This window comes from Nyctereutes procyonoides, unplaced genomic scaffold, assembly GCF_905146905.1.
Source record: "Nyctereutes procyonoides isolate TBG_1078 unplaced genomic scaffold, NYPRO_anot_genome, whole genome shotgun sequence".
Lineage (NCBI taxonomy): Eukaryota > Metazoa > Chordata > Mammalia > Carnivora > Canidae > Nyctereutes > Nyctereutes procyonoides.
In genome coordinates, this window is record NW_026575047.1 from 38,691,023 (window position 1) to 38,812,663 (window position 121,641).

Genomic DNA, 121,641 nt, shown 5'->3' on the forward strand with positions numbered 1-121,641 from the left:
ACCCCACCCTGCCAAGTGCACCCCCTTGGGCACTAGCGCTGGTGCCTTTAATGTGTCAATGGCTCCTATACTGGCTCTCTGCTCCTGGGTGGGGGAGTACCGCGCCCCTCTGAGCAATAGCGCCTGCTCTCCTCCAGGTATTAACCGACTTTCTCCTCAGCAATGTTTGTTTTAGCGATTAAAGTTAGTGGAGGAGTCCATAAGGTCCAGAATCATCTGTTCCCTTCCTGGCAGCCAGCAGTTTGTTTGTCATTTCATTTCCCCAAGCCCCTGATCATATGGTTCCAGACACATTGGTTTGATAGCATCACCTGAGGCCAACACTCCAGCACTTCCTCTGAGCTGGGGGCTGGGCTCTCACTGGCTTCACACAGGCTTTCTCTCCTTTCTCAGGCCAGCCTTGAGGCCCATGATGTCTTTTCTTCTGTTTTCTTAAGTACTACACTGATCTTAAGTGCCCCCAATTTATCTGGCACAGTCAGGAAACAGGCATGTTAGTAAACTTTCAAAATAATGCCTTCTAACCACGAAAACTTCAACAATTAAAGATACTTTAAAAACAGATTAATCAAGATATGACTGACACACTATAAACTGCACATATTTAAAACATACAAACTGGGGATCCCCGGGTGGCTCAGCGGTTTGGTGCCTGTCTTCGGCCTAGGGCGTGATCCTAGAGACCCGGGATCGAGTCCCACATCAGGCTCCTTGCATGGAGCCTGCTTCTCCCTCCGCCTATGTCTCTGCCTCTCTCTCTGTGTCTCTCATGAATAGATAAATAAAATCTTAAAAAAAAAAACATACAAACTGATCCATTTTGACATCTGGATACACCCATAGAACCCTCAACACAATCAAGATAATGAAGAGGTCTGTCCATCGGTACCAAATTCGCTTTCTTTTTTTTTCCCCCAAAGATTTTATTTATTTATTCATGAGAGTCACAGAGACACTTAGGCAGAGGGAGAAGCAAATTCCCTGTGGGGAGCCTGATGTGGGACTCAATCCCAGGACCAGGGATCATGACCCTGAGCCAAAGGCAGACGCTCACCCACTGAGCCACCCAGGTGCCTGGTCCAATCTGCTTTCTAAATACATATTTAATGCAAAGCTGTCTCCCCTACCTTAGTCAACAGTGTGTTCAATATGATTGTTCTTTCCTTGATGCAGTATTATCTGCTGTTACTAAAGAGGTGCTGTAGAGAGATACATAGGACTGTTTGCCCTGGATACTAAATGGCCCCATTGTTGTGCTGCTGTGCCAGGGAGTTTGGAGTCTGGCAGTTTTCTCCCTTACTGCCAGCTGTCAATTCCTGTTGCTTTGAACCCTGGCATACCATCCACCTCCTGCGCCATTCCCATTCCTCACTCTGGTCTAGTGGCTCTCTGCTGGGGGCGGCTCTGCCCCCCTCTTCCCCGGGGACATTAGACGGTGTCTGGGGATGGTGTTTTGGCTGTCACGATGGGGTGATGGTGCTACAGGCACCTGGTGTGTAGAGACCAGGGATATTGCTAAACATCGTACGGTACACAGGACAATCCCCACAAAAAAGAATGATCTGATGGCCCAAAGTACCAAGAGCACTGAAGTTGAAAAACCCCATTCCGGGTGACAAACTGATTGGAAAACTGAACAAGAAGTCATGAAAATGGACAGTTTTACTTTTCTGGATTGGGAAGGAGAAGGAAGAGCAGGGGTTTGTCGCAGTTGCAAGGACACAGGAGGGTGCAGATTTTCGAAAACACTGATGTGCTCGCAGGCACCTGCTTCCAACCTTAGCAGACATGGTCACTGGCTTCCCAAGGACAAGCACTAAGGAACTCAGGTCTCTCAGGCACCAGGGCCCTGCATTCAACAGGTGCTCAGTGAATGTCTGCCAGGTAGGACTGCACCCAAAGCATCTATTAGGTGCCCAGTAGTGGGTAACACTGGCTGAGTACCAGAAGTCAAGGAAGAAGACACACAGAGGGCAGAGGGAAGCCATTAAGCCGGTAAATGACTTTGGGATGTGGCTACACAGGCAAAGGTAAGCACACACACACACACACCCCCCAATAACTGGGAAAATGAGGAGGGCTGGCCATGCTGGGATCCTGTCCCAGAGAGACCAGATGTCACCACCCAATCATTTCTGGCTCCTCCCCCCACCCACAGACACCCTGTTTCCCTGTCATATAAAGGAGGATTTCCCAAAGTGGTTTAGCCAGAACTTGGATAGGCCCTGCCCTATGACCAGATAGGAGGAGCCTGGCTGTTGCTCCAGCTGCGGTGGCGCTCAGGACGGATCCCAGGTGTTCTGGTGCTAGCTGGTGAAGTATGGGCATGCTTTATTCAATTTTGCATGACTTAAAGATTTAATTATTTGATTATAAAAGTTACCGTAAACATTCCTGAAAAATGCACGTAAGCAAAAAGGAAGAAAACAGAAAGCTCTCAAAATCCCATCCTTTCAGAAAAGGTACCAGTTACATTTTGTCATGTGCCCTTCCATGCATGTACGAAAGGGGTGTGGACATCTTGATTAAAACCAGGTGTGGGTGCTGCTGCGGAGGGCTCTGAGGTGCCCGAGAGTGGGGAGGAGATCTGGGGGGAAGAGGAACCCCAGAGCACTCCAGGGGACATGGGAGTGCCTAGGTGGATGGAGCTACAAGACCGAAGACCTTGGTTGTTTTCAGGAGCCTTGCTGATTGGCCCCAATTCGAAGATAAAGGGAGGCCTGGCTGGCTGGATCCTCCCTCTGAGAGCCTTGCTGGGAAGGTGGCAACCCCCTTCAGAGCCCCTTTGCCCCTCAGGACTTACCCATCAGGCCTTGTTTCCCCACTCCCACCCCCACCCCCAGGCCTTCCTGCTGCAGGTTTCTGTCACATGGCACCACCATCCAATCAACTGCTGTGTAAAACTGTAAAACTGTGAACCGAACCCTGAGACCCTAGGGCTCTTAAGGCCCTAAATTGGGGGCAATTTAGCTCTCTCAGGCCTTACAGCCGGCCTCGGCCTCGGCCTCTTGTAAACCCGTTGGGTGTGATCAAAAGAATAATACATGCCCCCAGGACTTGTTTGGGGGAGATAAAGGAAGAAGTTGGCTAACAGTCACCAGCTGTGGCAAGGTGGGATTCTCTCTGGAGGAGTCTCATCTCAAGGAGGGTTGCTTCCGAGCTCTTGGCAGAGGAGTGTCTTAAAATACATTTTTATGTGAAACTCCCAAATAGAGACAGGGGCAAAGATGCTCTGGGCAAAGTAAGGACAGATGCTCACTCGCTCAATCCTCTCCCCGCTCCTTCCCTCAAGTGATGCACCTCTGAGCAACGCAGCCTAAAGAATTGCACCTCCTGCCAAAGGCGGGATGGGAGAGGCAGCTGCAGGGGTGGCAGCCATCTGAGACAGGGCTAGCCCCTCCTCCTCCTCCTGAGACCCGCTGCAGTCCCCTGGGGCCAGCCTCCGGGATGGGTGGGACCCCTGGAGGCAGCCAGAATAGCTTTCTTTCTGTGTTGACCTTTCTTCTAGGCCAGAGGACAAGAGGGAAGGGCACCAGGGGACTCCGAGCCTAGGTGGGGCTAGCCCTGTCCCAATTTCCCCTCAATGGGGTTCTCTTGCTCACGGACTGAGGAAGAACCATGACTCACTTCCTGCCTCCCTCTGCACAAGCATTGTTCTCCCAAATGTGGCTGCTGCTGGTGGGGCTACCCCAGGGTGGCCCATACGGAGTCTCAGCTTCTTGGGAGGGAAGTTCCCACCCCGAGCCCGAGAGCAGCGAACCAGACTCAGCTCCCAAGTCCAGACTTTCAGGACCTCATGTTGTAACCTGAGGCTCCAGTTTTTGCCGCATTTGAAAGGGTGTTCAAGTCGTACCTCATCGCATTAGCTGAATATCATCTCCACTTTACTGAGGAGTAAATGGAGGCTCTCAGAATGAAGTTAACCTAAGGTGGCAGAGAATGAAAAAGCGCCACAGGCATCAGAACCCAGGCTTGCCAGTTGATTTGCCACACAGTTACCTTGGGGATATTACTTGACGTCTCTGGGCCTCAGTTTCCTCTTCGGTAAATGCAGACAGTGCTACATAAACGGTGCCAAATTGTACCCACCTCGTGGGGGTTGCAGGGAGGCAGAAATAAGTTAACACATGGAAAGAGCTGAGAATAGCACCTGGCTCATAGTAAGTACTGGGTGGTGTTGGGTTTTGCCATTACCCCCGGTGTTAAGGAGGCCACAGGATAATTCTGTGCGGCCAGGTAATCACAGGGAGCAGGACGGGATGGACAGAGACTCCTCTGCGACCTTGGAATAACCCAGCCCAGGGAGCTTTTGGCCACATTTCCCCTTTTTTTTCTCAGCTCAAGCAGTGGCGGCCTCAGCCAAGTAGCACAGACGTTTTCTAGGGCAGGGACCCAGGGAGGGAGAGGAGCCGGTTGGTATATTGCAAGTAGCTTGGATCCGAGCTCCGCCAAAGCCCCAGATCTCATCCAGGCTCTGAGGCCTGCTAGTTGGGGGACCTCGGGTAAATGGTTTAACTTTGGCTCCTCAGTTTCCTTATCTGTAAAATGGGATTAATAATGTCAGCCTGGAAGGATTATGCGGATTAAATAATGTATGTAAGAAGGAGGTAATGTAAAGTGCCCTGCAGTTGTTTTTTTTTTTTTTTAAGATTTATTTATTTATGATAGACATAGAGAGAGAGAGAGAGAGAGGCAGAGACACAGGCAGAGGGAGAAGCAGGCTCCATGCCAGGAGCCTGACGCAGGACTCGATCCCGGGACTCCAAGATCGCGCCCTGGGCCAAAGGCAGGAGCCAAACCGCTGAGCCACCCAGGGATCCCCCAGTTGGGGTTTAAAAAAAAAAAAAGGTAAAAAAAAAAAAAAAGTAAAAGGCGTGGGCTATTAGCTCAGCTTATCCACCTGTCTATATAGATGCAAACAGTCGTGACTCCTCCAACAGTAGGCCCTGGGAAGGTGTGCCCCGCCTCGCTCGAGTCTGACCTCAGAGGGGGCTACACCAGGTCGGTCACCCCAGGACACTCAACCTGGTCATGCCCAAATTCACGGCTCAGGAATGGGGCGGTCGTGGGGGTGGGTGGGGAGAGGGCCAGGTCGCCCACAAGCCAGCCGACACTGAGCGCGTCCTCAAGCCTCCGACAGCCCCAGCCCAGGGTCCGGGTTCGGGTCTCCGCGGCCGCGCGGCCGCCCGCCCGCCCGGGAAGCAACGGGGGCGCAGCGCCGGGGGCGGGGGCGGGGGCGCGGGCGCGGGCCGCTGGGCCGGGGAGGTGGGGGTGGGGGACGCGCCAGGCGGCCGCCGGGGCTTTGGGATCTCCGGCCCCACTTCCTACCTGCCCCTACCGGGCGCCGGAGGCAGCGGGCGCCCCACAAGGCCGCAGGGCCTGGGCTCGGGGCCCGGAGCTACGAACGCGGGCCGGGGCGCGGGCGGCATGGGCGGCGGGCGGCGCGGCGGGCGGCGGCGGGCGGCGGGCCGGGAGCGCGGAGGTGGCGCCGCGAGGGGGAGGGGCGCGGCGGCGGAGGAGGAGGAGCCCGGGCCGCCGCAGCCGCTGACAGCGGCCGGAGTAAACAAGCAGCGTCGCCGCGGCCCGGCGCTGCCCCCGCCCGCGCTGGAGCCCGAGCCCAGGCCGAGCCCTGCCCTGGTCGCGGGCCGGGCCGAGGCCGCCCGCCGCGCCTCCCCGCCTCCGCGCGGTGACGCTGCTGCTGGGCGCGGGGACGGCGCCGAGCCCAGGCCCCCGCCGCCGGGCTCTCCGCTCGGCCGAGGGGCGCCCGAGCCGCCGCGGCGCTCGCCTGGAAAAGTTACCCGCCTGGGCTCCCTCGGGTAAGCAGGAGGGCGCGGGGCCGGGGAGGCGGCGCGCCGGGGCGCGCGGGCGCCGGGCCCGGGGAGAGCCGGCCGGACTGGGCCGCTGCGCGCCGGGAGTGGGCTCCGCGGCCCGGCGCCCGGCGCCGCGGCGGGGAGGGTCGGGGCGGTGCTGACCCGGGCCCCGCGGCCCCCGCTGCCCGCCAGGCGTTGGGACCTGGCGCGGGGGCCGGCCCGAGGGTGGAGCCGCGGGGAGCAGGAAGGGCGCCCCGCAGCCCACCTGAGCGCGCCGGGCCCGCCTCGGTCCCCGGGCCCTGCCGGTGCCGGTACTTTTCCGCTCGGGGCCGGGGCGAGCCCTCTGACCTCAGGAAGCGTCCGCGGGGCCCCCGCTGGGGGCGGGATGGGGAGAGAATCCCAGAGGCGCCGGGCGCTCCCGCCTCTCCGCGGGCCGCCGGGGGCCGCCGCGGGCTCGCCAGCCCCGCCAGCCCCGCCAGCCCCGCCAGCCCCGCCAGCCCCGCGGTCGCGGAGCGGATGATTCCCGGCCCGGCCTCGCCCCCGCCCCCGCCCGCACACCTGGGCGACCGAGGCTCAGGTGCGGGCTCCGCGGGCTGCGCCGGGCTGGCTCAGGGCGCGGGTCGCTGCTGGGGCTACCTCCCGCCGCGGCCTGGCTCAGGCCCCTGCTTCCCTCGTGGGGTGGCCCGACTGCGGGGCTGCCTGCCTGCCTGCCAGCCAGGTCTGACAGCAGTCACTTTGCCTGGTCGGTACCTGCTCTCCGCGTGCCCCGAGGGGGCGGGGGGCGCAGACCCTCTGCCCCGGGGAAGGTGTGGGAATTCTATTTTTGACTTGGGAAGTGTGAGGGCGAGCCCAGGTGTTGGGGCCTGGTGAGGGCTGGGCAGCTGCTGGCCAGGTGTGGACACAGTGCAGAACGAGTAGCCAAGCTTGACGTGTCTCAACCAGAGCAGCCCAAATTTTACTGTTTCCTATATGGGGTTTCCACCTAAGATTTGATTTTTTTAAATAAAAGGATTATGTGGCTTTAAAAAAAAAAGTTTGACAATCTCGGGTCTAGCAGTTTTTACCACCAGGGAAATTGAGGCCCAGAGAGAGGAAGTTACTTGTTTGAGATCACACAGCAAATGAGTAGTTTGAGCAAGGACTGGAAATCAGAATTTCAGGGGAGCCCCAGGGTGCCTGTAACAGGACCTGGCTTGCAATCTGCTGGAAAGAGAGACTGGATCCTATCCACACCAGACCCTCAGTGCCTGGGAAACAGCAGCCGGACCTGGGGGTAGGTTCAGTTTGATGCTTCAGAGTGGCCATCTGTGTTGGAGGTTCCGGCCAGAAAGAGCACTCCCAGCTTTCTCTGTGCCCACAGCACAGAGCCGAGTCCCATGTGAGGGGACATTGAGTCCCATGTGAGGGGGCATCGAAGGAGGCTAGAAATACAGCAAGCCTGGGGGGTTTAAGCAGAACTGGGACTCAGAGGGTGAGTCAGAGTCTGGGATGGGGGTGGGGAGAAGCCCATTCATTCATTGTTCTCAGTGCCTGCACTTTTGGGAGGGGAGTGGGTAGGGATCTTCCCTCCCTCCGGCATGCTGAGGGAGGGCTGTCCAGGGGCTTCAGGGCTCTATGGAAGCCATATCCACAGCTCACCATGGCCAGGGATGCTGGGCCGAGGGAGGCAGGCCCTTTCTTGGGGGATTGTTGGGTTGTCCTGAGGCCTGCTTTCTCTTTGGGTGCTGCAGGGTAATTAAATAATTGGTTAATCACCTTTAATGCTGAGCAGCTGCAGCTCCATTCACAATGTGCTAGAACCTGGGCTGGACCCAGATGAGCCCGTCTTGGTTTTGGGGGCTTCGGCGGAGCTCACAGCGCTGTGGTCTGGGGCGGCTTAATTGCCATCTACACCCATGTGGTGGCTATTGCAGTGGGCAGAAGAAGCTTTGTTCCTATCTGGCTCTGCCCTCAGAGCCCCACATCCTCTATTAAATGAGGCACTTGGGGTCTCTTCACACCCTAGGACCTATGTTTGGCCACGCTGCTATTGCTAAGACTGACTTTCCGGAACTTGGTGGCCCAAGGCATCATGGGCCTGTCCTGGAGCCCCATGGACTCTGCCCCATCCAGGGTGAGGAGGAGTGGTACTGTGGATGCCTCCTGCCATCAGCTGTCAGGTTATTTTGGTGTAAACTGAAAATACTCTGGGAATTGTGTGTTGAGTCCCTCCCAGCCTGCAGGGTGGGACTGCAGTAGGAGCAGCCAGGGAGGCTGGTCGTGGCTGAGGGGAGCCCCTGGAGAAGCAAGGTTTCCCAGTGAGGAGGCCACCTGCCCAGCTTCCCTCTGCCTGGGTGAGCTGAGGAGCTTCATTTTTGCTGTGTGGTAGTGTGGCCTCCTTTGGGGTTGGGAGTGGTGGGGGCATCCGGGGCCCTGTGGGCAGGCTGTCTCCTCAATGAGCTTGGCACTGAGACAGGATACCTCCAGCAGCCCCGCTGGGGCCTCCCCCAGCCTCTCCCCACTCCAGGGGCTTGGCTTCTAGCTAGTCAGGGGCCCTATGTGGGGACAGTTATGTGGCCCCGGGCAGAGAGGTCCTGCTGTCTGTTTGCTGAAGGAGGAAAAACAACGCGCAGACTATTGATTCAGCCTCACCTTGGCGCTCCTGGCTCAGCAGCCAGTGTTTGCCCTGGCTGCCTGGGCTCAGATTACGCAAGGCTGGTGGGCGTGGAGTGCTAGGGGGCCTCTGCGCCTAGACCCACTTCAGGCAGGGCTGGCGGCCCCAGTGTTCCCCAGGAAACAGCCTAAAAGAGGCTGGGCCCTTGACTTTGCTGATGGTCACCAGTCTGGGGGCTACCTGTGGAGGGAGGTGAAGCCATGGGGAATCCCTGTGTTTGGCCCCTAAAACCCCATCCCTCTGAGGGTCACCCAGTGTTTCTTCCCAGGGGCTGTGGGTCTTTGCAGGTAACTCCCTGTGGCTGGGTCTGCTTTGCTGGGCCAGGAAACCCTAGTGAGCTGTGTAGACACCACCCATTAAAAAACTTTGAGAAGCCAACATTTTATAAAATGTACCTCGGATTTTGGAAAATATATAATGATACAAAGAAGAAAATAACAGTTATTTGTAATCATCACCATCTTGAGAGAATCGTTACCATTTCAGCATGTGTCCTTCCAGATTTTGTTTTGTGGCTATATATAAGTTTACATGTATAAATAGTTCTTTAAAAACAAAATGGGGTCATGTGTAGACATACTGCGTTATAACCCATGTCTTTTTTACTTTGTGGTGAACATTTATTCTGTTGTTGTTTCTGATTTTGGATGACTCAAGCCTGATACTCTTCATCCCACTTCCGTATTCTTGTGTGGAAGGAGGCTTAGGAGCCGTGTGTGTGTGTGTGTGTGTGTGTGTGTGTGTGTGTGTGTGTGTGTGGAGGGGGTCCGTCCATCTGGCTGGCTGGCTGACCTGGCGGGGAGCTGGATTCCCCCTGTCTCCCCCGGGGCCCTTTGCAGGCCTGGGTTGAGCCATGGGGTGGGAAGGCAGCTTTAGCACGTGGCTGGGGTGACCAACTGTCTCCCCCTCTTCCTCCCTTGTTCCCTCAGAGCCGGCAGCCCTCCTCCCCTCACAGCCCTGCCCTGCTCGGCCCCATGCCCCCACCAGTCAGCCCCGGGCCACAGGCAGTGAGCAGGCACGCGGGAGCCGAGGCCCTGTGACCAGGCCAAGGAGACGGGGGCTCCGGGGTCCCGGCCACCTGTCCCCCCCATGGAGCTGAGGCCCTGGTTGCTATGGGTGGTAGCAGCAGCAGGAGCCTTGGTCCTGCTGGCAGCCGACGCCCGTGACCAGAAGGTCTACACCAACACCTGGGCTGTGCACATTCCCGGAGGCCCAGCCGTGGCTGACAGCCTGGCACGGAAGCACGGCTTCCTCAACTTGGGTCAGGTAGGTGTTCTGACTGCCTGCTGGCCTAGGCATAGGGTGTTCATCACTGCGGTGGGGTTGGTGAGGGCAGGGGTTCAGGCACCAGCACCAGGAGCTGTGGCTGATCTTCTCCGGCCATCTGGGGAGTAGGCACGTTCTGGGTGGCAAGGGGGATGGGAGCAGTGGCTCCTCCGGCTCTTGGGCTTCTGACATAGGTTGTTCGGAGGAGCAGACTGTCCCAGGGAGGGTGAGTCCCTCTCCGTGCCCTGCACCTCCTTGCGGGGTCCTGGGCAGGGAACAGATGCCCTACCACCCCCTGCCGTTGCGAGCCTCCCCTTGCAGCCCGGTTGTCCACCCCCGTCCGCTGCCTCCCCAGGGACTGACAGATGGAAAGCCTAGCTCAGTCTCCCTGCTCCGTTGCAGATCTTCGGCGACTATTACCACTTCTGGCATCGAGCGGTGACAAAGCGGTCCCTGTCGCCTCACCGCCCGCGGCACAGCCGGCTGCAGAGGGAGCCTCAAGTGAGTGCGGCCCCAGCCCCTCTTGCTGCCACCCTTCCCTTCCCCCTCTCTGGAGCCTCTCCTGGCCTTCCCTCCTCTGCCCACACGCCCCCCGCCCCCCCCCCACTCTGTCACAGGTGCAGTGGCTGGAGCAGCAGGTGGCAAAGCGAAGGATCAAACGGGATGTGTACCAGGAGCCCACAGACCCCAAATTTCCCCAGCAGTGGTACCTGGTACGTTGCTTTCTCAGGTCATGGGTCCTCCTCCCTGGCAGTATACATCCGGCCACTGAGGGCTTTCATGGGAGAATGAGGCTGACTTGGAGGCCTCCCCTCATTCTTCCTCTTTCTGTCTGCCAAGCCCTGTCTCCCCAGCCCTTCCTGCTAAGCCTGGGGGTTGCCCATTCAGAGTTCTTTACACTCCCATGGAACCCAGCTGACCAAGGCTAGCATTGCAGGAGCAGGGGCAGATGGAGAAAGAGGTTTTGGGGGCGGTGAAGGGATTCCTCGGGGGTCCCCCTAATCTCACACAACCAGTCACATCCTGTAAGTCCTGGAGTGCTGGGGTTGGTGTCTCTGCAGTCTGGCGTCACCCAGCGGGACCTGAACGTGAAGGAGGCCTGGGCTCAGGGCTACACGGGGCATGGCATTGTGGTCTCCATTCTGGACGACGGCATCGAGAAGAACCATCCAGACTTGGCAGGCAATTATGTGAGGAGGTGGGGGAGGGAGGCACAATCCCTCTTGAGGGGTGTCTTGGTAGTCCTGCCCTGCCAGCTACGTCAGACTGCTCCTGATGATGGCCATGTCCTCTCCAGGATCCTGGGGCCAGCTTTGATGTTAATGACCAGGACCCTGACCCCCAGCCTCGGTACACACAGATGAATGACAATAGGTAAGTGATGGCAGGCCCCTGGCCCCTGCCTTACCTCTCTTCTCGTACTGAGGAAGCAGAGTTGATCCTGAGTTAAGACCTGCTCCCCCAGTAGGCTGAAGTTCCATAGTCCTGCTCCAGTTTTGCTCAGAGCAGAGGTGGCCACAGAGTGGACATTGTGGGAGGGGACTGTACACACAGGTGGGGCAGTGATCGTGGCTGGTGGGGGAGGGGGATGCTGATCCGTCCTATTCCTCAGGCTGCACCTGCCATGTTCTTTCCGCTGCTAATGTCATGCTGTTGGTCCCGGCAGGCATGGCACACGGTGTGCAGGCGAGGTGGCCGCAGTGGCCAACAACGGTGTCTGTGGTGTTGGCGTGGCCTACAATGCCCGCATTGGAGGTGGGTGTGGGACTTGACAGCCCTGTCCTTTGGGAGGGCCCTTCGAGTGGGATCTTCTCTACCTGCTTCCTGTCTGGCCAGTGCCTGACACTTTGCCACTGGGGATCCTTTTGACCACACGGCTGTTCCTTAGAGAATCTTTGACAACTCAGCCAGGCCACCAGTGCTGGTGGCCCTGTGCTGTGGAGCAGGGCGAGGGTTTCTTAGCAGGAGCCTCCCTGAATCCTCTGACATCTTACATGGCAGGGTTTGATCATCACAGTCCCCTAGGAATGCAGAGGCTCATTCTAAGCCAGGATATGTGGTTGAAGGCAGGATGTGTTCTCTCTTTCTCCATTTGGGGTCTTGCCCTGGAGAGCCAGAGGCAGGCCAGGGAGTTAGGGCTCAGGGTTTCCCAGCACTGGCCTCTGCCTTCCCCTGCGTGTCCTCTAGGTGCAGGGCTGGGTGTGCTTTGGGGGGAGGGTGCCCCTAGAAGCTAGACCCACGCAGTATCCCTCTCCTCACCCCCCTCCATGGCCAGGGGTGCGCATGCTGGACGGCGAGGTGACAGACGCGGTGGAGGCTCGCTCTCTGGGCCTGAATCCCAACCACATCCACATCTACAGTGCCAGCTGGGGTCCTGAGGATGACGGCAAGACCGTGGATGGACCTGCACGCCTTGCCGAAGAGGCCTTCTTCCGGGGGGTTAGCCAGGTGCGGAGGCACGGGATTCCTCAGGAGGTGTCCCGGCTTGGCCTCTCCAGCAGTCTGGGCACTGTCTCTCCTAGCTTTCTCCCTGTGTTTCCCTGTTTTTGTTTGTTTATTCTTGTGTTACACTTTAATTTTTTTTAAGATTTTATTTATTCATAAGAGAGAGAGAGAGGCAGAGACACAGGCAGAGGGAGAAGCAGGCTCCATTCAGGAAACCAGATGTGGGACTCGATCTCGGAATTCCGGGATCACCCCCGAGCCAAAGGCAAACACTCAACTGCTGAGCCACCTAGGCATCCCTTGTGTTACACTTTAATTTTACACAAGGCATATTTATTAAAATGTTAATGGACTAGATGTACAGAAAAAGAGAAAAATAAGTGGAAAATCGCCCATCATTCCAGCCCCTGGAAATCACCAGTCTGGACATTTTGGTAGCAACCCGGGTCTGTTGTCCAGCACAAGCACCTGACCTAGCAGGGGTCTCATGGGGTGTGGAGGAAGGGCCCTTGGGAATGGAGCCCCAGCCTTCCCAGTCCCCAGCAGCAGCGCCCTCCCACCAGGCCTCCCCCAGGCCCCACCTGCCAGTGACCCTGGCAAACACTGTCCACAGGGCCGCGGGGGACTGGGCTCCATCTTTGTGTGGGCCTCGGGGAACGGGGGCCGCGAGCACGACAGCTGCAACTGTGACGGCTACACCAACAGCATCTACACGCTGTCCATCAGCAGCGCCACGCAGCTTGGCAATGTGCCCTGGTACAGTGAGGCCTGCTCGTCCACGCTGGCCAGCACCTACAGCAGTGGCAACCAGAACGAGAAGCAGATCGTGAGTCCCACCCTGGTTCAGGGGGGTGCTGGCGGGGGTGGGGTGGGTGGGAGGATCTGAAGATAGGGCTACCTGCTGGCTCGGGGGGCAAGGGGTGGGGGCTTTCCAGACCACTAGTGGCAGGGGATGGTGGCTCAGGCCTCACGGAACGGGAGCTGGGGGGCTCACTGGGACTGAGAATGGGGTCATGGGGCTGTCTGAAACCCTTGAGAAGTGTAGACTCTGTCTAAAGATGTGCATGGCCCTGAATAGTCTCCAGCCTGGAGCTCAACCCCTCGCACCTTGGGACACTGAGGCCCAGAAAGGGCCAGGCATTGGTCTGTTCACAGCCAGTGAGCGAGGCAGCAGCTGGGACTGAGGTGTCCTGGCCCTGGCTCCCCTGCTGTCTGTTGGTGCTCTGGGCCTGCGGGCAGGCAGCCTCCTAGTCCCTGCACCCATCACAGGCCCAACACTGTTCTCATGGTAGGTGACCACAGACTTGCGTCAGAAGTGTACCGAGTCTCACACGGGTACCTCAGCCTCGGCCCCCTTGGCGGCTGGCATCATCGCTCTCACCCTGGAAGCCAAGTAAGTCATTGGGGACTGAGGAGCAACCCTGTCCCCACCAGCGCCCCCTGCAGGGCAGCCCTTTTTGTCTCCACCTTCTTTCTAAGGAGACTGACTGAGCCCTGGCCTGTCCTTCCCACCTCTGCAGTAAGAACCTCACCTGGCGAGACATGCAGCACCTGGTGGTACAGACCTCAAAGCCAGCTCACCTCAATGCTAATGACTGGGCCACCAATGGTGTGGGCCGGAAAGGTGAGGACAGGGTGGCCTGGTGCACTGGACCGGGGGAAGGTGGGGGTCCTCTGCCTCCCAGCTGACCCCGCCTTCCCTGCCCCACAGTGAGCCATTCATATGGCTACGGGCTGTTGGACGCAGGTGCCATGGTGACCCTGGCCCAGAACTGGACGACGGTGCCCCCCCAGAGGAAATGCATCATTGACATCCTCACTGAACCCAAGTGAGGGCTGGACCCCAGCTGGGAGGGGCGGGTGGGGCCTGAGGGTTACAGGGGGTGCCCTCTGGGGCAGGCTGGCAGACTGTCCCTGCTGCTGTCTGTACAGGGACATCGGGAAGCGGCTGGAGGTGCGGAAGACTGTGACCGCCTGCCTGGGGGAGCCCAGCCACATCACACGGCTGGAGCACGCACAGGCCCGCCTCACCCTGTCCTACAATCGCCGTGGCGACTTGGCCATCCACCTGGTCAGCCCCATGGGCACGCGTTCCACCCTGCTGGCCGCCAGGTGCTTGTCTTCTCCCCTGCCCAGCTTGTCCTGTCTTTCCCACTCACACAACATTCTTAGACTCATCACAGTCTTAGTAGCCACTGCATTCTCATTGGGAGTGCTGGTGGCACTTTAGGAGACGGATGATTTTGTTCTATGAGACTGTCCTACACTCAAGGGATCCCTGGCTTCTACTCATCACATGCTGGTAGTGTACCTGCCTGCCTGTGCGCAGCATGCACCTTCCATGTTTCCAGAATCCTCTGGCTGAGAACATCTGGCCTACTGGAAAGCAGCAATAGACATTTCCTGCCCAGTGGGGTTGGTGCTGTGCTGGAGGAGGGCGTATGGTCCATGTGTTGTGGCCTCGGCGTCCCCTGGCTGGGGTCTCCCAGAGGCCTCCAACAGTCATGGACACCCTCTTCCCCTAGGCCTCACGACTACTCCGCAGATGGGTTTAATGACTGGGCCTTCATGACAACCCATTCCTGGGATGAGGACCCCTCTGGCGAGTGGGTTCTGGAGATTGAAAACACCAGCGAAGCCAACAACTATGGTACCAGGGATGCCTGAGGACTGGGCAGGGGAGCTGGTGGGTTCTGGGATTCTGGGCGTGGTGCCAGTGCTCCCTAACTCCTCTTTCTTCCTCCCCTACCTTGGAATAGGGACACTGACCAAGTTCACCCTTGTGCTGTACGGCACAGCCCCTGAGGGGCTGCACACACCTCCCGAGAGCAGTGGCTGCAAGACCCTCACAACCAGCCAGGCCTGTGTGGGTCAGTAGTGGTGGCTGTTGGGGTTTGGGGTTAGGGTTGGGGGGTACAGAGGGGACCTGTCCCAAAGCCCAATGCTAGGCGGAGAAGGGGTTTGAAGAGCCCTTAGGATGACCATAACTCTGGGGCTGAAAGCTTGGCTGACACCCACCTTCTCTCCCATGCTGGCAGTGTGCGAGGAAGGCTTCTCCCTGCACCAGAAGAGCTGCGTCCAGCACTGCCCATCAGGCTTCACTCCCCAAGTCCTCGACACACACTATAGCACCGAGAACGATGTGGAGATTATCCGGGCCAGTGTCTGTGCCCCCTGCCACACCTCGTGTGCCACATGCCAGGGGCTGGCCCCCACAGACTGCCTCAGCTGCCCCAGCCATGCCTCCCTGGACCCCGTGGAGCAGACGTGCTCCCGGCAGAGCCAGAGCAGCCGCGAGTCACCCCAGCAGCAGCCGCCCCGGCCACCCGCAGGGGTGGAGGCAGAGCCCCGGCCACGGGCAGGCCTGCTGCCCTCGCACCTGCCAGAGGTGGTGGCTGGCCTCAGCTGCGCCTTCATCGTGCTGGTCTTCGTCACTGTCTTCCTGGTCCTGCAGCTGCGCTCAGGCTTCAGCTTCCGGGGGGTAAAGGTGTACACCATGGACCGTGGCCTCATATCCTATAAGGGACTGCCCCCCGAAGCTTGGCAGGAAGAGTGCCCATCTGACTCAGAAGAGGACGAGGGCCGGGGCGAGAGGACCGCCTTTATCAAAGACCAGAGCGCCCTTTGACAAGCGCCTACTGCCTGCCCCTTCAAGCCCATCCCTTCCTTGGGCACTTTTTAATTCACCAAAGTATTTTTTTAATCTTGGGACTGGGTTTGGACCCCAGCTGGGAGGCACGAGGGGCAGAGACTGCCTTCCCATCCTACCTTTGGGCCACCTGGCTGCCGGAGGCAGGGCCCCAGGAATAGCTGAGGAGGGGGCGGGCAAGGGCCTCGCCCCACCTCCAGCACCTCTTCTGTGTGGAGAAAGGAGTGGAACCTTTAGGGCAGCTTTCTGAGGTCCAGGCCCCAGCCAGTGTTCCCTGCGGAGTGAAGAGGGTCAGCCCTTCTCTTTCGGGATCCTGACCCGGGCTGTGGCTCTTGTCCCTTCCCTGTTCCTCTAAAGCAATAATGGTCCCCATCCAGGCAGCAGGGAGGCTGGCCGAGGGGATATTGGAAGGAGGAGGCCACCTCTCCAAGGGCTTTCGTATCCCCGACCCTGTTCCCCATGTCTGGTGAGCCTCTTGAGGAAGCAGTGATCAAAGGAAGGGACCGAGGCAAGGCAGGTGCTTCCAGGGTGCGTGCGCAGTCGTATGTCCCTCTGCCCATCTCCGCCACAGCTGGCCACCAGCCAAGCCCCGTGCTGGTGTCCTGACTGCCCTACCTTCTCGGGCCCCCTCCCCTCCTGCCAGGGCCCAAGTCCCTGTTTTCTGAGCCCGGGGCTGCCTGGGCTGTTGGCACTCACAGTCCCGGAGCCCCTGGGTGGGTGGTGGGGAGGGACGGTGGCCTGGCCGGCCTCTCCCGCCTCCCACCCAATGCTGCTTTCCCCTGTGGGGATCTCAGGGGCTGTTTGAGGATATATTTTCACTTTGTGATTATTTCACTTTAGATGCTGATTTTTTTTTTTTTTTGTATTTTTAATGGGGGTAGCAGCTGGACCACCCACCTTCCCACACCCACTGTCCACTCTGCTGTTCCCCCGGCTACCCTGGCCCTGAGGTGTGGGGGGCTGCAGCATGTTGCTGAGGAGTGAGGAGTAGAGCCCCAAGTCCTGAAGAGGCCAGTGGGCAAGCCATGTGGGCCCTAGGAAAGGGGATCATGGTGGGAGGGGCAGGCTGTCATCCGTGTTTTAGATGGGGCTCATTGTGCCAAGGGCTCATGGGTCACTGGTTCTCCAAGTGCCAGGGGTGCGCAGGTGGTGGCACTGAGCCCCCTCCAACACTGTGCCCTTGTGGAGAAAGCACTGACCTGTTCTGCCCCCTTAAGTCCCCCTCTTCTGACGTGCCTTTCGCACCCCTCCCATTAGGACAATCAGTCCCCTCCCCGTCTGGGAGACCTCTTTTCTTTCTCTCCCCTAGCCCTTCTTGGCACCCAGCCACCTGCCCAGGGGTGTCCTCTTCTCTCCCATCCCCCCACCCTTGTGGCCAGCCTGGCTGATTTTGTAAGATACTGGGTTGGAACCCAGTGATTTTTTTTTTTTCTTGTAATTTAAACAGGCCCAGCATTGTTGGTTCTATTTAATGGACACGAGATAATGTTAGAGGTTTTAAAGTGATTAAACGTGCAGACTATGCAAACCAGGCCTGGTCTCCTGTGTGGTAATGTCGTTCTTCCTAGGACCCCGGGACTGCCTCCGGGCTGGGACCGGAGCCAGGATGGGGGCCAGTTAGCCTGTCAGACGGGCCTCTCAACAGTGGGCCCAAGTCAGGTCTCCAAAGTTCCTCTCCCACAGAGTTTTAGGGCCCCCTTTGGGGAGCAGTGGGCTGTGCAAGGAGGGCGCAACTGGAGACAGGCCCCAGGGTGTGGGACGTGTGAGCCCCAAGAGTAGGACAAGTGGAGCGCTTCCACCCTCTGGGGTGCCCCCCGCCCCCAGCAGGATCCCCTAGGCGGGGAGGCTGAGGTCTACGGTGGGGCCTGACCCAACCGCGATGGAGGGTTTTTGCCGGCCAGTGTCCGCTCAGGAAACTCCATACCTGTCCACTCGCGGCCGGGGCCCCTCCTCTGCCCGGGCTTCCCTTGGGACAGGAAGCCCCTGCCTGGGGAAGGGGAGTGGTGGCCGCTTCCCCGGGACCTGCGCCCTGCGCCCTGCGCCCTGCGCCCGGCGCCGGAGAAGGAGGCCTCTCCTCGGGGATATTTACTTGGAATTTTTATTCAAATGTTGGCTGGCGCCTGAGCTCTCCTTGGGGAATCCGACGGGGTGGGGAGGCCCGGGGCAGGCGCCCCCGCCCCCGCCCCGCCCCCTCCCCGTCCTGGCCGCGCGCCACCGCCCCCCCAGCGCTGCCCAGGCCCCGGGGGCGCGGGCGGGCGGCTCTCCGCGCGGCCATTCTTCCCCGGCCCCCTCCTCCCTTCCGTTTCCGCGGCCGCGGGGCAGGGGGGCCGGCAGGCGTCGGGGGCGCCGGCCCTCCCGCCCGCCCCTTCCCCTCTCCGGGCCCGCCCCGGCCGGCCAACTGAAACCGCGGCAGGAGGAAGCCGGAGCAGGAACTGGCCAGGGTCGCCCGGGCCGCAGTCGGGCCGGAGTCGTCCCCGAGGCGTCCTCGGCAGCCCCGGAGCAGCGGCCTGCGCGGGTAACCGGGCGCCCTGAGGCCCAGGGGGGCGCGCGGAGGGAGGGCGGCGGGGGCGGCGGGCTGGGAGAGGGGACACCTCCCGGGTGGGGCGCGGGCGGGCGGGCGGGCGGCAGGGCAGGGGCCCCGCTGGGGCTGGGGCTGCCTGGAGCCCGGAGGAGGGTCCTGGGCACCCCGAGCCCCTGGGAAGGGTGCCGGGGAGCAGGGCCTGGGGAGGGAGGGGACCCTGGCGCCAGGCCTTGGCCCCAGGCAGGGGAAGCAATGAGGGCCAGCCCCTCCATCCCCAGCTGCTGCCTTGCCCAGAGTGGGGCTCTCCTCTGCTCCCAGGACGGCACCATGGGCTTCTCTTCAGAGCTCTGCAGCACCCAGGGCCACGGGGCAGTACAGCAGATGCAGGAGGCTGAGCTGCGGCTTCTGGAGGGCATGAGGAAGTGGATGGCCCAGCGTGTCAAGAGTGACAGGGAATACGCAGGGCTGCTGCACCACATGTCCCTCCAGGACAGCGGAGGCCGGGGCATTGGCCCCAACAGCCTCATAAGCCAGGTGGGGGTTCTGTGGGCCTCCGGGCTGCCTCATCCCCTTCCTGCTTTCCACTGAGGAATTCCTTTGGGTGTCAGTTATATCTGCCCCCCTTCCTTTCCTGGAACCCCCCCCCCAGGGAGGGTCAGAGAGTTGGCAGGCCCAGGCTAGGGAGCCGTTGTCGCCCACCTCCTGTCTCGCCTGTCCCATGTTATCTAGTCCTGGGCAGAGATCACCAGCCAGACGGAGGGCCTGAGCCGATTGCTGAAGCAACACGCGGAGGATCTGAACTCAGGGCCCCTCAGCAAGCTAGGCCTATTGATCCGCGAGCGGCAGCAGCTGCGTAAGACCTACAGCGAGCAGTGGCAGCAGCTGCAGCAGGAGCTCACCAAGGTGAGTAGGTGAGCCTAGGCTCCACCTGGCCCTTGCTGCCTGAAGCCTGAGACTAACTGGGCTGGTTTTGCACAGAGCCCTTGGATTCACTGGGGGAAGTGGAAGTCCCTGACCGCAGGCTTGCCCTAGCTTCCGTTCCTCCTCCCTGCACTTGGGCTGGCCTGTGGCAGGGCCTCATTCTACATTTTGTCACCTGACCATGGGCCCAAGGAAAGTGCTGGGAGTAAGGAGAGTGATCCAGCCGTCGCCTACAAGACGTGTGGGATCTGGCTCTGGGGTCTGAGAGACAGTGAGGGGAGTCAGGGCTAGTCTGTCTGCCATCCGCCTGGGCGCACTCCTCTCAAGGCAGCGGACACACCACAGGCAGCAAGCAGTGTGACTCCCTGACACAGAGGTGTGAAGTCAGCTCACTTGCATTCGAGCCCTGCCCTGCCTTGCTGCTGGGTCTAGAGGCTGTGTGATTGCAGCTGGTTGGCTGCTTCAGCCTCCAGATTCGTGTGCTGGTCAGCAACCCCTGCACCACACCCCTTCCACCTGTGCCAAACCCAGCCTCACCGTGGAGCCACAGCGGCCCCTGGTGGCCAGTGGCCACCCGCTGTCCCTCTTCCCTCTCCTCAGAAGCCCCTGCAATTCAGGGGCTGGCTTGCTTTTATGGGTACTCTAATTGGAACCCAGCCATACCCATTTGTTCATTTTCATATTACCTGTTGCTGTTTTTTTTTTCCCCAAGATTTTATTTATTTGAGAGCGAGAGAGTGCAAGCAGGGTGAGGGGGCAGAGGGAGAGGGAGAAGCCGACTCCCTGCTGAATGAGGAGCCTGACGTGAGGTTCAATCCCAGGACCCTGAGATCATGACCTGAGTCAAAGGCAGAGGCTTAACCAACTGAGCCACTGAGGCACCCCTTTGCCTGTGGCTATTATAGAGCTGAGTGGTTTCTGCAATAACGGTATAAGCCTAAAGTGTTTACCATCTGGCCCTTTAAAAGAAAGCTTTGTGTAGCCTTCACAGTGATTTGTTACACATGGGGGAACTAAGATTTTGAGGAACGGGGTGGGACTTACCCAAAGGATTCCAGTGTGTCAACAGGGGAACTGGATAAGAACTTTGGTCTTGACCATCCATTGTTCCTGCCACCAGGAACATAATTTGCAAGACTCGGTGCAAAAATGAAAATGCAGGGCCTCTTGTGAAAAAATTGTGCAGAGTTTCAAGATGGCTTCAGCAGAGCATTAAACCAAGCACGGGCCCTTCTCTGTGAGGAGCTCTGTGGAGAGACTGCACAGGCCATGTGACGTCCCTGCAGCCAGGTCCTACCTGCCACCAGAGATCACTCTAGGTCAAGGAGGGCCAGGTATAGCCTGCCCAGCCCACCTCTCTGCCTCCCCCAGGAGCCTGTCCTTAAGCCAGCTCCTCTGACCTAACTTCAGCAGGGGTTGGGCCCCAGAGGCCCCCAGGCCTTTCCCAGAGGATGGACTTAGATGCCCAGCCTGCCAAAACCACAGGACCTGTGCTGGGTGGAAATCTCCTGTGCCCTGGGGACCCATACCCCCACACTGACCTCTCCTCTCCCAGACCCACAACCAGGACATCGAGAAGCTGAAGAGCCAGTACCGAGTCCTGGCACGGGACAGCGCCCAGGCCAGACGCAAGTACCAGGAGGCCAGCAAAGGTTTGTGGCTCTCCTTTCTGGGAGAGGGGGAATCCCAAGCCAGCCATGACCTGTCCACAGATGCCCAGATCTCCTGCCCAGGCCTCTGCACCATCACCCACCACCCCTCTCCTCACCTGGCAGACAAGGATCGGGACAAGGCCAAGGACAAGTATGTACGCAGCCTGTGGAAGCTCTTTGCTCACCACAACCGCTACGTGCTGGGCGTGCGGGCTGCGCAGCTACACCACCAGCACCACCACCAGCTCATGCTCCCTGGTCTACTCCAGTCGCTGCAGGACCTGCACCAGGAGATGGCCTGCATCCTGTGAGCCCGTTGCCCCCCTCTGCCCCCCCTCACAGCCTTTCAGCCCTGCCCCAGGCCCAGAAGCCAGGTCTAGGAGATCTGGTCCTGTGAGAATGGTCACACCATCCTGGGAGAACAGGCCCTGGGCCAACACTTGGAGCCTAGCAGTTTATATCTGGATCGTGTGACCCCAGGGTCCCTTATTGCAAGGTTTCATTATATTTATGGAGCCCCATTTTAGACTCTGGAGGACAGCAGAGAACAAGACAGGAGCATCTGTTCTCTAGGCTCACCCGTGTTGTTGGAGAGAGAAAAGAGAGTCCTGCCCATTGGTAGCATGTGTGAGACTATGTACTATGGAGAAAAATCCAATAAGGAAGGGCAATGGGGAGGCAAGGTGGGCAGGGAGGAGGGACAGCTGTTTGTAGAGTGCTCTGGGAAAGCCTCAGAGGTACCAGGGCAAACTGAGGGGTGTTTGCAGTTAGACCAGTCAGAGAGGGAAGAGCAGGTGCACAGGGCCTGGAGTGGGAGCGTGCCTGGAATCCAGGACCAGCAGGGCCACTGATGTAGCCCAGGCAGTGGCAGGGCAGGGCAGAGTCAGATGTGAGGCCGGACTGGTCCAGGGCTTGGGGGGCTGCTGGGTGATGGAGGGGCCAGCAAGCCATTGTGAGGTCTTGGGTGCTACTGTATTGAGAAAAGACTTCAGGGGGCCAGGCAGGGGGCTGTTGGAAGAGTGCAGACCATAGGCCATGGCCATTGGGCCAGGGTGCCGGTTCCTGGGTATGCTCCCAAGGTGGTGCTGGGGCCTCTTCTTCATGAACTGGAAGTGAGGTGTGAGGTGGAGTCCAGGGGACTCCTGGAAGGTGGAGTTCCTGCTAACTTACGAGGTCAGGGAGGGAAGGAATGGGTTCAGGAGACAAGAATGAGAGTTCATGTTTCCACTCATGGAGTTAGTGTCTAAGAGATGTCCACTGGGATGTTCGAGTAAGCAGGTGGCTGCTTGAGGCTGAGGTCCTAGAGGACTAGACACATAGATATAGGGCCAGCAGCATGTCAAAGGCCTGTGCACATTTTGGAGCCCCAGAGTCCCCCGCCGTTCGTGCCTACCACACGCTTGCACACTAGCTCCTTTGGGTCCTTATCACAATACCCACCATCCATCATTATATGCACCAGGAAACGAAGATAAAGGAGACATTGAGTAACTTGCCTGTGGTCATCTGGCTGGTAAATGATGAAGGGGAAGGGGAGGGTCAACTCCAGGGCTGACTACTACAAACCCAGTGCCAGGGGTCCGCAGCTGCCCGGCTTTGCCCAGCCTGAGGCCCCATTGACCGGGGTTCCTGTCTGGCGGCAGGAAGGAGATCCTGCAGGAATACCTGGAGATTAGCAGCCTGGTGCAGGACGAGGTGGCGGCCATTCACCTAGAGATGGCTGCAGCTGTTGCCCGCATCCAGCCTGAGAGCGAGTACCAAGGCTTCCTGCAACAGTATGGGTAAGCCCCTCCTTGCTCCCCCTGGGCACCAGGGCTTCTGGCCTTTTCACTGACGGGGCACCGTCCCCCTTCAGGTCCGCACCTGACATCCCACCCTGTGTCACTTTTGATGAGTCACTGCTTGAAGAGGGCGAACCACTGGAGCCAGGGGAGCTGCAGCTGAATGAGCTGACTGTGGAGAGCGTGCAGCACACGTGCGTGTTGGCTGGGCACCAGGCTGGGGTGGGCTGGAGTATCCAGGGGCAGGCGCCAGCTCTGTAGAACTATGGCCAGGTAGCCAGGTGGCCAGGCTTGCTTGGCTCTGCAGGGATGCATCTGAGGGGTGTGACTCTTAACACTGCCCTTCCATTGGGCACAGGCTGACCTCAGTGACAGATGAACTGGCTGTGGCCACCGAGACAGTGCTTAGCCGGCAAGAGGTGGTCACTCAGCTGCAGCGCGATCTCCAGAATGAAGAACAGAACACACATCCCCGGGAGCGGTGAGTGGGTTCGCCCGCAGCAACCTCGCAGCCCGCCTTTCTTTCCTCTTGTCAGCCGGCCTGACCCATTGCTGGCTGCCAGCTATGGGCTGAGCACCACCCCCCTCCCGCCCTATCTGCAGGGTGCAGCTGCTGGCCAAGAAGCAGGTGTTGCAGGAGGCGCTTCAGGGGCTGCAGGTAGCTCTGTGCACCCAGGCCAAGCTGCAGGCCCAGCAGGAGCTGCTGCAGACCAAGCTGGAGCAGCTGGGCCCTGGCGAACCACCGCCCGTGCTGCTCCTACAGGATGACCGCCACTCCACATCGTCTTCGGTGAGCTGCCTACCACTGCCCGCCGCTGCCAGCCACGCCTGCCCGCCCCGGGGCGCGCTCCTCATTTTTGCCCTCCCCCTCCCCAAGCCTGGCCACCCGCTGACGTCTGTCCCTGGCCTCAGGAGCAGGAGCGAGAAGGGGGAAGGACACCCACCCTGGAGATCCTTAAGAGCCACATCTCAGGAATCTTCCGCCCTAAGTTCTCGGTGAGTAGAACCCAGCCTGGGCCTGCATCTCTGTCCTCCTCTCTGGGGTGGGCCAGGCTAGGAGATCTCAGACCTGTACCCCCTAAGACCCTCCCACCAGGGTGTTTGGGGTTAATCATGCTGCCCTAGAGAGGAGGCTCTGCCCAGAGGAGTCCTTGTCTTCCCTGGGATTCCAGATTACATATGTCCCCAGATCTTGTCAGCCAGCACCCTCTTCCTCTTCACCCCACTGTGTGCTACAGCCTTGTTACCTCCCGGCTCTTCTTGCCCTGGGAGTCATTGCATAGCTGGGGCCTAGAGCAAAAGGCAGAAGCCTAGTTTGAGGTCACCAGCCTGGGCTTCCCCTCCCAGCTCTGTCTAGAGCAAGATTGGGTGAGTCCGTTGCTTGCTCCAGGGGCTCTAATGCCACACAGGAGGCATTAGAGGGGTAGATGTGAGACAGAGAATCCCCCACCCCGTGACTCCCATCTGTCCTAATGGCCTCCCTGGACAAATTGCTGAATTCCCCTCTGTTGCCCCTCCCCTGCCCCGGCCAGCTCCCTCCACCACTGCAGCTCATTCCAGAGGTACAGAAGCCCCTGCATGAGCAGCTGTGGTACCATGGGGCAATCCCACGGGCAGAGGTGTCTGAGTTGCTGACACACTCCGGGGACTTCCTGGTGCGGGAGAGCCAGGGCAAGCAGGAGTACGTGCTGTCTGTGCTGTGGGATGGCCAGCCCCGGCACTTCATCATCCAGTCCGCCGACGTGAGTGGGGCCTGGATTCAGGCCTTCTCTGCCCTGCCCCCCACTCTGCAGGGGAATGGTCTTGAGAGGGGAGGAAGATGCTGCCACAGTAGATGCTTCCTTGGCAGAGGTGAAAATTGCCAGAGAATGCCCAGTCCGTGCAAACAAGCTAGAGGCACAGTCCTCGGCGTGGGTCCTCCCCTGTGAAGGGCTCCAAGCTGTGGCACGGCAGCAGAGAGCACCTTTTCTACCAGCTATACCTCCTGTCCCCTCCTCTCCCAGGGCTCAGGGCCCCCCCAGCAGAGGAGGCTGCTGATCCTGGGTTCTCCTGCCCCACAGAACCTGTACCGACTTGAAGGGGATGGCTTTCCCAGCATCCCGTTGCTCATCGACCACCTACTGCGCTCCCAGCAGCCCCTCACCAAGAAGAGTGGTATTGTCCTCAACAGAGCGGTCCCCAAGGTGAGCCTGTGCCCAGCCCGACCATGCCACCTGTGCCACGTGGTGTCCAGGCAGGCATGGTCTCCCAGGTTCCTGTCTATAAACGGGTGCAAAGTGATTCCTTACTCCTCAGGGAGCCAGCTTCCCTCTATGGTTGGAATCCCAAGGCCATTCACCATTCCATAGAACACACACGTACATGCAGAGCTGACACTCCCCCAGTGAGGGCACCCGCCTGGTCCCCAAAGTTGTTTAAGTGTGATCCTGATCCTGTCTAACCCCCATTTTTCAGACCAACAAACCGAGGTGCCAAGAAATGAAAGACATAGCATTGGTGGGGGACATCTGGTCCCTTGCAGGGCCCAGCACACATTTCCTCCACTGACTTCCGACCCCCAACCCTCCCTCCCCCAGGACAAATGGGTGCTAAACCACGAGGACCTGGTGTTGGGTGAGCAGATTGGTCGGGTGAGTTGAGTGCTCTACCAGCCTCCTGGCTGCCTGATCTCCCCTCCCCCACTTCTGCCCCCACCCCCAAGCCCTCAGCCCATCCAGGCCCTTTCTCCCCAGGTTGCTCTCATATGCGTGGGGAGACACGCTTTGGTCACGTGAGCTATAAAATACCTGCTAAGGAAAAAAAAAAGTCACTTTCTTAAGACAAAGAATGCTTTTTCAACCCAAGTGAAAGAGAAATTTGGGTTTTCTGTGTCCCTTCTCTCTGTGAAGGTGGCAAGTTAGAGGTCACCTTCCCTGCCTAGCCCATGTGCACCCAGTCCCCACCCAGGGGTAAACACCTCTGGAGCATGGCTGAGCTGTCTGCGGAGGGTGGGGACAAGATGAGGACCAGTCCCTGGGAGTGAGGAAGAGGACCATGGTCCAGAGAAGGCTGGTAGGAGCCTGAGACCATTGCAGGGGAACTTTGGTGAAGTGTTCAGTGGACGTCTACGGGCCGACAATACTCTGGTGGCGGTGAAATCTTGCCGAGAGACCCTCCCACCTGACCTCAAGGCCAAGTTTCTACAGGAAGCGAGGTGGGTGATAAAGTAACGATCTCAGACCTCCACATGCAAAGGGTTCCTCCATGCATGGCATGAGGTAAAGCGCTTAACTTGCTCCCTCGTGGCCCCTCACCATGCATGTGGTCGTCCCCCCCACAACCCTGCTTAGTGCTGAGGGAGAGAGGCTCAGTGACGCCCCCAAGGTCACACAGCCAGGCCTGCTGGCCTCTCCTGTGCTGCCCTCTCCCATCCTCCCTCGGTGCCCCTGGGGCTCCCGGGGCTCCCCCAGGTGGGCTCCTAAGTGGCGGCACCCTCCAGGATCCTGAAGCAGTACAGCCACCCCAATATCGTAAGGCTCATTGGCGTCTGCACCCAGAAGCAGCCCATCTACATTGTCATGGAGCTCGTGCAGGGTGAGCAGAGGAAGCTGGTCTGGGGGCACATGTGGAGGAGGAGGCTTCTGCCAGAGGCTTACCAAGGCTTCCCCTGCCCTTCCCCCGCCCACCCCCAGGGGGCGACTTCCTGACCTTCCTGAGGACGGAGGGCCCCCGGCTGAGGATGAAGACCCTGCTGCAGATGGTGGGGGACGCGGCTGCGGGCATGGAGTATCTGGAGAGCAAGTGTTGCATCCACCGGTGAGTGAGGGGTGCCAGTGGCATCGCCACCCTCCCGCTTTCCTCGCTGCAGGCACCTGCTCCAGGCCTGGAGTCCACCTGTGGTGGGGGGGGGGAGGTAGCAGCTTTCTTCAGGGCTACTCTTGGAGCCCGGGCCTCTGCCCTGTCCGCCCCACCCAGGGACCTGGCTGCCCGGAACTGCCTGGTGACGGAGAAGAATGTCCTGAAGATCAGCGACTTTGGCATGTCCCGGGAAGAAGCTGATGGCATCTATGCAGCCTCAGGGGGCCTCAGACAAGTCCCTGTGAAGTGGACGGCACCGGAGGCCCTTAACTACGGTACCTGGGCCTCACCTGCTCTGGCTGCAGGGCCCTCTCTCTGGCCAGTGGACCAGCCGGCCCCCTCACACCTTGCCTCCCTGCAGGACGCTACTCCTCCGAGAGTGACGTGTGGAGCTTTGGCATCTTGCTCTGGGAGGCCTTCAGCTTAGGAGCCTCCCCCTACCCCAACCTCAGCAATCAGCAGACCCGGGAGTTTGTGGAAAAAGGTGAGGCAAAAAAAAAAAAGACAAAGGTGAGGCATCCCCACATGACAGCAGCTTCTCGGTGCTCCCGCTGGGCTCCTCCAGGTCCTCTGACCACCCACTGGGGCAGAGAGCAATGGTCATCCTGGAGCTGCCACGGCAGGAGCCCCCCAGGTGTGCCAGGCCAACACCATCCCATTTACTCTTTGTGGCAAGTGAGGGAGGCCTTACTGTGTCCCTTTTGCTGCCAGAAAAGACAGGCTTGCAGAGGTCACACACAGTGGGACCGAGATTAGAACCTCAGTGTCCTTGGGGCCCTTGAGAGTGTCTACGACTCAAGGTGGCTGCTGGGGTCCCCATGCCCACTCCTCACACCTGCTGTGCTGTGCCTGTGCCCACAGGGGGCCGCCTGCCCTGCCCAGAGCTGTGCCCTGACGCTGTGTTCAGGCTCATGGAGCAGTGCTGGGCCTACGAGCCCGGGCAGCGGCCCAGCTTCAGCGCCATCTACCAGGAGCTGCAGAGCATCCGGAAGCGGCATCGGTGAGGCTGGGCCCCCTTCTCAAGCTGGAGGCCTCTGTGGGCAAGATTCTGGCTGCCACTGTTGGATGGCTCCTAACAGTCCTGGGCCCCGGACACTGGCATCAGTGCTGCTGGCAGGCATGTAGCTCGGTCAGCTGTGCAGCCCTGCTTCTGCTTGGGCTTCCTCTTCCAGGCGGAAATAATAAAACCACTTGTGCCCACTGAGTGCTCCTGGCATGTGCACCCCTCCAGAGGGCAGGTCTGAGGAAGAACCGGGGGCCTATGCCATGGCCATGGGGAATGGGGTCAGGGAGATGGGCAGGGCTCATGAGGCCAAACTGACATGGTCTGTGAGATATGGGGAAGGGAGAGATGCTAGGTTCATCTTTTGATGAAAGACACATGTGGCAGTGTCTTTCCTGAAAGGGTCACAGACAGAGGAGGAGAGAGCTGCGGGAGGAATGGGAAGTTTGGAGATGTGTTTTAGGGGCCCATGGGGATGTAGGTGTGACATAGAAGTCTGGAAACCCAGGTGGAAGCAAAGGCTGGCAACTGACATTCAAAAGTCATTAGCTGATAAACACTAGGGAGCAGCTGACGCTATGTGGTGAGCAGAAGTCATAGAAGATTCAGGGGAGAGGAGATGGGAGTTGGGGAAAGTGCTTCCCTAAAAGGGCACTGAGGTGGCTGAAGAGAAAGAACATCCTCTCAGGGAGTTGGCCCATCAAGACAATAGGGTAGCAGAGCGGGGAGCCCTCACCTCCTCTAAGTCCATAAAGATCCCCCAAAATCTATAAGAATCATCTGAAACTTTCCCAGCAGCACCAGAGAAGGGCAAGAAGACAAAGAGGTAGGAACAAATATCTCTCGCACCAAAACAAAACAACAAGAACTCTGAGGCAAAGTGGCCATCCCCCGAGAAAGCTGAGGAAGTAGCGCATATCTATTTTTGAAGGAGTTAAAAACATGATAACTTGTGTACGCAAGAGGAAATCAGGTAGAGTGTGATTAAGAAAAAAATACTAAGAAGTCAGACTATATCCATTGGAAGTGATCAAAAGCAGAACCAAGGAACTTCTGCTTCTGGGTAGGATGTGGTGAGTCTCTGCAAGCCACTGCCCCCATTGCAACAGTGAGGAGGAAACGAGATGAAAATCGTTTTTATTTTTTAATTAAAAAAAAAACGGGGGGGGGGGGGTAGGTAGCCTGGGTGGCTCAGCAGTTTAGCGCCGCCTTCAGTCCAGGGCCTGATCCTAGAGACCCGGGATCAAGTCTCCCTGCATGGAGCCTGCTTCTCCCTCTGCCTGTGTCTCTGCCTCCATCTCTGTCTCTCTGTCTGTGTGTGTGTGTGTCTCTCTCTCTCTGTGTGTCTCTCATGATTAAATAAATAATCTTTTTTTTTTAAGAGTTTGAGTAATTTTTTTTTATTTTTTTTAAATTTTTATTTATTTATGATAGTCACAGAGAGAGAGAGGGGCAGAGACATAGGCAGAGGGAGAAACAGGCTCTATGCACCGGGAGCCCGACGTGGGATTCGATCCCAGGTGTCCAGGATCGCACCCTGGGCCAAAGGCAGGCGCCAAACCGCTGCACCACCCAGGGATCCCTGTTTGTTGTTTTTTTTTTAATAAATAATCTTAAAAAAAATTTTTTAACTCTATTAAATAATTTTCTTTCTCTTTTTTCTTTTTTCTTTTTTTCTTTTTTTTTTTTTTTTTAAGATTTCATTTATCTATTCATGAGAGACACAGAGACAGGCAAAGGGAGAAGTAGGCTCCATGCACTAGCCCGATGTGGGACTTGATCCCTGAAATCTGGGACCAGGTCCTGAGCCAAAGGCAGACACCCAACTGCTGAGCCACCCAGGCGTCCCTAAAAAAAATCTTTAAGACTTCATTTTAGAGAGAGTGAGTGAGCACAAACAGTGGGGAAAAGCAGAGGAAGAGGGAGAAGCTGGCTCCCCGCTAAGCAGGGGACCTGACATGGTGCTTGAACCTGGTACCCTAGGATCATGACCTAAGCTGAAGGCAGGTACTGAGCCACCTAGGCACCCCTAAATAAATAAATCTAAAAAACGAGAAAGAATGGAGAAAGCAGAACCTAAGAAACGTGAGGTTCTAGTATAATGAGGGATGGAAATTCCAGGAGAGCAAGGTTAGGACCAGAATAAACTGGAAATGACCCAAATGTCTCTCTAGTGATAAGAACAGACCACCGGCAGGAATACCAACATTGACAAATCTCAAAGATATGTTGAGTAAAGAAGCCAGACATGAAAGAGTACATTCCTACAATTCCAGTTTATGAAGTTCAAGAACATGCAAGACTAAGCTATAGAGAAGTCAACCTTGTGGTCATGTCTGAGGGGTACTGATGGAAAGGGGTGTGAGTGCAGGGTAACAGCCCCACCCCAGTAACCTTACAACTCTGCCCGTCTCTACCTTGGCTGTGTAGGTGAGGCTTGAGGAGTCTGGCTTGAGCCTTAACAGAATGCACTCCAATTCCTCCCAGAGCAAAGCCATAAGCAACCAGGGGAGGAGCCCCCCCGTCTGTAGGAGACTACAGTGAGGCCGTTCCTCATCCCATCTTTCTAGTTTCACTTGAGTGCAGGGCTCTCTATCTGGCTCCCTCGCCCCATAGAGCTCAGCTTGAGGCCATGCAACTGCTTTGTTGTGGTTTAGAGTTGGCTCCTTTGCCACAGAGTGACCTGCCACCATACCTCCTGTCCCAGTCTCTCCAGTGTTCCATGTCATCCTGTGGAACTAGGGTTGCGAGAAGTTGGCTCCATGCTGGTCTTGCTTTTGCTCTGTGTGACTAAAAAACTGTCTGGATCCATGGGACTTGTCATCTCCTTCCTAGCTGAGTCTATGAAATGTGGCAGTCTATGGGGCCTGTAACTGCAACAGTGACTCTTGTGGCCCTGTTGGCCATCACACTGGCTCAGGGACTACTTGACCATCTGGCCAATCTGCGACCTAATGTGGGGCTGACAAGGTCAAAACCTCTCTTTGGAGAAGAGACAGGGTTCTATAGACATCAGGTCAAGTATGGGAGAGAAGGGCACCTGGGTAGCTCAGTTGGTTGAGCAGCTGCCTTCAGCTCAGGTCATGATCCCAGGGTGCTGGGGTTGAGCCCCACATCAGGCTCTCTCCTCAGTAGGGAGCCTGCTTCTCCCTCTCTGCCCCTCACTGCCCCCACTTGTGCTCTCTCTCTCTTGCTCTCTCTCTCTCTTTCTCTCAAAATCTTTAGGGAAAAAAAAGTATGGGAAAGAACTCTGCCCCACTTAGTGTCCACTTCCTGCTGAGGTGTCTGGTGACATCAGAAACAGGTTGTCTTTGACCATCATCCCTGATCCCAAATGAGTTCCATTAGTGTTTTTTTTTGGGGGGGGGATGTTTAAGATTTTATTTTATTTTTTTAAGATTTTATTCATGAGAGACAGAGAATGGCAGAGACTTAGGCAGAGGGAGAAGCAGGCTCCCTGTGGGGAGCCCGATGGAGATTCATAATGGAGATCCTGAGTGCCTAGATAACAAAAAAAATCACCCAAAGTGCACTTGAGCATTTGCTCAACACCATCAGGCTGCAGGCTGTTCTCTGAGGATGGCTTTGGGAAACTATTCGGCTACCACAGAATGGAAGCCTTGGCAAAGACCAAGATAATGCACCTCAGGCCAGGGTAGGGGGAGATTGTAAGGGATGTTCCCAACAGGGAAATGTCATGATCAGGGTATTGTCATTAGGATAGGGACAAGTGGGGCAGCCCAGGTGACTCAGAGGTTTAGCGCCGCCTTCAGCCCAGGACATGATCCTGGAGTCCCGAGATTGAGTCCCACGTCGGGCTTCCTGCATGGAACTTGCTGCTCCCTCTGCCTGTGTCTCTCATGAATGAATAAATAAAATCTTAAAAAAAAAAAAAAAAAAGGATAGGGACAAGTGGTCCCCTGTTCTGATGGAGCCAAGTGGTTACCCTGAAGCAGAGCAGGAGATGGGTATAAGGAGGGGAACTACTGTCTTGAAGGAACTCATAGCTTTAAGGGTGCTCAAGAACATATCACCTTATAATAGCCCCAAATGGCCACTTACAAAGGCCAATTGCCTGTGGTGCCACACAGATTATTACAAATCACAGAGTTCATGGCACAGACTAAAGACACGTGGTATGTGGTGGCGGACATGGCTTGCTAATGCCTTTTTTAGCATCCCATTAACCAAAGGATGAAAATCAGCTTGCCTTCATGGGCTTGGCTTACAAGGCATCCTTACAGTGATGCCATGGGACTGCCTGAATTCTCCTGTGATTTGCCACCAGTCCTAACTCCAGTTGGAAGTGCATTATGACAAAAGATTTCATGAAACACATGTCCCTGTTCACAACCCATGGGAAGCATAATGGTTATCTTATATGTCCGCTTGGCTGAGCCATGGTGCCCAGATACATGGTCAAACATTATTCTGGAGGTTTCTGTGAAGGCTTTTTTGGTTGCAACTGCCATTTCAATTGATGGTTTTTGAGCAAAGCAAATTTCCCTCCATAATGTGGATAGACCTAATCCAATCAGCGGAAAGTTTGCAGAGAACAAAAGACTGACCTCCCCCAACCAAAAGGGAATTTTGTAGCAGATGGCCTCTGGACTTGAACTGTAACATTGGTTTTTCTGTGGGTCTCTAGTCTTATAGTCTTCAGACTTAAAGGCTCCTCTCTAGATCTCCAGCCTGCTGGTCTACCTCTAGGTTTTTGACTTACCAGCTTCCATTATTGCATGAGCTTATTCCTTTACACACACACACATACACATCTATACATCCTGTGGTTCTTCTCTGGGGAATCTTGACTAATACAGGCTACCCATGGAAAAGGACACTTTAACCACAAACATCAGTGGAACCAACACACTGGCTGGACCTGTACCACCCAGGTAAGAACTATAGCCACCTGGATCCATTATCACACAGGACATGGTGGCCATCTGTAACCCAAGGCCTGGGTAATATGCCTGGACTACTAGCTACACAGTGGAATGACAGAACTCTGGCACATGTAGCCTGAGGCATTCAACCTGGCTAGTCGTGACGAATAGACTAGATGGGTCTCCTACTTTCTACTCAATGGTATTGCTGGGCAAAGACTGCTCTAGGCAGCTTTTTCTAGGGAGGGCACAACAGTTCCCATCTACATGGTAGATGTGGGCAATTTAAGGACTCCTAAATGGGCAGTGTTGCATATTTGGGTTCTCCAAACACATCCAATCAGACAGTGGCGCTGCCTTTATAGCCAAGAGCATTCAGCAGTGGGTAAACTACCTGCAGCATTCCCTGGACATTTCATGCCCTGCATCATGGACAGGTAGCAGGTGCCAATGGAAGATGGAATATACTTTAAAAAAAAAAAAGATTTTATTTATTCATGAGAAACAGAGAGGAAGGGCAGCCTGGGTGGCTCAGCGGTTTAGCACCGCCTTCATCCCAAGGCCTGATCCTGGAGACCCGGGATCGAGTCCCAAGTCAGGCTTCCTACATGGAGCCTGCTTCTCCCTCTGCCTGTGTCTCTGCCTCTCTCTCGCTCCCTCATGGATAAATAAATAAAATCTTTAAAAAAAGAAACAGGAAGACAGAGGGAGAAGTAGGGAGCCTGATGTGGGACTTGATCCCAGAACCCTGGGATCACGAACTGAGCTGAAGGCATATGCATAACCAACTGAGCTACCCAAGCGCCCTGGAAGGTACTCTTAAAGGAGAAACTAAAAAAGATAAGTAGACAACTGAAAATAGCTCCCAATAGAGCACACCCTTGAGATAAAGCAGTGTGGTTTCTAAATGTGGCAATTCCAGAAAAAGGTGGTTCTCATTCAGAGAGTGTTTATAAGGTTGGGGAGAGGGAGAAAAGAGGCTTCAGCTGGCTGGAGGAGACTCAAACCCTGTATTTAGTCCCCCTTACTCTTCCTTTTCCCATATCACCCCTACCTCCAGGAAACCAGGCTGCTGGAACCTACAGCAGCAAAAACAGCCAGGGCTGGGAGATCCTAACCTGGTGTTTCTCCTGCTGTCCTGGTTATGCCTGAGGACATTAGGCCTATATGTGCCTGCCAAATACAAACCAGTCTAAACTCTGTAGTACAAGTGATGATAGACAATTCTTTTGCTCCAGGCTTTGTGCTGGCCAGTCAAGGCAGCATATTCACGGTTACCACCACCTCTTGCTGCACTCAAATTAATAAGGAAAAGTGAAGTGATCTATCTCTTGACTTGTAAATAGGGTGGGTCTGAGGTCAATTCCCAGTGGTATCTGGGACATAGCAGTTTGGCTCTCCGAGTAGGGAGCCTGACTGTGGTCTGTCCTCCAAGTGGGCCTAATCATCCTACTGGGAGGCACAATTGTGGTCACTCTCATCTGATGTTAAACAGGAAATATTTGGTACAAGCCCCCACCAGTAAGTATATCTAGCTCTCCAATGGAGTGACTATGCTCCTGAAAATAATTCTTAGCTGGATACATGAAAGGCTGGGGTGGCAGGAAGTAGAGTTGTGGGAAGCAGCTACTGCCCAGTATCCTGATAACCTTGCTTAGCTCTTGACAGGCCACAAAGGTGAGGCTTGACCACGGAACCATCCAAGTCTTGACAGAACACATTATGATTCCTTCTGCAAAATGTGGCCTGGGATCCCCACTGGAGCTAGAGGACATAAGCAGCCTGGCAGAGTGGGGACAGCCCCCAGGCCTCCTCTCGTCTCCCTCCTAGCCTTCCATCTGGCCCCTCTCTCCACTTAGAGCTCAGCTTCAGGCCATGAAAGTGTCTGATTGTAGTTGAGTTGGCTGCTTAGCCACAGAGAGTCCCGTGGCCTTGCTGCTCCTCTGGTCCCTCCAGCTCACTCCTGTCTCTGACTCGGGAAAGCTGACACCATGCTTGCCTTGTTTTTGCTGTCTATGTAAGTAGAAAGCTATCTGGATCCAGTGGGACTTGTCATCTCCTTACCAGCTGAGGCTACGGGAATGCGGCAGGCCCACCTGGTAGCTTCAGTGGTGATCTTATGGCCCTATTAGCCACTGTGCTGTGCTTTGAGACTGCTTGACCTCTTGACACAGAAGAACATTTTGGGGGTTATGGGAATGTTCTGTTTCGATCTGAGTGGTAATTATACTTGTCTATTCATTTATCAAAACTAACAAGGGACTCCTGGGTGGCTCAGTGTTTGAGTATCTGCCTTTGGCTCAGGTCATGATACCAGGGTCTGGAATCGAGTCTCATATCAGGCTCCCCACAGGGAGGCTGCATCTCCCTCTGCCTATGTCTCTGCCTCTCTCTGTGTGTCTTTTTAAAAGAATAAATAAATTCTGTTTTAAAAAACTAAGCTGCACACATAAGACTTGTACCATAAACTGTAAATTATACCTCAATTTTTAAAAATCACCCCCCCCCCCCTTGGGAATGCCTGGGTGGCTCAGCCGTTGAGCATCTGCCTTCGGCCCAGGGTGTGATCCTAGAGTCCGGGGATAGAGTCCCACATCGGGCTCCCTGCATGGAGCCTGCTTCTCCCTCTGCCTGTGTCTCTGCCTGTCTCTCTATCTCTCATGAATAAATAAATAATCTTTAAAAATAAAAAATAAAAAAATCACCCTCCCCCAAAATCATCAGGGAACAAACAAGAGCTCTTGAAAATTATGATTGCCAAAATGAAAAAGTCAATTGGAAAATAAATTTCCCAGAACACAGAGCAAAACAGAAAGACATACGGGACCGTGAACCTAGCCTAGGTCTAACACCCTAGTACCAGGCCTTTCAGTTTGTAAATAAACCAAGAAGAGTGTTTGCGGGAATGAAAGAGATGGGAGTTAGAACAGAGAGATGACAATATAAATCTCGTTAATCAAACAACCCGTGTAAGCAATACTCAGCCGTTCGTTAGTAACCGATAGCACAATCCTTTGGAGGAGCAATAGGATGGCAAGTACTTTCAGTTATGTGGGTCTTTATCCTTACAGCCCAGGTCATCTCCTTACCAGCTGAGGCTACAGGAATGTGGCAGGCCCACCCGGCAGCTTCAGTGGTGATCTTACGGCCCTATTAGCCACTGTGCTGCGCCAGGTAACTTCACTACTGCGAATTCGTCCTAAGGTAATACTATAAAAGGAAAACAAATGTGGAATGCATGGAGATGTTCACTGCGGTATGGTTTATGATGCTGCAAAATTGTGAACCACCCAGGTGCCCAGCGAAAGGAGAACCACCACGACAATAATCTCTTATTGACTGTGTAGCGGGCGCGGAAAGGGATCTGGATCAAGGCCCGGCACCCACGGGGGGCAGTACCCCTCGGCCGGAGAGGCGTCAACTGCATCAAGTTACGGCGACCTGGGGCGACACAGAGCGGACCCGGAAAATGGGCTTCCCCGTTAAGCGGCTGAAATGGAGGCGACAGCTTTCTACCACTGCTCGGCAATGCGCTGACGCTGGTAAGATCCAGCAAAATAAAGTTGCGCGCCCCTCGCGGAGGCTCCGCAGCGCGCAGAGGCCGGGCCCAGGCTGCGGCTGCGCACTGCGGCCCCGCTGCCGGCGCCCCGGGACGGCGGCGGGGAGCGCGCGGGGGGCGCCGGGCCGGCGGGCGAGGGCGGGGCCGGCGCGGAGGGGGCGGGGCGGGGCGGGGCGGGGCCGGCGCGGAGGGGGCGGGGCGGGGCCGGCGCGGAGGGGGCGCGGCGCAGCTGTCCCCGCCCCTCGCGCTGGTCGGCCGGGCGGCCGCTGGAGGGGGACGGGGCCGGCGCGGGGCGGGCGCAGCGGAGCGCGAGGGCGGCCCTGGCCCCGCGGGAGCGCGGCTGCGGCGCGCGGAGCCGGCGGCGACGGCTGGGCGGGCGCCCGCCTTCGCCTGCATCGCTGCCTCTGCGCGGGCCGCCGTCCCCGGGGATGTGAGGGGCGCAGCTCGGCCGGCGGGGCCCGGAGCGGCGCGGAGGCCGGCCGCGGACGGTAACGCGTCGGGCGGACCCGGGGGAGGGCGCCGGCTGCCCACCGCCTCCCCCCTCCGGGCCGCGGCCGGGTTGGGGGGCAGGAGCGCAAGCGGTGCCTCGGGTCGGAGGCTGCCCGCGCTCCCGTCCCCGGCCGTTGTCGTTGCGGTCCCCGGGGCCGGGAGGGGCGGCGAGGGCCGCGGCCGGGCGGAGGGCCGGGAGGGGGCTGGGCCGGCCGGCCGGCGGGCCACCGAAGACCGGTGGCAGGTGCCTGCCTCCCCACCCTGTGACCCGACTCTCTCCCCGCAGCTCCACCCACTTTGGCCTAGACCCAACCTCCAAGGGCTAAAAATATTGCCCGGAGGCTTCTGAGAGGAATCAGATCGCTCTAAGTAGGGCACGACGCGCGGAGGCGACAGAGCTCCTCGGGCCCAGGGCGGGAGCCAGTCTCCGGAGCGGCGGTTCCGCCCACGCGCGGCCCCGCACCTAGTGGCCTCCCGCCCCCGAGCAGGCAAGTGGGGGCCCGCGGGCGGTGACAGCGGCACTGGCCCGCCCTCTGGAGTCGCCCCACTGCGGAGCCACTGTGCCCAGCCTCTCCCTGGCCAGGGGACCTTGGGCACCAGTCGCTGCCGGGTTCTCAGGGGGTCTCCCCAAGCGCTCTAGAAGCAAAGGCTGAAAGTTAGCCACTGCAGGAGTCAGAGCTAGCCGGGAATAGACGCAGGGCCCTGCTTTATGTTAGAAACCTAAGCTGCCCTTGCTGCTTTTTACACTCATTCTGTTTTTTCTTATGAGAAAAAGAGCGACGCTGTGCCAGGGCTCTTTCTGCAAGCAACATTCTGCTCCAAGAGGGCAGAGAGAAAGGCTTTCCTGTCCATTTCTTTAAATCAGACTAAATACCACTTTTATTCACTAGAAGCACGTGGCCAAAGAGGCTGGACACCCACCTCTGACTGGCTGTGTCAGTCTTGTAGGCAAGCTCTGTGGGAGACTATTTAGAATCAGGAGGTCATGTGGAGAACTCTGGAGTCAGAGCTGGGAAGTTTGTTAGCCGGGCGTGTTTTTTATGGCATTACCCTGGGAAGGAGCATCCTCTGCATCCTCAGGGCAGAGCTGTCCTCAGAACCAGACAGGACCAGCTCCACATGTGCTTCTGGTGCTTTCTGTGTCTCAGCCAAGAGAGGAGGATCCACAGCCAGTGTTGGGATTTGATGCTTAGAGATGTGTTTTCCTTTGGAGTCAGGCAAATAAGCATGCCTTGAGAGTAGCACTCAGGAACTCCTGGGGCGCATTTGGTGGAAAGACTGAACAGAGGGATTTTGCCTGCTGGAGCCCTTTATGGTGTCCCTCCCACCAGGTGCATGTGGGGGCCAGTATGAAGCTGAAAAAGCAGGTGACAGTGTGTGGGGCTGCTATCTTCTGTGTGGCCGTCTTCTCACTCTACCTCATGCTGGACCGAGTGCAGCATGATCCCACCCGTCACCAGAATGGTGGGAACTTCCCCCGGGTGAGTCATGCCTGCTTGCTGGTCTCTTCACATACAAGTCATCTGAGCTTGGGTTGAGACTCAGTGTCAGCCCAGGAGAGGAGCATTTCTTCCCAATTGGCAGGTTTTCTAGAAGCCCAAAGATAAACATAATGACAGCAAAAAGAAAGAAGGAAGGAGAAATATGTACTGCCACTCCGTCCTCCTGAATTCTTGGCAGACAGTGCTAACGGATTGCAGCATTCTTTCCCACTAAGCCCGGATGCAGTCCTAGTCAGCGCAGTGCTCCAGATAGGCCACACCAGTTGTTGAGAATAGGCATGCGAGTACTCCCCACCCAAGTGGATTGCAGTCCTCTGTAGTGATTTGGAGATCTTCTCTTATCTGACCAGAGCCTGTCCAGCCCTATAGGCTCATGGTTCTGCCTGCATAGGAGGAAGGAAGGATCACAGTCAGGCTTCGGGTGGTGGGCCCCATGCAGAGAGCCTCCCCGTGGCACAAGGAGCTGTGGGTGATTGCTTTCTGGTCTTTTTGCAGAGCCAAATTTCTGTGCTACAGAACCGCATTGAGCAGCTGGAGCAGCTGTTGGAGGAGAACCATGAAATCATTAGCCACATCAAGGACTCTGTGCTGGAGCTGACAGCCAACGCAGAGGGCCCGCCTGCCCTGCTGCCCTACTACATGGCCAATGGCTCCTGGGTGGTGCCGCCAGAGCCCCGGCCCAGCTTCTTCTCCATCTCCCCTCAAGATTGCCAGTTTGCTTTGGGGGGCCGAGGCCAGAAGCCAGAGCTGCAGGTAGGGGCCAGTGCTGGCAGGGAGGTCTGGTGGCTGTGGATGGGTCCTGAGCTGCTCTCTGGCTTGGCAGATGCTGACTATATCAGAGGAGCTGCCATTTGACAATGTGGATGGCGGTGTATGGAAGCAAGGCTTCGACATCTCCTACAGCCCTCATGACTGGGATGCTGAAGACCTGCAGGTGTTCGTGGTACCACACTCCCACAATGATCCAGGTGAGGACCCAGCAGAGCTCCGGGAGCTGGGCTGTGCAGGGGGCTTTCTGATGGCAAAGGTAAGTGAGGGGCAGACGTGGATGCTGGCATCCTTAGGGAACCCTGTGTTGGCTCCCCAGGCTGGATCAAGACCTTTGACAAGTACTACACAGAGCAGACCCAGCACATCCTCAACAGCATGGTGTCCAAACTGCAGGAGGACCCCCGGCGGCGCTTCCTCTGGGCAGAAGTCTCCTTCTTTGCCAAGTGGTGGGAAAACATCAATGCCCAAAAGAAAGCAGCCGTCCGAAGGCCAGTGCCTGCTGGGGAAGATCGGGAGAGCTATTGCCTGGGTCCTGGGATGAGTGCCAGAGCAGCTGGATGCCAAGCATTGGGTGCCCAGGTGGCAAGGAGACACAGGGGGAAGTGGGGCAGGGAGGAGTGACAGTAGAGAGGGTGAGAGTGAGAAGGCAGGAACTGGTTTGACGGTCACTGGTGTCAGGAGAAATCAGTCAAGTGAAGGTGTCTGCACAAATGAAGAAGGAGCATGAGGCCTGGCCCTCGGAAGTGCAGATGGAGGTCCAGTGAGAGGTAGGCTGGGCCAGCATGGAGGTTGTAGGGAAGGAGAAGCAGTTGCACATTTGTTCAGTTCGTCTTGGGTTTGGGTGAGCAGACTTAGTGAGGCTGGTGCACACTGGTCCTGGCATCTCCTGGTTGACAGGACTGGGCAGAGATTCCCTGCTGCATGCTGAGTGAGTCCTTCACTCTAGGCTGGTGGGAAATGGGCAGCTGGAGATTGTGACAGGAGGCTGGGTGATGCCAGATGAGGCCAATTCCCATTACTTTGCACTGATTGACCAGCTCATCGAGGGACACCAGTGGCTGGAGAAAAACCTTGGTGAGTCTGGGCTCAGGAATGGGGGTCTGCCCTCACAGCTGGGCCCAGGGGACAGCAGGGTCCTGTAAGGCACAGGAATTGGCACTGGGTGGTTTCTTTCTGGACTGGTTCCACTAGCATGGGCTTGGCATAATGGTAAGAAGGGAGCTGGGTTCCCAGGCCCAGAAGGCCAGGTCCTGAGGTGATCAGGACCTCTGGTTCCTGTGTCCTCCCAGGTGCAACCCCACGCTCTGGCTGGGCTGTGGACCCCTTCGGTTACAGCCCCACCATCCCTTACCTGCTGCGCCGTGCCAACCTGACCAGCATGCTGATTCAGAGGGTGCATTATGCCATCAAGAAGCACTTTGCTTCCACCCACAGTCTGGAGTTCATGTGGAGGCAGACCTGGGGTAAGACCAGGTAGGGTGGAGGGGTCACAGGAGTAGTTCTCACTGGGGAAGGGCAGGGGTATGAGAAATAAGACCCAGTGTCTTAGAGCGGACCAGCAAGCACTGGTGCAGACTGCCAGAAGTGCTCCTCTCCTTCAGGTTAGGTTGGGGATTACACTGACCTCTGGCCTCTACAGGGCCTGCTTTCTATACTGAGGGTCTGAGCACAGCACGTGCTGGAGGACCTGTGGGCTCCAGAGCTGCTCTGTGTCCTCACCCCTCACCTCACATCTTCTGCAGCCTTAGGTCTGGTTCAGGCCTCATCTTCTGTCAGAGCTTCCTGTAGCTGGGGCAGATCCTCACCCTGCCGCCATCCCCATGCCCAGCTCCCTGGCTGCCTGCTGGTGGCTGACTGCCTGGTGTGTCTTCTACAGACTCAGACTCTAGCACAGACATCTTCTGCCACATGATGCCCTTCTACAGCTATGATGTGCCCCATACCTGTGGCCCAGACCCCAAGATCTGCTGCCAGTTTGATTTCAAACGCTTGCCTGGTGGACGCATCAACTGCCCCTGGAAGGTGCCACCTCGGGCGATCACAGAGGCAAACGTGGCCGAGAGGTATTTGTCCCCGGCCTGGGCTGGGCCATTTTTACCACATAGAGGACCCAGGAGACCTGGCCCTGGTCAGGACTCTACTGCACGGAGGCACTTCAGGTTGTACCTCTGTGAAATGGGGGGTGGGCTCAGTGGTTGAGTTCAGATCTGCAGCCACTAGGGTGGCAGCTCCTTTATAGAGCCTCCTAGAAAACTAGAATGGCCCTTAGGAACCACCTTTTCCAGAATGGTTTTATTTTCCCAAATGAGTATGTTTCCCAGCCAGAGCCAGTTGGCTGACTCAGCAGTGAATAATTCTCAAAAGAGATAAAGTTCCATGCACTTTACCTAATATGCCTTCTTTTAGTGCAGACATCCTGCCTTCGCTAGAGATTGACCAGGACCCCCAGTGCTCATGGACCCAGCACCCCATTCAGATGCACATTCGTCCTACTCAAGAGCCCCCAGCCTCAGAGAAGGCACACTGTCCCTTGAGGGTCGTTAGGGACCCCCAAAGATATCTTTGTTGCTGAAGTCCATGCCCCTGGGAGAGGGCAGACTGAGAGTGTTCTAGAACAGAGGGTTAGCCAGAACCAACTGGCCTTGAGAATATAACAAGTTGAACTGGTTTTCGTGTTGCAGTGCTCTGATTTCCATGATGTCCAGGCAGTGAAACATGTGACCAAAGGGGAAAGAAAGTGGTCTTTTGTTTCTGAAACCCAGAAATCTCAATAGTGATTCTAAGCAAGAATCTAGAGCTGTTAGGGCAGGGTTTTTCTTAAAGCAGCAGCTGTGGACTTCAGATGCCAGCTCAGGTTTGCAGAGAGCAAGTCATGAGAGTAACTTTGTTTTCTCCTTTGAAGGGTTCCCTAGGCTGATAAATTAGGGAAGAATGGTATTGGAGGAATCTTCTCTTGAGAACAGAGTAAAGAAGTATCAGCTGGATCAGCATAGTTAAGTAGATTAGTGACTGGTTGAACTATGGTATCAGTAATATGCCAATTACTAGGTTCGTCTAAAAAGAGAAAGAGGCTTTAATGAAAGGCTGCAAGGCTCTGTTTTTCTATTGATTTTACTAGTAACATGGCTAAAAAAGAAAATGACAAATGTGTATTTATAGTTTTTGCTATGTGCCAAGGATTGTTCTGAGTGTTTAATATATATTAGTTCATTTAGTTCATTTTAATTCTCATAACATCATGGTGGTAGGTATAAACGTTCTTCTCATTTTATAAAAACTGAGGCCCAGAGAGGTTAAGTAACTTGGCCAGGGTCACTCAGCCTAATACATGTGAAGTTGGCATAGTCTGGCTCTGATTCTGGGCTCTTCGGTGCTATGAGGCTAACCAGGTGGGCAAAGTGAAGCTGGAGTGTCAGAATCAGGATCCCAAAGGATGTCAACAGCTGGTGTGTGATGTGGGTCGAATCTGACCAGATGTGATTTATTCAACGTCAATGTAAGGTCCTACCCTTAGCCTCAGAAAAGAGCATAGAAAAGTTTAGAAGAAAGAACTTGCCGAACTTCATGAACCGAGTGCATGGGAACATGCATGGTGGCTGATGTTAGCTCCAGGGATGACCGTGGGGCTCTCAGAGGCACCCCCACTGATGCACCCACACCCCAAGCCAGCCAAAGGGTGGGGTCTGGCCATCCACCCTGGCCTCTCACATCCAGGGCTGGGCCCTGCATTCTGAGGGCCATAGGCCCAGGGGCTGCTGGACAACCGCTGGGTAATGGAGGGGCTGGGCTTGCAGAGCCAGGAGGGAAGGCACAGAGGAGTGTGGCACGGCTTGGATCTGAAGGAGAACCGTGGGGGGAGAGGGGTATGGGGTCCTGCGGGTCTGAAGGCAGCTCTGGGAGGGAGCCAAACCCAGAAACAGCAGCTAGCGTACAAAGACAGCCCCCTGCTGTCAGGAGCATCCAGAGAATTCTGGGCTCCCGGGGACAGGTTCCCCCTCCAGGAGGTGTGCACACCACAGATGCAGGGACCCCTTGGTGGGTGTGCTCAGGGGGTCTCTGGGGCTGGCTCTGCCCCCACCCCCCCCGCCACTGAGACCCCTCGTTGGGCCGGGGCCTCTTTCCCCACAGGGCTGCACTGCTCCTGGACCAGTATCGCAAGAAGTCCCGGCTCTTCCGAAGTAACGTCCTCCTGGTGCCTCTGGGGGACGACTTCCGATATGACAAGCCCCAGGAGTGGGATGCCCAGTTCTTTAACTACCAGCGGCTCTTTGACTTCCTCAACAGCAAGCCTGACCTCCATGTGCAGGTGGGAGGGGGCGCTGAGCTTGGTGGAGAGGGTTCCCTCTACAGTGCTGCAGCTTGGCCTGAGAGGCTCGCTGCTCCCATTACCAGCCCCAGGGCAGGGGTCTGTGCCTGACTCTTGGGTAGGGTCTCCCTTTTATGTCAGAATTCCTTCTCAGGCTCCCCAGCTTCTGTGAGGGGTCCAGCGGGGTAGGACGTGGGGTGACTGCCTGTGTGGAGCAGAATCCCTGCACCTAGTGCCCAGCCACAGCCCTGGGGGTCCACAACTCCTAGAAACTCTGGAACTGATGGGAGTGGGTTTTTGGGGTCTCCACAGGCCCAGTTTGGTACCCTCTCTGACTATTTCGACGCCCTGTACAAGAAGACAGGGGTAGAGCCAGGGGCCCGGCCTCCAGGGTTCCCTGTGCTAAGTGGGGACTTCTTCTCCTATGCGGACCGGGAGGACCATTACTGGACAGGCTACTACACTTCGCGGCCCTTTTACAAGAGCTTGGATCGGGTCCTGGAAGCCCACCTGCGGTGAGACTCACTCCCCACCCCTATAGGCTAGAGAGGGTAGAATAGCCTCTGGGAGGAGCTAGATTGGCTCAGAATGTACTAGAAGGGCTTGGAGACCAAGGCCGGCAGAGACATGGTAGAAAGAAGATGGCGAGTTTAGCAAGGTGGGCCTGGGAGTTGTATGGGCAGAGACTGACCTCTCTCTCTGGGCAGGGGGGCAGAGATTCTGTACAGCCTGGCTGTAGCTCACGCCCGCCGCTCTGGACTGGCTAGCCAGTACCCACTCTCTAACTTCGCCCTTCTGACGGAAGCTCGGCGCACCCTGGGCCTCTTCCAGCACCACGATGCCATCACCGGCACCGCTAAAGAGGCAGTTGTGGCCGACTATGGCGTCAGGTGGGAGCCCTCTCCTCCCGGTCGGATCCTGTCCTAAAGGCCATGCTGGGCAGTCAGTGGGCAGACCTGCCGAGGGTTCTTCCTCCTAGAGAGATGGATGGTCTGTGGCCACCTTTCCATGGTCCTGCTTCTGCCCACTCCCCCAGGCTTCTGCGCTCCCTTGTCAACCTGAAGCAAGTAATCATCAATGCTGCTCACTATCTGGTGTTGGGGGACAAGGAGACCTACCACTTCGACCCTGAGGCACCCTTCCTCCAAATGGTGAGCCCCACTTCTCAATCCGCTTGGGGCGTTCTCTGGCGCGTGCAGTCCCATCCAAGAACTATGGTCTGAGGTTGTTGCTCTTCTTCCCTTCCTGTCCTAGTGGGAAAGATCTGTGCCTAGTGCAGCTGGTGGTCCACATCCAGGACAGTCAGGGGTGGGGGAGGTCAGCAAGGGTTTGGCTGAGCCAGGCCAAACCCTGTGATGATTGTTCCCTCCCCACCCATTTAATCCTAGGATGAAACCCGCTTAAATCACGACACACTGCCGGAGCGCACAGTGATCCAGCTAGATTCCTCACCCAGGTAAGCCAGACCAGGCCAGGTGCAGAGGTGAAGCCGCTCTGGCTCCCCACACCATCTCACCCCCACATCTGTCCAAGCGCCGCAGGACTCTTGGCCTGGCTGCTGTTCTGTTTCCACTGCCCAGGAACAGTGGCCTCCTAGGTGAGCCCGCCTCTGCCCGCAGGTATGTGGTACTCTTCAACCCGCTGGAACAGGAGCGGCTGAGCGTGGTGTCTCTGTTGGTCAGCTCGCCCCGAGTGCGGGTCCTTTCAGAGGAGGGCCAGCCCCTGGCTGTGCAGATCAGTGCACACTGGAGCTCTGCCACCGACATGGTCTCTGACGTCTGCCAGGTGAGGTGGGGCCCTGGAGCTGGGCCCCAACCCTCAGTGCTGACCTGTGGCCTCTCCCCAGGGCCTCACTCTGCCTGTGACACCAGCTCCCCATCCTCTTGCTTATTACCCAGGTTGGGGAGGGGGTTCTTAGGGAGAGGGCTGCCCAGAGAACAGTCACTCTTGGGACTTGAGTCCATCCCTGAAAGGAAGGTGAAGTTGGGTGTAGTAAGGGAATAGTAAAAGTGGGGGCTGGATTGCCCTTCCATTCCTTCCTTCAGCAAGTAGTTATTTTTTAAAAAAAAATTTTTTTTAATTTTTATTTATTTATGATAGTCACAGAGAGAGAGAGAGAGAGGTGCAGAGACATAGGCAGAGGGAGAAGCAGGCTCCATGCACTGGGAGCCTGATGTGGGATTCGATCCCGGGTCTCCAGGATTGCGCCCTGGGCCAAAGGCAGGCGCCAAACCGCTGCGCCACCCAGGGATCCCTCAGCAAGTAGTTATTGAAGGCTTAATGCGTGCTTCCCGTTCCGTAGTTTTTCAGATATCATATGAGACTCCTAAAGTCTGACCAGAGGCAAGTGAGGTCACCTCCACTTTCGGGGGTGGGGGACAGAGGCCCCAGTAGGTATAGGGATTCGATCAGACCTTCTCAGTGAGTGAGTGGCGCAGGCCTGGGATTCCAGTCTGGAGTGCCCAGAACGAATGCCCATGCCGTGGGCCATGCCTCCTCACCCCGTCTGTGCCAGCAGGTATCTATGCCCATCCGCCTGCCGGCCCTGGGCCTCAGCGTGCTGCAGCTGCAGCTGGGCCTCGATGGGCACCGCACCCTGCCCTCCTCTGTGCGTGTCTACCTGCATGGCCGTCAACTGGCCGTCAGCAGGCAGGACGCTTTCCCACTGCGCGTCATTGACTCTGGCACCAGTGACTTCGCCCTCAGCAACCGCTACATGCAGGTCTGGTTCTCAGGCCTTACCGGGCTCCTCAAGGTAAAGGGCCCGGGGCAGGGGCTGAGGAGGGTATGCCCTGTGGGGGGGCAGTGCTGAGCCACCCCCTCGCTGGCGGCAGGCCTCAGACTGGACCGTCTTGGCTCCGGGTGACAGCACAGGGAAGTGGGGCTGGCTCCTTGGGAAAGTTTGTGCCCTCCCAGGAGGCAGGCCTGACATGCTGGTGTGGGGCCAGGGGTCAGGGCTGTGTTTTTTGGCAGAGCATCCGAAGGGTGGACGAGGAGCAGGAACGGCGGGTGGACATGGAGTTCCTCATCTATGGCACCCGCGCGTCCAAAGACAAGAGTGGAGCCTACCTCTTCCTGCCTGATGGGGAGGCCCAGGTACCCTAAAGACTCCAGAAACCTGGCAGGCCCTGGGAAGCCCTCTAACAGAGGGTCCAAGAAACCACAGGAACTGAGGCAGTGAAGAGGGTCACCTCTGCCTGCCAGGGGCCTTGCCCAGGCTGCCTCTTGGAGGTGGGGTGGGCTGAGGAATGTCACCTGGGGCCTTGGGCCAGCTCAGCCAGGGGTGTCAGGCCAGATCCTGCTGGAAACAAGTACTTTTACCAGTGCTGGGCTGGTACCTCCCCGCTTTGTGTTCTGTGCTGTGGCTTTAGCTGTCGCCTGCTCTTTCCCCAGCCCTATATCCCCAAGGACCCCCCCGTGCTGCGTGTCACTGAAGGCCCTTTCTTCTCGGAGGTGGTGGCATACTACGAGCATATTCGCCAGGTGGTCCGGATATATAATCTGCCAGGTAAGCCCTGAAGATGAGGACAGTCAGAACAGAGGTCAGGGCTGCACAGGCTATGCCACGCTCGTCCTTCTGCTGGTCTCTGCTTGTGCGTCTGTTCCCAACAAATGGATCATTTGAGACAGGGATGGCATTAATTCTCTTGGAGTGAAGGTCCTACAGAAATGCTGGGGGCTGCCAGAGGGTTGGGTGCAGCCTCTCCTGGCCCCATCCCTTAGGCCTCTTTATGCTCTGTCTGTTCTTATGCCCAGGGGTGGAGGGGCTGTCTCTGGACATGTCGTCCTTGGTGGACATCCGGGATTACATCAACAAGGAGCTGGCCCTGCGCATCCACACAGACATTGACAGCCAGGGTGCCTTCTTCACGGACCTCAATGGCTTTCAGGTGATTCCTGGGGCCCTGGGCCCACACACCACATGCACTGGGCATGGAGGAAGAGGAATCAGAGGCGAGGATGATGAGGGACTCCTTCAGACCCGGGACCCCTTGGGCCTGAGTGGTGCCTGGATGCCCTTGATCCACTGGTCTCCCCCTTCCAGGTGCAGCCCCGGCGCTATCTGAAGAAGCTGCCTCTGCAGGCCAATTTCTACCCCATGCCAGTCATGGCCTACATCCAGGATGCGCAGAACCGCCTCACACTGCACACTGCCCAGGCCCTCGGTGTCTCCAGTCTGCACGATGGTGAGTGGGGAGCAGGGCTCTGAGAAGTTTAGAGGATGAAGTAGAGCCCACTTCTGCCCCAAGGCCTCTCTTCTCAGGGAGCCCCATCCCTCCCCAGTCCACAATCACCTCCATACTTGGAGAACATTAACAACTTCTGCCAGTCACACACGGGCATGGCAGGAAGGCAGACATGTGCTGTCACATGCAGAGGGGCCGGGGCAGGGGGTCCTGTTGGGTCTCTTTAAGAAGCACCAGGGTATTGAATGGTGATTTGCAACTGAGGTGTTCAGCCTCCTTCTCCTGGCCAGGGATGGAAGCAGGACTGTTGGAAAAGTGCATTTGATGTTTATAATGAAATATTTAGCAGGGGTGCCTGGGTGGCTCAGTCAGCTAAGTGATTCTTAATTTCGGCTCACGTCATGATCTTGGGGTTGTGAGACTGAGCCCCACATTGGGCTCCACAGTGGGCATGGAGCTTGCTTGAGGTTCTCTCTCTCTTCCTTTCTCTTATTTCTTGCTTTCTTGCTTTAAAGAAAAATTTTAAAAATAAAATTTTAAAAAATTTAGCAGTGGAGAAAGATAGATACTGTTTCTACTAAAGATCGTTAAAAAAGAGAATGGTGTTCTTAAGAATTAAAACAAGGCCATGAAGAGTACTGGCCTGGAGCTGGGCATTGTTGGCAAGCTGAGGCAGTTCCCCTGTTCTCAGGGTCAAGTGAACAGTCCTTGGTGGCCTCTGAGGCCTTCAGATCTGCCATGTTTGGGATGGAGCATTTGTATATGGGGCTGAGCCGAGAGCCTGGTCCAGGCTGTATGGGGGTGCTGTGGCTAGGGCAGTGGAAGCCTGACTCCCTGCTGAAGGAGTGTCCCTCCACCCAGGATCATCCCACTGTCAGACTGCCTGGCTCTGTCTGTGCCATCGATTGCCAGCTGAGCCCAGTGTCCCCACTTGATTCTCTCTGCCCTCTGGGAAATAGTGTGCTCAGAGATTATTGTTTCATATGCAGGGGTCCATTTTAGGACTTTGGTATATTTTCCCCCAAAAAGTTTCTCTAGGTAAAAAGGCTTAGGAACAACAGGAGTCACAGTTGGGCTGGGGAGATGGATAGGGCTACCTGAGTGGACTCCCTCTAGATTCTTAAAAAAACAGGTTCTGGGGAAAATCCTCACCTCAACATATGTCAGCTTTGCAGTGAGCCCCTTCCCCAAGTCTGTTTTACAAAGAAGGCCTAGGCGGTCACCTGCCATGTCTTTTCCCCAGGACAGCGCTCAGTGATGCCTAATTTGAGCTTCTGACTGATTTGCCATCTGCCTGTCGTCCGCGCTTTCCTGGTGACAGATGAGGCGGCAGCGCTGGAGTCTGTCCTGGAGTAGAACAGGGGCGGGGGGATGGGGCTTGTGTTCTACTCACAATGAAGTCTGCCCATGCTGCTAGCTTGGGGCCCCTGCAGCCGGCGCCATGGGCCATCCAGGGCAGTGTTGTGTTGGCTTGTTTGCTGTGTTTAGGTAGGCAGTCCAGATAGGGCTCCTGGCCTGAACTCCTGGGCCTGCCCTCGGTCCTGAGGCACAGAGCCTGGGGGTGGGAGACTGCCAGTGCCCGCTTGTGTTCTCTGGACCTCGTTTCCTCTTCTGTGTTGCTGACCCTTCCCTCAACCCCCAGCCCCAGGTCCCGTAACTCTTCCTCTCCTGAGCAGCTCCACTTCCGGTTAGCTCACCAGGCTGTTCCCTTGGGGCCTGTGGTTGGGCTGCTTCTTCCAGAGCCCACTGTCTGCTTGGGGGTGGGGGTCGCAGGCCGGGGGCTCACAGTTGACTTCCCTAGGCCAGCTGGAGGTGATCCTGGACCGACGGCTCATGCAAGATGACAACCGGGGTCTGGGCCAAGGGCTCAAGGACAATAAAAGAACCTGCAACCATTTCCGCCTCCTGTTGGAACGGCGAACCCTGGGCAGTGAGGTAAACTCTGGGCCTCCCTGACTGGGAACCAGGTCAGGCTGGTCCCTTGGGCAGCAGAGCTAGAGGTGGGCAGGGGTAGTGAGAGTAGGGCTTTCCTGGGGCGTGGGGGGTGTATCTGACACTCCGCACCCTGGCACCTCTGTCTGCCACAGCCTCCTGTCACCTGTGCTCCCACCCACCCCCGTGTCCTCTGACCCCATCTGCTCCAGGCCCATTCATCTCATGGCTTTCTTTGCCCCCACCAGCCTGGCTTTTTCTCCAAACTGGCAGCCATGTTTAGGGACTTGATCTTTCACAGCAGCAGGACCAATAACCTTGAGGTAAGGGCCAGCAATGGGGTGTCGGACTAGCGTTAGCAAGGTGTAACTGGAGTTGGAGCCTGCGGACGACAGAGCCTGCCCTTGGGCTCCCGTGTCCAGGGCTCAGTCCCACTTGCTCAGGAGATAGTGAGCACTTGCTGTGCTTTAAGGCCTGAGAGGGACATAAACACCTGCGTTATTGGCCCTACTCTCTAGGACTTTGCTCGGGCGGAGGGGTGGGGGATATGCTGTGTGTGTAAGACTAGGAATGTGCTCTCTGGTACTGAGAAGGGAGAGAATGGTGTGAGCCACGGGATGGAGGACAGCTTCCGGGGGACGTGTCAGCCAGACACTGCCGTGTGATGAATGCAGGTCTGATCTAATCACATGGAGCAAGGTACAGGGCAAGGTAGGAGACACCAGGGAATAGCACTGAGTTCACTCAGCCAGACTAGAGTGGCTTATCCATGCCATAGCTTCTAGCCACATGTGGTTATTTGAAATAATTAAAACTACATACAATAACAGATTCAGGTCTTCATTCATACCAGCCACATTTCAGGTGTCTAGTGGCCATAGGTGGCTAGCAGCTACTCTATACTCAGTGCTGGTTTAGTGTATTTCCATCTCTGCAGAAAGTTCTAGTGGCCACTGCTAGGTTGGCATGAGGTCAGAGGTCGTTTGCCTGGAACAGCTGGTAGGAGAGTCTGGACTCTATTGGAGGCCAGTGAGGGACCCCGACAGTGGCCCTGCCCTAAGCTTGTCGCTCTGGCAGCAAGAGTGGGTGCATCCTCAGGGAGACTGGAGGTGGAGGATGGTCTACAGGCCACTCAAGCGAGAAATGTTGGTGGCTTGAACTGAGCCACAGTAGGGAGAGGGTGGGGTAGGGGTGAGGATACTGCTGAGTGGGGGACAGAGGTCAGGGAAGGTGTAAGTGAGAGATTCTGGGTGATTGGAAGGAGAGTGGCATGAGGGACAAGTCCGGAATATGGACAAGAGGCCGCCTTAGAGAAAGTCCAGGTTGGCCACCGAAGCGGCAGTCCTTGGGGACACAACTGTGGGGACCCCTGGGCCGAAGACCAGGCCCAGTGCTTTGGACACAGGGCCGTGCTCAGAACTGCGGGATTACTCAGGGTACTCTGTCCATCATCTGTGTGAGGCACATGTCTGTCTGTTTCCCATCCTCCACTCTGAGAATCTGTGATGGGAGACGGTGCTCAGGGTAGTGTCACATCAGCAAAAACCTCCAAAGGCCAAGGAGATGTGGCCTAGTAAATAGTCCTCTCTAAGTTGTGTGAGATGGAAAGTGGCTGTGCAGGGCCCTGGAGCCTTCTAGACATACTGGGGAAGCTTGCTCCACCTGGGTGTGCTCCCGCCCCCCACCTCACCCACACCTCCGGCCAAACTTGCAGGTCCAGGATGGCCACACCAGCAGCTACCCGTCCCTCCTCAGCCACCTGACCTCCATGTACCTGAATATCCCAGTGTTTGCCCTGCCTGTGGCCAAGAGGCAGCTCCCTGGCCCTGGTCTGCGCTCCTTTCATCCCCTGGCCTCCTCTCTGCCCTGTGACTTCCACCTGCTCAACCTGCGCACCCTGCAGGCCGAGGTGAGTATCCGCGCAGCCTCCGCCTCCAGGAATAGATTTGGGCCTCTCTGCCCAGCGCCTCCGGTCCCAGTACTGCCCTCTGGGGATGGCCCTCTGCTTCTCTGGGAGCCCCAAGCAGCGCCAGCACCACCCTACCCCCCACCCCTTGTGTGTCTGTCACCAGGATGATGCCTTGCCCTCGGCAGAGACCGCACTCATCTTACACCGCAAGGGTTTTGACTGTGGCCTTGAGGCCAAGAACTTGGGCTTCAACTGCAGCACAAGCCAAGGCAAGGTGAGCAAGGCTGGGAGAGGGGGGCCTGGGGGAGGGACATCCATGGGGAATGGGGAGGGGACGGGGGGGGGGGCAGTCCGGGGGAGTGGGGCCTGGAGAGGGGAGTGGGGTCATGGGGAGCAGGGCCAGGGGGAGGTGGGCCCGGGTGATGGGGGTGGGGCCCAGGTGTGGGCAGGGAAACAGGGCACCAGGCTGGGTAGGCTAGGGAGCTTGAGGAGACTGCAGTAGGGTGGAAAATGAGGGCGAGGCTGAGGGTGGGGGGCCCTCCAGGACCTTTTTGGGAGAGAAAAGGGGAAGCTGTCGATGAGTATTTTGTTTGTTTGTTTTAAAGATTTTATTTATTTGTTCATGAAAGACACAGAGAGAGGGGATCCCTGGGTGGCTCAGCAGTTCAGCCCTGCCTCTGGCCTGGGGTGTGATCCTGGAGTCCGGGGATTGAGTCCCAAGTTAGGCTCCCAGCATGGAGCCTGCTTCTCTCTCTGCCTGTGTCTCTGCCTCTCTCCCTCTCCCTCTCTTTCTCTCTGTCTATCATAAATAAATAAAATCTTTTAAAATCTACATTTAAGGAAGACAGAGAGAGAGAAAGGCAGAGATGGAGGCAGAGGGAAAAGCAGGTTCCAGGCAAGGAGCCTGATGTGGGACTCTATCCTGAGACTGCAGGATCACACCCTGAGCCAGGGGCAGGTCCTCAACCACTGAGCCACCCAGGCATCCCACCGATGAGTGTTTTTAAAGCAAGCGAGGCCTGGGGGGGGGGCGAGTTCCTGGCGAGGCCCAACAGCTGGAGAACTTGTGCCCTGATAGCAGGGGCAGCTGTCAGACAAGGTAGAAAACACCAGAAATAAAACCCCAGAAGCCTGGTGCTGCTAGTCCTTAAGCTCTTTTCATGGTATAAGCTAGTCTGGTACATGCTCCCCAGCCACGGCCTGTGCTGGGCACCTGGAGGCCAGAGTGGACCCAGACGCAGTCGCTGTGCACAGGGAGCTCCTGCTCAGTCCAGTGCCTCCTCCTCTGCCCTCCGTGGGCTGGCTGCAAAGTTGAGCAGACCTCAGTGAGCCCCTGAGGTCAAACACAGACTCACAAGTGCAGGTAGGCACCATGCTGCCCACAGGGGCCAGAGCCTCCACAAGGTTTTTTGAAAGGTAATGAGACATGCAGAGGAAGAGCCACATCGTGCAGCACGTGGGCACCCAGCCCAGCCCTGTACCATGTTCCTCTCCACAGGCAGCCCTGGGGAGCCTCTTCCATGGCCTGGATGTAGGTTTCCTGCAGCCGACCTCCCTGACATTACTGTACCCACTGGCCGCACCCTCCAACAGCACTGATGTCTACCTGGAGCCCATGGAGATTGCCACCTTTCGCCTCCGCTTGGGCTAGGGCTTCCTGTGGCCTGAAAAGAAAGTTCATCCACAGAGACTGCCTCTTACAGAAGGTCGGGTTGGACAAACCAGATGGGTATCCTGTCCCGATCTACCTCTCAGAACTGTGACACACTGGGCTCTGCCCTCATTTTCTTTTATCCTTGCTTCTGTGTTCAGTGGCAGCCCCAAACCCAGTGTCGGGTAGATAGGGCAGACGCTAGTGAGAAGGTGACAAGAGGGCCCTTGGCCAGAGTGGGGGGTGCCAGCATCTGCTTTGACTTTTGAGTAGCACCCAGTTGGGCACAGGCTCGAACATCCACCCTTCTCCCCAAATGGGATGGAGGGGAATCAGAATCAAAACAGGTAGGGGAGGCTGAGTGGGTAGCAGCCCAGCACCACAGTAACTGTAGGCAAGAGCTGGCTCTGGGGGGGGGGGGGCCCTCTGGTTACGTAGGGACTGCTTGTCCTGATGTGACCAGCAGGAGCTGAGTGACGGCTGGGAGGTGGGGGATGGGGACCCAGGCTTAGCAGTGGGGTGGAAGAGGAATCCCTACTTCCTGTGATGACTCCACCACAAGTGCTCCCTGGCCTGCACGCCCTGCTAGGGACTGTGGTGTGGCAGGAAGGGACTTAGTAGAGATCATCTCATGGCCAGAGGTCATAGAATACTTCAGATACCAAAACCCCCATCTCATCATGGGCAGTCGGTCTGTGTGTTGATGTGTGGGATGGTGGCAGGGACGTGGGGGCTCTTCCATCCTATCTGACCCCTCTTCACTTCCTGTGCTCTGCACACCACTGTCCCTTGGGAGTTCCTTCCCATCCTGGGGGGCATTTGGTCTGGCATACTTCCTTTCCCTGGAAAGGAACTGAGGCGCCCATGAGTGTGAGCAATTTGAGAAGGCTTTCAGCCCCATCCCTATAGTCAGGATATGAAGCTTCACTTTTGATACCTTCTTCTACAGAAGTGTTTGAATCCTGGCACAGAGACTAGAGACATGTAGCATAAATTAGGAGGCAGTATGACTACTCATCAGCCTTCATTTCAGCTTCAATTAATAGAGAAAAGTTTTTGATAGTCTCTATAGATGCTGAAACAATATTTGGTAAAGTTTAAGATCTATCCCTCATTAAAAATCTTAGTAAGTTAAGATTATAAAGGAACATCCTAATCTAGATAAACTTCTATCATAAACCAGCAGTTACTGACATTCTAGAGTCAGACACCCCAGGCATCCCATTACAAGTTGGAAGCTAGCCAAGGACGTACTACCTTTTAGCAGTGCCCTGGTACTGTTGCCCTTGCAGGAGAGCAGGCAGGCAAAGGAGAAGGAAGTTACAACTGTCATCATTTGCAGACAATAGAACATCTTAGATACAAAATCTAAGAGAGTCAGTTCTGTAAGTGGACACACACGATAGACATGCTTCTGTAGAGACTTCGGTTCTCAGAATCAGCCCATAAATTCAATGTATTCCAATGCAGTTGGATACTTTGGGGATTTGATGAGTTCTAAAGTTCATTTGGAAGAGTAAAATATGTGAGAATATTAACACATTCTGAATGATGGTGAGTCGGGGGTAGGGAGCGCTGCGGGGGTCGAAGGCACGTGGCCTGCCCCAAGAACTTGCAAGTGCCGGGAGTGGTCCCTCTGACCTGGAGTGGGGTTGGGCAGGCAGATGTAACAAAAGGCAGAGTCCAGCAGACCCCCAGGCAGATGAGAATTTGGCAGGATGAAAGCAGTATTTAAAGTGGGGAAAAGATGGATTGCTTAATAAATAGTACTTTAAGACAACCGGCCCTCAAAGTAAGAGTTAGATCTGTAGCTCACGGTTTCCACCAAAATTAGTTCCAGAGGGAAGAAACCAAAAAAGTTAAGCTACAAAATTCATTGAAGAAAATACAGGGTATTATTAGACCTCTGGTGTGGGAAGCTCTGTTTTAAACAAAACACAAAACCTAAAAGATACAATACGGGAAGTGATGTTTTACCACCAAAAATTATTGAAAGTTTATGTATGATGGAAAACATCACAGTACAACACAAATGACAGATTGGGAGAAAATATTTGCAGCACTTCCAATATTGATGAGTTAATTACTTCAGGAGCAAAGCTTGCTTTGGGGTCCCCAGGGCCTGCTCCACAGCTGCCGGAAGATCAAGAGTTTTTCCAGGTCATCCAGAGCTCCTGTCACCAGCATCAAGCCAGGGCATGTGGAATCCTGTTTGTATCGTAGTAGAAGAAATAAGATACATAGAAAAGTTCAATAAACAGGAACTGTAATCTTATTAGTAAAGGACGCTGAGCAGTTATATTATAGCAGGTGTTATTTGCTGGTATCATATGACTTGTAATCAAATGATAAGGGAGACTCTGTGAACCCCACTCCCACCCCAGGAAATTAGCAGAATAAAGGTTATTATCTTTGGAGGTCTTAGATGTATCATGAAATTGTTCATCTGCCAGAAACGATCTTTAATCCTCCACACTGACTGGCCTTTGAAAAGTATTTCAGGCAGTGTTTGTTATTCAAGGTGTGGTCCAGAATCACTAGAAGTATTTGTTTCAGGTCCAGCTTGTTGGCCTGTCTTGGCAAGGGCCACCCCTTGCGCCTGGATGCTGGGATGAGGGCCCATGGAGCAGAGACCAAGGCTCGTTGAGACTGCCCTGTAACAAGAACCAGAAAGAAACTTTCCTGTGGTGCGTAGGAGGGAAAGCCAATTCCTGGGCCCAACCCACTGAACCAACTTCTTGGAGTAGCAGTCAGAGAAGCAGCATTTTTAACAAGCTTCCAAGCAATTCTTTTGCACACATTCATTTGGAAATGGGCCTATGATTTTAAGGGAAGCAGCAGCCCTTTACCATGGAGCTCTGACACTGAAGCCTCAGTTCTGAGGGTTATAATCATAATTAGAACCAGGACAGGAGTTCTCGCTTTGGCAGCATGTATACTAAAATTGGAACGATTAGCATGGCCCCTGCACAAGGATGACCTACAAATTCATGAAGCATTCCATATTTTTATGAACACTGGGTATTATATGTTGACAAATTAAATTTAAATATTTTTTAAAATAATAAAAATCCAAATTGAAAAAAAAAAAAAAACCAGGACAGGACACAGAAGCAACTTCAACCCCTGGAAGTAGAATTCTCTTCCTTCCTGCACCCCTCCATCCACTTTGAACTATCCCCTTCCCATGAAGAAAAGGAACCATAGACAAGTGGGCAGGAACCGGGTTCTCCTGTGCAGGTTGAGCCAGGCACTGACTCAGCTCCCCAGGGTGTGGGCATAGAGCAAGGCCTGTAGAAAGAACAGCATCTCCAGGCTGAAGCTCACCCATCCACCCCACCATCACAGTGGTCTGCTAACTGCACTCAGGACCTACAGAGGAGGAACATCACAGTCTGGGTAGTAGGAATGGGGCTCTCCAACCAAAATAGAGCTCTCTGAAACATATCATTGCTTCTCACTAACAAAAATGTGTACAACACTTTAAGGGCAGTTCTCATGCAAGAACAGGTGATAGAGGAGGAGGCCAGATCCTTCGCAACAAATCTCAGTTTTACTTAGGGTCTGTGGGAAATCAGTTCAGGACTTCTTAAGAGTTGTTACCCAATGGATCTGCAAAGAGTCTCTGTCCATTCTGGGTTCTGACTTTGGATCTCCCTACCTGAGAAGAAGCCTGACCTGATCATGAATTCTGTGGGCACAAGAAACCCGAGCAGCTGGACATGAGGACTTGCCAGCACTTGAAATGTGATGGGGTTGAAGATTTAAGACAAAGCTTTGAGTGTGGAAGCCTGCTCTTGCAGTGGAGGGGGAAAGGTGGCAGGTCTCCCTGTCGGCATGCCTAGGGACCTGCACTAGGACCAGAGCAATGAGCACCCCTGTACCACTACCTCCTCAACTCCTGATGTCTTGGAATGGTAAGTGAAATATTAACAATGGCAAGAGCGTAGCCCTGTGGTCCTATGACCCAGAGTGGAGAGAACAGACAGCCCTGAGCAGATGGGAAGCTGCACAGCTCAAGCGAATGAGCTGGGAAGGAGAGCAGTGCAGGGTCGTCAGAGTCCATGTGGGACACATAGGTGACTGGGAGTAACTGAGGAATGCCAAGAGGGCAGAGCCAGGTCGAGCAGGGAGCATAGGACAAGGAAGCAAAGAAGCTGCAAGCCAAAACATGACAATGTAAGCAGCCCCAAACAATACTTCATTGAAGTATAGTCTACGTGTGGGAGAAACTCTGGATTTGGTGCAGACGATACAGACACTTGTAGATTTGGAAAACAGAGCTGAGGAATCGCTTGAACACATCACAGAGCTAAAAGAAAACTATAAAGGAGAGGTTAAGAAATATGGCAGATAGGGGCACCTGGATGGCTCAGTTGATTGAGCATCCAGCTCTTGGTTTCAGCTCAGGTTGTGATCTCAGGGTCCTGGGATCAAGCTCCATGTTGGGCTCTGTGCTCAGTGAGGAGCCTGCTTAAGATTCTCCCTCTCTCCCTCTGCCCCTCTCACTACTTGTGTGTGCTCTCTCTCTCTCAAATAAGTAAAATCTTAAAAAAGAAAAAGAAATATGGCAGATAGGCTTGGAAGCATGGACAGAATGTTTAGTAGTGTGTTTAGGAGAGACCAGTGAGTAAGGAAGAGGAAACCATCAAAAGGAAAGTGGGTGCATTCTTCAGAAATGAAGATAGAGGGATCCCTGGGTGGCGCAGCGGTTTGGCACCTGCCTTTGGCCCAGGGCGCGATCCTGGACACCCGGGATCGAATCCCACGTCGGGCTCCCGGTGCATGGAGCCTGCTTCTCCCTCTGCCTATGTCTCTGCCTCTCTCTCTCTCTCTCTCTGTGACTATCATAAAAAAAAAAAGAAAGAAATGAAGATAGATATATAGGAGTCCTCGGAAGGAAAAGTGCTTGTCAAGTTTCAAGAAAGGGACATTTCAAAAAAAAAAAAAATCCTCACCGACATATATTTGCAAATAAAACCCTAAAAATCAACCACAAAGAAATTCCAAAAGACCACCAAAATGACAGCAGACATCTAGTTAGCATCAATAGATACCTGGAGTCCATGAAATAGTACATTCAGACTGCAAGAACATAACTGCCAACTCCATCTGGTATTAGCTGCACTGCTATTCAGAGTGGGAGAAATGGCATTCCAAACATGGGAAGGCTAAGAATTTGCAGTGCACAAAACTTCAGTGGAAGAAAAAAGGTGTTTTTCTGAAAGAAAAAAAATCCAGGGTGTATAAACCCTAATAAGTATTGACTGTAAACTATAATTCAAAAAGCATGAATGAAAATTCTAGATCACAATAATTTTAGATATTATTCCAGGGGTGCTTGTTCAGAAGAAATAAAAGCACATCTCATGATTCATATGCACAAAGAAATGGATGAGGATGAGGATGTTCACTGGAGCATTATGTGGTGTGGTAAAAAGCTGGAAACAAAACCTATGAAAAAGCGGAATGCATAGGGGTGCCTGGCTGGTTCAGTTGGTAGAGCATAGGACTCTTGATCTTGGGGTTGTGAGTTCCAACCCTACAACGGGTGCAGAGCTTACCTAAATATTTTTTTTAAAGGGAATGCATAAAGAAAATACTGCCCATTCAAATAATGAAATACTATGACATAGTTTAAAGGAATGAACTAAACATCTATGTGCATTGACATGGATAAATCTCAAAAGCATTGCTAAAGAAAAAGTTACAGGGGTGCCTGGCTGGCTGTCAGTAAACCATGCAACTCGATCTTAGGGTTGCAAGTTCAAGGCCCATGTTAGGTGTAGAAATGACTTAAAATTTTTAAAAAAAGAGAGTGATACATACTTATGACAAAATACTCCAAAATAGGTACTATAAGGACAGTCTTTTCAATAAATGGTGTGGGGAAAATTGGATATCCACATATAAAAGAGTGAAGTTGGAAGCTTATCTTATACCATATACAAAAATTAAAATGGATCAAAGACCCAAATGTAACAGCTAAAGCTATAAAACTCTTAGAAGAAAACAGGAGGAAATCTCCATGATACTATGGCAATGATTCTATAGCTACAACACCAAAAGCAAAGGCAATAATTCTAGAAAGGATTCACCATTCAAGATGCCATTAAGAATATTCATGGCTCACGGTAAGAAATAAAAATAACATTAACAGGATTTCAATTTGGAAAAGTTGATTCTTAACCTCATGGATGACTTTGAGGGGCTCAAGACTTCCATGGAGGAAGTCACTGCAGATGTGGTGGAAAACAGCAAGAGAATTAGGATTCGAAGTGGAACCTGAAGATGAGACTGAAGTGCTAAAATCTCATGATCAAACTTGAATGGATGAGGAGCTGCTTCTTGTGGATGAGCAAAGTGGTTTCTTGAGATGGGATCTACTGGTGAAGATATTACGAAGATTGTCGAAATGACAGCAAAGGATTCACAATATTACATAAACTTGGATTGACTCTCATTTTAAAAAGTTCTACTGAGCCTGGGTGGCTCAACTGGTAGAACATGTGACTTTTGATCTTAGGGTTGTAAACTTGAGCCCCATATGGAGTATAGAGATTATTTAAAAGAAGTTCTAGGGGCACCTGGGTGGCTCAGTTGTCCAACTCTTGATCTCAGCCTAGGTCTTGATCTCAGGGTTGTGAATTTAAGCCCTGCAATGGCATTGGGCTCCATGCTGGGCATGGAACCTACTTAAAAAATTTTAAGAAGTTCTACTATGGGTAAAATGCTATCAAACAGCATTGTCCACTATAGAGAAATCATTAGTGAAAAGAGTCAATTGATGTGGCAAACTTATTCTAAGAAACTGCCACAGCTATCCCACCTTCAGCAACCACCACCCTGATCAGTCAACAATCATCAATAAGGTAAAGTCCTCCACCAGCAAAAGGGATTACAGCTCACTGAAGGCTCAGATGATGATTAGTGGGGTTTTTTGGCAACGAAGTATTTTTTAAATTAAGGTACACAGTTTTTTTTAAAGACCTAATGCTATTGCACACTTAATACACTACAGTATAAACATAACTTTTATATACACTGGGAAACTAGAACTTTCATTTGATGTGCTTTATTGTGATATTGCTTTTATTGTCATGGTCTGAAACTGAACCTGCAATATCTTGGAGGTATGCCTGTAATCTCAAATGGCTCAGGGGAAAAAAGTTACTTATTCTGTACTTCCCACATTTAAGTTTCTGATTTTTAAAAAATATATATTGAATTAAGGGCGCCTGGGTTGCTCAGTCAGTTAAGTGTCTGACTCAATGTTAGCTCAGGTCATTATCTCATGCATGGATTGTGAGACTGAGCCCTAAGTCAGGCTCTGTCTCACTGGAGAGTCTGTTTAAATATTCTCTCCTTCTGCCCCCCTCCCCTCATTCTCTCTCTCTCAAATAAAAAAATCTTTAAAAAATATTGAATTATAAAAAAACCAAGTATTTACTACATTGGCTCAAATCAAACAGGTTATGTAGAGAGGCCTCAGACTCATAATCCTGCTCCACTAGTCACTTCAGTCTTGATCTTTACCATGACTCGTGGTTGGAGCTGACCTGTTATGATCACTTTTGTCTGGTTTAAAAGCCAGTAGGGAATGCCAGGCTGGCTCAGTGGGTGGAGCCAGTGACTCTTGATCTGGGGGTGAGTTTGAGCCCCACGTTAGGTGTCAGGATTACTTAAAAATAAGTAGGGCCTAGGGCCTACGTGGTGCAGTTGGTTAAGCAGCTGACTCTTGGTTTTGACTCAGGTCATGATCTCAGGGTTGTGAGAGTGAGCCCTGCATCTGGCTGTGTGCTCAGCAAGGAGTCTGCTTGGGATTTTCTCTCCCTCTCTGCCTACTGCTTGTTCTCTCTCTCCTTCTCTCTCAAAATAAGTGAATCATAAAAAAAAAAAAAAGTAGGGACATCTGGGTGGCTGAGTGGGTCAAGTGTCTGCCTTCAGCTCAGTTCATGATCCTGGGATCCTGGGATGGAGCCCCGCATCCTGTGCCCTGCTCAACAGGAAGTCAGCTTCTCCCTCTGTCCCCTCTCCCACTTGTGCTATCTCGAATAAATATATAAAATCTTAACCCCAAAAAAAGGAAATAAAAAAAACTTTAAGGTTCAATAGTGTGAAAAAAGAGAGGGGAACTGTGGTCCTCATTCCATCACTCCTCCATCTGTTTGACCATTAACAAGTCTTCTCATCTCCCTGAGCTTCACATTTCATGTCTATAAAATGAGAACAATATCCCTGCCCTGCACTACCTTGTCTGGTTATCATATAGAACAGATGAAGTAACACCCGTGAGGTTTTTTTGTAAAACATCAAGTACCTGGGTTCCCTGGGTGGCTCAGCAGTTTGGCACCTGTCTTTGGCCCAGGACGCGGTCCTGGGATCTAGGGATCAAGTCCCAAGTTGGGCTCCCTTCGTGGAGCCTGCATCTCCCTCAGCCTGTATCTCTGCCTCTCTCTCTCTATGTCTATCATGTTTTAAATAAAAACAAAATCTTAAAAAAAAATCAAGCACCCTGTAACAAGATTTTTTTTTTAAGATTTATTTATTTAATCATGATAGACACAGAGAGAGAGAGAGAGAGAGAGAGAGAGAGAGAGGCAGAGACACAGGCAGAAGGAGAAACAGGCTCCATGCCTGGAGCCCGACGTGGGATTAGATCCTGGGACTCCAGGATCACGCCCTGGGCCAAAGGCAGGCGCCAAACTGCTGAGCCACCCAAGGATCCCTGTAACAAGATTTTTATTAAATGTCCTGAAACCTCAATTTTAGGCCACTTACAAGTTGCAGATGTATTATAGGTTTTGTTAGGTAATTAAATACTACATAAATATATATAAAAAACTGCAGGCATATTATATACATATTAATAGTATATTAGCAAATATACTATATTAAAATGTAAGGTATATTTGCTAATATACTATTAAATGTATTAATATTTATTATGTAAATATATATAAGTGTAAGGAATAAAGTTTTTTAAAACCCTGTAATCCTATCACCTCCCAATTTATTAAAAAAACTAAAATCAAAATTCTCCAAAACATAGCCCATCCTGGCCTACCTTAAGAGGATTACACTGAACTTTGAACTTCACTGATCCGTGTACCTGGCCCCATTCTGAAACTCATTTCCTTCTTGGAAGGCCACCTTCTGGTGGCCCCTGACCATTTTTCCCTGCAGAAACTGCACTGGGGCCTTTGGGTAGAGAACACGTAATCTAGCACGAGATGGCCTGTGACCAAACAACTGGCTCATTCCCAGGTGCGCCTATTCCAAGGGGCTAATAAGCCTCAGGTGCTCCGGTCGCTGCACCCGGACACCACCTAGCGGCTAGTTGCGTCTTCCCGAACCCGCCCCCCATAGGGCTCCGAAGGCGGGGCCGCTCCGGAGCCACTTTCGGAGGCGCCCAGAAGTTCGTGTCACTTAGCAACCGAAGGAACCGCGGAGTGATCGGGCTGAGATGTGGGCTGGGCTGCGAACCGCGGCGAGCTTCCCGAGCGGTCTGGGGTGTGAAGAACTCGCAGTACCCTCTCCACCCACACCGGCCCTGGTTTCTTGCTGCTGGTAAGCAGGTGGCATTCCTCTCCAAAACGTGTCATCCCGCCCAACTTTCTAATGGAGGAAGACTACTACCATTTCTTGAGCACCCATGTGCGGGCTCCCTCTGGGACGTCGCAGAGTCTAACCCTAGTAATTACATAGCCTATCTGACTGATAAGGAAACCAGGCTCAGTGGGGGGGGGGGGGCGGGGGGATCCGAGGCCCTCAAGCCGAGGGACCTGTCACTGGGGGCACGCCATCAGAGGGGCTAGGTATCTCGCCTACCAGTCCCCCACACACACACCCTCGGCAGGCTGGGAAAGGAGCAGCAAGAACTTAAGAGCTTCACCCAAAACACTTTATTTTCCATAATGACTTATGAGCTAGTGTTTCCAGAAGCCCAAGTCCCTGAGGGGCCGGAGTTGGCCGGTGCAGAAGAGCAAACAGACCAGAGGTCTGGAGAAAGGGCAGTCGGTGCATGAGGAATGGACGGGCTGCATCTGATTTCCACAATCCAGGGCTCAGCTTAGTAGGCAGAACACATTCAGAGTGAGAAGAGACAGGTGTCCTTTGGCCTCTGAAACCTGGGCTGGAACCAATCAGGGAGGGAGATGGAGAGACCCCGAAAGGCCAGAATAGGAATCCTTTCTGGCCGGGCCAAGGTTGGGGTCCCGGCCCCCGATGGCTCCCAGCCCTGCTCAGAGTGTCAGTCCCCGCTCCTTAAACAGCTGCTTTAGAGCCTCCTCCAGCGGCCGGTTTGTTCCCTGGAGCCCCTTCACCACGTGTGCTGCCCACTCGAAGTACTCCTGGACCCGATGTTCAGACCATCCTGCAGGAGAATGGACATAACACTGCTCATATGGCACCCAAGATAACACCAGATTGTACCCACTTCCTGGAGGGCTTGGTGCAGGGCCACCAGAGGAGCTCCTGATGGGATCTGTCCTGAAAACTTCCCCCTTGGCCCCGTTATTGCACTTCTATGGTGTGAAAGAACAGAGTGATCTAGTAGGATTAGTTTGGGGAGTCAACAAGAATGCCCGGGCTCTTTCCCCGCCCCCCACAGGAACTAACCAACCTGTGCCTCCAGAAGGTGGACATCCCTCCCTTTTCCCTCAGAGCAGGGGCGGTGTGTGTGTGTGTGGGCGGCGTACCCTCTGGGGTGCAGCGATTCAGATCTCTCAGATTGTACAGCTTGTCTGCCAGCTTCACCAGTTTAGCCGCGGGACTGCTATGGGGTGCCTGCTCCACCTGCAGCCGCTTTCTCTCCAACTTGGGCAGAGTCTTGTCATCCGTTACTTCCTCTACCAAACGTCGCACTTGTGTCCCAAAGTGCAGCTCCACCTCATCCAAGGTGGTGTCTGTGTCCTCCACTGTGTCGTGGAGCAGGGCTGCCTGGGGCACAGGCTTCCACTCAGCCCTGTGGGCCAGCCAAGGAGTGCCCGGGGCTGAGTGGGGCCCCTTGACGCCCACCCTAACCGTCCGAGTAGAGAACGAGGGGAGTTACCTGTAACACCACAATGTCAGTGATGCCCGCCTCATGGGTCAGGATCCGAGCCACACCTGACGGGGCAAAGCAGGAAGTCAGACCTCAGGGAGTTCCCGGGCTGCGCGTTGTGGATTTTGCAGAGCCAGACGTGACCTCTCACTAGCCAGATGACCTTTACTCTCTGTGGGTGTCAGCGGTGCAGAGGAACAATCATGCCTGCCGCCCCGGGTTGTTGTGAGGCTTAAACACAACAAGCGCCCGGCACAAAGCCTGGGACAGAGCTGGTGCTCAATGAGACTGAGGCCCTGCGCGTTCCCTTCCTGGTCCCCACCCCCTATACGCCGCTGCGGCTGCTCCAGGGGCGGTGCGCCCACCGATAGGGTGGTTGATGTAGGGGGTCCCTTCGGGGTCCTTCCGCCGCTGCAGTCGGTGCTTGCGAGCCGCGAAGTCCGCAGCCTCCACCAACTGCGCGGCCTCGGAGCCCATCGCGCAGGTGGGGCGGGCGGCCGACGTCCCGGAAGCCCAGGCGGAGCGTCCACAGCGCCCCCTTGCGCGCGGAGGCCGGAGTGACCGTGGAGCCTGACATTTCTCTGGAGCGGATATCCCGGCGGAGAGAGCAACCGGTGTGGGGAGCTGCCTCAGCATCGCAGCCCCTGGAAGGAGGAAGGAGGAAGGAGGAAGGAGGAGGAAGACACACAAGCAATAAGACAGTGTTCTCCCAGTGTGCTGGATCCAGGGCTGGAAGACACAGGGGACTATGGTATCCTGGAGGAAGGGCAGTTCACCTAGCCTCCCGGGGTCAAAGACCACCTCTCCCAGGAGGATCCTCTAGTCCCGTAAAAAGACAATCTTCAATGTCAGTCCTCTGAAAATTCTCAAAGTGTTCTAAAAATGTTTTTCCCTGCATGGATGGGACTGGTTGGTATTGGCATGGGAGCCTCACCTTTGGGCCCAGAAGATCCTTGGGTCTGACCTTCTAGAAATTGAAGCCTACACTAGAAGCCTGCCTGATTGCTTCAGGTTTAGACTCTCAGGCAGCAGTGATGTTTCTGCAAGGACTGTCTTCTGTGTTCTCAGGTGCGGTGTGTTTTTCTTGTGCCGTAAGTGTGCCTGCTTCAGTCCCTAGGCACCTGCTGTGGGACCCCTCAGATGATAACTGTTGTCATGCTGTCCTGGGAGGATGAGATTGTCAGATCTCGATGGACTCTAGGATAACACTGAACACTCCTGGCTGGGGGCCTTGGGTCTTCTAGAGAAATTCCTTGTCTCAGCAGATGGCATCTATGAGGCTTAAGGGGCAAGAGAGACCTGGAGACCCCGGAAGAACTTTTCCTGTGAATCGGTTTGCGAAGTATAGTGCTCCCATCAGATTGGTAGCTTTTATGTAGCTGAGGCAGACAAGGGCTCAAGGGGAAAGTCAATGGAAGGACTTGCCCTTGTTTTTCAGCGAGTCTTTGTGGTTGTCATGATGCAGAAGTTAGGGAGGGAAGCTCCAAACGCTGTAACTGAGCTCCCTGGGGCCTGAAATGTAATGACTAGAATTCCCAGGGCTTCCAAAGCAGCCTGGAAATTGAGAGTGGGGAGAGAGAAACATCTCTGGTTCTACATGCTTGTCTCTTCTCCAGGCTAATGGCTCAACTTCTCTAGTCTTCTGAACCTTTTCCTGTTCAGCTCAGAAAACCTCAGGCAGCTGGGAGACCCAGTCCCCACATTTTCCAACAGAAGACAAAAACTCAGTCACTTTTATCTCTCTCTAGAGGTCTGTGACAGAAGCTTTGGGTTTGTGTTAATGGCACCCAGGAGGCTTGTGGTTTTGATTTTTATTTCCTTACTGTCTGCAGCCATGGATTAGAGAGATGTTGGGGTTCCTGAGACCAGGGCTGAGGTGGAGATGACCTCTCATGGCCTTTCAGAGGAGGCTGGGCCTGTTGCTGACTGGCCTGACAGGAGGGCTGCTGCTCCTCCAGAACTGGGTGACACCTGCTCTGCCGACCTCTCTCTCAGGTATAGTAGTCCCCTCTGCCGGCACCCCTCTTCAGGTCCCTTCCTGGGGAGCTGGGAGGGAGTTTGCCCTTTTGATGATGGCTGACCCTTTTCACTCTCTAGAAGGGTTGGAGTTGGGTGTGGGTAGACCATTCTTGCCTGTCTCCCTCCAGCATTGGCCCACCACCCCCACTTGTGCCAGACCACCTGGGATGCTGATGGCCGCCACTACCCCGGTTTCTTCTGTCCTCGGCTCTCTGACACCCCGGAGGAAGCCTACTGCTGCCACCTGCAGGCTGCAGGGGGCTACTGCTGCACCCGGGCTGAATTTGAGGCCTTGTACCAGGTCAACCAGTCCGCCGTTCCGTCCCCACCCATTCTCAGGTGAGAACTCGAAGCCCCAGAGCCCCTGGGACACTGACAGGTGTTCCAGCATCTGGAACTCTGTTTTTTAAATTCTGAGGCGGGAAGCATGTAGCGTACAGACTGGTGGAGGGGCCGGCCTCAAATAGAAAGTCGCGTGAATACATAATTACAAACAGTTGCGTGAAGGGAAAGGGGGCTGTGTTGGCAGGTAACAGGGAGCCACAGCATGCACTGTGGGGATGGGGTGGGGTGGGACAGATGACAAACTGCGAGGATCTTGTAGTCCATGGATTACACCCATCATGATCGGGGTTTTCAAAACTGAATCTGTGTATGGATGGCTCCACGGCACCTGTGAGCCTCCTGAATTTCTATTTGCTAACCCTATATTTATCCGGGGAGAGGGGTGTCCCGAGGTTCTTCCGGACTCTCAGAGGCTCTGTAACCAACAGCCGCAGCAGCGAGCATGCGGCTGGGACCAGCACCCTGAGACTGTCCCCTCTCCTACAGGGGCAGGGGCCCGCTCCTCGCCCTGAGCCTCTATACCGTGCTGCTCGTGGCCCTGATGACCGCCGACCTCGCGCACTTCTGCTGCGGTCGGGGCGCGGGCCGGCCGCCCTCGGCGTCCTCCGCCGCGCGCCCCCTGCAGGTCCCTGTGGGAACGGACTAGGCGCGCCCACTGCAGGTCTGTGCCGCCAGCCGGAGCTCCGCCCATCGGAGCTCCGCCCACCGGCGCCTCTCGCCTTTGCCCCGCCCCTTCTTTGCCTCCGCCTCTGACGCGGGCCGGGGCGGGGCAGCCGACGCCGGATTCCTGAGCTTCGTCCCACTCCGCCCCAGAGACTGCGCCTGCGCGCGCCGTGGACTCCCGCCCCGCAATGACTGTGAGTGGTCCAGGCGCCCCCGTGCCCCGGCCGGCCGCCCCCGGGGTGCGTACCCATCCTCCCGTCCCATCTCCGCTTCCCGCCTGCTCTGACCATTCCCCGGCTCCATGGGACTTGCCCCTGACCCCCGGCTCCTCTCCCCCAGCTCCCCGGCCCTGGCCTGAGCCCACCCCGACATTTCCACCCGTTCCCTCCACAGGCCAGTGCGGTGGAGCAGTTGCGCAAGGAGGGCAACGAGCTGTTCAAATGCGGAGACTACGAGGGCGCCCTGACGGTCTACACTCAGGCCCTGGGTCTGGGCGCGACGCCCCAGGACCAGGCCATTCTGCACCGAAACCGGGCCGCCTGCCACCTCAAGCTGGTGAGGGAGCCGGCTGCTCTGCCTGTCCCCTGCCCGGGCCCGGTTTGCCCGTCTGGCTGCTGCTTGGGCCCCGGCTGGGCCATTCACCTTCCCAGGCCACCGACACTTTTCTGATGTCTTGTGGACCTCGCGGTGGTGGGAAAAAGAGTGGCTTCTGAGAGCAGCCCTGCTGCCCAGCTAATGCCCTGAAAAGGAAAGGACCAGCCTCTCAAGCTCCTTTTTTCCTTTTCTTACAGGAAGATTACGACAAAGCAGAAACCGAGGCATCCAAAGGTAGGGGACTGTGGTGGACCGGGAGGCATGGGGCTTCTAGTGGTGGTGGGTGAGGACTGCGGGACCTCTGCACCTTCACATTCTCCTTTCCCTGTGGCCCTTAAAACACCTCTGCCTGCTTTCTTTCCCACTTCTTGGGCCTTTCCTTCTCTGCAGCTACCCTCACCTTTTCTGAGGCTGGAATACTGAGCCCCACATCTGTCCCCCCTCCTTCCTTGGGCCCTCGAGACCTTTCCCTACTACTGCTCTTGCCTGAAGACAGTGGCCTCATGGGTACTGACAGAGCTCCCATTTGTGCTCAGCCATTGAAAAGGACGGAGGGGACGTCAAAGCACTTTACCGGCGCAGCCAAGCCCTAGAGAAGTTGGGCCGCCTTGACCAGGCTGTCCTTGACCTGCAGAGATGTGTGAGCCTGGAGCCCAAGAACAAAGTTTTCCAGGAGGCCCTGAGGAACATTGGGGGCCAGATTCAGGAGAAGGTATGTGAATGAGAGAGAGAGAGAGAGAGGCATTGACGGGTGATAGAGGAACACTGGTATATGGATTTGGGCAAAGGGTGTAAACGCAGGAGTTACTGATGGCACACAAGCCTATGGAATGATGCTCAGCCTTGCTGGTAGTTAGGGAGAAGCAAATGAAAATAATAGCAAGGTGGTTCGTTTGGCAAACTTTTCAAGTTTGCACACTTTGCCAAAAGTAGGGAGCCAGATGCTTAAGTGGTGGGCTCGATTGTGACTGCTGGAGTTGGCATATATTGGTACAGCTTCTCCAGGGAGCACTTTAATGTATCTCTTAAAATTTTAAATGAGCGTGTCCTGTGAATCCAGTACGTTTACTTCTTGCTATCTCTCCTGGAGAAGCCTTGCTCATGTACACAAGCAGGTGTGTGTATGTTTATTTCAGCCTTGTTTGTTGTAATGAAAAGTTGGAACTTATTTGACTGCCCAGCAATAGGAGAATGGCCAAATAAATCAGGTGCTACCTTTGCTGTAGACTCCTATGTTGTAGTTACTGAGAATAGGTAGATACATGTGTACAGATGCAGAGAGAGAATAGTCCTTAAATGAAAAAAAAAGCCAAGTATGCTGTAATACATATAGCAGGATAGCATTAATGTTGAAACAATACCCCGAGTACATCCTCAGAACAGTACCACGTTTCTTCTGTGGGCCCACTTGGGTGTGTAAATATGAAGAAAGGTACTTTCAAAGATACAGCATCAAAATGGTAACAGTGTGACCCCTGGGGAAAGGAGTGGGATTGATAGAGTTTTTCAAAGAGGTTTTGCTTCATCTCTTAACTTCACGTTATAGACAGAGACATTGTTCATCTCTTAACTTTGTATTATAGAAAGAGACATTGTTTGCATAGTGCATATATTTAAAAGTTCCTTTAGGAGAAAAGAACGTAAAGCCCATCCTGAACCACAGCCGAGCTTGAATTAAACAGATCATGTGATGTTACAGTGCTCGCACAGTGAAAGCAGGTAGTAGGATGGGAAACACCTAACTGAAAGGTTGAAACCCAGGAAAGCAAATCGTTTCCTCTCCATGCCAGCTCAGTGTGATCAGCAGGAGCTACCTAGAGCCCTGTGTTGAGAAGGCTTAGGAAGCAAGTTGGTGGGCCTAGCAGAATGTTGCATGCATGACTGATTTGTCATGGATGCAATGGGGGAAGCAGGGAGTTGGCACTTGTGCTGGGTATGTGCCCATGGGTATATGCCCTGGACACTGGGGAGGGAGAGGGCCTAGGACAATCTTGCTCAATCAGATGATTTTTAAAAGTTGTCAGAAAGAGAATTCTGGAGCTCCAGGTGGCATTAGGAACTACCCCATGAGTTGCTGGCTCTTTTGCTGCAGGTGTCAATGCTTGGTTGAGTGACATTGGCAGAGCACCCATGCTGCCACAACATAGATGGTGCTGCTGGGAGGGGGTGGCCCCATGGCTAACAGGGTGCCTTCCCTTCTGACTGGCACTACCCCTGCTGCCCAAGCAGGAAGTAGCTCCGAAAGGAAAACAGCCCCAGGAAGTTTGGGTGAAGCTGCCAGGCAAGTCTCTTCCTGCCCAGGGTAGCGTGGTGTGAGCCCAAAGCCCAGATTTCCTAGCTGTGCCTCTCAGAGACAGGAGCAAGGCCCTAGGAGGAGCAGAAGAGAGCAAATAAGTATGTGCTGCCTATGGCTGAAAGAGCAACCTCTTCCACGCCTTGCTGGTTTGTCGTAGGTGCGATACATGTCCTCAACGGATGCCAAAGTGGAACAGATGTTTCAGATACTGTTGGACCCACAAGAGAAAGGCACTGAGAAGAAACAAAAGGTACAGGTCTGGACAGAGTGAGTCGGGGAGCAGAACCCCCACCGCAGCTCCCTCTGAGGTGCTGTCCCAGTGACCTGGCGTTGGCCTACGAGCCGCTCAGCAGCAGCTGCCCATAGCCTGAACGAGAACTTACAGGGCCTGGGGCCTGTGTGTGTCCTTTTATGTACTTACTGGAGGAAACCGAAGTTCAGAGAAGTTAAATTTATGACCAGGGTCACTCAGCTGCCAGATGGAAGCAATGAGGTCCAGAGCTCGGAGGCGCTGCTTGCCCTGGCCTGTGCTGTGTGCTGTATCCACATCATAGGGCACTTCCTTTGATAGGCTTCCCAGAACCTGGTGGTGCTGGCCCGGGAGGATGCTGGGGCTGAGAAGATCTTCCGGAGCAATGGAGTTCAGCTCTTGCAACGCCTGCTGGACACTGGGGAGGCTGACCTGATGCTGGCAGCTCTGCGCACCCTGGTCGGCATTTGCTCCGAGCACCAGTCCCGAGTAGGTGGGGCAGAGGGTCTGCTTACTACCTCCGTCCATCCCTCCATCCTCCCTTCTACCCACCCTCCCCCGCCATGTTCCCAGAAAAACCAAAGGCAGAGCATAGGAGACATGTAACAAGAGAAGAAAACTTAAAATGGCTCATAAACACCCCAACATGATTTTGGGATGAACTGGGACCTATAAAAAGCAAAAGCAGCCCACTGACACCTTGAGCCCTTGCTTTAGGTAAAGTAGGCTGGAGCCAGGCTTTCCTGGAGCTGCCTCAGACACACCTCGTTCGGACTCACTCATTGTCTATACAGTAAAAAACAAGTTGTTGCAAGGGAAAGGGCCCCTGTCATTCCCTAACCATCAAACTGGTATATCCCCTGCAGGGGTGTCCTCCAGCCAGTGAGGTGGTCAGGGATGTCACCCACAGCATCTGTACTGTTGAGACAGGACCAGATATATGGGGCTTGGCCCCAAACTGGCTCTTAGCACAGATGGGGCATATTCACCACCGACTTTTGGCACAAGAACAGTCCTTCCCTGGCAAAGTCTGGGCCCTAGCTCTTGCCTAAGCTGGCTGGATTCAGGGGATAGGGACTCAACCCTTGGTTCCTTTTGGAGGTGCCCATGATTCCTAGATCAGGGATGGAGCCATGGGATATTATGTGAAAGCTCTTGAGGCCAAACTCAGGCTCTCTTTCTGGGTCTCCCAGGACTGAGAATGATAAAGCCATGTGACTTCCCTCCACCTCCTTCAGCCTTCCTGCCACTCCCAGTGTGAGCCTCTGGGATATCCGGCTTCAAAATGGGGTAGAGAGGCCTTGTTGTTCCATGCTTGTCCCCATCCCTAAACTGCAGACAGAATCTCAGGATGGGCATTGGAAAGGAACCGGGTATCCTTGGACCTGTAGCCACGGAACTTGTCCAGGCTTCAGTGGCCCCTTGCTGGTGGAACATGAACCAAAGCAGCTGCTCCCAGGGCCACAGTGCTCCTGTGCTCCTTGTCTCCTCTGACTGGAGCTGAGGGGAGGTAGTGGTGGATTCCTGTGGAACGTTTCTTTTTTTTTTTTTTTTTGGAACGTTTCTTTAAGAGGCGTTTGCCACAAAATAATCCTAGCGTTACCCCGGGTCACACCCTCAGCCAGGCCCACTTTGATTCCACTTGGAGCTGGTCCTTCCACTCAAATGTATTCTCCCCTTCTGGCCACACTCACAACCCATGGTTAGGGATCTCTGTGGCTGCCCTCTGCCAACTGGAGACTCTGTCCCCATTTCTCCCATCCAGACAGTGGCAACCCTGAGTGTGCTGGGAACTCGGCGTGTGGTCTCCATCCTGGGTGTGGAAAACCAAGCAGTGTCTCTGGCTGCCTGCCACCTGCTGCAGGTTATATTTGATGCCCTCAAGGAAGGCGTCAAGAAAGGCTTCAGAGGCAAAGAAGGCGCCATCATCGTGGGTGAGTAGAAGCACTCACTGTAGTCCTTTGGCTGTTGTGGTCATAGAGGGTAAGGGGCCGAGCCAGTTGACCCAGCTCTTTGGGAACCAGACTTGCCGCCACAGGTTGTTCAGGAATATGGCTTGGTGACAGTATTTTACTCTAGATTCAAAGCAGCCAGGGTACCTACGGGGAAGGCTGGAGTCCAGCCCAGAGCCCAGGATGCAAGTCTCCCCTTCCTGTGTCTCCCTGGGCTATTGGGGAAGTTCAGGGGTCAGGTTGGGCTGGGCCACAGTGGGGCTTATTAATGTTTTCTTGTTGCCAGATCCTGCCCGGGAGCTAAAGATCCTTATCAGCAACCTCTTGGAGCTCCTGACTGAGGTGGGGGTCTCCGGCCAGGGCCGTGACAATGCTCTGACCCTCCTGATTAAAGCAGTGCCCCGAAAGTCTCCTAAGGATCCCAACAATAGCCTCACCCTCTGGGTCATTGACCAAGGTAGGTGATCAGTTTTAAAGGTGGAGAAGGAGGCTGAGCGTATATGTTACATCTTGCTTGGGTGACTGTACCTGGCTGTGTGTCTGCCCTGCAGTGCACCCTGCGGCCTGCATTATATCCGTAGGGACACAGAGTTAAGACCCCTGAGCCAGGAGCTTGTGCATATGCTTGCGCATTGGGGAGGCCTGCAAGCACATTACCCGGAAGGCTGGATCAGCTTTCTGTATCTGAAGTGGTTTTCAGTGAGCGTGCATTAGTGCTGTACTCCAAGAAAAATACTGAAAAGTTTACTATATGAATTCACACTTCTTGGGATGCCTGGCTGGCTCAGTCAGTGGAACATGCAACTCTTTTTCTTTTTTTTTTTTTTTTATTTATTTAAAGATTTTATTTATTTATTCATGAGAGACACAGAGACAGAGAGAGAGGCAGAGACACAGGCAGAGGGAGAAGCAGGCTCCATGCCGGGAGCCCGACGTGGGACTTGATCCCGGGTCTCCAGGATTGGACCCTGGCTGAAGGCGGGCGCTAAACCGCTGAGCCACCCGGGCTGCCCCCCCGCTTTTTTTAAAAAGATATATTTATTACTTGAGAGAGTGAGAGAGAGAGTGTATGCCCACATGTGCATGGGGTGTGGGGTAGGACCAGAGGGAGAGGGAGAGAGAATCTCCAGCTGACTTCCTGCTGAGCATGATGCAAGGCTCCGTATCATGACCCTGAGATCATGACCGGAGCCAAAATAAAGAGTTGGCCACTTAACCAATTGTGCCATCCATGCACCCCTGGAACATGTGACTCTTGATGCATGGGATTGTGAGTTCAAGCCCTGCACTGGGCAGAGTACTTAAAAAAAAAAAAAAAAGCATTAAATATATACATATATGCACACACACATATATACTAATCAGTTCACACTTCTCTTTGCCCTTAAAAGATAAATAGAGAAAGTTTGGCCAAGTCCCCCCTCTGTGAGCACACTTATCGGGTGCTTATATTTTGGCATCCCCATAATGCTGTGAAACGTGGGTGTTACTCCCACCTTCAGTTTCACACATGAGGAACCTCAAAGCTCCAGAGCATCTGGCCGCTCGGGCAGAGCCAGTGTGCGGCCTCATTTCTGGGCCCTTCCCTGATGCCACTTTTGCCCCTGGAGGCAGGGGATCAGCCAACCAGGCTCTTGGAACTGCCCTGCACGCAATTTTCCATGCCGGTACCCTCGTTCCAGGTGGCCATGTGTCCGTGCCCTCCTCCCAGGGAACCTCCTCCCGCTGCCTGTGGGGTTGGAACTGACATCCTGCTGCCCACATCATAGCGTGTCTTTTCAGGCCTGAAAAAGATTCTGGAGGTGGGGGGCTCTGTGCAGGAGCCCCCTGGGGAGCTTGCAGTGACCGCGAACAGCCGCATGAGTGCCTCCGTGCTCCTCAACAAGCTTTTTGATGACCTGAAGTGTGATGCCGAGAGGGAGAATTTCCACCGACTCTGTGAAAACTATATCAAGTAAGGGCGTTGGCCCCACAGCCCACTGCCAGGGGCACTGACTGAGGCTCCCACTCCTCAGGGAGGGACAGTAGTGAAAGGTTTGCAGGCAGGTCTCACAGAGACCAGCGTGGTCCCAAGGCCCACTTCTTTTTGCAGAGTAGCCTCCCCAGGGATGCTTATTCTTAGATTGCTCTACAACACTACGAATGTCCTCAAGCATGTGCTGTGTGTACTGAGCACTTTGTGTATTTGTTCTGACCCTGTGTGATAGTCCTGCCCTTTAGGAGCTTACGGCTGATGACAAATCATGAAATAAGCAGAGCAATTACAGATCTTCATATATACAGGAAAGGAGATGAACGGTGGTGTGAGTGAGAGTAACCTATGTCAGACATGTGATCAGGGGAGGCCCGGAAACCTAGAGAGAAGATGGGCAAACAGTGCCAAAGGAAATGTCCCAGGGGCTCCAGCAGCAGCTTTCCTTGCTGTTCCTTCCCAAGGAGCACAATTGCCTGGCCAGTGGACAGGAAGGGAGGGGAGAAGGGTCCCTTTTTGCTGGCTGTGCTGTGACAGCTGTCACTCTGTGCCCCCCAGGAGCTGGTTTGAGGGCCACGGGCTGGCAGGGAAGCTGCGGGCCATCCAGACGGTGTCCTGCCTCCTGCAGGGCCCTTGTGAAGCTGGCAACCGGGCCCTGGAGCTGAGTGGCGTCATGGAGAGCGTGATCTCTCTGTGTGCCTCTGAGCAGGAGGAGGAGCAGCTAGTGGCTGTGGAGGCCCTCATCCATGCAGCCGGCAAGGCCAAGCGGGCCTCATTTATCACCGCCAACGGCGTGTCGCTGCTAAAGGACCTGTACAAGCGCAGCGAGAAAGACAGCATCCGAATACGAGCGCTGGTGGTGAGCAGGGCAGGCCCAGGCCAGGCAGGCCACCAGGCAGGGGTGTTATTGGGTGGCTGGTATCCTAGGCTGTGGCTCCAACACACGCTGGTGAGAATATGAGGTATTCAGGGCCTTGTCAAGGCCAGAGGCATGAGCCCACAGGGTCGTGGTCAAGTCAGGGAGATGGGCTTGTCCAGAGAGTCCCCCCGAGAGTGTGGGGCAGCACATGCTGCCCCCACCAGAGGTGGTGGGAGAAGCTCCAGGAGGAGGAGGGCTGGGCCAGGCTAGTTGGCCCAGCTGCTCCAGGCGGCCCCAGATGCTAGAGCTTTGGGCCCCGGTTGGCCTCTGTGAGCCTGTTGCAGCCACACACCTTGGAAAGGCTGGTCCTCCTCCTTAGGGGGGCTTAGTCCTGGGCTCCTCCTAGAAGGATCTTGCCTTGCCTGAGGCACCTGTCTCCTCCCCACACACGTCTTAGCTGTCTTAGCTTTATACACACCTGTAAAGAGCTCTTTGTATGACATGAAAAGGAACAGAGCAAATCCCTGTGCAGGTCTGGAAGGGTGGGGGGTCCAGGATCACCCAGTCTCCCCCAGAGGTGTGTCACATGGCCACCCCGATTGTGCTCTAGGTGGGAACCTGGTAGGGCCATGCATGGCCACCAGAGGGCCCAGCAGAATGTTGGGGAGAGAGCCCATACCAGGTATAGAGGAGCCCAGCTCTGCCTTCATCCCTCCAGACCCATGGCTGGTTCTCACCTCTTTTTCCAGGGCCTGTGTAAGCTTGGCTCGGCTGGAGGGACAGACTTCAGCATGAAGCAGTTTGCTGAAGGCTCCACTCTCAAACTGGCAAAGCAGTGTCGAAAGTGAGTTATTTGGTGTTGCTGTGGCTGCACACCTGTCAGCTGGGCCTCCAGAGGAGGTCTGGGTGGAGGATGGGGCCTCCTCGCCACCCTGATTTCCCCCAGGCAGGCCCTCCTGGATCCTGCCATGTGAACTGCGTGTGTGGAGGGGATGCTTAAACCTGTGGCGTTTTCTCCCCCCTGCCTCCCCCCTCCCCCCCCGAGTTCTGATGGTTGTCTCCTACCCTGCATGTTCCTAGGTGGCTATGCAATGACCAGATTGACACAGGCACACGGCGCTGGGCAGTGGAGGGCCTGGCCTACCTCACCTTCGACGCGGATGTGAAGGAAGAGTTTGTGGAGGATGAGGCCGCCCTGAAGGCTTTGTTCCAGCTCAGCAGGGTAGCCCTGTGGGTTGCTATCATCATTGGGGAACAGTCTAGGATTAGAATGTACCAGACTTTTTTGGCAGGTCTCGGGCAATGACTCCGTGGCCCCTAGGCAGGAGGGCTAGCAGCCCACGTGGCCACTCTGTGGCAGGGGCCTCTAGGGCGATAGTAGCAGCATCGGGCAGAACAGCATCTTTGGAGGAATCAGGGAGGTCGGGTGGTGAGCTCCCAGGGTCTGGGGCCAGGGGGTGCTGGGAGCTTGCCACATCCATCCTGGTGCCCAGCTGGTTCCAAAGAGGGCAGAGTGGGAGGCCTGGGCAGCACGTGTCCCACACTGCTCTGCCCCCGGCTGACCCCTTTACTGCCCCTCTGCACCCTGCAGTCTGAGGAGAGATCAGTGCTCTTTGCGGTGGCCTCGGCGCTCGTGAATTGCACCAACAGCTATGATTATGAGGAGCCGGACCCTAAGATGGTGGAGCTGGCCAAGTACGCCAAGCAGCATGTGCCTGAGCAGCATCCCAAGGTGAGGAAGCCTCCGAGAGGGCATGGGGGCCTCTGTGGCTTTCAGACCCCTGACCTAGGGCATCTGCAGCAGCCTCCTGTCCATCAGTTTGTGCCATGAGGAGGGTCCCCCTTTTCCTGTCTGGTCAGCCAGGGCCGCTTGGCTTAGCTGCCTCCTTCCCAGGACAAACCGGGTTTCGTGCGGGCTCGGGTGAAGAAGCTGCTGGCGGCGGGCGTGGTGTCAGCCATGACATGCATGGTGAAGACCGAGAGCCCCGTGCTGACCAATTCCTGCCGGGAGCTGCTCTCTAGGTGAGCCTGCCTCAGCACAGCCAGACCTTCTCTAACCCTGAAGGCTTGAGGCTGCTGAGGTAACTGCAGAGGGGATTGTCCTGTGGCTCTGGGCCTCTTGGAGCTGGGGGGCCACCTACGTAGCTGCTAGCGGTCTCTGAGTCCAGACACAGGGTATCTGCATGCCCACCTGCACCCTCTCCCCACAGGGTCTTCCTGGCTTTGGTGGATGAGGTAGAGGACCGTGGCACTGTGGTGGCTCAAGGTGGGGGTAAGGTAAGCTGGCTTACAGACTCCCTCCTGATGGGCTATAAAGGTGACTCAGTGGCTGTTGCGCTGGCGGTGAGGCCGGAAAATAGCAGGAGGGCCCTGCAGAACTGTTCCTGCTGAATGAGTGATGCTAACGGGGGCGGGTTTGTGTCCAGCAAGATCCTAAGCTCTCCTTTCTCCTGTGTCACTGACCTGTGTGGCCCAGGGCCCAGCACAAGCCATGGCTGGCCCCTAGTAAGTGTTTCCAGAAGTTTGAGCAGCTTGAGGATAGGCCTGGGAGAGAGGAAGAGAGTCTGGACAGAGAGTGTCGTCAGGCCTTGGGGAGGAGAAAGGTGAGAGAATGCCACTGTCAGGACTCAGGGACTGGTGGTTTGGGCCTCACCCTCTAGGACTACATCAGGCACTGACGGCTTGTCCCCACAGGCTCTGCTCCCGCTGGCCCTGGAAGGCACTGACGTGGGGCAAACAAAGGCAGCCCAGGCTCTTGCCAAGCTCACCATCACTTCCAACCCAGAGATGACTTTTCCTGGTGAGCGGGTACGTGTCCTGCTGCCCCAGCCCTGGCCTCTCCATCCCTCTGACCTGTGCTGGTGGCTCCTTCTTGGGACTGACAGGAAGTGGCTTTGCTGAGCCCTTGGGTGGGGAGAGGGTGACCTCTCAACTTCGGGTTGGCAGGGCTCGGGGGGGCCGGGGTGAGGAGCCCTGACAGGCGGGTGTATTACAGATCTATGAGGTGGTCCGGCCTCTCGTCTCCCTGCTGCACCTCAACTGCTCAGGCCTGCAGAACTTCGAGGCACTCATGGCTCTCACGAACCTGGCGGGGATCAGCGAGAGGCTCCGGTGAGGTCCCTGAGGACACAAGACCAGGGCAGCAAGGGCATGAGGGTTTAGATCATCATCCTCAGGACAGTGCTTTACAGTGTGAAGATCACCTTTTGGTCCCTGCTTGATTTGAGGCTCACAGGGATTTCCCTGTGTCCCAGAGCCAGGGAGACAGCCCGGGACATTTGACTTGTACTGCAGTCCACAGCAGGCAGGCTTGGGACGCTGACAGTGCAAGCCCTGGAGTCAGACCTCCTGGCTTTAGACCCTGACTTCACTGGTTGCTAGTGTGTAACTGCAAACAGGTGCTGCTCTGTGCCTCAGTTTCCCCTCTGTGGATCGGATGGGTATCATACCTTCTTCAGGAGTGGTAGTGAGTGTTAAATGAGAAAATACATGCAGAAGCACCGAGTACATGGCACCAGGCTCCCAGGAGTGTGTCCAAGTGCTCATGGTGACACTGGGCTCTTTATCCATTTGGCCTTGGTTTCTTATTTGCAAAGTAGTCAGAGTAAGTGGACCTGTACCTTCGTCGTAGGGCTGTGATGATTAAGGTAGACAGTACCAAGTCCTGTGTCAGAGTAAGTGCTTCAAAGTTACATGTTAGCATCACTGTCACCTGCCCTCCCGGTCCCCAAACTCCTACCCTAGAGCATTTCCCACAGTCCCGTGCTATCTCCTAGGCCTGCTGCAAACCGCTGTACTTCTTACCTGGTACTGGAGGGTCTTTGGTTGCTGCCGGAGGGCTCCTTGACATGGGGCTCGATTGTGTGGGGATGCAGGGTAGGGGGTGGACGCAGGAGCTCTGAGGTGCTGCCTTTCCACCCTGGCCCTGCAGGCAGAAGATCCTGAAGGAGAAGGCTGTGCCGATGATTGAGGGCTATATGTTCGAGGAGCACGAGATGATCCGCCGGGCAGCCACGGAGTGCATGTGTAACCTAGCTATGAGCAAGGAGGTGAGGGCGAGTGGTCGTGATGGGCAGGCGCACAGAAGTACCTGTGCCCCGCCCGGCTGTGCCACAGCTCACCCAGTCCCCTCCCCTCATCTGGCCACAGGTACAGGACCTCTTTGAAGCTAAGGGCAACGACCGGCTGAAGCTGTTGGTGCTGTACAGTGGAGAGGATGATGAGCTGCTGCGGCGGGCGGCTGCTGGGGGCCTGGCCATGCTCACCTCCATGCGACCCTCACTCTGCAGCCGCATCCCCGAAGTGGTCAGTGCCTTTTCTCGGTGGAGGAGGGGACATGGGCCGGGAACTCCCTGCACAGTGGCGGCTGGGGGGTGGGAGCATCCCAGGGCACACGAGTGTGTTCCTGCCAGGTCTGAGCCTGTTGCTCAGTGGTGACACTGCTCTGTTAACCCACAGACTACACACTGGCTGGAGATCCTGCAAGCCTTGCTTCTGAGCCCCAACCAGGAGCTGCAACACCGGGGCACGGTGGTGGCACTGAACATGGTGGAGGCCTCCAAGGAAATTGCCGGCACCCTCATGGAGAGCGAGGTGCTGGAGATCCTGTCAGTGCTGGCTAAGGGCAAGGAGAGCCCTGTCACAAGAGCTGCTGCGGCTTGCCTGGCGAAAGCGGTGGAATACGGGCTCATCAAACCCAACCAGGACGGAGAGGGAGGGGCTGCCTCATGCACACGCTAGCAAGAGGAGTGAGGACTTAAAGAGCTTTGGCTACCAGGCACTGGGCTGCTGAACACTGGCCTCTCCCCCGTAGCTGCCCCTAAGTGTCCTCTGCTGAACCCGGGACCATGGTCAGTCACGGCCCTGCTCTGCCAGCACTGCCTCCAGCCTCACACAGCAGGACCCCCTCCTGTACCACCGTAGACAGCTGGGAACAGGGAAGGTGCATCCTAATGTCCCTGTGCATTCCCAGCATTGGGAAGGGCCCATCACGCACTCTCACCAGCTATAGGAGCTTCGCCTAAGCCTGTGAGCAGGACACCCTGTCCCTAGGCAGGAGCATTTCCCACGGTCCGTGCTCTGGAGCAGGAGCCGGGCCTGAGTGCACAGCAGAGCTATACAGCACAGCACAGCCACCTCTACAGAAGGAATCCAATGGATTCCTCACCCTGGAGCCTGCTGAGTGCTTTTACTTCTGTTGGAGGATCAGGGGTAAACCTAGGAAGCTAATAATCTATTCAGTCGCATGGGAATAAATGGGTTTGGACTCCTAGATGCTGGTTCGCCTTTTTTTTTTAAGATTTTATTTGGGAGAGCGAGCACAAGCAGGGGCACTGGCGGAGAGGGAGTAGCAGGCTCCCCGCCCTGCAGGGAGCCCGATGCGGGGCTTGATATCCGGGACCTGGGTTCATGACCTGGGCGGAAGGCCGGCTCCCAAGGGGCTGGGCCTCCCCGGCGCCCCTACTTTCATCTTCATATGAGAGTTCCCAGTGGCCTCCACTCAGGCGGTGCCCTGCGTTTGAGGCTGGTGTGCCAGGGCTTTCCCTTCCCTCACGGAAAGCCTCCGTAGCGCAGCCAGGCGAGAGCGCGAGCTCCCCCACCGCCCAGGGCCGGGGCCGGGAGGCGGGCCTTCGCTCGCGGAGCCCAGGTCGAAGTTCATTGGCTCGCGGGCACGCGTGACAGGTCCCGAGCCAATGGAAGGCCAGACTCGCCGACCGGCCCGCCTAGCACGGCGGCTTCCGGTTGGGCATCGGCCCCCAGTGTGGGTCGTGAGCTGCGGCCGTCGCGGGCTGCGGGGGACGGCGGGGTGCTCGTCTCTCCGCAGTCGCTCCTCGCCAGCCGTGCGGCTCGGATTCCAACCCAAGCTCCGCGGCCACGTCCGGTCCAAGCCCTGCTTCGGGCCCGCGCCCACCGGAGGTTACCTCACGGCCGAGGCTGCAGCGGCCCAGCCCACGCCCCGGGGCCGGCTCGACTGAGCTCGGGCGGGAGAGGCCGCGGCGGAGCTGCGGGCACCCTGCTGAGCACGGCCCTGCGCCCCCCCCCCCCGCCCCGAGCGGTGACGTCACCGCCCTCGCGGGCGATTGGCCCAGGGCGGGCCGCAGCAGCAAATGGGCGCCTGGCACCCGGCGCGGCTCTGCAAATCTTTACTCCGCGGCGGCCTCCCGCCGATTCCTGGGCCGCTGCTCCGCGTCCCCGCTTTTCCTCCTTCGTGACTACCCGTCTGGAGCAGCTGCCCGAGGAGGGTAGAGGGCACAGGGTCAAGGTCAGAGGGCCCCTGGGGTTGGGACCCGACGCGAAAGGGGTTAGGAGCCCAGATCTCGGTCACGGCTCCTTGGCCGCAGGAGGGACCCCGTGTCTGACTTCAAAGCCGGACGCTGCACGGAGAAAGCGGCGTTGCTTTTGTAGCCACTGGGCTGTGCATTTGTCTCCCCATTTATGTGTGAGCCCCGGGGGGACAGACGGTACGGCATCGACAAATGCTTGTAGAACGAATCGATGATTAGGTGAGGTCCCTTGAAAACCAGTAAGTCCCATCGGACTTTTAAAAATCAACTCTAGGTGCTGGCTTTCACAAGGCAGCACTCACCTCGCGCCTCTCGCGCTGTGCGCCGGTGTGTGAACCGTCTGCTTCCCTCTGCTGCACGCGGTTCTACAGAGTAGACGGCCCCCTCCCCTCTCCCCAGCCTTTGCAGCACTGAACGACGTGAACAGGACTCAGAGCTTAAGTGACCGGACCAAGGACACAGGCACCACCACCTGCAGAGGCAAAAACGTGGACCCCGCCCGGCCCCTGGCTCCCAAACGCTCTGCTTTGCGCGGGAGGGAAGAGCACTGTACGTGGAGTCGGTGGCCCAGATTTCAGCCCCCCGCCCCTCTTGGACCTAAGTAGTGTGATGGCATAAGGGTTACTTTCTCTGGGAGTGCTCTCTGCCAAATGGGGGTAATCCCGGTTCCCCAGATGACCTGAGATAACGTGCCTGACACGGGGAGCTGGAGGGGCTCAAATCCTAGGACGGCGGCTGAGGGCAGGGCGGCTTACCCAGCCGGCGCCTCCTCTGTGGACCAAGGAGCTTGCCTGAGTCCGAGGGAGGACGGGGCAGATGCCCCCGTTTAGGCAGCCCAGACTCGTCCTGAGTCTGGTGGGATGCCTAACCCTGCCCCCGCCCCCCGCCCCGTTCAGGTGGCAGCCAGCAGAGCGCGCGGCCCGGGCATGGCCGAGGAGCGCCGCGGGTCCTGGTTCGGCTTCGGTTTCTGCGGCTTCGGGCAGGCGCCGGGCTCCGGGCGCGGGCGCCAAGTGCTCAGCCCCGAGCCGCTGCAGACCCCCGGCTCCGGCGCCGACGTCCGCCGCGTGAGTGCCAGTTGGAGCTACACCGCCCTCGTGACCCGTGAGCGCCCCCCTCCGGCCCTCCTCCGCCCCGGGCCCCGCGTGCCAGGCGCGCCCGCTCCCCAGCCCGCTCTCCGCCCCCCCGCCCCGCAGGTGGAGGCCAGGTCCGGCTGTCGGGCGCGGCGGGCGGCGCGGCGGGCGGCTGCAGTGACGCGTGGGCCTCGGAGACGCTCCTCGTGGTGCTGCGCGCGGGGCCGGGGCGCGGGGCCGGGCCGGAGCTGCAGGCCTGGGCGCCGGCTTCGGCGATGCGCGGGGAGCCCCTGTGGGCCCGCGCCCTGGGGCCGGAGGCCGAGGCGGAAGACGCGGCGCGCGGCGAGCCCCCGGCGGGCGCGCTGCCCCTGCTGCCCCTGCTGCCCGGCGCGCGCGCCTACGTGAGCCCGCGGCCGCCCTTCTGCCGCGCTCTGGCCCCGGAGCTGCGGGCGCGCCGGCTGGAGCTGGGCGCCGAGCACGCGCTGCTGCTGGACGAGGCGGGCCAGGTGTTCTCCTGGGGCCAGGGCAGGTGAGGGGGTGGGGAGGGCTGGGGCCGGCCGGTAACGTGGCGCCGAGGGGGCGGGCGAGAGGACCGCCCGGGGGAGGCCGGAGGGAGACGTGCTGGGGCCTCCCTCGCTCAGGCACGGACAGCTGGGCCACGGGAGTCTGGAGGCCGAGCCGGAGCCGAGGCTGCTGGAGGCGCTGCAGGGCCTCCCCGTGGCGGAGGTGGCCGCCGGCGGCTGGCACTCGGTGTGTGTGAGCGGTGAGTGATCGCGTGCCCCTGCGGACAAACCCTTGGCCTCCTAGGCCCCAAGCCTCCTCCCTTCTCCCCTCCTGGTGGCAGGGAGCCTAGCCGGGCCTCCTTCCAGGTTCACCTCACGTCAACCAGCCCGGCCGGTACCCACTCCCACGGCACTTCGCTGTCTGCCGTCTTCCGCCGAGGGCTCCCTACTGTCCCACCCTCGGCCTCCAGCCCAGGCTCTAAAACACTCCGCAAGGGCGCTTGAAGGGGTGAGGGCAGCTGAGCCCAGGAGAACCGAGAAGAAAGGGTGCAGTGGGGCAGGTGGCAGGGACGTGTGGCTCACACAGGACACTCAGCTGCCGCAGGAGGGGGCTGGTGGTGAGGGTGAGCCCGGAATGCCGACCTTCACTTGGCATCTAGTCACCAGTCCCCACAGGCCACCCAGCTGCGGCTGCTTCCAGTCTGCTGGCTGGGGCTGGGGCTGGGAGCAGAGGGTCTTCGGAGGGCCTGTGGCTGGGGCTCTGGCTGCCACTTCTATGCCGCAAGGGGGGAGGTGGGGGGGCAGCTTTATAAACAGGTGTGCCTGCACCACCCCCACCCCCCAGCCTCCGTATTGGACCTGGGTTGGCAGCCAGACTTGAAAACCACAGGGAGGAAAGGGAGGAGAAGGTTAAAGAGAGCCAGATGGGAAGTCTCACACTCGAGGTTGGAAGAAATGTGAAGTCTTAAGTTTGCTGTAGTGTTTGGAGCACAGACGTTTCAGAGCAGACTCTTAAGGTTCAAATCCTCACTTGGCCCCTCAGGTTGGACCAAGCATGTAACCTCCCCGGTGCCTCCTGTTTTCTCATGAGTAAAACAACCTCCCACAACCCTCTGTAGGGTTCTTCGGAGAATTAAATGATTTTATTTGAAAAGTGCTTAAAACACAGGCATAAAGTAAACACTTGATAAAAAGTAGTTACTGTCATTAGTGAATTTTTGCGTGAGAACCGTTGCTCCAACCAACAAAATGTAGTGTTGTGCAAGGCAAGGAAGCTGAGAGCTGCTAGAAGGGGCCTTCAAATGGACCAGTGAGGGATCCTGAGGAAAGGGGTGTCGTGGGCTCAGTGGGCTTGAAAGGGAGGCCTTTAGGAACTTCTGGGGGTACATTTCTGAAGTGTGTGGTGGGTGTGCCGTGAAAGGGAAGTTGATGCAAAACGCTCTCCAAAGGAGCTGGAGACAAATACAAAAACCACATGTAGCCTGACACCTGTGCCTGCACCTCCCTCCCTCAGACCTGCCTTTATAGTCCTGTAGGCTGGGAGTCCTTGGGGCAGGAGGTGGGGGGGGGGGGTAGTAACCACGCAGGAGGAGAATGGGAGCAGTTCTGTGTCACTCCCATCTCCTGATCCCAGGATCTTATGCCCTGAGGATGCTAAGGGCTATTATGTGTGTGGTTTTTAAAAAAGGAGGTATGTCTGGGGGTTGTTCTTTCTTCATTCAGTCTCTGACTGAAGAAGGCTTCATTCAGGTCTCAGAGCTGTGGTCATGGCAGGTTTGTCCAAGATGGTGTTAGGCCGGTTCACTCGTGGGAGGTGGGGAGGGGGCAATTTATCCACAGAAGGAAAAAGTGAAACTGGAGGGGAAGGTCCGAGAAATTTGGTTTAAAAAAGAGGATGACGGAAGGCACTGGAGGGAAAAGGGAACCTATGAGACAAGAAAGCTGCGGGGGCCTGCGGCCACTGACCTGGACAGAGCGGGCATTAGTTGTCCCTAGGGAGCTAGTGGGTCTACGGGCCTTTGGATGGATCCAGGGGCTTAGGACAGTGGGGGTGCTGTTCATGGTCTGTTTAATGGGTCCCTTTTCTCTTTTTTTCAGAGACTGGGGATATTTATATCTGGGGCTGGAACGAATCAGGGCAGCTGGCCCTGCCCTCCAGGAGCCTGGCAGAGGATACAAAGACGATTCCGAGGGAAGGTGAGAGGCAGTTCTACACGTGTTTCTGCCCTTCCTGACTCCTGGCCATATGATGGCCTGAGACCTTATAGTGCTTTGAAGGGGCGTGTGACATCTTTGGGACCCCAGGACCCACCGCAGCACTCTGGGCTGTGGGGATGGATGGGAGTACGGCAGGGCTGATGCCGGTGGGAAGTGTCATCTTGGACTGGACACCACTGTTGTGCGGGATGAGTTACTGTGTGGCTAAGGTGTTGGCCGGGGCTCCGTGTTACCAGTCACTGTCATCCTCACTACTGCTTCTCTGAAGCCAGTGGACTGAACGAAGATGGCTCTGAAGTGAAGAGAACAGCCAGGGGTGAGGATGGAGCCCCGGCCCCCTTCATAGCCATCCAGCCCTTCCCAGCTTTACTGGATCTTCCCCTGGGCGCAGATGCAGTCAAGGCCAGCTGTGGATCCCGGCACACAGCGGTGGTAACCGGTGAGTGGGGCCAGGCGGGCTGGCTCACTATGGAGCAGGAGTCCCTTCACCCCATTCCTGGGCTGGTGCTGCAGAGAAGAGTGTGATTACCTTAAAAAGTTCTTTTGTGACTTTGACAAGTATAAGCAGCCGCCTCCCTCAGCCGCCTCCCTCAGCCCAGCCCCAGTGGGGCTCTCACAGTAGCTCCCTAGCTGTTAGGCCCTGAAGGTCTCTCCTGCAGGGAGGCTAGTATTTGCTTCTTCTGATGCCGGGGCCTGCCCAGTCCAGCTTCTCAGACTCCCGAACTTGGTAGCTGGGAGATGCAGGCCAATCAGTTGGCATACAGGAAGGTCAACTTTCTGCATCTGGATCCTTTACCCGGATGTGATCAGTTGTTAGACAGTATGTGGTGCTGAGCCAGCAGGGCTCAGGACACTTAAAAGGTGCTGGCTATGGGTTATGGCAGGCCTGCTAGACAAACGCCTTATGACAGCCCCTTCCTGTCCTTCTGGTTTTAGGAACTGGGGAGCTCTACACCTGGGGTTGGGGTAAGTAGAAGGTTTGCTTGTATGATGCTCAGACCTGGAGAGGAAGGGGCCTGGTGGAAGCTGGGGCCTGGGTCTGACCACTGGCAAGTCTGGGACGGAAATGCTGTGTATTCCCTTGTCTAGAACAGATCTAAGTACACCAAAGGTCAGCAACCACACAGGAGAGAAATAGATACTACTACTTCCCATTTATCTTTCTAAAAAATTGTCTTAAGGGAATAATAAGGCAGCATTTATGACACATCTGTTGGTCTGGCACTGGGTAGAAAAAAAATCTCTGAGTGTCTGGAATTAGGAGCAGAGAACCTGTAAGAGTATCTTGCCTGGAGTGGGTGGTGGCATTTGCCTCCATGAGGACTCGGTGGTGCTGGTCTCCTGAGTTTCCAGAGCAGACACTAGCAGAGGGGTGGCTTAAGCCCTGCACTTTGGTTGATGGGCTGAATTTCCTTCCTGGAGGGGAGAAGCTCCCGGGGCCTTTGGGGAGGATGGCCAAGGGGCTTGTTTCACTTTAGGTAAATATGGACAGCTTGGCCACAAGGACACAACAAGCTTGGATCGGCCCTGCCGTGTGGAATACTTTGTAGACAAGCAACTCCAAGTAAGGGCTGTGAGCTGTGGGCCCTGGAACACCTACGTGTATGCTGTGGAGAAAGAGGGGAGCTGACTTCTACAGCTAGGGCGTAACACAAATGTATAATACAGTAACTTAAACATTTAACACCAGTGACACTCCCACCCCAGCCAAGGAAACCACTGAGAGCACCCCAGTGGCCATGCATTTGCCCCTCCCAATCACAGCCCTCTTGCCTCACCTTAGAGGTGCATCTTCATCTTCAGTTCTGTCTTCCTGTTGAAGCTTTGGAAGGGAAGGCCCAAGGCCAGCCCTGCAGACATAGTGAAATCCGAACCTCTGGGTGGGGGGCCCAGATGAGGGTAGGTTTTAAATCACCCCTCCCAACCCAAGGTAATTGAGGTCATGCCAAGATTGGGGACCAGCAGGGGTCATCGTTGTCATCCTTCCTTACCTATTTTCACTTGGAATTTTATCACCCTTGTATGCATCCGTATTCAGTAGACTTTAGTTTGCTTTCAACTTTATGTAAATGGCATCATTCTGTTTATGCTCCTTTGTGGCACTTTTTCATTCAGCACTATATGATCCACTTATGCTGTGCCCTGCAGTTCATTCATTTTTACTTAATGCAATATTCAGTGGTGTGAATATACCTCATTATATGTTATTTTTTTGATGGTCATTTTTTCTGGAGTTAAAATATACATAACAATGTACCATCTTAACCATTCTTAAGTATGTATATCAGTAGTATCAAATAAATTTACATTGTTGTACAGCCAACACTCCCATTGACCCCTGTAATAATTCTTTTTTTTTTTTTTTTTAGTTTACTTATTCATGAAAGAGAGAGAGAGAGAGAGAGAGGCAGTGACACAGGCAGAGGGAGAAGCAGGCCCCATGCAGGGAGCCTGATGCTGGATACAATCCCGGGACTCCTGGATCAGGCCTTGGGCTGAAGGCAGGCGCTAAACCGCTGAGCCACCCAGGCGTCTTAAGGGAATTCATCTTGTAAAACTTTCTGTTAGGAGCACCTGGGTGGCTCAGTTGGTGAAGCATGTGCCATCAATTCAGGTCATGATCCTGAGATCGAGCCCACATCAGGCTCCCTGCTATCGGGGGTCCTGTTTCTCCCTCTCTCTCTATTCCACCTGCCCTGGCTTGTACTCTTGCTCACTCTCTGTCAAATAAAAACAAAACAAAACTTTTTACATGTTAAACAGTAACTCCCCAATCCCCCTGGCCACCAGCGTCATACCTTCCAACTTTCTGATTTTGACTACTCTGAGTGCCTCATATAAGTGGAGTCAAACATGATCTTTTTGTCAGTAGCTTAGTTACTTAGCATGATGTCCTCAAGGTTCATCTATGTTGTAGCAGATTGCAGAATTTCCTTCCTTTTCAGGCCTGAATAATATTCATTGCATACACTTACCACATTTTGTTTATCCACTCATCAGTTGATGGATGCATGTGATGAAGTTTTGAAATACAGGTGAGGTTTGGTGGGGTGAGGTCCGGAGCCAACAACCAACAAAGAATTCTTGAGACGTCTTTGGTGCAAAATGGTGGTTTTATTAAAGCATGGGGACAGGACCCATGAACAGGAAGAGCTGCTGCCCCAGGCCTGTGGGAGTTGGGAGGGGTTTGGGGATAGGTACTCTCTAAGGAATTTTGGAAGCAAAGTTTCCAGGACCTTGAGGAGGTTAGCTCTTGTTGGGGCAAGGTCACTTTTACCATCTAATAAAACCTGAGTCATGAGACCCTTCAGATGTGTATCCGTGAGCCATATGCTTGGGGGATGATCGCCAACAAGTATCTTGGGGGGTAGAGATAAAGGAAATTTCTAAAGGAATTTTTATATGTTAAAGTAGACTTAGAGGATCCTGGGAGTCAGGCTGAGATTGCCTTTTGCTCTTAGCAAAGTATTAACATTGAGGCATTTGAGTCCATAGAGTAGAGGAATGTCCCTCTGTCTGTTTCAAGGACTTGTCAATGTGCTGCCCCAGGCTTGTGCTTTGTCCTCAGCTATCCCTGTGTTCCCCCATCACTGGATTGCTTCCATGTTTTAGCTACTGTGAATAATGCTGCTGTGAACATAGGGCAGATATTTCTTTGAGACCCTGTTTCCAGTTCTTTTGGGTATATACTCAGAAGTGGAATTTCTGGCTCATGGTAATTCTAGTTTTAATTTTTCAATGAGCCTACCTACTGTATTCCACAGAGGCTGTATCATTTTTAATTCCTACAACAGTGTATAAGTTTCCAATTTTCCCACATCCTTCCCCAACACTTGTTTTCGGTTTTTCTCAATAATCACCATCCTAATCTAATGGTTGTAAGGTGCTATCTCATTTTGGTATTGATTTGCATTTACCTAATGATTAGTGATGTCAGGCGCCTTTTTATGTGCTGATTGGCCATTCATAGATCTTTGGAAAAATGCCTGTTCAAATCCTTTGGCTGTTTTTGAATTGAGTTATCTGGTTTTTGTTGTTGAGGTTTTTTTATTTTTATTATTTTTTTAAGATTTTATTTATTCATTCATTCATAGAGACACAGGCAGAGGGAAAAGCAGGCACCATGCAGGGAGCCCTATGTGGGACTCAATCCCAGGACTCCAGGATCACGCCCTGGGCTGCAGGCGGCGCTAAACCGCTGCGCCACCGGGGCTGCCCTGTTGTTGAGTTTTAGGAGTTCCCTGTGTTCTGGATATTAATTCATCATATAGATGACCTGGAAATATTTTCTCCCATGGATTGCCTTTTTATTCTGTTGATAGCATCTCTTAATGTAAAAAGCCAAAACAGAACAAAAACTTAATTTTCATCAAGTCCAACTTGTTTTTCTTTTGTTGCATGTGCCTTCGGTGTTCTATTAAAGAAATCATTGCCAAATCCAACGTCATCCTAAGGCTTTTGTCCTGTTTTCTTCCAGGAGTTTTATTGTTTTGGGTCCTTGATCCATTTTGAGTTAGTTTACATATATATTAGGTAAGGGTCCAATTTTGTTCTTTTTGGTGTGATTATCCAGTTTTCCCCCGTACCATTTGTTGAAAAGACTGTTCTTTTTCTATTGAATGGTATTGACACCCTTATCACGAATCATTTGACCCATATATGCAAGAGTTTACTTCTGTGCTCTCTATTCTGTTCCATCTGTCTATAGTCTTTTTTTTTTCTCCCCAAAGATTTTATTTATTCATGAGAGACATACACAGAGAGAGGCAGAGACACAGGCAGAGGGAGAGAGAGGGAGCCTGATGTGGGACTTGATCCCAGGTCTCTAGGATCACACCCCAGGCCGAAGGCGGCACTAAGCCACTGGGCCACCGGGGCTGCCCTCTATAGTCTGTTCTTAATGCCCATTCCATACTGTTTTGATTACTGAAGCTTGGTGTAGTAGGTTTTGAAATCAGGAAGTGTGAGTCCTCTAGTTTTTTCTTTTTCAAGAATGTTTTGGCTATTTGAGGTCCCTTGAGATTGCATAACAATTTTAGGATGGGTTTTTCTATTTCTGCAATAAAGTCACTGGGATTTGGTAGGGATTGTATTGAATCATGGATCACTGTGGGTAGTATTGATAATCTTGTTCCAATCCATGAACATAGGATATATTTCCATTTATTTGTGTCATCTTTGCAGCATTTTGTAGTTTTCATTGTACAAGTCTTTCACCTCCTCGGTTAATTCCTAAGTATTTTATTCTTTCTGACTTTGTTGTAAACATAATTGTTTTTATAATTTCCTTTTCAGATTGTTTGCATATAGAAATGCATTTGATTTTTGTGTACTGACTTTGTATCCTGCTACTTTGCTGAGTTCATGTACTCCAAGTTTCTTTGTGGATTCCAGGATTTTCTATATATTAAGATATTATCTGGGGATCCCTGGGTGGCTCAGCGGTTTAGCGCCTGCCTTTGGCCCAGGGCCTGATCCTGGAGTCCCAGGATCAAGTCCCACGTTGGGCTCCTGGCATGGAGCCTGCTTCTCCCTCCTCCTGTGTCTCTGCCTCTCTCTCTGTCTCAAACAAATAAATAAATAAATATTCTTAAAAAAAAAAAGATATCTGACAATTTTACTTTTCTTCCATTTTGGATGCCTTTTATTTTTATTGCTGAATGGCTCGGACTACAACTTCCACTACTGTGTTAAGTAGAAGTGGTAAAAGTGGGTATCCTTGTCTTGTTCCTGATCTTAGAGGAAAGTCAGTCTTTCATCAGTATTATGTTTGCTGTGGATTTTTCATATACTGTTTTTATTAGGTGGAAGTAGTTTCCTTCTTTTCCTATTTTATTGAGTGTTTTTTATAATGAAAGGGTCTTAAATTTTGTCAGATGATTTCTCTGCATTATCATGTGGGTTTTTTTTTTTTCATTTTGTTCATGTGGTATATTAATTACCTCTATCATTCTGACATTCCAAGAATAAATCTCACTTGGATATGGTAATTTTTTTTTTAGATTTTATTTATTCATGAGACAGAGAGAGGCAGAGAATTAGGCAAAGTGAGAAGCAGGCTCCATGCAGGGAGCCCGATGTGGGACACGATCCTGGGACTCTAGGATCACACTCCAAGCCAAAGGCAGAGGCCCAATTACTGAGCCACACAGGTGTCCCTATGTGTGTAATCCTTTTGAAATGCTGCTCAATTCTGTTTGCTTCTAGTTTGCTGAGGATTTTTACATCCATGTTCAAAAGGGATATCAGTCTGTAGTTATCTTGTAATATCTTTGTCTAGCTTCATAGAATAAGTTAGGAAGCATTCCCCCCTCTTCAATTTTTTGGAAAAGTTTGAGAAGTATTGTAGTAGTTCTTTAAATGTTTGGTAGAGGCATCTGTGGCTCATAGGTTAAGCATCTGCCTGTGACTTGTCATGATCCCTAAGTCCTGGGATTGAGCTTCCTGTTCAGCAGGGAGCCTGCTTTTCCCTCCCCCTCGGTCTGTCCCCCTGCTCGACCTGCTCGTGTGCTTTCTCAAATAATCTTAAAATTAAAGATGTTTAAATGTTTCGTAGAATTCACCAGTGAAGCCTGGACTTTTGTCAGGTGATTTTTGATTACTGATTTAATACGAATCTTTCTTTGTGATTCTGTTTCTAGGAATTTTTTTTTTTTTAAGATTTTATTCATGAGAGACACAGGCAGAGGGAGAAGCAGGCTCCATGCAGGAAGCCTGATGCAGGGCTTGATCCCAGACCCTGTGATCACGCACTGAGTTGAAGGCAGATGCCCAACTGCTGAGCCACCCGGGCTGCCCTATAATTACATCTTTATACAATGTGTGCCCCAGAACAACGCATTAGTCTCCCAAATCATGTAGAAAACAAGATTTGGAGTTACAAACTAAAGGTAGTGAAACTACCTTTTACATTAATAGTTGTTTTCTTTGCACTAGTCTCTTAAATCACACAGCAAAAAGTAGTTACAGGCTAATTGTACAATATGACCTTTTATAATTGCCTATGTATTTACCTTTAAGTCTTTATTTCTCCATATGGCTAGCTTCAAGTTAATTAATCTTGTTGAGGATGCCTGCCTTGTGATGATTCAATTCTCTCTCGCTTTTACATTTTGCTCTTTATTTTTAAAGATTTATTTGTTCATGATGCAGAGAGGCAGAGACACAGGCAGAGGGAGAAGCAGGACCCATGCCAGGAGCCCGACGTGGGACTCGATCCCAGGTCTCCAGGGTCAGGCCCTAGGCTGAAGGTGGCACTAAACCGCTGAGCCACCCGGGCTGCCCTCTTTTGCTTTTTTTAAATTCCACATGAATGAAATTTGATGGAGACTTGGGCTGTTTCCATAATTGGCTATTGTAAATAATGCTGCTATACGCAGGGGTGCATGTATCCCTTGAAATTATAGTGTTTTTACTTTTGAGCAAATTCATTTTTAAAAAAATATTTTGAGGTAGAGAATGAGCTAGGTGAGGGGCAGAAGGAGAAGCAGACTCTCCACTTAGCAAGGGGCCCAATGCAAGACTCGATCCCAGCATCCTGGGACTGATCATGACCTGAGCCCAAGGTAGACATTTCACTGACTGAGCCACCCAGGTGCCCCTTCCTCCATTATTTCTTCAAATACTCTTTGCCCCTTTCTCTCTCCTCTTTCCGGGTCTCCCATGATGTTCATATTGGTCCTGGTTATGATGTCCTGGAGGCCTATTAGGCTCTGTTCACTTTTGCACTTTTTTGGTTTTTTTTTTTTTTTCTTTCTATTTCTCAGCCTCAGTAACCCCCACTGTTCTTTCTTCAGTATCTGATTCTTTCCTCTGTCTGCTTAAGTCTGCCTCTGAAGCCCTCTGGTGAAGTTCTGAGTTATTGGACTTCACAGCTCCATAAGTTTTTTGGTTTCTTTTCAGGTTTTCCACCTCCGTAATGATAACTGTTTTGTTCACACGTTTTCTTGAATTTCTCCACACCTTTAGCTCTTTAAGTACCTATAAGGCCATTGTTCTAAAGCCTTTGTCAGACATGCCTGCCATTAAGTCTTTTCAAGAACAGATCCTTTATTTTTGGGATGCCTGGGTGGCTCAGTGGTTGGGTGCCTCCCTTCAGCTCAGGACATGATCCTGGAATCCCGGGATCGAGTCTCACATCGGGCTCCCTACAGGGAGCCTGCTTCTCCCCTCTCTCTGCCTGGGTCTCTGCTTCTGTGTGTCTCTGATGAATAAATAAAATCTTAAAAAAAAAGAAAGGAATAAATCTGACAAAGTCTTTCTTTCTAAGAGGGCCCATGAGTGGCTCAGTCAGTTAAGTGTCTGCCTTTGGCTCAGGTCATTGTCCCAGGATCCTGGGATAGAGCCCCACATCAGGCTCCCTGCTCAGTGGGGAGCCTGCTGTTGCTTCTGCCTGCTGCTCCCCTTACTGTGCTCCTTCGGTCAAATAAAATCTTGAAACAAAATAAATCTGGCAAAGATGTACAAAAGATCTGTATATGTGGACCTATAAAATACTGGCAAAAAAAAGACAGATTATAATCTACAGATTCAATAATCGTAGATTTTCTGTAGAAACTGGCAAGCTAATTCTGAAATTCACATGAAGATACAAAGGACTGGGCACCTGGGTGGCTTAGTTGGTGAAGCGTCTGCCTTCGGCTGGAGTCATAATCCTGGGGTCCTGGGATAGAGCCTGGCATCTGGCAGCATTGGGCTCCCTGCTAAGCGGAGAGTCTGCTTTTCCCTCTGCCCCTTCCCCTGTTCATGTTCTCTCTCAAACAAAGAAAATGCAAAGGACCTAGAACAGCCAAAGTAACTTTTAAAGTATAAATGGCTAGCTGGCTCAATAGGTAGAACATGCAACTCAGGGGTCCTGAGTTCAAACCCCACACGGGGTGAGCCTACTTAAATGATTTAAAAAAAAAAAGTCATAAAATTGCAATCAGGTGTTAACCAAGAATTAATAGTAAATCTTCAATAATCAAGACCACATAGGACAAATGGATGTAAATCATCTTTGATTTTTAACAAAGGTACAAAGGCAACGGAGTGGAGAAAGAACAGCCTTTTCAACTAATGTTGCTAGACAACTCGGTATCTGTGTGCAAAGAAAATGAACTTAAAGTCATGCCTGGAGCCGGTACCCATACAGTCAAAATGGATCACAGACATAAATCCAAAACCTTTTTGCATAAAAAGAAATTTTAAATTTCTAGAAAACTTTATCTCTTGGGTTAGGTAATGATTTCTTAGAACAACAAAAGCACAATTCAAAGAAAAACAGGGCAGCCCCGGTGGCGCAGGGGTAAACCACCGCCTGCAGCCCAGGGCGTGATTCTGGAGACCTGGGATTGAGTCCCAGGTCAGACTCTCTGTATGGTGCCTGCTTGTGTCTCTGCCTCTCTCCGTCTCTATGAATAAAAAAAAAAAAAAAAAAAAAATCATACAAAGAAAAACAGAGTTCATCAAAATTAAATCTCTGTTCTTCAGAGACACCGTTAAAAGAATGAAGAGAAGCCACAGACTGGGAGAAGACCTATAAAAAATCAAGGTAACAGGACTTGATTGTGTGTTTCACAGGTGTATATACTCTGCCAAAATTTATCCAAGTATACACTTTAAATGTGTTTATTTTCTAAAAAAATAATAATAAAGGCTGTTTGAAAACCAAAAGGCCAGGCAGCCTCACCCTATAAAAGCTAATCCTATTAAAGAAAGATACTGATGCAACCAGAAATTTCCTAGGATTACTTCAGCGCCTTTATATATATCAGGAGTTGGACTTTTTATTTCTCTCATAGTTTTCTCAAAATAAATATTTTAAGTTTAGAAATAAATGCATGGAAGAATATAAAAATCATACTCCTAAAAATTTCTTCTATGTTCTTTTAGTCTTTTCTATTTTCCATAGACCAAACCAACCAAAAAGTGATTGGGGGGGAAAACTCATCATACCACAATGAATTCTTTTGAAAGGTAAGTATACACTTTAATTATTTTCAAGAATATATTTATATTTTTAAAAACAGGACATGTATAAACAGCATGGCTGATTCTGACCAAACCCATGCTGGTAAGCTCTTGAAGAACCACTGGCTGTGCTGACAGTAGTACTGGCACAGGCAGACAGAGTAAGAATAAATAGTGCTTTGGGGAGAGCAGTAGTGATCGATAGGGAAAGTGAAGATGTGGATGCTGTAGCAGGAGCAACTCCCCAGTACTGATATGTGCAAAGTTCAGGTCTCCAGGATAGAAATGGCCCAACCCAACAGCCTCCCAACTTGGCTGCCACCTGCAGGGGGTAGATGCAGTCCAGCACAGTGGGCACAGGGATTGGGGGGGGGGGGGGAACACTCAAGGAACAGTTCAGACAAGCCATGTGTGTTTGTACACACATCCCCACAAAGGGCATTGCACTCTATAACAGAACTGTACACAATTTAACAAAGGAGCTTCTAGCCTCCCTGTCACCTCTTTGGCAGTAGGTCAGGCCATCTCAACTTCTGACACCTATACATCCTCATCAGGAGGAAGGCTATCCTGTGTGGTGGAGACAGAGCTCAGGTGAGAGCAAAGCTATCACATTAGATGAACGTCCCTAAGCAAAAAAGATGTTAATTACCAATTATAAGTGTACAACAAGCCAACATTACTTCACGTCCCATACCCTGAGGATGGGCAAAATCATTTTCCTACACAGTGGTGAAAATGCAACAAAAGCCCTTGATCGTGCTTCAGCAAGTAGAATTATGGGGTAGAGAGAGGAATTAGGTTCCATCTGCTAAAATTTGCACTTACAGCTATAAACTAGGTTTTAATGTTATTTCTTGGGTCAAAACAAAATCAAGTTTTTGAAGACCCGTGAAGCCTATGATGGACTTTCATCTCTAACACTCATTCACTTCTGAAAGTTAGGCGCCCATGGTAGTGGAACCTGTCTATATTTTTAAGCACACCTAAACTCAAGAAAAATCAAGCCACCTCTGTATAATTAGATCTAGTCTAGGCACAGGAAGCCAAGCTGGGTGACTGATCAGGACTTCTCAGGACTGGATGTTGGTCGAATTGAGGATTCGAGAAGTAGCATCAGATTTGGAAGCCTTTGAAAGTTCTCGCTGTTGAAAAATAAATAATGTCAGTGGGAATAATGTCCCTCTCCTGCATGCCCCACCCTTGTAAGCATGAGTTAAGTGTCAGCACAAAGTCCCCTGAGGGCTGTTTGAGACCAACGTCCCTCTCCAGCACAGGTTTTGTTAGAAACACAAGATGAGAGACTTTGAACACCATTCTATTAGTGATAGATTAAGTCTGTGCACATGGACCCTGGGACCCCTTTCCTTAGCCAGTGCATTCTGTTACAACTTCACAGAAGAGAAATCCCTTACATGTCACAACTCTCTTGAGTTGTCAAGCTAGGCAGGCAACAACCTTTGGTCTTTTGAGCCCTTTATAAAGAAAGCAAGGGGCCAGACCATTTATCTACCAATCCCTGGGGCTGAGGGCCTTGTAACCTGCTGGTGATTTGATCTCATGCTGGAGCACATGGAATAGAAGAAGGTAAAGCATGCATGACCATTAGAGAGAGACAGAAAGACGTTAGTAGAGGTCAGGCTACTGGCTTTCGTGCTGCCTGCTGGAGTACCAGCCATAGCAACCAAAACCAGATGAACCTCCCTCCCTAGGTCTTGCCATAAAGATAAACAGGTACAGTTAAGCCCAATATCATCCACTTGGGGTTTGGCTCAGCAAGCAAGCAAAAGAACATGGGACCCTCTGCCCAGCAGTCAGCTAGCCAGAGCGACATTCACTTCTCTAAATAAAATCATACCAATCATGTAATTTGAAAAAAAAAAAAAAGTGCTGTAACATAAAGCTAGTTTCAACGTTCAAAATAAGCTCTAGTCTTGGGCAAGTGCCCTAGTCTCCGTCACTGCAGCACTCACAAGAGTTGGCAGGATGGCTTCAAGGCCATGACCCCACCATGGGTGAAGAGCAGTCTTGCCTCTCAACAGGAAGAGGCTGAGGGAGTTAGGGAAGGGGCACTGCAATTAAGTGTTAGTAAAGACAGAGCAGGTTACTAGGAAAGAGGAGTGCCTGGAAAAACCTCTTTCAGCACTGCACACATATGCTTTAGCAGCTCAATATAGTATAAATAGGTAGAGGCAAGGAAACGAGCATCAGTGAGCTCACAGGAGACAGGAAGTTATGAGTTCAGCCCCAAGGAGTTAGTAAAGCATATACTCCAGGAAATAATCAGCACACAGGCCAAGAACCTCGTGATAGGCAGCACACAGCTGGGGCTCCCCTCCCATGATGGTGCCTCTCCTGCTGGTATCACAATTAGGGAGGGAGAAGGTCTTCTAGTGTGAAATACGTAATAAAAAAAATTAAAAAAAAAACAAAACTTTGCCTGACTTTATGTAGGGCTGAGAATCCAATTCAAGTCTGAACAAGTGATCTTGTTAGTCAGCAGGTTAGGCTGTTGGAACTTGAGTCAAAGTATTTTTAAGGCCCACATTAGGAATTCCTGCTTCCTTTGTAAAAAAACAAAAAACGCTCTATGAGAGTACAGCTGAGATTATTGGTTAGTGTAGCCCCTTGCCCAGACGGGAATTAAGCCAGCAGACGTGACAGATCAGTTTAGAAAATGGACATGGGACATGCAGGGGTTGCCATACAGACCTGAAGCCCAACAGTGGAGCTGTCAGAGAGGGATGGATCCTTCTAAGAACAAAGAATTACAATTACCAAGAACTCCACCAAGAGAGCACCAGGCCAGTGATCAGAGGGTCACCTCCTGCAGCCAGGGAATGGTATTTCTTAGGCAGAAGGATCCAGGTTAAATGTCAAGTTGCTGCTGCCAACTTCCTTAAGTATTCCCTTAAGCCACCCCATGCCATGGTCAAAACAAGAAAGGGATTTTCAGCCTCCAAAGAACTGTCCTAACAGCCTGGGTGCCCTTGGGAAAATACCCACTCTGCCCCAACTGTGTGCTCCCCAGAGACTGGTAGATATTAGGAAAAGGTGAATTACCGCAAACTCAGAATAGGTGCTGGCAACAGAATTAATGCTGAAGTTGCGCTGGAGGGGAGCCAAGGCGGGGTACCCACCGCTCAGGATGCTGCCATTGAGCTCCAGGTTCTCCTTGTTGGCTCCGTTCCTGCCAGCCTGGGGTGTTTTTTTCCCCAAACAAGTGGAAGTGATGATTGGCTGGAGGGAAAAGAGAAATCTGTCCGTCATACTTATAATGACCACAAACACGTGCATGCACATGTGCAAATGGCCAAAGGCTGATACTATCGTTCTATCGTTCTATTATTCATGGGTCTGTAAATCTTCTACTTTTGGTTAAAAAAAAAAAAAAAAAAGAATTCTTAATGATTTGCAGAATTCTTTTTTTTTTTATTTTTTTAGATTTTTAAAATTTATTCATGAGAGACACAGAGGCAGAAACAGGAAAGAAAAGCAGGCTCCATGCAAGGAGCCCGATGTGACTCCGAGATCACGCCCTGAGCTGAAGGCAGAGGCTCAACCACTGAGCCACCCAGGCATCCCGCAGAATTCTTCTTTTGAGCATAGTCCGTAAAATACCTGAAAGACACATTTAGCACATATTCCCCACCTCTTCTTGTGTGAGAGTACCCGACTCTGTCTAGCAGTCGTGTCGCTGGACTGGAACCCACACACTAGGCCAACACTCAGCAGCAGCTGAAGACTAGGCTTTGAACTAAGGCCACAGAATCACATCCCAGTGATTCCCATGATACTAAATGGGGTTCAGAATGACCATTCTGTTTTTTTTTTTTTTCCTCTCAGGTAAGCTAGCTCACTCTCAGCATCTCAATGAAAACAGACTCCAGGGATCTTAGAAATTGGAACCAACAGGTGGGACACCTGGATAAATGGGCTAGAGCTGTGTTGGGGATGTCCTTGTACACAGAGCATACTAACCTTGCTGCCAGAAGGTGGAAGTCGAGACACAGGGGAACGGTAGACTGTCCCCCCAAAGGCAGGCCGGATGCTGCTGTTGGCTGTAGCATTGGACATGGTAGTAGTGTTTAGCTAAGAAGAACAGAGATTACAGAGGTGTGATAACATGCTCAGCAGCCCATCCCTACACCACACTATAAAGAAAGGAATATTAGGGAAGAGTCTAAGATAGGTTTCCATGGTTAAGAGCTTTGAGGACACCTATGGTAAGTGTTCAAAGCCAATTTCTATCTGGATTGAACTATAAAATGGTACAGCTGTTTTGTTTCTGTATCTATCATATTTAGGGATTTACCCAAGAGAAATGAAAGCAGACATCCATACAAATACCTGTATATAAATATAGCCCCAACACCACAAACAAGCCAAGTGTCCATGCACAAGCACAAGCAAATTGTGGTTGAGTCATGGAAGGGAATACTGCTCCCCAATAAAAAGGAGTGACCTACTAAATATGCAACAACATAGGTAAATTTCACAAAAACCATGCTAAATGAAAGAAGCTAAACCAAAAAAAGAATACATTCTGTATAACTGCATTTATATAAAATGTTAGAAAATGCAAACTAATCAGTGGTGACAGAGCAAATCCGTGGCTGCCAGGGACTGTGGGAGAGTAAGGGAACACATAGTGGCAGGAAGAAACTGCGTGCAATAGCTGTGTTCACAGTCTTGACTGTGGTGATGGTTTCGTGATGGTTTCAGAATGTATACATACGTCAAAACTTATTAAAGCATACACTTTATGTGCCAATTTTACTCAATAAAACTAAACTTAAAAAAAAAATAATAAACTCTAGGTAGGGACACCTAGATGGCTCAGTCAGTGGAGTGTCTCTGACTCTTGATTTCAGCTCAGGTTGTGATCAAAAGCATGGGCACACACTCTATGATAAATCTTAAGTAAAATCTAAAAAACACGATGTAATAATGATAGGGAGCTGGTTTAATAAATGATAAGGACAGAAAGTACAGCTAATAATGAGTGTGTGTTTGAAGACAGTTTAATGCTATGAAAAAAAAAAAAATCACAACCAATACCAGGTAGGGAAAAGACAAATTATATGTCATCTCTAGTTTATAAAAATACATTATTTAAAAGCCTTTTTAGGGGCGCCTGGGTGGCTCAGCAGTTGAACATCTGCCTTCAGCTCAGGGCATGATCCCAGAGTCCCAAGATCGAGTGCCCCATCGGGCTACTTGCAAGGGCCCTGCTTCTCCCTCTCCCTCTGTCTCTCTCATGAATAAATAAATAAAATCTTAAAAAAAAACTTTTTAAAACCAGGGAAAACAGATATTTTCAATAATCCTCTTGGAGTTTATTTTAGGCAATTTTTTTTTAAAGTAAACTCTACCTCTAACGTGGGGCTTGAACTCTCAGCCCTGAGATCAAGAGTCACATGTTCTACTGACCGAGCCAGCTGGGCCAGCTGGGTACCCCTGAGGTGATTTTTAAGCTATATGTTATAAAATATAAGCTGAGGAAAGAGAAGGGAAGTAATGCTTTACTCCATTTATCAAAGAAAAGTTTAAAAAATCCTCCCCAAGCTCCTGCTCTAGAGATTAAGGAGTGCTGAATATTCCATTTTCTAAACAAGAAAGTCTTTCACAGAATACCATGGTCACTTGTTGGAGTTCCAGGATGAACCTTTGAATGCTGGGGGTAAGGTATAGTCTTCCATTCATACTTTTAGATGAATCCAACCCAGAAGGTCTAAGAAACCCTTTCTCATCTGTTGGGCAGAAGGCAAAATGTGGCCAAGAGTCCTAGCCTCAGCAACACCCCCCATAAACAGCGGTTCATAGCCTCACGTTTACCTTACGCACTTTGCCAGGCCTGTTAGGTGTCAGGCCTTGCCGCTTGTTGGGGGTTCGGGGAATGCTGCCATAGAGCATCTCTGTCTCTGTCTGCTTCTTGTTCTTGAGTTGCTGTGTGTCAAAGTCAGAGGCAATAGTGATAAATCTCAGGAAGGGAACAAGTGTGAGATGGGACAAAACAGGGCCAGAAATCTAGTGCCAAGTCCCTATACCCGGGGCTACGTCTTCAGCCACCCCACACCCATGACAGAGACCCTGGGCTGTTCACATCCCACTGTCCCCTCGTCCCACACTGTGCTCGCTCACTCTTTCTTGCTTGGCTCGTTCCTTCTCCAGTCGATGCATCTCCCATTGTTCCATCACATACTCCATGAATTTCTGTCCATTCACCACAAATGCCTTCGAATGCTCCTGTTCCCATGTTTCAATCCGTGCCTTCAACTCCTCTTCCAACTGAGACCACAGACAAGGACATGCTAATTATTTCAACTCATTGATATAAAGCCTGAATGAAAGGATTCTCCCAAAGGAAGCCGCCGCCCCAGAGCACCATGAGCCAAACGAACTTCAGGTTGCTAGACCCACATGGGTAGAGGTCAGAGTGACCAGGAAGCAAAGCCTAGGAATAGTTTATTCATAACACATGAAGGTGGGAAAGGGCAAGAACCCATAGTCTAACTCGGGTTTTGGCACCTAAAGCTGGAGGCAGCACTGGGGAAGATGAGCAGCATGAAGTAGGCAGTGTATGTTAAGAGCACCACTATCCGGGTTCCGACCTGATCTACCGCTTATTGACTATGAAAAGGTGAGCAAGTTACTTAAGTTCTCAGGGCCTCCATTTCCTCATCTATAAAAATGGAAATAATAAGGATGTTGTGACAACTAAATGAATAAATAAATGGAAAATATTCTGCAATAGTATCTGGTACTTCATTCAATAAATGCTAACAATTATTATTAAAATAGACAACAGGAGGGGTGCCTGGGTGCCTCAGTTAGCTGGTACCTGCCTTCGGCTTGGGTCATGATCTCTGGGGGGTCTTGGGATTGGGCCCTGTGTCAGGCTCCCTGCTCAGTGAGGAGTCTGCTTGTCCCTCTCCCTTCCCCCATCCCCCCATGCACTCTCTCTCTCTGATAAAATATTAAAACAAGAACAACAACAACAACAAAAAAAAAAAAAACAGAAAAAAAAACATAATGAAGCTCACAGCACTTTTTCAAAAGCTTGCCTATGTTATGGGCTGAATTGTACCCTCCTCAAATTCATGTTTAAGTCCCTACCACCCCCAGTACCTCAGAATGTGGCTTTTTTGGACATACAAGTAATGAAGTTAAAATGAAGTCATTTGGGGAAAAAAAATAAGATCATTTGGGTGGGTCCTAATCCAACATGACTGGTGACCTTAAGAGAAAATATGGACATAGATACATAGAGAAGAAAGGTCATGTTGGGATGCCTGGGTGGCTCAGCAGTTAAGCATCTGCCTTTGGCTCAGGGCCTAGGCCCAGGGTCCTGGGATTGAGTCTCACATCAGGTTCCCTGCTTCTCCCTCTGCCTATGTCTCTGCCTCTTTGTGTTTCTCATGAATAAATTAAAAAAAAAAAAAAAGCCATATGAAGATACAGGGAGAAGGCAAATCATCCACAAGTCGAAGAGGCCTCAGAAGAAACCAACCATATTGATAGTTGATCTCAGACTTCTAGCCTCCAGGATTGTGAAAAAATAAATTTCTGTTGTTTAATCAATCCAGGCTGTGGCACTTTGCTATGGCAGCCATAGAAAGCCAATAAACCGTGATATTCAAGGCTTACACCAGGAAGGCTTGGTATATACTTACCACCCTCGCCTAAGCACTGGAAGAGAAGACAGTTGTGGGGCAAGACAATTCAAAGCAAAGGATATACAAAAAGGTATTTTGTAGCCAAGCACCAAAAACTCTCAGCGGCAGTTATTACCTTAGGAAGTGTTTTTTGAAGCTTGGCTCGTTGCTTTTCTTCTTTTAGAAGATTTCCTCCACGGTTTGTAAATCGACTTGGATCTGAAGCCTTTCTCTATGAAAAATACCTTTTAATTAGAGTAAGCCCTGAGAGAGTCAGACTAGTTACTTTTGCTAAGATTCCCTGTTGTCAAACTAATACATATAAAGGAGACTCTCAGTTTTATGTTCCCATCCATTGTCAGCAGTGAGAAACTGTGGTGTTCTAAGAGAAGAGAGAACTGTGGTGTGAGTACTATGGGCATATGCAAGATCATCCAATGGCATGTAGGAAAAGTACTGTTTCCTTTTTAATCTAAAAGTATGATAGGAAGTGCCTGGGTGGTTCAATCAGTTAACCGTCTGCTTTTAGCTCAGGTCATGATCACAGGGTTCCTGAATCGAGACCCTCGTCAGGCTCCCTGCTAGCAGGGAGTCTGTGGCTGCTTCTCCCTCTCCCTCTCCCCCTGGCTTATGCTCTCTCCTTCTCTCTCAAATAAACAAAATCCTTAAAAAAATAATAATATACGCTTTAACGTGTAATGCACAATGTCATTGGTTCCCTCCCTTGGTTCTAATGTCAAAGATGACTGTCAGTTATAGGGAATGAGACAAGTGGAGGGACAAGGGAGAGGTCTATACACTCAAGAGGGCTTAGGGTGGCACCCCTACTTGCCCACTCACTCCTGGCATATTGACAATGCAGCTTAAATGTGCCCAGTTAAGAGGCTGATAATCTGGTTTTTATGACATCAACACTCACAAAATGGGCAAGTAAAAATGTAAAGTGTTAGGCTTCTTTTCCACTTCTTGTTACTGTATCGTGTATACACTGTATTAACAACGGTATTTAAGCCTGTAATTTGTATATATAAATTAGGTTTACACACTCAAAAAGCAGAGCAGATCATCAGAAAACCAGAAACAATCTTGACAATTTGGAGGCCAAGCCTATGAAGAAATTGTTTCCCATCAAGACCGCTTGATTGGTGAATACCTATAAACACTAACTGAAGGGGATGGCAATTTGTTTCTGATTTTTCCCTAAATACTGGCATGTCAATGAGACCATTCCTTCTTGCTTTCAACCACAAGTTAAGGAGTAGCTGAGGGCTAGAACACCTGTTCTCAAGCAGCTGTAAGACCTCATACAGCTCTCTCCATTTGAATCCTAGTTTCTAGCCTGTGACTTTGAAGGGATTGACTGATTCTCTAACGGCCTCTTCAAGCTCAGAGGGAGTTTCTTCTCCCCTACAAGTCTCGTCTGGCTTATCCAAGTCCCAGCCCCTAGCTCTGAAAAGTTCAGAGGGAAGCTATGAGTGCCAAGTCTGTCAGAAGAAATGGAATTCAGACTATAGAAATGTGCCCTAACACTTAGAAAGGCAACTTTCTAAGAAGACCACGAAGTTGGAATGTAAGCATATTACGAACTACCTGCCCCAACATTCACTATCTCCTTCCTTGGTACGGAGAACCTGAATTTATCTGTGGTAGCAGCTCCCCCAGCCTCCGCAGCAGCTGGTGTGCAGGCAGAGGTGCTGGAAGAGCCCTCAGAGGGGCTGGAGGGTCAATACTCGAAGTGCAACAGTAAGAGTTCTAAAGTGACCTTGGACCTGAGGATAATGTCCACCTCTCAGTGGGTGGGGAGCCATGCATGGGCTGGAGAAGCCTGGGGCACCCCTGGCTATGAAACAGCCATACCTGCCCTGGACTTCCTACATGCAAGGAATGCTACTTTCCTGAAGGCACTGATGGTATTCTTCTGTGTCCCACGTACAAGCTTCACAAATATAGAGGAGTTAGTGGTAATTCAGAGACTTCGTGATAAAGACAGGGTGTGAGAACCCTGGCAGAGAGCAAAGGAGAATGCACCCTGGCTCTGTGCAGGCCAGGCCTTAACAACTGATTATGGACTCCACGGAAACAGAAGCTGGGGTGGTACCTCAAACTCCAAGAAAAGCCTCCAGCTTTCTTCCCACTTCTGGACACCTTCAAAGAGTTCTTTGTGGACCTCATAGTAGTTTTTTAACCGCACAATCTCAGCATCATGGAGCTGGAGCAGATTTTCCGTGTAGTCCTCTGCGAGATACAGACCCAGTAGTTTACAAAAATTCTTCTAGCGTTTAGTAGCCCAATTTACTAGTCCCTCATTTCACCTTCCTTCTTCCTTATAGTAAAAGTGACACATGCAGTAAGTATAGACTGCAGATGATAAAGCCAGCCCTATCACATGATCAACCTGGGGAAGAGGCACTAAGGGCTAAGGTATGGGCTAAGACTCACAAAGCTTTAGGGCATCTCTGACCTTGTTCTAGGTCTCCTTCATATTCTTTCTTTCCATCCTGCTCACAGAAAATGTCTAAAAATTTAGTAGACAATCTCATCCTTATACTCAGTTCAGGCCAGACCAGAATTCCGTTTAGCTCCTGGGAATGAACTCCATGGGCTCAGATGTGGGCTTTGCTATTCACTTGCTACATCCCTCTGGGTTAAGTTGCTGAACATTTATGTACCTTCATGTCCTCACCTCTTGACATGAGGATTCACTGAGCCTGGCATAGAGTAAGCACCTGACAGACGAGCCTCACAACTACAGACTGTGGTGATTTACTATATCAGAAATCAAGAGACCCTTTGCTAGCAGCATCTGCAAATGTTAATTATACAGGAATGGCAATTTATGCTAAAAAGCTTGAAAAGGTGGCTCTATCTGTTCAGTAAAGGAAATACGTGCTGGTGAATGGCTGCCTTCATAGACAAGTGAGGAGGCCACAACAAGAGCACTGTGTTTTGGGCAGCCCGGGTGGCTCAGCGGTTTAGCACCACCTTCAGCCCAGGGCCTGATCCTAGAGACTCGGGATCGAGTCCCACGTCGGGCTCCCTGCATGGAGCCTGCTTCTCTCTCTGCCTGTGTCTCTGCCTCTCTCTCTGTGTCTCTCATGAATAAATAAATAAAATCTTAAAAAAAAAAAATCACTGTGTTTGTACAAACCAGCATAGTAAGGGGCAAAAGCTTGTCTCTGCTCCTGGCTGTAGAAACATTGGTCCCAGTACTGAGCCAGCTCCACTCGAATTGCCTCAATCACTTTCTTCATGTTTTGCATCTTCAGTTCTTCCAACCTATCCACTTCCAATTGCAGCTGTAACATAGAGACTTAGTAAAGGTGCTTGCCATACGTTTGCTTTCACATAGGAAGGCAAAAGTTCAAAAGTCCATGCCCCACACCCCACCCGTTCAAATAAAATTGTAACACAAAGCTACAGAGTTAAATCAACAGTTTTTTTGGAGGTGGAGGGTGGGGAGAGCAAGCATGAGAGCAGGGAAATAGCAGAGGGTAAGGGAGAGAATAGAATCTCAGGCAGGCTCCGTGCTGGGCCTGGGGCTCGATCCCATGACCCTGAGATCATGACCTGAAGAGAAATCATGAGTCAGGTGCTCAACCCACTGAGCCACTCAGGTGCCCCAACAGACACTTTTTATAACACTGATACCATGGGAGCCAGAAACCTAAGAAATGTACACAAAGGAGAGAAGATAAGCTGGCTACGGCCACCCTGGTCTAATGCTTGCCTTAAAAACAGGCTCACTTGAGGCAGACGCTGGTAAAGACAATACACGTGACACTAGTTGCGACTGCTGACCCTTTGCCCATTGGATTTCTTACCGCTTTCCTGACCTTGGCCTTTGATCCAGTCATAACCGTGGCCACAGCTTCTCTCTCTTCTGCAGGTATTTGCAACCTGTCCCAGAGCTCTCGGATCTGAGCTCGCAGACCCTCACACACTGCTTCATTTTGTGATTTTCTCATTTCCAGCTATAGCAAGGAGAGCCAATGATTATGGCAAAGATAGCAACACAAAGGCCAGCCCTGTAGCTTCCTGCAAAGAAATGTCTGGACCCACACAGAAAAGCACTTTTACTAGATTGTGAAGAGGTGTGTTTTCATGACTTGGAACACAAACTGTATAGCTATCATTATGGTAGGATCTGAAACCCCAAGAATTAGGATTTAGATTTTTAATTAAAAAAATTGAACACTGGGCAGCCCCAGTGGCTTAATGCTACCTTCAGCCTGGGGCGTGATCCTGGAGACCCGGGATTGAGCCCCAGTCAGGCTCCCTGCATGGAGCCTGTTTCTCCCTCTGCCTGTGTCTCTGCCTCTCTCTGTCTCTCATGAATAAATAACATATTTATTTTTTTTTAATTTTTTTTTTAAATTTTTTTATTTATTTATGATAGAGAGAGAGAGAGAGGCAGAGACATAGGCAGAGGGAGAAGCAGGCTCCATGCACCGGGAGCCTGACGTGGGATTCGATCCCGGGTCTCCAGGATCGCGCCCTGGGCCAAAGGCAGGCGCTAAACTGCTGCGCCACCCAGGGATCCCTAAATAACATATTTAAAAAAAAAATGAACACTAAGCTCATTCATGACTAATATTATTTCATCTGAAATTTCAATTTCATATTCTTAGAGCCAGAAATAAATGTTAAAAAAAAAGGTTGCATCATTTACTATTTTTTTAAGTGTTTTTTTTCTTTTATTTATTTATGATAGAGAGAGGGGGGGGGGCAGAGGGAGAAGCAGGCTCCATGCACCGGGAGCCCGACGTGGGATTTGATCCCGGGTCTCCAGGATCATGCCCTGGGCCAAAGGCAGGCGCCAAACCACTACGCCACCCAGGGATCCCACTATTTTTTTTTTTAAAGGATTTTATTCATTTATTCATGAGACACAGAGAGAGAGAGAGAGAGGCAGAGGGAGAAGCAGGCTCCATGCAGGAAGCCCGATGTGGGACTCGTCCTGGGACTGCAGGATCACCCCCAGAGCTGAAGGCAGATGCTCAACTGCTGAGCCACCCAGGCACCCCCTCATTTAATATCTTTATCCTCCCTTATTCTTTTAACTTATAGTGCTTATTTAAGACTGAAGGAAAAAACTGTCAAGTTTTTTCAAATCACTGGACACTGGAGATCCCAGACCACAATGTGAGTAGTCATTACCTGCCGAAGCAACTTCTGTAGTGTTGCAATATTCTCAAGAGATAAACAAAAGGCATCTTCATCTTCACACACCACATCTCTTTCAAAGCTTGTGTCTGGGGTGTGATCTAATTCTTCCATACACAGTATGATCTGCCTCTTTATGTTGACAAACTCCTCACGTCTAGATGCCTATAAAAAAAATGATTACAAGTACCTACAGGAAAGTTAAAACCAACTTTTATGAAGTATGAATGCAAACACTTACCTTGGTTTCCCTTAATGTGGCCACGTGTTGTCTGAACTGGTTCAGTTCTTCTAAGCTGGGAACTGAGCTGCTGTCGATGTCATAGTGGGGCATGCAAAGAATTTCACATAGTTCTTGATCTTGTTCTTGAAGTAGTTTCAGTTCTTGTCTTCTCTCCTTTTTCTGTTTTCGCATCAGTTCTACCTGAGTGCGCAAATCCTTTTCTAGCTGCAAGATGGTCGTCTCTCCTTCTTCCTGCAGGAGACAAAGTACCATTGTGAGAAGGTTCCAAGTAGATCTCTTCAAATGAAGAGGACAATGGAAGAGAGCTAGGATGGCAGACTTTTAGTTAAACTCACAAATAAATCAACTCATGGCCAACAAAATATGGCACAAAAGAGAATCTCCTAAAGAAGTCGAGAAAAAGGAAAGGTACCAGGGGCACTTTTGCAAGAGGTAGAAAGTGGCTGGAAAGCTTGCTTTGAGTTTTCAGGGTAGTATATTTAGCTTATAATATGATGCTCATCCTAATAATCCTAAGAACATCACCTAACCAATAAAAATTAATAGTCCTTGCTCTACTCCAACTGATTAACGGGGAGAAAGTGGCAATTATAGGATTTAAAAATTTACACAATTTTATTCAACATTGGTGAACAAAAACTGTCATAATTTAAGGAAAATATATTGGGGTGCCTACGTGGCTCAGTGGTTGAGTGTCTGCCTTCAGCTCAGGGCGTGATCCTGAAGTCCCAGGACCAAATCCCACATCAGGCTCCTTGAATGGAGCCTGCTTCTCCCTCTGCCTGTGTCTCTGCCTCTCTCACTCTGTGTCTCTCATGAATAAGGGAAATATATCACTGTATATCTAACTTATCACCTAATTTCATACTGAAAGTTAAAAAAAAAAAAACTGAAGAAACTATTCGTCTAAAATCTATCTATCTATCTATCTATCTATGATCAATATATGTATATATAATTTTTCCTGTAGATTCCAGGAAATTCCTATGATGTCATGGTCTGAATGATTGCTCTTGGCTGCCAGGTATGAATTATCCTTTACTCTTTGAAGGTGGTCTCCCAGGGGCGCCTAGGTGGCTCAGTTAAGTGTCTGACTTCGGTTCAGGCCATGATCCTGGGATTCAGTCTCACACTGGGCTCCCTGCTCAGCAAGGAGTCTGCTTCTCTCTCTCCCTCTACCCCTACCCCCCAACTCATGCTCTAATAAATAAGTAAAATTGGATGAATGAATGAATGAACGTGACCTCCCTCCCAAGCTGACTCCATCTAGATACCTGGGCAGCTCTTCCTGTAACAGGGAGAGGGACTCAAGAATCTTAGAGCCATGAGGCCCTGCAGTCACAGCTATTCTAATCACTTCCCCAAGCTCCACACAGTTTTTCATTTTTATGATCCCAACACTAGTGTTACTGGTTCTAACCAGGGACACGTTTTGGACCTCTATCCTATCTGTTACTCATTTCATCCTTGCTGGCATCCTCATTCCAGCCTTGCCTTGTGCTGGACCACAAAATACCAACCTCTTAGCCTGGTACACAGATAGTCATGCATGCTTGGAATCTAACTACAGTCTCCAGACACTCCAGCTTTTGAGACATTTCTTCTCAAGTAGCCAGTTTGGCTGGTTCAGTAGTATGCAACTAACTGGGTATGAAAAAACCCAAAAAGGCAGGTTTTTTGGGAACTTTCCCTTGTATCACTAGTCACTTTTGCTTCCTAGGTAATGCTTTTCATTTTCTTTCAGAGAAAGAATAGCATAGTACCATCTGTACCTAGGTTTTCCTTAAAGTTAAAAAAAAATTTTAAGAAGCTTATTTTCTATTGTTTTTTAAGTTTTTATTTATTTACTCATGAGAGATACAGAGAGGCAGACACGGAAAAGCAGGCTCCCCACAGGAAACCCGATGCAGGACTCGATCCCAGGACCCAGGGACCGCGATTCAAGCCAAAGGCAGATGCTCAACCACCAAGCCATCCAGGTGCCCCAAAGAAGCTTCTTTTTAATCAAAGCATTGCAACACTTATTAGTGGCTCCATCTCTCAAGAGGGCAACTCTTTACAGAAGTGAAAGTTACTCTGCTGGAACTAACTAGGTGGTATATTCTCCCCACTTTTTATGGCCAGAACTCTATAAGGAAACTTTTCACCTGCACCCCCAAGTCAGAGTTCCTTCCTAAATATCAGACCCAAGCAGGAGCCAGAGGCCCCACCACATACCTGAAATGGTTCAACGTGTAACTCGCTGCACAGGGTATTGAGCTCTTTTTGACAGACGGATATGCTTTTGATGAGCCTTTCCTTCAGGCTTTCCTCTTCAGCAATCATCATATCCAGGAGATCCTGCGGGAGAGAAAACAGTCCCATAAAAGTATGGGGCCAAAGGGGAAAAAAAACCCAAACCAAATTTCATAATTTCAAATTCTTAAGAAAGGACTTAAACGGAGGGCGGGGTGGGGTGCCTGGGTGGCTCAGTGGTTGCATATCGAAGCCTTTGGCTCAGGTCCTGATCCCAGGGTCCTGGGATTGAGTCCCGCATCAGGATCCCCACTGGGAGACTGCTTCTCCCTCTACCTGTCTCTGCCTCTCTCTGTGTGTCTCTCATGAATAAATAAAACAAGGAAAGAAGGAAGGGAGGGAGGGAGGGAGGGAGGGAGGGAGGGAGGGAGGGAGGGAAAGAAAGGAAAAGAAAAAAAGGAAAAGAAAAGAGAAAAGAATGAACTTAAACAAAAACAAAACCAGATGGTTTTGAGCCTGGGTAGCTCAGTTGGTTAAACATCTGCCTTCAGCTCAGGTCATGGTCTGGGGTCCTGGGATTGAGTCCCATGTTGGGCTCCCTGCTTCTCCCTCTCCCTCTGCCAGCCAGGCTCCCCACTTGTGCTCTGTCAAATAAATAAAATCTTTTAAAAAAACAAACAGGAAGAGTCTATGACATCCTAGTGTCTGTTTACAACTATCTCCAATGAGACATCAGTATCCATACTACTGTCCCACAGGAAAGAGACCAATACTACTCAACTCACCTTGATATGCTTCTTTACAACCTCAGTTCTTTGTAACCGCTGGTCCTCTGGAATCCCAATTAATTCCCAGATTTCCCGAAGGTGATTCAGAGCTTTCTGGAGACATACTATCGACTCTTCCGCCAGCACCTCACTGAAAAGCAAAAGAGAAGCCAGTAACATTAGCCACTGCCTCCAGACTAAAAGGAGGATTTATAGAAACTAAACATACTAGTTTCTCAGTGGCCTCAGGCTAAAACAAATTGAAAACAAGCATTCAGCTTTAATCACTGTTCTCCTAAACACAACATTGGCAAAGCAAAATTCACCATCACCTTATATTGTAGAAATTCAATCTTTTTTTTTTTTTAATTTTTATTTATTTATGGTAGTCACACAGAGAGAGAGAGAGAGAGAGAGGGGCAGAGACATAGGCAGAGGGAGAAGCAGGCTCCATGCTGGGAGCCTGATGTGGGATTCGATCCCGGGTCTCCAGGATCGTGCCCTGGGCCAAAGGCAGGCGCTAAACCACTGCGCCACCCAGAGATCCCCCCCCCTTTTTTTTAAAGTAGGCTCTATGCCCAGCATGGGGCTTGAATCCATGACCCCAGGATCAAGGCCTGAGCTGAGATCAAAGGTCAGATGCTCAACCAACTGAGCCACTCAGATGCCCCAGAAATTCAGTCTCAATGATACTCAGAAGCTGGGATTTATCAACAATTCTACCTATGATAGCACAATACAGAATGATTAAAGAAAAACTAGACAGGGTGTTTTCTGGTTGGATTAGTCAGGAGAACACAGGACTCCGGATCTCAGGACAGTGAGTTCCAGCCCCAGGCTAGGTGTAGAGACTAGTTAAAAAGGAAAGATAAACCAGACAAAATAAACGTTCACCTAACACAAGAGCTTGCTTTGTGAAAAGCTCCTATAAAACTGGCATTTTACTACAATTTTTTGTTTTTTTAAGATTTTTATTTATTTATTCATGAGAGACACAGAGAGAGAAACAGAGATATAGGCAGAGAGAGAAGCAGGCTCCCTGCAGGGTGCCCGATGTGGGACTCAATCCCGGGACTCCAGGATCACGCTCTGGGGCAAAGGCAGAGAGAGGCTCAACCGCTGAGCCACCCAGGCATCCTGCAAATTTTGTTGTTCTTAAGTTACAATTACTGACTTACAGAGTGGCTAAAATTATAAAAGACAAACATCAAGTGTTGACGAGGATCCAAAAATGAGAACTTTCATATACTATTGGTCTGGAATGTAAACTGGTACAACCACTTTAAAAATTGCTGGCAGCTTCCACTAAAGCTGGGCCTGGCAGTTCCACTTCTACATGCAAGTCCAGCAGAAACGTACATGTATGCAGTAAAGACATGCACAAGGGGGATCCCTGGGTGGTTCAGCGGTTTGGCGCCTGCCTTCGGTCCAGGGTGTGATCCTGGAGTCCTGGGATCGAGTCCCACATCGGGCACCCTGCATGGAGCCTGCTTCTCCCTCTGCCTGTGTTTCTGCCTCCCTCTCTCTGTCTGTGTCTCTTATGAATAAATAAATTTTAAAAAAAAAAAAGACATGCACAGGAATGATCAGAGCAGCACTACTCATAATAGCATAGGAGTATAAATAACCCAGGGGTGCCTGGGTGGCTCTGTCGGTTAAACAAATCTGCCTTTGGCTCAGGTAATGATCTCAGGGTCCTGGGATTGAGCCCCATGTTGGGCTCCCAAGCTCAGGGGAGAGCCTACTTCTCCTTTTCCCTCTGCCTCTCCCATTACTCATGCTCTCTCTCTCACTCGATCTCAAATAAAATCTTAAAAAAAGGAAAAGGGTAGAAACAACCCAGATGTACATCAACAGAACAGACAGTACATTCCTACAATGGAGTAACACAGCAATGAATACACAACATGGATCAATCTCAGAAACATTATGCTGAACTATGCCAAATGAAAAAAGTCAAGTCCAAAAAAAAAAAAGAAAAAAGTCCAAAAAGATTACATACTATGATTCCGTTTTATGATATTCTAGGAAAACAAAACTATAGTGAAAGAAAGCCTGGGGTCAGAGCAGAAGATCAACTGCAAAAAGGCCCAAGCAAACGTTTTTAGGGTGATAGAATGGTCCTAGTTCTTAGTGATTACCTAACTGAACACACAAAAAAAACAAAATTCAACAGTACAAGTAAAATGAGTCAATTTTACTGTATATAAATTATACCTTAATCTTAAAAAAAAAAAAAGAGAGAGAGAATGGTAAGGGGCCGCCAGAGTGACTCAGTCAGTTGGGTGTCTGACATTTGATTTTCAGCTAGATCTCCAGGTTGTGAGATCAAGCCTTGCCTCAGGCTCCCGACTTGGAACTGAGCCTGCTTAAGATTCACCCCTCCCTCTGCCCCTCCCTCCTGCTTGCTTGTGCATTCTATCAAATAAAACCTTAAAAAAAAAAAAAAGGAGGTAAAACAAAACATGGAAAAACAAAAAAATTTGAGGAAGAAAAGGAAATATAGTTTGGATGAAAAAGGCAAGATGAGCATCAAGAATAGACATTTCGGGCAGACCTGGTGGCTCAGCGGTTTAGTGACGCCTTCAGCCCGGGGCGTGATCCTGGAGACCAGGGATCAAGTCCCATGTTGGGCTCCCTGCATGGAGCCTGCCTGTGTCTCTGCCTCTCTCTCTCTCTCTCTCTCTCTCTCTCTCTGTCTCTGTCTCTCATGAATAAATAAATAAAATCTAAAAAAAAAAAAGACATTTCTCCAAAGAATATATATAATAGCCAATAAGTATGTGAAAACACACTCAACATCACTAGCCACTGGTGAAATGAAAATCAAAATCACAATCACTGTGTGATTCCATGTATGTAAAATTCAAAACAGGCAAAACTAAGGTATGCTTTCAGAAGTCAGGGTGGTGGTCGCCATTGTCTTCGGAGGTGGTAACCGGACAGGGCCAAAAGGAGCATTGATTAGAGGTGTGTGCTGACTGAAAATCTACTGAGTTTTGCACTTAGATTTATGCACTTTTCTGTACGTTATTCTTCAATTACAAAAAGTTTTAAAACATTTTTATCTGAAATGCAAATTTAACTGGGCACCTTGTATTTTATCTTTAAAAAAGTTTACTTTAAAAATGATAACTATTAGTCTGCTGCACATAACACTCACAGAACAGAAATTTTCTCTCCTTTCATAGATACAAATGGATAACCAGGACACTGCTCTGGCACCAGAGAAACTAGAATGTGGATATGCTTTGCCACCAGTCAGCAGTGAGGCCTAAAACAAATCACTTAAGCTCTTCTTGTGAGGGGACTACAAGCTCTCATTGGCCTCCTTTGTGCCTCAGGGTCTATTTGGAGGTTCAATGAGCCACCAGCCTAGATCTCCAACAACAGCAGTTTCTTCATACGTTTTAATATTTTCATATCTAAGACATTTCTCTAGCCAAAAAGTCCCAATTTAAACGTTGCCTGTCCTAGATGAAGAAAAGTTTTGGCACAAACACCAGTTGCCTATACCAGATGGCCACCCAGATAAAGTGTTTTTAAAGAATCTACTGTACTCCATTTTAGAAATGTTAACGGGGGCAGCCCAGGGGGCTCAGCAGTTTAGTGCCGCCTTCAGCCCAGGGTGTGATCTTGGAGACCCTGGATTGAGTCCCACGTCACGCTCCCTGCATGGAGCCTCCTTCTCCCTCTGTCTGTGTCTCTGCCTCTCTCTCTATCTCTCATGAATAAATAAAATCTTAAAAAAAAGAAAAAGAAAAATGTTAATAGGTAGTTAAGGCATTTATTTAGGTACACCTGAGTGGCTCGGTGGTTGAGCATCTGCCTTTGGCTCAGGGCGTGAAGCCAAATTCCCGGGTTCGAGTCCCACATTGGGCTCCTTGCATGGAGCCTGCTTCTCCCTCTGCCTGTGTCTCTGCCTCTCTCATGAACACATAAAAACTTAAAAAAAAAAATAAGGTATTTATTTAATTTCAATTAACTTTTGTTCTAATCTCAATTAAAGTTCAACCACAGAGCTTCCCCAGGCACTCCAATTTTTAAGACAAAAAGAATGCATGAATCAAAATCCTAATCTTTGTATTTTATTAAAAATAACCTACAAGACCTAATCTGTGGTCATAGTCCATCTGAATGCAAAACCCTGGTGTTAAACCAGACCAGCCTGGGGCACTGCTCTGAGGGTCACTATTTCAGGGAGTGCTCTATAGTCTCTTCTAGTCTAACTGGCCCACTCTACCCTAGCCAATATCCATAGGACAGATAGGTTCTCTGGAAAACAAAATCCAATCAGGCCTCTGCTAAATTACTCCCTTCAAAGTTTCCCATTGCCCTCAGGAAACAGTTCAACCATCTTCAAAGGAAAGGCTTTCTAAAAATCTCTCCTGGGGAGCCTGGGTGGCTTAAATTGGTTAAGCAACTGCCTTCAGCTCAGGTTATGATTCTGGGGTCCTGGGATCCAGTCCCACATCAGGCTTCTTGCTCAGCGGGGAGCCTGCTTCTCCCTCTTCATTTACCCCCCACTCATGCTTGCTCTCTCTCTAGTGCTCTCTCTCTCAAATAAATTAAGTTAAATTAGAATAAAACCTCTTTCCAGGTTTGTCTCTTAATCTCTCACCCCTCACTCCCTAATATTCCAGCCAACTCAACTTTTGAGCATTCCCCGGACAGGCCCCTCACTCAGCCAACTACTGAACTCAGTTGTCCATGCTGCCATGCTTCTATACATTACCTTCCACCTGCCATCGCCTTCTCTGGACAGCCATGGATTCCTCATCATAATTTCCTCCATCACTGCCCCCATCCACACTGTAGATCATAGACTCAAGGGCAAGGACTGCCAGATCTTATCCATCTTCGTTTTACTAGACCCTAATGCACAGTGATTATTCAATAAATGTAAAAGGAATGGCCTTAAGTTCCTGACAAAGGCTCATTATGACTTACTTCCAGCTACTTTCGGTTTATAAGCTCTCACATACTGACAAATAGGTTTATAAAGCAGTGCTGCCAAGCTCTGTAAAACCTTCAAGAGGGTAAAGTGATCATTTTTCTACACAATAAAAAACTAACACAATGGGAAAAGAATCTGAATAGACATTTCTCCAAAGAAGATCTATAATGGCCAATAAGCATGTGAAAACACACTCAACATCACTAGCCACTGGTGAAATGCAAATCAAAATCACAAAGAGATACCACTTCCCAGGCACCAAGATGACTATAATTAAAAAATGTTAAAAGAAAAGACAGCAACAAGTATTGAGAAGGATGTGGAGAAAACAGAAGCCTACATACACTGCTTGGGAAACACAAAATGGTGCAAATATCCTTGGAAAACAGTCTAGCAGTTCCTCAATTGAACAGTTACCATTTAACACAGAAATTCCATTCCTAGGTATTTACCCAAGAAAAATGAAAACATGCCCACACAAAACTCATACAAATATTCAAAAAATTTTTAAAAATTTTTTATGATAGTCACAGAGAGAGAGAGAGAGAGGGAGAGGGAGAGGGAGAGGGAGAGGGAGAGGGAGAGAGGAGAGAGAGAGAGAGAGAGAGAGAGAGAGAGAGAGAGAGAGGCAGAGACACAAGCAGGCTCCATGCACCGGGAGCCCGATATGGGACTCGATCCCGGGTCTCCAGGATCGCGCCCTGGGCCAAAGGCAGGCGCCAAACCGCTGCGCCACCCAGGGATCCCACATACAAATATTCATAGCAGCATTTCTACAATAGACAAAATGTAGAAGCCACCCCAAATAGCCATCAACTAATGAATAAGGTAAATGTGATATACCTATCCAATGGAATCTTATCTGGCAATAAACCTGGAAAACATTATGCCAAGTGAAAGAAGCCAATCACAAATGACATTATCACAGGATTCCATTCATAAGAAATATCCAGAATAGGCAAATCTATAGAAACAGACATAGATTAGCCGTTGAATGGACTGGGGTGTGAGGACGGAAGAAGGTGGGAAAAGGGACTGACCTTTTAATGGGTGTGGGGTTTTGGAAGGGATGATAAAAACATTCTAAAACTGACTGTGGTGATAACTATACAACTCTACGAATATACTAAAATCCATCAAATTGTATGCTACGTGAAAGGCAAGAAATCATTTAAAAGACCATTTGAGGGGATCCCTGGGTGGCTCAGTGGTTTCGTGCCTGTCTTTGGCCCAGGGTGCGATCCTGGAGTCCCGGGATCAGGTCCCGCGTCAGGCTCCCGGCATGGAGCCTGCCTCTCCCTCTGCCTGCATCTCTGCCTCTCTCTCTATCATAAATAAATAAAAATAAATCTTTAAAAAAAAAACAAAAAACATTTGAGATCTTTTCCAGTCCAGTGACAGATTCTTGAGACTGGAAAAATTAGACCTTTTTATATCTGTTTGTGTCCTTTGAGGGAGGTATTTTTTAACTATCTTCAGCTTTCCGGTGATACATTATAAGAACAAAAATCTCCATTTTTTTAAATCTTTTTTTTAAGATTTTATTTATTCATGAGAGACAGAGAGAGAGAGAGAGAGAGAGAGAGAGAGAGAGGCAGAGACACAAGCAGAGGGAGAAACAGGCTCCCTGTGGGGAGCCTGATGTGGGACTAGATCCCAGGATCACGACCAGAGCCCAAGGCAGATGGTCAACCACTGAGCCACCGAGGTGCCCCAAATCTCCATTTTTTTAAAAAAGATTTTATTTACTTATTCATGAGAGACAGAGAAAGGCAGAGACATAGGCAGGAGAAGCAGGCTCCCTGCGGGGAGCTGGATGTGGGACTCAATCCCAGGACCCCCAGGATCACAACCAGAGCCAAAGGCAGACCCTCAACCACTGAGCCCCCAGGCGTCACCTAAAATCTCAAATTTGTACCTTTTAGGAAATTACCTGAATCTATATGCAATATATAATTGCACCAAGAGCATCACTCATAGAAAATGCACGGCGGTATCCTACAACTTTTTTGAAACATTACATTATTCATTAAAAAAATACTAGAGGGGGGATCCCTGGGTGGTGCAGCGGTTTAGCACCTGCCTTTGGCCCAGGCGCGATCCTGGAGACCTGGGATCGAATCCCACGTCAGGCTCCCGGTGCATGGAGCCAGCTTCTCCCTCTGCCTGTGTCTCGGCCTCTCTCTCTTTCTGTGACTATCATAAATAAATCCAAAAAAAAAAAAAAAAAATACTAGAGGGGCGTCTGCCTTTGGCTCAGGTAATGATCCTGGAATCAAGCTCTGCATGGGGCTCCCTGCTAAATGGGGAGCCTGCTTCTCCTTCTCCCTCTGCCATACCCCATCCCTTAGTTCTCTGGCTCTGTCAAATAAATAAAATCTTAGAAAAAAAAAAAAAAACTACATGAAAGTTCATTATATGTAAGATGCATTTAAGTGTTGGGGATTCTGCACTGACGTCTTTGCCCTTTTGGAGTTTACATTCTAATAACAACAGTGATAAATAAGCAAATCTTACATTAAATCATAGTAAGCGCTATGGAGAGAAATCAAGTAGTGAAAGGGGTACTAAGGTATAGGAAAGGGGAGTTGCAGTTTTTAAAAGATTGGTCAGGAAAGGCCTCCCTGGGGTGATCTCTGAGCAAAGGCCTAAGGAGGCAAGGAATCAAGCCATGGAACATGTGGGGCAAGAGAGATCTAGGTAGAGGAAACAGCAAATGCCAATGCCTGAGGTAGGATGGTGCCTGGTAGGTTCCATAAAGAGCAAGGACTCTAGTATGACTGGAGTACAGTACAGTTAGGACTCCAGAGGCCTTTGAAAAAGGTAGAGGCTTTTACACTAAAATATGAACTCACTGGAGGATTTTGAATAGAAGATAGGGCATGGAGCTTTGTGGCTCCTGTGTTGACAATAAGTTTCAGGAGGCCAAGGCAGAAGCAGGAAGACCAGTTAAAAGGCCAGTGGAGGGCAGCCCCGGTGGCACAGCGGTTTAGCGCCGCCTGTAGCCCAGGGTGTAATCCTGGAGACCCGGGATCGAGTCCCACATCAGGCTCCCTGCATGGAGCCTGCTTCTCCCTCTGCCTGTGACTCTGCCTCTCTCTCTCTCTGAATAAATAAAAAATAAAATCTTTAAAAAAAAAAAAAAAAAAAAAGGCCAGTGGAGGGGATCCCTGGGTGGCACAGCGGTTTGGCGCCTGCCTTTGGCCCAGGGCGTGATCCTGGAGACCCGGGATCGAATCCCACGTCGGGCTCCCGGTACATGGAGCCTGCTTCTCCCTCTGCCTATGTCTCTGCCTCTCTCTCTCTGTGTGACTATCTAAAAAAAAAATAATAAAAAAATAAAAAAAAGGCCAGTGGAACACAAGAGATAATGGTGGTGACCTGGACCAGGGTGGTGGCAGTAGAGCTGGGGAAGAGTCAAATTGTCTTTTGAAAGTTAAGGCTAAAAAAAAAAAAAAAAAAAAAAAAGGAAGTTAAGGCTAATCTTAGGAATGAAAGAGGTATCAGGATGATACAAGAATCAGAATAAATGTTGTCAAGGGTGGAACGTCTTTTAAGTCTCTGAAAACTACTGGAAAACTAGATTTATTAATTCCAAATACCCATCTTCCAACTGGCCCATTAAGATTTTTTCAAGTAACAGAATCCAAGGGGTGGTTAACCTTTTCATTTTAACAACTATCTGCAGAGTGCTTTTAGTTAGTGGTCCACCTATCCACTGGAGGTTAGTGGTCCATTTGCTGTACAGATAATTGGTTCTTGGTTTTAATTGGACCCGAGATCTACAAATCTCATGTCCTTTAATTCTGTAAAAAGTAATTTGGCTAAATTTTTTTAAGTTTGTATTTTAATTTATTCATAAGAGACACACAGAGAGATAGAGAGTAAGAGAGAGGCAGAGACAAGAGATAGGCAGAGGGAGAAGCAGGCTTCCTGCAAGGAGTCTGTTGTATCCCTTGATCCCAGGACCCAGGTACCACAGGTGCTCCTAATTTAGCTAACTTAATTAGTAAACATATCTAAGTTTTTCAATTAAGTCACAAACCAAAACAAACTGCAGATTATGGTTTTTTTTTGTTTTGTTTTTGTTTTTTGTTTTGTTTTTAATAGAAGTAACAGCAGCTACTAGGCAGCCCTGGTGGCTCAGTGGTTTAGCGCTGCCTTCAGCCCAGGGTGTGATCCTGGGGACCCGGAACGAATCCCGCGTGGGGTTCCCTACGTGGAGCCTGCTTCTCCTGCCTGTGTCTCTGCCTCTCTGTGTCTTTCATGAATAAATAAATAAAATTAAAAAAAAATAAATAACAGCAATTACTGACATTAATTTTAAAACCCTGGCTGTTGGGCCACCTGAGTGGCTCAGTGGTTGAGCATCTGCCTTTGGCTCAGGTCGTGATCCTGGGGATCCGGGGTCGAGTCCCGCATGGAGCTCCCTGCATGGAGCCTGCTTCTCCCTATGCCTGTCTCTGTCCTTCTCTCTGCGTCTCACATGAATAAATAAATAAATAAAACCTTTAAAAACAAAACAAAAAAAACCCTGGCTGTTTTTACAATGGTACCATGGTTTGTACTCATTTTCCATTCTCTGGAAGGCAAGCCACCTGAAAAAGAACGATGAGAATTCGAAATCGGGGAAGCAGCAGCAGCTTCTACAGCCACAGAGTGATCAGCCTGACCAGTAACTACCAACCAGTAATGAATCATCTCAGTGCCTCACCCACCGCTTTCAGAAAGTAGGGCTAACGTTTTCACCACCCTTCCCACAAAAGCCCTATACCCTTGGTATTATTATTTTAGAAGACTGACATCTCTGCCCTTTTGGAGTTTACACACTAACAACAACAACAAAAGTGACAAAAAAGCAAACCTTCCAGGAAAGGGCAGTAAGTTGCTACGGAGGGAAAAACGGAGCAGAGACCGGTGAAGGGACAGCGGACATTGGGCGTGGCGAGTGACTCCTTAGTGGAGTTTCTGGACTCCCAAGGGAACCCGGCTCCCTGTCCACGTCGGGGACGTTAGCGCGGATCAACGACCTGACGGCGTTATTTAAAGAGAGGCGAGGGAGCGGCCCACGAGGAGCGGCTGCGCCGGTGCCGAGCCGAGAGGCAGCATCTGAGAGGCAGGCAGGCGGGCGGGCGGGCAGGCGGGAGGGCCTCGCGGACACTTGGAGCGTCGGGGCCTCCCGGGCGTCGGGGTGGGGGGGCCCCCGCCGGGCCCGGGGCACTGCAGGCCTTGCCCTGCCGCGCCGGGGCCCCTCGCACCTGCGCCAGCTCAGCGCCACCCAGCCCCGCCGGCCGCGCCCCGGCTGCACTCGGCGCCGGTTCACGTACCCCCCCGCGCCCCGGGGCCGCCTCGGGGCCCCCGCTCCCGGGCCAGGCGTCGCTCCCTCGACCCTCCCGCAACCCGCACCTCCTCCTCATGGCGGACGCTCCCAGCAGCCGACCGTCGAGGCCCCAGACCTCCTCCACGCGGAGCTGAGCACAGCAACAGCGCACAGGCACCACAGTCCCGCTCCAAGCCGGGGCTCCGAGCCGTTAGCTCTCCGCGGAATTTCAAATCGAGCCCGAAGGCGGAGCAGCCCAGCGATTGGCGCCAAGACCCGTCGCTCCTCGCAAAGCCCCGCCCCCTGGCGGCCGCGGGCGCGCACTGCGTCCTGACGCGCGGCGACTCTGAGCTGCGGTTCCCGCGGTGGGCGTGGAAAGCGATGGCTCGCCCGCTGACGGCGGAGGTCGCTGTCTGCGCATGCGCCGGGTGGAGCCGGCCCGGAGGACGCCCCGGCCGGAGGGACGCCCCGCCCCGCCCCGCCCCGCCCCGCCCCGCCGGGGATCCTGCCCAATGCCCACCCCACCCGGTCCCGCGCAGTTAGGTTTC

At 52.3% G+C, this 121,641-nt stretch overlaps 8 protein-coding genes and 1 pseudogene across 22 annotated transcripts; 7 read left to right on the forward strand and 2 right to left on the reverse strand.

Annotated features, from left to right (window-relative positions):
• Positions 1 to 4,978: 4,978 nt before the first annotated feature.
• Positions 4,979 to 17,355, forward strand: FURIN (furin, paired basic amino acid cleaving enzyme). 3 transcript variants are annotated; one of them, XM_055326643.1, is made up of 17 exons: positions 5,614 to 5,816; positions 7,816 to 7,923; positions 9,393 to 9,729; positions 10,132 to 10,230; positions 10,347 to 10,442; positions 10,791 to 10,919; positions 11,027 to 11,103; positions 11,396 to 11,484; positions 12,005 to 12,177; positions 12,788 to 13,000; positions 13,467 to 13,567; positions 13,695 to 13,798; positions 13,886 to 14,003; positions 14,107 to 14,286; positions 14,700 to 14,824; positions 14,934 to 15,044; positions 15,213 to 17,355. In XM_055326643.1, the coding sequence occupies exons 3-17, from the start codon at positions 9,553 to 9,555 to the stop codon at positions 15,800 to 15,802; spliced, it is 2,382 nt and encodes a 793-aa protein (XP_055182618.1). In that variant the 5' UTR covers positions 5,614 to 5,816; positions 7,816 to 7,923; positions 9,393 to 9,552; the 3' UTR covers positions 15,803 to 17,355. The 3 variants fall into 3 exon arrangements, with proteins under 3 accessions (XP_055182619.1, XP_055182618.1, XP_055182617.1); XM_055326644.1 differs by lacking the exons at positions 5,614 to 5,816; positions 7,816 to 7,923 and adding an exon at positions 4,979 to 5,001; XM_055326642.1 differs by lacking the exon at positions 7,816 to 7,923.
• Positions 17,356 to 18,190: 835 nt separating this feature from the next.
• On the forward strand, positions 18,191 to 27,739 carry FES (FES proto-oncogene, tyrosine kinase). The gene is made up of 19 exons (XM_055326798.1): positions 18,191 to 18,338; positions 18,663 to 18,878; positions 19,074 to 19,247; positions 20,821 to 20,917; positions 21,041 to 21,224; positions 22,561 to 22,698; positions 22,773 to 22,892; positions 23,057 to 23,179; positions 23,302 to 23,488; positions 23,611 to 23,694; positions 24,231 to 24,440; positions 24,759 to 24,881; positions 25,275 to 25,328; positions 25,773 to 25,891; positions 26,177 to 26,271; positions 26,370 to 26,493; positions 26,653 to 26,810; positions 26,897 to 27,019; positions 27,397 to 27,739. The coding sequence occupies exons 2-19, from the start codon at positions 18,672 to 18,674 to the stop codon at positions 27,537 to 27,539; spliced, it is 2,463 nt and encodes an 820-aa protein (XP_055182773.1). The 5' UTR covers positions 18,191 to 18,338; positions 18,663 to 18,671; the 3' UTR covers positions 27,540 to 27,739.
• A 7,860-nt stretch (positions 27,740 to 35,599) lies between these two features.
• MAN2A2 (mannosidase alpha class 2A member 2) lies at positions 35,600 to 55,753 on the forward strand. Of its 5 annotated transcripts, XM_055326630.1 has the most exons (26): positions 35,600 to 35,628; positions 35,719 to 35,966; positions 36,759 to 36,960; positions 37,804 to 37,953; positions 38,470 to 38,727; positions 38,798 to 38,942; positions 39,062 to 39,233; positions 39,692 to 39,819; positions 40,035 to 40,208; positions 40,622 to 40,808; positions 42,874 to 43,051; positions 43,364 to 43,566; positions 43,759 to 43,941; positions 44,088 to 44,202; positions 44,440 to 44,507; positions 44,671 to 44,836; positions 45,570 to 45,806; positions 46,025 to 46,147; positions 46,445 to 46,559; positions 46,808 to 46,941; positions 47,097 to 47,238; positions 49,040 to 49,173; positions 49,419 to 49,493; positions 50,885 to 51,079; positions 51,243 to 51,353; positions 52,578 to 55,753. In XM_055326630.1, the coding sequence occupies exons 4-26, from the start codon at positions 37,822 to 37,824 to the stop codon at positions 52,728 to 52,730; spliced, it is 3,528 nt and encodes a 1,175-aa protein (XP_055182605.1). In that variant the 5' UTR covers positions 35,600 to 35,628; positions 35,719 to 35,966; positions 36,759 to 36,960; positions 37,804 to 37,821; the 3' UTR covers positions 52,731 to 55,753. The 5 variants fall into 5 exon arrangements, with proteins under 5 accessions (XP_055182605.1, XP_055182604.1, XP_055182608.1 ...); XM_055326629.1 differs by lacking the exons at positions 35,600 to 35,628; positions 35,719 to 35,966 and adding an exon at positions 36,319 to 36,471; XM_055326633.1 differs by lacking the exons at positions 35,600 to 35,628; positions 35,719 to 35,966; positions 49,419 to 49,493 and adding an exon at positions 36,319 to 36,471.
• On the forward strand, positions 55,649 to 55,740 carry LOC129510677 (U6 spliceosomal RNA; annotated as a pseudogene).
• A 6,859-nt stretch (positions 55,754 to 62,612) lies between the features above and the next one.
• HDDC3 (HD domain containing 3) lies at positions 62,613 to 64,281 on the reverse strand. Its single transcript, XM_055326509.1, has 4 exons — positions 64,140 to 64,281; positions 63,784 to 63,839; positions 63,431 to 63,671; positions 62,613 to 63,105 (listed from the first exon to the last, which is right to left on the reverse strand). Exons 1-4 carry the CDS (start codon positions 64,249 to 64,251, stop codon positions 62,975 to 62,977), a joined length of 540 nt encoding a protein of 179 aa, XP_055182484.1. The 5' UTR covers positions 64,252 to 64,281; the 3' UTR covers positions 62,613 to 62,974.
• Positions 64,282 to 64,736: 455 nt separating this feature from the next.
• On the forward strand, positions 64,737 to 66,787 carry LOC129510499 (protein shisa-like-1). Its single transcript, XM_055326711.1, has 4 exons — positions 64,737 to 64,842; positions 65,607 to 65,769; positions 65,922 to 66,132; positions 66,625 to 66,787. The coding sequence occupies exons 2-4, from the start codon at positions 65,667 to 65,669 to the stop codon at positions 66,782 to 66,784; spliced, it is 474 nt and encodes a 157-aa protein (XP_055182686.1). The 5' UTR covers positions 64,737 to 64,842; positions 65,607 to 65,666; the 3' UTR covers positions 66,785 to 66,787.
• Positions 66,788 to 66,916: 129 nt separating this feature from the next.
• Positions 66,917 to 79,996, forward strand: UNC45A (unc-45 myosin chaperone A). 2 transcript variants are annotated; one of them, XM_055326710.1, is made up of 20 exons: positions 66,917 to 66,995; positions 67,195 to 67,356; positions 67,593 to 67,629; positions 67,932 to 68,107; positions 69,849 to 69,941; positions 70,263 to 70,430; positions 71,707 to 71,875; positions 72,180 to 72,350; positions 73,676 to 73,847; positions 74,424 to 74,724; positions 75,474 to 75,568; positions 75,805 to 75,946; positions 76,316 to 76,456; positions 76,619 to 76,746; positions 76,935 to 77,001; positions 77,419 to 77,532; positions 77,720 to 77,835; positions 78,656 to 78,773; positions 78,874 to 79,029; positions 79,183 to 79,996. In XM_055326710.1, the coding sequence occupies exons 1-20, from the start codon at positions 66,990 to 66,992 to the stop codon at positions 79,462 to 79,464; spliced, it is 2,814 nt and encodes a 937-aa protein (XP_055182685.1). In that variant the 5' UTR covers positions 66,917 to 66,989; the 3' UTR covers positions 79,465 to 79,996. The 2 variants fall into 2 exon arrangements, with proteins under 2 accessions (XP_055182685.1, XP_055182684.1); XM_055326709.1 differs by having other exon boundaries at positions 66,939 to 67,040.
• A 454-nt stretch (positions 79,997 to 80,450) lies between these two features.
• On the forward strand, positions 80,451 to 87,121 carry RCCD1 (RCC1 domain containing 1). 4 transcript variants are annotated; one of them, XM_055326267.1, is made up of 9 exons: positions 80,454 to 80,986; positions 81,408 to 81,557; positions 81,905 to 82,109; positions 82,202 to 82,607; positions 82,720 to 82,841; positions 84,679 to 84,777; positions 85,067 to 85,237; positions 85,735 to 85,764; positions 86,277 to 87,121. In XM_055326267.1, exons 3-9 carry the CDS (start codon positions 81,935 to 81,937, stop codon positions 86,426 to 86,428), a joined length of 1,155 nt encoding a protein of 384 aa, XP_055182242.1. In that variant the 5' UTR covers positions 80,454 to 80,986; positions 81,408 to 81,557; positions 81,905 to 81,934; the 3' UTR covers positions 86,429 to 87,121. The 4 variants fall into 4 exon arrangements, with proteins under 4 accessions (XP_055182245.1, XP_055182244.1, XP_055182243.1 ...); XM_055326269.1 differs by having other exon boundaries at positions 80,452 to 81,557; positions 82,202 to 82,584; positions 85,071 to 85,237; XM_055326268.1 differs by lacking the exon at positions 81,408 to 81,557 and having other exon boundaries at positions 80,453 to 80,986.
• Positions 87,122 to 94,743: 7,622 nt separating this feature from the next.
• Positions 94,744 to 121,312, reverse strand: PRC1 (protein regulator of cytokinesis 1). 5 transcript variants are annotated; one of them, XM_055326261.1, is made up of 15 exons: positions 121,180 to 121,312; positions 110,835 to 110,967; positions 110,032 to 110,154; positions 107,812 to 108,045; positions 107,565 to 107,735; positions 106,229 to 106,378; positions 105,556 to 105,703; positions 104,506 to 104,642; positions 102,544 to 102,639; positions 100,894 to 101,040; positions 100,588 to 100,698; positions 98,731 to 98,841; positions 97,813 to 97,989; positions 97,462 to 97,503; positions 94,744 to 95,894 (listed from the first exon to the last, which is right to left on the reverse strand). In XM_055326261.1, exons 1-15 carry the CDS (start codon positions 121,188 to 121,190, stop codon positions 95,823 to 95,825), a joined length of 1,863 nt encoding a protein of 620 aa, XP_055182236.1. In that variant the 5' UTR covers positions 121,191 to 121,312; the 3' UTR covers positions 94,744 to 95,822. The 5 variants fall into 5 exon arrangements, with proteins under 5 accessions (XP_055182236.1, XP_055182239.1, XP_055182237.1 ...); XM_055326266.1 differs by having other exon boundaries at positions 95,818 to 95,894; positions 97,462 to 97,500; positions 97,890 to 97,989; XM_055326265.1 differs by having other exon boundaries at positions 95,818 to 95,894; positions 97,890 to 97,989.
• Positions 121,313 to 121,641: the final 329 nt, after the last annotated feature.

Bases quoted from the DNA above. Each gene is read 5' to 3' on its own strand.
- FURIN (XM_055326644.1), top strand. From the start codon at position 9,553: ATGGAGCTGAGGCCCTGGTTGCTATGGGTGGTAGCAGCAGCAGGAGCC. The intron at 10,920-11,026 runs GTGAGGAGGTGG...TGTCCTCTCCAG, and splicing joins CAGACTTGGCAGGCAATTAT to GATCCTGGGGCCAGCTTTGA. The intron at 15,045-15,212 runs GTCAGTAGTGGT...CCATGCTGGCAG, and splicing joins AACCAGCCAGGCCTGTGTGG to TGTGCGAGGAAGGCTTCTCC.
- FES (XM_055326798.1), top strand. From the start codon at position 18,672: ATGGGCTTCTCTTCAGAGCTCTGCAGCACCCAGGGCCACGGGGCAGTA. The intron at 21,225-22,560 runs GTGAGCCCGTTG...GTCTGGCGGCAG, and splicing joins CAGGAGATGGCCTGCATCCT to GAAGGAGATCCTGCAGGAAT. The intron at 26,811-26,896 runs GTACCTGGGCCT...GCCTCCCTGCAG, and splicing joins ACCGGAGGCCCTTAACTACG to GACGCTACTCCTCCGAGAGT.
- MAN2A2 (XM_055326630.1), top strand. From the start codon at position 37,822: ATGAAGCTGAAAAAGCAGGTGACAGTGTGTGGGGCTGCTATCTTCTGT. The intron at 43,052-43,363 runs GTGGGAGGGGGC...GGGTCTCCACAG, and splicing joins AGCCTGACCTCCATGTGCAG to GCCCAGTTTGGTACCCTCTC. The intron at 45,807-46,024 runs GTAAAGGGCCCG...GTTTTTTGGCAG, and splicing joins GCCTTACCGGGCTCCTCAAG to AGCATCCGAAGGGTGGACGA.
- HDDC3 (XM_055326509.1), bottom strand. From the start codon at position 64,251: ATGGGCTCCGAGGCCGCGCAGTTGGTGGAGGCTGCGGACTTCGCGGCT. The intron at 63,840-64,139 runs GTGGGCGCACCG...TTGCCCCGTCAG, and splicing joins CTACATCAACCACCCTATCG to GTGTGGCTCGGATCCTGACC. The intron at 63,106-63,430 runs GTACGCCGCCCA...ATTCTCCTGCAG, and splicing joins GAATCGCTGCACCCCAGAGG to GATGGTCTGAACATCGGGTC.
- LOC129510499 (XM_055326711.1), top strand. From the start codon at position 65,667: ATGGCCTTTCAGAGGAGGCTGGGCCTGTTGCTGACTGGCCTGACAGGA. The intron at 65,770-65,921 runs GTATAGTAGTCC...GTCTCCCTCCAG, and splicing joins TCTGCCGACCTCTCTCTCAG to CATTGGCCCACCACCCCCAC. The intron at 66,133-66,624 runs GTGAGAACTCGA...CCTCTCCTACAG, and splicing joins CCGTCCCCACCCATTCTCAG to GGGCAGGGGCCCGCTCCTCG.
- UNC45A (XM_055326709.1), top strand. From the start codon at position 66,990: ATGACTGTGAGTGGTCCAGGCGCCCCCGTGCCCCGGCCGGCCGCCCCC. The intron at 71,876-72,179 runs GTGAGTAGAAGC...TCTTGTTGCCAG, and splicing joins AGAAGGCGCCATCATCGTGG to ATCCTGCCCGGGAGCTAAAG. The intron at 74,725-75,473 runs GTGAGCAGGGCA...CTCTTTTTCCAG, and splicing joins TCCGAATACGAGCGCTGGTG to GGCCTGTGTAAGCTTGGCTC.
- RCCD1 (XM_055326268.1), top strand. From the start codon at position 81,935: ATGGCCGAGGAGCGCCGCGGGTCCTGGTTCGGCTTCGGTTTCTGCGGC. The intron at 82,842-84,678 runs GTGAGTGATCGC...TCTTTTTTTCAG, and splicing joins GCACTCGGTGTGTGTGAGCG to AGACTGGGGATATTTATATC. The intron at 85,238-85,734 runs GTGAGTGGGGCC...TTCTGGTTTTAG, and splicing joins GCACACAGCGGTGGTAACCG to GAACTGGGGAGCTCTACACC.
- PRC1 (XM_055326261.1), bottom strand. The intron at 102,640-104,505 runs GTACCACCCCAG...TATTTTTCATAG, and splicing joins GGCTTTTCTTGGAGTTTGAG to AGAAAGGCTTCAGATCCAAG. The intron at 101,041-102,543 runs GTAATAACTGCC...CTGTGGTCTCAG, and splicing joins TTCAAAAAACACTTCCTAAG to TTGGAAGAGGAGTTGAAGGC.